The following is a 126,727-nucleotide window of genomic DNA, read 5'->3' on the forward strand; positions in this document are numbered from 1 at the left end:
CCTGAGTTCAGGTGAATTAGGAAAGTTGGCCCATCGGACCCCAGGCTCTTCCCGCCTCCCTCTTCCCTTTGGGTGTCATTGCCAAGATGTGTCAGCTCTGCAAATCCCTCTGTGAACGTGGATTCACAAAGGGATTTGCATGGTTCCACTCCTAGCCTCAGTTTTCCCCTCTGTTAAGTCACTCAGTGACCATTCACGACCTCTTTAGCGGCATCACTCTACCACAGAGCCCAGTGTCCTTCCTTCTCGGGGCTTACGCTTGTGTTAGTACATCTCGGAGACAGAAGGTAGTGAGGAACGGGTCCCTAATGATGGCATTTCAGACAGTGTGATGGAGGGAGAGGTCATGTTTGAGGGATACTCTCTGATGCTCCTCCAGTGACGGGATGTGGCCGATGCCATCACAGTTGGCATATAAAGGAAGGAACTCTGTGTCCTGGTTTGGTCACGTATTGTGTGGTCTTGGAAAGTCAAGTCTACTGTCTTGGCCTCAGTTTAGTCCTGTGTATATTGTAGTGGCTCTCCCAGCTCTGACATTCTGGAATTGATTGAAACCAGGAATGTCCTTGCCTGTGAGTTGGAATGTCAGAGGGGATTTTCATCTCATCTTGGGGATAGAATCCAGAGTGTGAATCAAGATTATTTTGATTGAAAGCCTTAAAAATTGAGTTTGTACTGGTTGAACCAAGGTAATTTGCTGGCTGAAAAATCCAAGTGCTGACTCCAGGCATGGCTGGATCTAGGTGTCCTTTAACTTATAAGCTTAGTAACCCTGATAGAAAGGGAGAAGCTTTTCCTCAGATGTTCTAGTGAAAGTCCCATGACTGAATTTCATTGGATTAACTTGAGTCACATGTTTACCCCTGGGTTGCTCTGATTGGCCAGACTTGAGTCATATGCTCACCTTGGAGCTGGGGTCAAGGTCAGCTCCATCTAAAACCACAACAGAGAGAGGCCAAGGTTCCCCATAGGACAATGAGGCCCTGAAGGCAGATGAATGGGGAATGGGTGCTGAGCAATGGGCCCACCTCCAGGGCCAGGCTGGGATCCTATGGATGGAAACTTTGCCTTGTTCCTTCTGGGAGTCCTGGATGTCAGAAGTAGATGAAAGCTTGGGCAGCTGAACCTCCTTCCCCACAAGCCTGCATTTTACAGATGAGAAAGCTGAGTCTCAAGGAGATGAAGCCATCTGCCACAAGTCCCTGAGCATGAAACACCCTGATCCATCACAGCCTCAGAGGGTGGGTGGCCACCATTCCAGCTGACCTCAGTATCTTCACATGGCTCACACCCAAAGCCCCATGGGAAGATCCTTACCCAGCATGGACCCTTCCAAGCAAGCAGCACCCTAGCACAGGTCACCTGCCACCTGTTACTCATATGTGGCCCAGAGGTCAGCAGCCTTAGCATTGTGCAGAGCTGGGTAGAAATGCAGAATTCCAGGCCCCACCCCAGACTTGCCGAATTGGGGGTCTGCATTTGAACAAGGTCCCTGGTGATAGGGTGGCGTTGGAGTGTGAGACGTGCTGGTCCACACCAGGGACCACGGGTTTCCAGGTGACTGTGAGGTGCTCCACTCTCACCTCTGGTTCCAGCCAACCCAGAAAAGGACTCTCTCTTACAACCTTGCAGAAGAGGAGGACATTGTAGATGGTTATGGGCTATATATAGAATGCTCTAGAAGGTCTTCTTTAAACCTGATCTGCCTCCTACCTGCTGCTGCGTAGGCACTATTGTCATCATACTGGCCTTCTCAGCATCGCCACCAAAGGTGTGGGACGGGACCGGGGGTCCTGAGATCTGGGGTCAGGTCCTGGAGCTTCTGTGGGCTGCATGAGCTGGAAAGTTCCCTTTCTGGGCTTTACTCTCCCCATCCCTTCAACGAAGCAAGCAATCCTTGCTTTGCTCTTCTCCTAGACCCAACACAAGGGTCAAATGAGGTCAAGGACATGGATATAGAGGAAAAGCCTGACGCACCACGCACAGCCACGGTCACATTCCTTTGCCCTGTCACATGGGAGAAGTGGCTTCTGCGAGTCCCCTCTGTCTTTTCCTCTTTGGACCAGACTCATCAGCGACTGGCTGGGTGCCTGTCATTGTTACTGATATGGCCACAGAGAAGGAAGGCCATTAGGAAGAGCTCTACCAAACATTGATTACAATGCTCAAGTCACATCTAGTGAGGGCCGAGCGTGGCTTCTGCCGTGGACCCAGGAGCCACTTCTGGGAAACAGGAAGCCACGTGATGATTCAGCAAACATTTATGGTTGTTGGTTTAGGGGGGTGAGTTTACAAGGCCCTGCAGGTTGAGCACCGGGAAATGAAATTTCTTGCGTTCTGACTCAGTCCTAACCATGCCTCCAGCCATGGGATTTATGGGGCTGTAAAGTGTTGAGCACATTGCAGGCCGGAGGCCTTGCTTCTGGCTTCCGGCCTCCGTCCTTGGTGACAGGCTCCTCCAGGAGCCTGGGGCTCTGCTGTCTGTTTGTGTATGAGACACAGGGCTTGGAGTCACCTGACGCTGGAAGAAGCAAGGAGGGATTATTTCCTAGAGTGTCCAGAGGAGTCAGTAATTCTGGACATCTGCTCTTGGGAACAGTAAGAGCGAATTTCTTGTGTTTGGTGCAGGGGGAGGGGCTGGGCCTAACTGGCACTTCACAGCTCTCTCAGGGTGGTCGGAAGGCTAATCATGGGGGGTGGAGCGTAGGGATGGTACTGAGCCATGTGTCCGGCCCCTGCCGGACACAGCAAGGGACAAAAAGAAATCAGAGCTTGGTGCCAACTCCAGAGACACTGTGGTCTCGCTTGTGAGACAAGACTTAATTTAGCCAGAGTTCATAGCTGAGACCTAAATAGAGGGCAGAGATTCTGAGATGACTAAGATCCTTGATGCTGAGGACATCAAGTCAAGGAGAGCTTCCTAGAAGAGGTGGCCCTGAAGGAAGGGCAGCAGTGGGCTTGCAGAGAAACAGAGAAGACAATAGGAGCCAAAGCAACGCCTAAATATAAAGAAGAAACCTCTTTATAATATCAAGTGTCTACTAGATGTACCTTTACTCTCCCATTCAATCCTCCAACAACCTTATTTCTATTCCCATTTTATAGATGGGGAGACTGAGGCTCAGCTAAGTCACAAGCAGATATTCATCAGTGGAATTGGGATCAGTGCCCATCGGGTAACGCTGGTCCTTGGTTGTGGCTTTCCACTCCTGTCCCCTCCCCGCCCAGAGAGGAAGTCAAAGATGCCAGGTTCTGGCTTCTGCTTAGGCTGCTTACCAAAAAAAAAAAAAAAAAAAAAAAAAGCCACCTTTTAGATCTCTATCTTCCTGGCCAGGGAAGTGCCCATGGAGCGGAAAGTAGGCACTTGCCAGGCCAGGAAAAGGTTTCTCCTGCCAGTTTATCAGAAGACTCTGCTACTGGTAGGGAATCTTCACTCAACAATAAAAAAAAAAAACGAAAACCTGGGTGTCTGTCCCCCTATGCAACAAACACAGCCTTTTCACAATTCTAAGAACCGTAGTTAAAATCTCACATTAATCAGTGTTAGAGCTCATCATTTTGCCATTCTTGGCATGGCCGCCCAAGGGCGGTGGGAGTGAACCCTATGCCGGATCTCGGAAGACTGTTGCCAGTGGCTTTCTTTCCTCCTGACACAAACTGCTTAAAGGCGGTTGACAGGAATGGTAATATGTCCCCCTTAGAGATTCCACAGCCTCCTGACCTTTGTCACAACCTGGCCCAGGAGGCTCTGGGTGGTTGAATCCTGCAAGTGGGGAGATGGAGCGGATGTCCTAGTGTGAACAAACCCTTGCCCTGGCTGAGTGGCTCAGTTGGTTGGAGCATCGTCCCGTACACAAAAGGTCGCGGGTTTGATCCCCAGTCAGGGCACAAACCTAGGCTGTAGGTTTGATCCCCAGTCAGATGTGTATGGGAAGCAATCAATTGATGTTTCCCTCTCACACTGATGTTTCTCTCTCTCTCTCTGAAATCAATAAACAAATCCTCGGGTGGGGATTAGAAAAAAATTAAGAAACAAATAAATAAACCCTGATTGTTAGAAGTAATGGACATTTTGGGGTCAATTGTTACTGCATCAGAACGCGGCCGGTCCTGCCTGCTGGTTACTCTGGGTGAGGGGGAGCCAGGGGTCAGGGAACCAGCAAGGAGACCCTGAAGAAAGCTGTTTTCTGCCTCGAGGTGAGAGATGCTGGTGGCTGAGCTGGAGGGGCCGTGTGGAGGTGGGAGGAAGGACTGGAGTCAGTTTTGTGCTGGAGCTAAATAAAGGGGCCGTGACTTGCGAACGAAGATAAAAGGTAAGGGGGAGAGTTACTTATGCTAAATTCACCGGTGACCCGCTTGAATTGCTACCAGGCCACGAATTGGGCTGAAAGTTCCTTCCACAATCTCCTATTGGAGAATAAGTTCCGTTCATCATCCCTCAAGAAATGATTTATGTTTTCATTTTTCAAAAAGGGCAAAGGAACGCTCACTCCAGATATGCAAGGGGCCGAAGCCTGCCTCTCTCGTGGCCAAGGCGGCCTCTGCTGGCAAGAGCGTCAGTTAGAACCAAAGACGCCAGGTGCTGGTCAGCTGGCCTCGCCGTGGGTGTTAGGGAAGCCGCGTGTGGCTTGATTATATTCCCTGGCTGTCCCCAAAGTGGTGAGAACATAGAGTCCAATCCCTCTGGCTTTGTGCCCCGCCTGCCCCCACCCCCATCCACACACACCTTGCGGAAGTCCTTGGTCGAAGATGGCTATTGAGAGCAGCGGCTAAGAAAATGGGTTAGCTGGGAAAATCTCACCAGAGGGAGAGCTGTGTCAGGAGACAGAAGGGAGATGCACTGTATGTTTTTATTGAAATGATTGTGCGTCTTTGAAGAGGAACAGCCCCATGTCCATGGGGCAAGGGCAAGAGGAGCCCCGCAGATAATCCTGGGGACCACAGGGCGAGGGTCATGTGGCAAAGGTCAGGCCAGCCTTGGACATGTGATTTGCTGCTCCTACTGGCTGCCTTTCTCTGGAAAGCTCAGAAACTGGGTGAGGGGGCCCCTTCTGGTGGGATGTGCCCTCGCGTCTGTCCCAGTGGGCATGCCTGTGCTAGGCAATGTCGCAGCCAGTAGTCATGCGTGGCTATTTACTTTCACATCAACTGAAATGCAATGAAATGAAACATTCAGTCCCTCAGCCACAGTAACCACGTTTTAAGTGCTCAATACCTACATGTGGCTAGTGGCTACCGTACTGGACAGCACAGATTGGAACCTTCCAGAAAGATCTGTTGGATGGTGCTGGTGTCAGCTGTTGGGGGGGGACTTAGGGTGGAAGAGATGCAAACAAAACTAGGGGTCTTTACTGACTCTAGCATAAGGAGCCTAATGCCCCCCACCTCTGTCTCCCAGATCTCATTTACTTATGGGGCCCCCTGCCTTTACCGTGGAACACGGACTCCCCAAGGCTGCTCTGAAATGGCTCATTTTACTCAATATTTCTTGAGTGAGTGAGCTGTGGAATTTGTTGCCGGACTCTGACAAGTCATGGATTGAGGGGTGCTCTCCTGTTGGTGAAGGCAGCGTGACATCGCGGCACTGCCCCCCTGCCCGAGCAGCCAGACAGAGACCCAGGCGGGAACGTGGAAGCGGGCAGAGCAGCTGGGGGCTAGACCAGCGTCCCCATACCTGGCAGAGGGATGAGGAGGGCACCCAGACTGGCTGCCACAAGCGGCAAGAGAGTGGGGGGACACTGGCCCTGCCACTTACTAGATCCCTGGCCCTCATGCTTTCTCTTCTTGCCCCATCTGGTCTCTCTACAGTTAGGGAGTTCGTTTAAAATACGGACCATGCCCTGGCCAGCAGGGCTTAGTTGGTTGGGCGTCATCCTGCAAACCAATGGGCCGTGGGTTTGGGTCCCGGTCGGGTGCCTATGAAAGGCAGTCAATCGATGTTTTTCTCCCTCTCTTTCTCCTTCCCTTCGCCTCCCTCTGAAATCAACGGGCATGTCCTTGGGTAAAGATTAAAAAAAAAAAAAAAAAAAAAAGAACCAGATCATGTGACTCCCCTGTTTTAATCATGTTCGTGATTTCCCATTGATTTAGAATCAAATCCAAATTCTGCTAAGGCCTACGAAAGCCCACGGGACCTGGCCCGTCTGCCAATGCCCAGCATTATCTCCCTCTGCCGCCTCCTGTTTGTGCCTACAGGGCTCTCATGACCGCCTGGAGCTGTCTCTGTCCTTGTTGGCTTCCCCTGTATTGCCTACAGCCCCCCAGACTGGAAACTTCATGAGGGTAGGGTACACTTACTTTACTCCTCACTATGTGCCCAGTGCCTGGCACTATCCCCAGAGATGCAATAAAGCCTGTAGGATTACAGAAGTAACGGCGTCACCTCTTTGATCCTAAGCTTCCTCATCTGTAAAATGGGAATAAATTAGGCTAGCTGTAAAGTAGACATGGAGTTATAAAAAGTGCACAGCACACAGTAGGCACTCAAATTAGCAGTTATTATTATCATAGAAAAGTTGTGAGTTCAATACAAATAACTTTTTTTCCTGAGCCATTTCAAAGAAAGTTGTCAATCTGGTGCCCCACCACCCCAGAATTTAGTACCGTTGGCGCTCTGTATCCATGGATTCAAGCAGCTGTGAATCAAACACATTTGGAAGAAATGTTACGTGGTTGCTGACGGGCCCTTCGTAGTCAGGCCTCTGATGGTTTCCTCTGCAGTGAACACGTACAGACATTTTCTCCTTGTCATTATTTCCTAAACAACACAGTATAACAACTATTCGCATTTCATTACATTGTATCAGCTATGGTAAGTAATCTAGAGGTGATTTAAAGTACACGGGAGGGGCCCTGGCTGCTGTGGTTCAGTGGATTGAGCGTCGGCCTGCGAGTCAAATGTCGCTGGTTCGATTCCCAGTCAGGGCTCATGACGAGGTTGCACGTCAGGTCCCCAGCTGGGGGCGCGAGTGAGAGGCAACCACACAGTGATGTTTCTCTCACTCTCTTTCTCCTTTCCCCTCGCTCTAAAAATCAAACAAACAAATAAATTATTAAAATATATGGGAGGATGTATGTGGGCCATGTGCAAACACTATGCTATTTTATAATAAGGGATTTGGGCATCTGTGGATTTTGGTATCCTCTGGGATCCTAGAATCAATCCTCCGTGGCTACCCAGGGACAACTGTAGTGTCTTATTTCCTTAAAACAAAAACGGCTCCCAGATAATCACAATCAAACCATTAGGATCAGGACATGAATGGATTCATTCCTTCCATCTAATCCTCAGACCTCATTCAAGGTCCGCCCGTCATCCCAGCAACGTCCTTTGCAGTAGAAAGCATCAGTTCAGGGTCCCCTGTTGTGTATAGTGGTCCCGTCTCTGAGTACCCCTCAGTCTGGGACATTCCTTAGCCTTTCTTTGACCCTCATGACCTGGACACTTTTGAAGGGGACAGGGTAGTTACTCTGTAGAATGTCCCTCCGCTTGGGTTTGTCTGGTGTTTCCTCATGATTAGATTTGAGTTGCGCGTCTCTGGCAGGAATAACACTGAATCCTGTCAGGTGGCACATAAGTATCTCATTATTGGTGATGGTCACTTTGGTCATGTGACTAAGGTGGTTCTGCCAAGCCATTCTACTGTGAAGTTACTCTTTCCTCTTTGTAAAACACTTTGTTAGGAAGCATTTTTGTGGGAAGGGGCTTTGAAACTATTAAGTGACATCATCAAACATTTACTCTTGTTTGTTCATTCACATCAGTATCAACTCATTCTTTGTTATTCTATTTAGTGGGTTACAATCCATTATTATTAATGTTTATTTTGATGTTCAAATTGCTTTATTTTCGGCCAGTGAGAGCCCCTGCAAGCTGCCTTCTGCATCCCTAGCTCTGACCCTATTGGACTGTGAGCAAGTCCTTGCTTTCTGGCACGAAATGTTCCAGGCTCATCTTGTACTTCCCCTGAGCCAGCCCTGGCGTCAACCATTTCCCAGAGGAGCCCTGATGCAATTTCGTGGAGGATATCTAGCACAGAAGATCTTGGTGTTAGCTGTGTTTATTGCTATTGGGGTATCACAGATCTGAGGGCCCCCCGGTGGACAAAGCTAGGGGATGTGTGTGTGTGTGCACATGTGGCAATATGCATGCATGTATACACATGTTTACATCTGTATTTATTTCCAGGTTTTTTTTCTCTGTGGAAAACCATGACACTTCTGATTCTAATCCATTGCCATAGAGTCCATTCTGCTTTCCTTTCTTTTCATGTTTGTAACTCCCCTCTCCAATGGTGAGGCATCTGGCTGCCATTATTCTCAGCGCATTTAATTGTTTGATCAATGAAACAATCTTCCTGTTACTGCTGTCCTTTCTATTTTGCATGGACGCCCTTGTCACCTTGCCTGTGCTCTTATCCCATCATGGCAGTAGCCTTGTGTGGGCTCTGGTGGCAATTATTATTGTTATTGTTGTCACTATTGTCATTTTTGGTAGGCTGGGGGCAATGGAGGCATGCTTCTCTCATTTAGATAATCTGCTTTCATCTAGCCAAAAGCGCCCATCCTCGAGGCTCATGGATGTGCTTTTATATTCATAAGATGCTTCTCTCCAGCCCCCTTGAAGAGATCAAAGCAATTAAAAACCCTTAATTATTACCCACTGTTCAGCAACAGATGACGGTTGATTTAGAGTACCATGTCTTATCCTCTTCTGCGCCTCCACCCCCTGCAGAAATCTAAGGGAGGAGAAGTAGCAGCTGACATGATCCCCCACTCATTTTCTATATAGAGGAAAATTAGCTAGTCTAATAATCATGAATATTAATGTATAGACAATTTCACTCAATTAAAGTGATGATCTATAATTTTGCCTCAGAGCTTTATGGAGGCCATTCCAATGAGTACTGAGTGGAGTTGGGTGCTTTTTGAAGTTCATGGTTTTGGCTTAACTCTCCCGCCTCCATCACTGACTCCCTTGTAGGATGGACTTCAAGTTCTTCCCAGACCAGGTTGTTCAGTGCTCAGAGTATATGCTTGTTCTGTTTTTAGGGCCCAGGATATATTATTGTCATGGCCAGTTTATGAGCTTCTGTCCAGCTCACACTGATTTCCTATTTCCTGAAAGTTGCCCCCCCCCCCCCCGCCCCCACTCCTCTGATGCACTTGGGTCCTGGGATGCTACTTAGGGGCCATATTTGTTCAATGAAGTTCCTCTCTTCCTGGCAAGAGCTGACTGGCCAAAGGGGGAGACCCTAGCCCCAGAGGGGCCAGTTAGAGACTCTTCTTTGGGAATTTGGGATTGGAACTAGGAAGGACCAGTGTCAGAGGGATGCCTTTGAGTAGAACTATAAAATTCAGGAGTTGTAGGCAACTGTCTTATCTTCTGTCTCATACACTGCGTGGCCCGTGTGCAGACATGGAAATAGCCTGAGGGGCAGATGTGGAGAGGAAGCAGGTGTCCTGAGGGCCATCTGCCTGCTTGTCCAGGTCTCTCCTGAGTCTTGCCTTGTCCCCACCCTGCATCCTTATATCAGTGTCTCCTTTTAGAAGGCTTCTGTAACTTGCATCCAGAGAGTCCCAGCTAACCCAGTGTCAACGGACAATCCTCTGTTCTTATTTCTGAGACCTGAGCATGCATGTCTGCCCGTCCTCACTGCTCACAGCAGTGCTGCCTTAACAAGAAGAAAGGCCTGGGCAGGCCAGGGAAGGGAGTCCTAGCTTCCAGTGCTCGTATTCTATTTCTGCCTATACATGGAGAACTCTGCTTAAAAATGAATAAGATCAACCCAGTGGAGAAAATCACTCACAAGGTTTGGAAGCTTAGATGATAAACTGTGGGTTACCTGACATGTTATTTTGCAGCCAGTTGTTTGGGGCTCTTGACACGGCTGCTGTGTGTCATTGGCTTTCTGTGCTGTTTCCTAATAGACCCTGCCACTCCCCACCCCCTTACCCTGCTGTATTCTTCTAAGCATGCATCACTACCTAACATTGTAATACCTATCTGTTAGCTCATTGTTGATTGATTGCCCCTCAGCTACAGGAGGACCTTTTCTATTGTGTTCACTACTGTACTCTAGTATCTAGACTAGGGCTTGACACATACTAGGTGGCCAGCAGATATTTGCAGGAAGAAGAAATGAATGAATGACTGAATGAATGAAAGGACGGAACCTTTTTTCAGTAATCCTCAAGCAGAGGCTCTGGCTAGTGACCAAAAACATCACAGGTGCCTGAATGTTTGCTTTAACCTACGTCCTGGCACACAGAGGCCACTCATAAAGACAAGCGCCTTTTCCTCGGTGCATCCGGAGAAGGTGGCTCAGAGCTCAGCCTTTGGATTGAGCACGCCTGGGTTTGCATCCCAGCAATGCCGCACTACGGCATACCCCGTGGGCAAATTACTCAGCCTGTCCCGGCTGCGTTTCTTCATCTTTGAATTAAGGATGATAATAGTTTCTATTTTACCTGATTATTGTGCAGACTCAATGAGCCAATAAATGTCAGGTTTTAGCTAATAAATGTCAATTTCTTAGCCCTGTAACTGGCATATGGTACTTGCTCGATAAATGCGAGTTTTTATTTTAACTCTGCTAAGAGACATCATTCTCCTCTGTTGAGCAGCACTGGTTCGTTCATTCATTAATAATGCGTCGATTAGTTAATTCAGCCAGTGTAGATTGAGTATCTCTGTGGGTCACGCCCCAGGATTGTGAATATGGTGGGAAAGGGTTTGCCTCTCCCAGGAAGGATTGGCCTCCCAGAAGGGAACTCTCAGAATGCTGACTAAGGCAGGATTAATGTGTGCACTCTCAGGGGAAGCCAGCGGCGGTCCTTAGGGTAGGATCTGGAGGTAGGACCCAGAACAGTGCTGGGTGGTTTAGACAAATCTTTGAGCCGAGGGATGTGGAGTCTGGGTCCAACTTTCTGTTTAAACTTGGGAAATATACCTCACCTCTACTGGCTCATTTTCCCACCTGAAAAATGTGGGCGTGGCACTAGATCATTTAGCCTCAAGCCTTAATGTGCATCAGAATTATTTAGAGCATCAGAAGGAATGGTGCTCCAGAACACACTTCGAGCAACTGTGCACTAAACGATGCTTGGAATTTCCTCTCTGTGGTTCTGGCACTCTTAAACACAGCACAGTCCCCACCTTTGGGTAGAAGTCTGGGAGATGGCGTAGCCTCCTTGCTCTGCCCTTAACTCCATAGGGAGCTTTCCAGGGTTCTGAAAGGCAGTTTCAGGGTTCTGCAGAAATCCCCCCCGTGGGCGTCTGCTGAGGGGCTGTTCCTTGACAAAGGGAGAGCAGAACAACTGTAGGGTCTCTCCCAGCTGCCCTGAAGTTGTTCCAGCCATTCCTCTGGTGAAAGAAGAAAACCGTGTTCTTATTTCCACGCCAAGTTGCCAGTGAGCTGGTTTCCATGACAGCAGAGAGAGGGAATAAAAGCCAGGCTCTCACCTACAGAGAAATTAAAGCCACCCTCTTGGAAAACAAACAATGATTGTAGGAGAGTGCTGGAAATTGTGTAGTGTTGGTTTTCAATTCCTCCAGTCACATAGTACGGTGCTCCAAAAAGGAGGAGGCATGGGAGGCCCTGAGGGAGAGGGGGGTTTTTGTAAGGGCCCTCATGGGGAGGGGGACACAGAATAATGACAATGGCAATGGTAACACCTCACAAGTCCAGTGCACTTTAAATTTTTAGACAGCCACTTTAAACCCTCAATACATCCTATGTATTTTACCCAGACAGAAATGGGGGCCCCAAGTGGAAAAGTGATTCATACCCGACTTTCATGCTGACTCTTCAGTGGTTGGGGCTTCTCACACGTGGCCAGGACTTTTCCATGCACTGATATCCCCCTCCTGCTCCTCCAAATCCACTAGTCCCCTGTCCCATTCCCTCCCATCCCTGATTTCTGATGCACTTGAGAAGCCAATCTTAGCTAGAGACCAATAGTGAATTGAAGGACTATTCTCTCAGGTCAAGTTTATTTCTGGAGGCAGTATTTTCATCTAAACCAATGACTACATTGACAAAAGGACTGACACTTGGCCAGATTAGGAAGAAAAAAATGGAATACAGGTGCATTTCCCCATTCTCCTTCCACGAAGGGTTGCTCCCCGACAACCTCAGTGGACAAGTTTCGTGTTCTATATATTCTCCGGACAACGCTATGGTAGGAGCTATTATTATCCACGTTTTACAGGTGATGTATATGAGGCCCAGAGACGCTAAGTAACTTGTTCAAGTTCACACTGCTTGGAACTGACAGAGCTGGTATTTGAACCAGGTCACGAACACAAGTGTGCAGTTCAGTTGGACAAGAGTCAAAGCCCTCAAGGCGCCTTGCTCCTTCAAACCAAGGGCACTTCTGGGGCTCTGCTTGGGTCAGTTTCAAAGTGCTTTCCTTAATTACAAGGATTTGAAACATGGAAAGACATCTGGAGAGAGGGCTGGCTGAGTCTGATGTAGGTGACACATGCAAAAGGTTCACGGTCACAGCGACACTTTATCCCATGACTTGGCATTCTGGGAGAGGCTGATTACATCTTTGGGCTCATCTCTTCAAACACTAGAGGGTTAGGTGGCGCTGTCAGGATGAGATTTAACCTTTGCAGAGACTCTGGTGATGTGATCTGGGGAGAGAATTGGGCTCATGCAACCATAAGAATTCAGGATCTGCTTGTCTCAGAGATGAATAGAACCTTAGAAATAGTCAAGTCAGCTGTATCCCAACATGGACACACACACACACACACACACACACACACACACACACACATATATATGGCCTGTCCAGAAAGTATCCAGCCATGTACTATGAAAAATAGAGACATTTATTGAAGAAGATACAAGATACAAGAAACACTGTACATAAGACAATGACATCTCAGTCCCCTTCAAAGCAGGCACCTTGAGACCCCTCACAGTTCTCCCAATTGCCATTAGTTGCCCCATTATATTTTCCTGTATCTCATCAATGGTCTGAAATCTCTTCCCTTTCAAAGGTGATTCTAGTTTTGGGAAAAAACCAGAAGTCACAGGGCACCAAATTTGGGCTGTAGGGGTCTGAGTCATGTGGGTGATTTGACCTTTTTCCAAAAAACTCTGCACAAGACATGATGCATGAGTGGGCACATTGTCATGATGAAGCTGCCTGTCACCAGTTGTCCACAGCTGCGGCCTCCTGAATCATAGTTTCTGCAGAGGATAGTTCAAGCTTAGTGAAAAATTTGATACAGATTTGTTGCTCTAGATTACATTGATGCCACACTAACTGTTCTCGTTATATTAACAATGGCTGGACTTTTTCTGGACAAGCCCCATGCTATGTTAGTCAGGATAAGTTAACCAATGCTGCAGTAATAAGTGAACCTAGAAATCTTTGTGGCTTAACCCAACACAGCTTTGCCTCTCCTACACAAATTCTGATGCAGGTCAGACCCTGTAGGATGGTGGCCCTCCATGCAATGACTCAAGGACTCAGGCTGCTTTGATTTTTGTCATGCTGCCATCTCATTATGCAGCTTCCAGGTCATGAAAGTGGAGGAAGGGAAAATGAAAGGGCTGCATATACTGAAAAAAAAAAAAAAAAAAAAAAAAGATTACAGACACAGAATTTTAAAATCTTTGCTCTAAACAAGAACTGACTTACATGAAAGAGGGGAAGTATTCTTTAGTTAGGGGCTTGGGACCACCTGTTTCCTTTCCTTAGCTTATCACAACCACAGACCAAGACCACCTGCAGGATTTGCTCTGTGGCCAGCAGGGGCCAAGGTGTCTTGACATTCAAGAAAGGAAGATGAAACTTGATGACATTTAATAGGGGAGGGCAATATGGACCACATGGCTACCTCCCCAAAGGCTCTTTGAAAGGGAAACACATATCATATATTTGGCAGATGTAGGCAAAGACAGAAACACAAATGCATGCACCTGCAAAGACACACAGACACAGTGAGGCCAATACACAAAAACACACAACTTACACACACAGGCACACCCACAACGTTGCACCAACACTTGCTGCCTCTCTGTGTGTGATTGGCCTGCCCAAAGCTAGGAGAAGAGGCCAAACGTTCCCCGAGTTCCCGTGAAGACAGTAAGCTGGGCCCGGAGTGTATAAATCTGGGGTTGGCAGAAGAATGGGCTCAACCACCCCATTTCTCCTTGCTGGCATCCCATAACCCTCTCCTGGCCCTGGCCATCCCTTGCAATGGCAATCTCGGCTGCCACCTCCTCCAGGTTTATTAGATTTAGGTGCCAGAGTGGTTTGTTTTGTCCCCAGCCAGCAGAGCCTGCCGACAAGGCAAATTTACCACCCAGGGAGCCTGCAGGATCAATAGTGCTTTCTCCTTGCCCGAGGGAGAAGGTGGGATTGGGGGCATCAGGCATGGTTGGTGTGACCTGGTTCCCTCTTCCCTGCAGAACAAGGGAAGGGGTTTCTGGTGCAGGGTGGGACTGACCCTCTCCCTGGCTCAGTGTGGGTGATCTGGCCACCCATATACCCCAGAGGCCCGAGGGCAAGAAAATGATAGAAACCAGCTGGTAGACTTCTCAGAGACTTCCCTCACCCCATGTCATTCCCAATGTCAGGAGAAATTCTGTGTGACAACTGAAAGCATTGACTGTGTGCTCTGCCTGGGTCTGTGACCTTGGGCACTCTGACCTCCGTTTCCCCATCTGTAAAATGGAGCTGATAACGATACATCCCTCACAGGACAGCTCAGGGAATGTGGCCTGTAAATCATTTTAGCCCAGGGCCACATACTGAGAGTCAGGCAAGGGCCACAGGCAAGAGAATTGCTCATAATGATATTACAAGCTTCAAAGAGAAAGTGGCTGATGAGTCCCCATACTTCTCATGAGAGGCTCTGGCCATCTGAATACACCATGACCAGACTCGATTGGGCTCAAACAACACCTGCTACCCACTGTGGTGGTGTTGACAGAGTGTGGGACTCGCTGCAGAGTCTGCTGGCTTGCTGGTCAGCCAACTCTTATTCAAGTGCTGGTGCCATGGCAGAGATGGTACCCTGAGGAACCTGCACAGGTCTCCCTTTCTCTCCCTTCCTTCCACTTCCCTCCCTTCCTTTCTTCTCAGATATTTATTGAGCACCTACTATGTACTGGGTGCTTAAACAAAGCCGACTTGGTCCGTCTCCTGGTAGTGTGATTGTCTGGGAAGACAATCAACAAATAAACAGGTGATCACATTAATTTTTGATTCTTTGGAAGAGTAACCCAGACGATGAGATGGGAGTGCCGGGGTGGGGTGGGGGATTTAGATGAACCCAGGGAGGACTTCTTGGAGGAGGTAACATCGAGTTGAGACCTGAAGGGGAGAGAAGGAGCCAGCTCTGCAGATACCTGGGGGCTGAGAATTCCAGGGAGAGGGAACAGCAAGTGCAAAGGCCATGGGGTGGGGTGAGGGAGAGATGGGGTTTTCCCAGCAATAGAAGGTCAGAGTTAATGAGGGGATGCTACAGGAGATGAGGTCTGAAGTACAGACGTATCATATCTGCCTTTAGATCAGGGTAAGAAACAGGTTTTAAGTGCAGCCAGAACTCATTTGCTGGAGGCTCCAAGCCTGGGAGAGACACACAATCCAATTCATATTTTTAAGAGAGGACTCTGGCCGCTTCGTGGGACACCAGTGAAGGAGTAATTATGGAAGCCAGGGGAGGGGGAGGAGGCGGCTGCAGAGATGCTGGTGTCTCAGATGGGGGTGGCCTATCATTTGAAAGGAAGATCTGGATCCTCAATATATCTGGAAGGATGAGCTGATAGAACTTGCTGACAGGTTGGATTCGGGTAAGGGTGATAGACTTGAACTTGTCTGTCTCAATTTAGGTCCAGTTCTATTTTAATATTAACCTTCCTATGATGATTAATATTACTGTGCCTCAGATTCCTGGGAGGGCAGGAGAAATGAGCTGTAATGGAGATTCAGAGTGAAGTGATGTCAGAGATCTGGGTCATGGCCCTGTCTCCGCTACCGTCTGGTTAAGTGGTGTTGGCTAAGCCACGCCCCCACCCCACCCCTAAATATGAGGGATCACAGTGCCCCTGTGGAAGGAGGCTTTGAGGCGTTCAGGCATTGCGAACGCCCAGCGTGGAGAAAGCGATAGAAGTGGGTACGTGTGTTAGGACTTCATCAGGAAGCGTCCCTCTCTGCCGGCTGGCCCACCCCTTCCCCTGGCTGCCTCACTGTGGTTCTGAGGACACTTTGCTCCTCTGTCAGATGGCACCAAAACAGGGGATGGATTATATGGGGTTGCTACAGGGAGACAGAAATGGGTGACAGAGTACGTGGGTGCTGCTGTCATTATTCAGCCCTGGCAGCTGTGACAGGGAGTGGTGTTACCCCCGACGGAGCTTCTGAAACTCGGGAAGGGCCATTTGCTACTGATAAAACCTGTTGTAAATAGGTTTCATCTTCCTTTTAGCAAACAGATTGTTTCCTTATCAGTCTTCGGCAGCTCTGGCTTGGCCTCCAGGATAACTCTCGTGTGTTGGGATGGTGGGGTAGGAGGAATCATGCGGATGGAGGTCGGCCCTCTTCCCCGCTTGGGCCAGTTGCCTGCTCCCAACTTTCCCTCGCTGGTCTAGACTTCCCCCATCGCCTTCCCTATCCGTCCTTGTCGCTCTGAACTGGGGAGGACTCCCTACCTACCAAAGCGACAGTTCATGTTTGGATTCTCTTATTCATGTTTCTATTTCACAGGTGATCAAAAGTGCTATTGCTCTTAAGTATTTCAACAGGATCCTCTGTGAACACAATGTTCAATCGAACGAATGACTCTAATGGAAAAAATTTCAGGGATTCTGATAGACCAAGGGATAGAATAACTTAGAACTAGGTAGCAGTTCTGACTGATGGTTAAATAATATTTTTCCTCCTATTTATAGAAGTTGTGTGTGCTCAATGCATAACCCTTGGAAAACACAGAAGGGCACAAAGAAAAATAACAAATTCCTCTGTAATCTCTCCAGTCTACAATTACCACTAGCAACACACACACGCGCGCGCGCACACACACACACCACATATACTTACCAAAAATAGCATATTTTGCATATTCTTCTATATTCATTTCTTTTAATGTAGCAATATTATTGTGAGCATACACCATAACTATCAATATTCTAACCCATGCTTTTTTTTTTAATGGAAAAATATCAACAACACAAAACATTTTAAAAAATGATCCGCTATCATCACAATTCTCAGGTTAACCATGGTCATTTAAAAATATTTTTTAGGTTTTTTTTTCTATGCATATATACATAGAATGTGACCCCTATGGAGTCTTGGCTGGCTTTCTCCACCCCTTTGTCCTCAGCACCTAGAAGACTGTCTGGCACATATTAGATGCTCAGTAAATATTGTTAAATAGATGAAAAAGTAAAATGTGTATTTAATAAGGTGCCTGAAGCAGAGTCAACCTGCACAGGTTTTGTTTTTGTTTTCCAAAGCTTGGGAAACTCTCATTTAGTCCTGGCCAGGTGGCTCAGTTGGTTGGAGCACTGTCTGGTACACCAGGGGGTTGCGGGTTTGATTCCCAGTCAGGGCACATGCCTAGGCTGCAGGTTTGATCCCTCATCGAGGCAATACAGCAGCAGCCAATCGACTTTCCTCTCTCTCTCCCTTTCCCTCTCTCTGAAATCAGTAAAACCTAGCTTCAGGTGAGGATTTTTTAGAAGTAGCTTTTGTTTAAAAATAAGACCCTCGTTTAATACAACACATGCATCTTCTGCTTTTCAGGAAGGAGGCCGATATTTACCTTCGAGAAAGACCATCCCTTGATTGTGGGTGTGAGCACTTGGGCGGCAGAAAGTAAGAGAAGTGTCTATCCGCAGTTCTCAGGGGTCCCTGAAAGCCCGAAGGCTAAAGCCGCAGGTGGCGTGGTTAAATGTCCCAGAGCAAACCCCACATAAACTGTGTGCGGCCATGACCCCCAGGGGCTCCAGCAGAATTCAGCTCCCTCGGTAGCCTCTTTGATACACACCCTGCCTTGGTTCCTCCTCTCCCCCAGTTCCCTGCTGGGGCTTCAAGAGGCCACTTTCCGATTCAGCTACTTGCACTAGAACCCTCGTCTTCAAGTAAGTCTCCGAGGGACCTCAAACTGAGACACTTGCCCTTGATAAGTAGTGAGTCTAGGAGCTGGGATTTGAACCCTGTTCGGCCTCTCTCTGATGCCTGTGGATTAGCGGCTGCTGTAGTGTTTTTCTTTTAAGCTTGACACATTAGCATTTGAGCATCTGCAAGGACACCATGATGTCACGCTCTCTGCCACTTGACAAGCTTGCAAGCAGTGAACTGGCCACGCACACGTAGGTGAGCAGTTCAGCAGACCCCTAGTCTCCTTTGTGATGCAAGTGACAGGGAGGGAGGCTTCCACAGGCCAGTCCCAGGGCGGAGTTCTGCCCTTCCGTGGGAAGGCGGAGGGAGCGTCCCTTGCTGTGAGGAAGCCGGGCCTGTGAGCTGATGCTCACCCTAGTTAGCATGCCGCCTGAGTACAGCTCCCCCAAGCTGGCCACCTCTCTGCTGGGTGATAAAGTAATTTAACTAGGGCTGTCTTCCAGGCTAGAGCTCCTGGAGATTGCTCCCCATTTATCACGGAGGAAAAATCTGGATCCGCCGCCCCGGGGCTGCCAACATCATCGAGGCTGCACGTCATTGATCTTTGAATGGTGAAGTTCTGCCGTGGGTAATGGAGTCAGAGACCATACGCTCCGGCAGCCGTGAAAGCTCTTCCCCGCCCCGGCCTCTGCCTGACGTGGATGCACAGGCTTCGTGTCTAGGCATCGGCAATGGTGTGGGAGCTGATGGACCCTGGGAAGATTCTTCTGCCTACAGACGCCTGCTCTGCTGGTTTGTCATGCTGTCACTCAACAGAGAAGGGGTAGGGGAAGTGAAAGACATATTTTTTTTGAGTACGACTGCAGTGGAAATTATATGTTTGCCTACAAGCAGGGGTCTGCAAATTTTTTCTGTCAAGAACACGAGAGTAAATATTTTAGGCTTTGTAGGCCATATGGTCTCTGTGGCAACTGCTCAACTTCACTGTTGAACATAAAAGCAGCCTTAGACACTATGTAGATCAATGAGTGTGGGTGGGTTCCAATAAAAGTTTATAAAAGCATTCCTCCGCAGAAACTATTCGGATGATTCAGGAGGCTTTTGGGGACCACGCCATGAGTGCAGGACAAATAAAAGTGTGTCACGAATGCTTCAAAGATGGTTGAGAATCGGTTGAAAGTGATCCACGTTCTGGAAGGCCTGCACCTAGCAGAACACCTAAGAATGTTGACCGAGTCCAGGCTGCAATCGACAAGGATCGGTGCGACTGGCAGCACGAGAACTAGAAGCTGATCTGGGGATTCCAAAACTACTATGTCTGAGAATTTGACACAGGATCTTGGCATGAAATGTGTGGTGGCAAAGTTTGTTCCACGGCTTCTGTCCCCAGAGCAGAAGGAAGATCGTGCTGCAGTTGCTAATGACTTGATTCAAACTGCTGCCAAGGAACCAGGTTTCCTCCAGAAGGTCATAACCAGATATGAATCGTGGGTCTACGGCTCTGATCTGGAAACAAAGGCCTAGTCATCCCAATGAAAGTGACCTGGTTCTCCACGCCTGAAGAAGACACAGGAAAGTCACAGCAAGATCAAAACCATGTTAACTGTATTTTTTGGCTGGGAAGGTGTTGTCCATCATAAGTACTCCCCTCCAGGCCAAACAGTTAACAAGGAATACTACCTCAAAATTCTTCATTGGTTGAGAGATGCAATGCAATGAAAATGGCCGCAGGTGTGGGCAAGTGGTGATTGGCAGCTTCACCACAGCAACACACTTGCTCATGTATCACGCCTCGTGCAGAGTTTTTTTGTCAAAACATCAGATCACCCACGTGACTCAGCCCTCTGCAGCCCAGATTTGGTGCCCTGAGACTTCTGGCTTTCCCCAAAACTACAAGTAAAATCACCTTTGAAAGAGAAGAGATGTCAGACCGTTGATGAGATTCAGGAAAATATGATGGGGCAGCTGAAGGCAATTCCAACAAAGTATTTTGCAGAGTGTTTTGAATAGTGGAAGAGATGCTGGGAGAACTGTGTGAGGTCCCAAGGTGCCCACTTTGAAGGGGACTGAGGCATCATTGTCCTGTGTGCAATGTTTCTTGTATGTTCTTCAAGAAATGCCATTATTTTTCATAGGATGTGGCTGTATGCCTTCCGGACAGACCTTGTATGTACTTGTAGCAGTAAGGATCTTAGCAGACTGTATGTGGCTAAACGTCATGCTTTATGGATATTATCTGATTTTGTATCATAGCAGCTCTTCAGAAGGGCTTCTAATCCCTATTGAAGAGAAACTAAGACATAGAAAGAGTAAGTGGCTTGTCTAAAGTCACAGAGCACAGACACTATCATGCATGATGCAGAAACTATCCTTTTTATGAGCAGTCTCAGAAGTCATATACAATCATTCTATTTATTAAAAGCAAGGTACTAACTCCAGCCCACAGTCAGGGGGATGGAAACTAGTCTTGACCTTTTAAAATGAATATCAAAGAACCCGTGAGTATATATTTAAACCACCCACAAGACTGATTCTTGGGTCAGGTTTCCACCCACTTTCATCAACTGTGATCAGAGGCAGGATCATGTTATAACATGGCTTTTTCCTCATAATCTTGTGGGAATGGGTAGAAAAAAATTCTAGAAAGGAGAACGGCATAGAGAATAATTTTCCTCCAGTTCCAGAGAGAAAATTCCAGGGAAGGATTCTGATTGGCTCAGCTTGCATCACATGCTCCTCTCAGGAGCCATCAATCACAGTGGCGGCGAGGGGCAGGGTCTGGTGCTAGAATAAGGGAATAGAGAAAGGGGTCGCAGGAAGTCATGCACAAAAATTATTTATGCTTGTGATAAGTATCACAAAAAAAAATAAGAGGGGGGATCTTGGAGAATATATAATAAACTCTCCAAGTAGAGGACAATGAAACAGAAAGTCAAAGTGTGAAAGGAAGGGCTTTCCAAGTAGGGGGAACAGCAAGTGCAAAGGCTCTGAGGCAGAAAGGAGCTTTCTGAGAAACAGATGGCCGGTGCGTCTGCAGAGCAGTGAGCAAGGCTGGGGGAGGGGGTATGGGACAACGCGAAGCAGGGAAGATGGACAGGGACCAGACCTTTTTTTACTTTATGAAGTGTGAAGTATTTGTCTTTAATTCAAAATCAATGGAAAGTCATTGAAGGATTTTAAAATATACAGGCCACATAATCAGATATGTGGTTTAGGAAGATCCCTTGGGCTGGCGTGAAGTCGAGCTGGTCATGGAGGTGGAAGAGGCGGATGGAGTCCTGTGATATTTAGGAAGGAGAGTGGAGAGGGGAATTTGGCTGTGGACTGGGTGGAGAGGAGAGAGAGGAACTGTTGAACTCCACGGATAAACGGATGCATGGAGACCAGAAGGGAAGCACATTGAGTGGGGAGGTCCAGAGTGGGGCTGAAGATGATCAGTTTAGGTTTGAGGCATCTCTGAAACATCCAAACATTATTGCTGCCATCAACCGACAGATTGTTCCTCTCCCTGCAGAGCAATTTACAACAACTGAAGCTGATTTTATTACTGCCATCAGGGAGCCCCTGTGGGAAAAGGCAGACAACCCCAACTGTCCTGTGGACACTCAATTTTGTTCAACTGTTGCAGCCCTGGTAGAGAATTGTCAGGAAAAGGAGCTCCAGTCCCGTTCTTCAAAGGCTCTGGGGCAGCAGTCAGTGGGTTCAATGCAATTTAACTGAAATCTACAACACTTATTGAGTACCTGTTTTACGGCAGGCTTCATGCCATACTCTGGAACCCTGTCTTCTCTCGCTCAGTGCCTCCCTGAAGAAGACTCGGAAACCATCTCTACCTGGTCTGGAATGGAGAGGCCTTATGTTTGAACAGAGGCAAAGACAAAGAAATAGTAATCAGGACAAGTAATCAAAACTAAATTAAATCCACATGCTAAGTAGAAGCTCCGCCAGTTCTGCGAAGTGATTAGAATTAAATAGAAATATCTGTTTTCTTTCGCACCTCCCCTCCACCCCCCAACCTTTTCCCAGAGTTGTTTTTTTCCCCCCTAGGAAAGTGAATGATGTGGAGTCCTCTCGGAGTTTTCAATTTGGCTGTATTGATTTATAAGGTCATTTCAATTACTGAATTCTTCTTGGTAGCAGTGTGTAGGGCCCGGGTACGTGAGAATCATGCTCTATTGATCCCCGGTACTTAGAAAGGGGGCATTTATGTGTCTGCTTTAGATTGATGAAGTTGCAAATAATGAAGCTCCCACGCAACATTTATTAAATGAAAATCTAGAATTCATTAACACAAGAACTTGTCTTATATTAGAAACGAAGGGGGGGGGCTTGAAAAAAAATAGGGACTACAGTAGTTATTGTGAACATAATATATGAAGCAATTTGAATTCAAGGGAAGGCAATTTGGAATCTTATTAAATTTTCTTCTCTCCTTTTATTGTGTGAGCACGGTTGGGTGGCTCCTGGGGAGTCATCGATCAACACGCAGGTCCGTGGGGAAGTGGGGACAGGAAGAGACCAGTTCCCAAATCCTGGCTGTAGTTAAAATGGGAGTGCTTTCCGTTGCCTTGTATCTCGCCCACATCAGCAACGTAATCAATATGAGTGATAGATAATGAAGAATGAATGAATGAATGAGGATTGGAAGAGACCAGTGAACATGAGCCACGGTTGCCAAAGAGGCTGGCACAACTATTTGGCTAAGCCCTGTCAGACTGTGTTTCCAAGTCATTTCATTTGCTCGTCCATTCATTCATTCATTCATTCTCTCACTCACTCAGCAACATTAACTGGGAATTGACCATGTGCAATGTACTATGTTGATCACTCTTAGTTTCCTAGGGCTCTCCTAACAAATTACTACAAAGTAGGTGACTCAAAACAACAGAAGTAAGAAGAAGATGGGGAAGGGTCTAGCCAAGGGACTAGTATAAATGACCCATGGACATGGATGACGAGGTGGAGATTGACTATGGGAGAAGGGGTGGGCAGGGTGGAGGGAGCAATGGGGGAAAAAGTGGGACAACTGTAATAGAAAAACAATAAAAATAAAATAAAAAAAAGGAAAGAAAAGAAAACAAAAGAAATTTAGTTTTTGACAGCCTGGAGACTAGAAACCCAAAATCAAAGTCTTGAAAGGACCTCACTCCTCCAAAGGCTCTAGGGCAGAATTCTTCATCGCCTCTTCCAGCTCCTGGTGGTCCTGGGAATTCCTTGGTTTGTGACAGCATCACCCCCGCCTTTGTCTCTGTCTTCACGTGGCCATCTTCCTGTGTGTCTATGTTTCTAGGTCTCCCTCTCCCTCTCCTTATAAGGACTCCAGTCACTGGATTTTGGGCTCCCTCTAATCTAGTATGACCTCATCTTAACTTGGTAACATCTGTAAAGACCCAATTTCCAAACAAGGTCACATTCCTGCATTCTAGGGGAACATGCCTGGAGCTAACAGCTGATTGGGGGAGAAAAGGGAAACACAGGCGCTGGGTCAAAGCTGTCTTTATTTGACTAGTACCTATGAAGATACTTCCGTTAAGTATCACACGTCATTCTAGCTAAGGGACCACTGATTGCGCTCCTTCGATAAGCACTCGACAAGATCCTGACTCCAAGTGTCCTGCTCCGTGTGAATGGCTCAGTGGGGAGAGGAGTGCCCCGTGGCCTAGAAATACACACGTTCATCAAGTGGTGGCGACATGGGTAAGAATAACTGCCGTTGTTGAACACTTATCATGTGCCAGGCGCTGAGCCAGACATGTTACATGCATCCTCATAGGAAGCTCAGTCGCTCTGTGAAGAAGTGCTATTATTTATTTCCGTTTCATCAGTGAATGAACTGAGCCTTAGAAAGGTTAAAGAACTTGCCCAAGGTCATCCCTCTGGTGGTGAGAGAGCTGGGATTTCCTCCCGAGCTCGTTAGACACCAAAGTCTGAGCACCTGGACTATACATACCACATCGCCCAGAGCAGGTGAACGACTCACCAGAGTCACACAGCATGCAGCGACGCAGCCAGCTGCTGCCTTCAGTTCTGCCTTCTCGGCACCTCAGTCCCCCCTCGGGCAGACGGAAGCCCACTGTGCTGTGCCTGGAACCCCTTCAAAGCCCCAGGGAAGGACAATGCAGGAGTGGGACTTGGGGGGGAGGTTTCAGCTGTCCCTTTCATATCCCTACTGTGGTTGAGTGACTTTCTAGACTGGATCCAATTTCCAGCCAGAGCTGAAATGTGTCAGGCATTTAGCAGCGACAAGCCAAGCCGGGCCACGTGTGGCGGCAATGGAGGGGGCTAATGATTTGCCAGTGGTGTCTAATTACCAGCAAATTGTCAAAACACGCCAGCTTGGGAAGAGGGTGTGGATGACGGCTCCGGGTCTGGGCCAGATAACAGGAGTGGAGGGAGGAGGGGCATTCATTCCATGGGTGCCTCTGCGGTTGCCCCAAGAGGGGCTGGTGTGCCTTTCCATCTCAGACCCCGAAGGCAGCCAAGGAAATGGGAAGAAAGGGGATATGGAGCAGAATCATCGCATGTGCACAGGAGGCAGGACAAGGTCGTGAGTAAAAGCAGATCTTTGGAGGCAGGGCTGGGTTGACCTAGCTGGATGACCTTGAGCTTGCATGCTTTGACTCAGTTATTATTATTATTTTTTTTGAGGTCCTAATGAAGCAATAGTTGCAATGAGTGCTTTTCCGTTTAATAACATTTCCCTAGCTTTATTGAGGCATGATTGACATACAATTCATTACCCATAATTAAAGTGTATGATTTCACGAATTTTGACATGTTTACTCCTATGAAGTCATCACCACAATCAAGACAGTGAGCATAGCCCCAAGTGCCCTTGGGTCCCTTCGTCATCTCTCCCTGCCTTCTGCCCTAGTTCTTCCCAAGGAACCCCTGGTTTGCTTTTTGCCAGTACAGATTAGTTTGCATGTTCTAGAATTCTATGTAAATGGAATGCTATGGGAAGTGCTTCTTTCATTTGCCTTCTTTCAACCCGCATAATTATTTTGAGGTTCATTTGTGCTATTGAGTGTAATAAGCCAGTTCTGATACCTTCATGAGTTTTATTTTTGTGAGTCTCAATAAGGTAATGGGTGGGCAAAATAATGTTTTAAGTAATACAGCCACATAGCTGTTATATGATTCTTAAGATACTTTCTGCCTAAAATATCTACCTCCGCCCCTCGTTTTTACCTGGCGAACCCATTTTCATCCCCCCCCCCCCACCCGGTACACTCATCCCTGCCTACGCGTGTGTTAGCAGCTGATGGCTCACAGCTACCCCATGCTCTGCTGAATTCCCTTTGTTAGACGAGAGCTGCCTCCCCCAGGGACCAAATCCACAACCCAAGCATGTGCCCTGAGTGGGAATCGAACTGGTAACCTCTTACTTTGCAGGACAATGTTCAACCAACTGAGCCACACTGGTCAGGGCTCACTAATCTTCCTCTTGTTAAAAATATCCTCATCACCTGGCTGCTGTAGCTCAGTGGATTGAGCCAAGTGTAGCTGGTTCGATTCCCAGTCAGGGCACATGACTAGGTTGCACATCAGATGGTCCGCATTTGGGGGCGCGAGTGAGAGGCAACCACACAGTGATGTTTCCCTTTTTTTATCCTTTCTCCTCTCTCTAAAAATAAACAAGCAAACAAATAAATAAATTATTTTTTAAAAATGTCCTCAAATTGTGACCAACCAGACTTTTGTAGAAGCTGTGCCTTTGTGGAGTGAACTTAACATGAGAAGCAATGAACTGGAGCCGCTCAAGGGGTGGACTGTAACACACTGCTGGTGTCCCTCGTGATTCCTTTAATGGGCTGCTGGGCCCATCTCCCAGGTCCCGTGGGTGCTGGTGCCCAGCCCATGGCGGCCTTGTTCTCTGGGGGATTTATTCAGCCAACAGGGCTCCTCTGTTACCTGGGATAGTGACAGCCAATGATAGGCTGACCCAAGGGGTTAGAACCCAGACTCCTCGCCTAGGCACATCATCTCCGTGATGGTATTCATGCCCCAGAGCGCCCTGTGGGGTCAAACTGAGGCTTGTCTAACACTGAGACCACATCCTTGCTTAGCGTGTACCACCTGCGCTGTCCGGCCCCCTCCCCCTCTTTTTTCAAAGAGTATTCCCTTAAAAAACAAAACAAAAAACCCCAAAAATACCTTGCATAAGGAAAGCACCAAAACCCATGAAATCTGGAAATTAATCTACCCAAAGATATGCAATACTATGACCACATCAGGTAATTTCTTAGAATTATAAAATAACTCCTTAATCACATATAATTTCTTAAAATGAAATGATGGTGATTATAATTTTTAAAATATAGTTTGCTTGTTTGTATCTGTATTAATTTTCTAGTGTTTGCTGTAACAAATGACCGTGAACTTGGCAGTTTAACAATATAAATGCATTATCTTAGAGTTCTGCAGGTCGGAAGCAGGACATGGCTCTCAATGGGGTCAAGTCAATGTCAACATTCTTTCCTGGAGGTTTGGGGGAGAATTGCTTTCCCCGCAACCCTTTTTCTATTTCTTTCTGATGACAGCCAGACAAGACTTCACTTTTAAAGACTCATGTGATTATATTGGGCCCACCTGGATGATCCAGAATAATCATCCCATCTCAAAGTCCTTAACCTCAGTCATATCTACAAACTCTCCTTTGTCATGGAAGGTAACATATTCACAGGTTCCAGGGATGAGAAAATGGACGTCTTTGGAGGCCATTATTCTAACGTCCATATATTCTGTTTGCTTGATATATTTCTTAAGTCTTTCAAAATCTATAGATCTCTAGAACTCTGGGTTCTTTTTTTCTATAGGGTCCTTCAATGTTGGTTTTACTCTATGGCCTTATGGTTTTTCAAAAGTGTTCTGTTTTCTCCTGTAAATTGGCAGTTGGATCTGGAACTTTTATCAGATCTATGTTCATTTCTTTTGGTCAGATTATGTCATAACAAGTATTTTGTATTTTTTTGTAATAGTAGTAGACTATAGATACTCAGTACACAAATTTATTACTTCCATGGGCGTTGCAAAAGGGTGATATTCTAATTCTATAACTCTGTGTTTATTCACTAGCAGGAATATATCTACAAAGTGTCACCTGCTATTTAGCTAGCTTGAGATATGAGTTCTTTTAGGAAACGGAAGATAGATGCTTTTTCTTTCCCTTTATTTTCTGTTTTTTCACAATAAAGAGTTGGTTCACTAGCATCCTCCATCCATGACCAGTGAGTTCATTTTGAATCATAAACAATGGTGCCTAAGTTTCCTCTCACCAAGAATCCAGCTGTTCCATCCCCAAGACTCCTTGATTGAAAATATTTTGCTCATTAAATCCACTGCATAAAATAAGAATTAATTAGTTGCTCAAATTTTGATAAATTAAAGATGTACACAAGAGTCTCATGAGGTTATGAGCAGTAGGTAAGTCCCAACGTGATTGTACTGGGTTGTCAGCACTCCAGTCACAATGAAAGATTTACGAGTCAGTGTGGTGTTATCTCCTGCCATTAGCCTCTCAATACTGAAAGCACCTTGAAAACCCTTGTTCCCATTATTGACTCCCCAAATCCCTTGTTTAAAACCAGCTACTTAATAATACCAGCCAACATTACTGAGTTCTTACCATGAGAGAGGCAGTGTTCTATATACTTCAATATACTGATTCATTTAATTTTCACAGTCAACCTACGAGGTAGACATTAGTTTTTATCTCCATTTGTGAATAAAGAAATTGAGTCTCAGAGAAGTTAAGTGACTGGCCTGTGGGTCACACAGCTGATAAGTGATGGAGCTGGGACTGGCAACCCTGGGCCCATACTTCCACATGGAAATTATTGGCTCAAGAAGTAGCTGCCCCCTTGAGACTGGGCATGCACCCTGCATTTCACCACAGTACCCACCTGGCCCTCTTTAGTCATTGACATTACTTGCCTGTTCTCTGCAGACATTTGAGTTTGAGATCTCTGACATGACTCACCACCCCTTTACACATCTTACGATTCTGGGGAGCTTTAATTGGGTTAGTAATAAGAATGGATGCCTCATCTGAATCTGTTCAGGGAATAGTTTTATTTGTCCTGGATCCCATGCTGGGCTGGATTTACCAATGCAGAATCCCAGTGCCAAATTCAGCAGAGTAAATTGTTTCCCAAATGTAGGCCAAAGCATCTAATTTGAGCTGTAACTTAGTAACTGTGTATGCAATTACCCAGCAAAGTGATGGGTGAGGGATATGTTCAAGATGGGATCTGAGAGCCCTGGACTAAATACTTCCCTTTTTTTTTCTTTCCGCTGTCACAAGAAACAATTTTCTTCCTTGCTGACTGTCTTAGTGGATTCAGCTCTTCCTTTGGCTGGAGATAACTTTGAAGATGTGTCTCAAAGGCCAGACAGCTGTCAAGAGACTATGAAATGCAAGCCCTACACCACAATATTTGCTGTGTGACTTTGGGTTACTTCGTAAGGCTCTCTGGTCCTGTTTGCATAGTAACATAAAAAGCCAGAAATATTTCCCTTGTCAAAGACCTTTGGTTCTCTGAAATAAGTGGGGGCTTGGGGACTGGGTGGATTTCATTTCCACGCAAGTTATGGTAATAGCCTTTAATTGTGCACTTACTATGTGCAAAGTATTTTACATACATTATCTTGTTTGGAACACATGATGATGTAACACCCACAAACTGAGGCTTAAAAGAGTTCAGAGATTAGTCCAAAATCACGCAGCTAGTGAATGGCAGAGCTGGTCAAAGACCACTGAAGTATATTCAATTGAGAGGTAGAGGACTTACCAATGAAAGGCAGGACAGTGACTTGGCAGGGACGACAAGGACTTACCCAGTCAGGAGAAAGCTGGTCGGTTAAATCCTCTCTCATTCTAATATTCTATAAATTCAAAGTCCTGTGATAATGGAAGCAGAATCTTTTTGGCCAGGCTGTGGCTTATGAAGTATAGGACACAGTGTGGTCAAGCTCTTGGCTAAATTGGGCAAAAATGAATTGATAGGAAGAACTTGTAGAACCAAAGAATAGCTGAACGACAGGTCCTGGCAGCAGTACAGTAATAATGAATGGCTGCAGGGCTGGGCGGTAATGTTGTATCAGCTCCATCTCCTAATCTGTCTTCCCTGTGCTTAAGATCCAGATTCCTACGAGAGATTGGTCCAGATCAGGTCATGTGCTCGCCCCATCAGCCCAGAGGTGATGGGCGCTTTGATTGACACCTCCCAGAGATCCGCATGCAAGGGGATGGATGGGCGGGACAGGTTCCATGTGCAAATAAACGTGCTGGTAGTAATAAAGAGGAAAGGACCTCAGCGAGGCAAGGCTCAGCAGGGGTCTGTTGTAGAGGCCTTCCCAGGGCTGGGCAGGGTGTCACGGGGTCCAGTGCAGTCTTTTAGGAGCTGGGGTAGTGATTGCTGGTCTTGCCATCTGCAGAATGACCATGTTAGGGTACACATAGACCCTAAGGGTTTCTCTGTCCTGCCCCCCTCTCTTGCCACTTAAGACCTGCCGGCTCTTTCACCTGGTTTCCTGGACTCCTGTCACCTGGCCTTTCCCCTCTCTCTTTGATTATTAAGCACCTTGATGAGATGCAGGAAAAGGATATTTAACAGTGGATCTGTAGTGCCCATAGAAATCCTCTTTCCACTTTTCCACATGACTGTGAACCCATTTAAATCCCCATCAAGCTTCATTATACATGGCTAATAAAGCAACGTGGGAATTATTAAATGATAACACTGAGGGGTGGGCAGAGTGGTTTCTGGAATTGGGCTGGGGTGGGCGCTGCCACCTCGGCCGCGTAAAATCTCTATTTATTGGCTGCCTTGCTGCCCAGTCTTTTGCGTCTTTCAATTCTACCTCCCCCTTAGCGTGGTCCCAGCTCAGGTTCGAAGCCAACACGTCTCTCCCTTGGCTGCAAATTGGGAATACTTCGGGGAGCTTACAATATTGAGATCTGGGGTCTCACCCTCAGAGAGACTGATTTAATTTAGGTCTGTGGTTGCCTTTAACCCTCCGGAGGTCGCGGCTGATCTGAGATATAAACAAACTCTTTTCTTAAATATTGTTACATGTATCGGGTGCATAGGTTCAAGGTTATAACTGGCTGAACGTTTGTATGTGACTGTTGTTAAGCCATAACGTTTAAGCTGTCAGTTTAGTTATAACACAGGTACGTATCTCTTGGATACATGTGACCTATGCTGTAATTTTTTTGACCATGACCTCCATGTTGGTATGGTTCAGCCTCCCCGGGTGATTCTAATGTGCAGGCTGGACTGAGGACCTCTGGCAGGTTATGGGCTAGAACTTCAGGCTACTGGGTCTGCCGCCCCTACTAAAATGAGGATTCTGGGATAGTAGCCTTGTCATGGGCCTTTGGAAGTACTTCCTGGTGAGAGTCATTCTCCGCCATAGTCTTAAACCAAAGTAATTAGTGATGGAAGTTCAGGTACTGTGGTAGGGAGGTATTTCTGATTAAAAGAGCTTAAAAAATCATTCTGTGGAACTGCTGGGATGCTCACATTGACTTCTCTCTTTGGGACTACACCCATTGTCACCCTGAAAGTCTCAAAACAACTCTATGTGACAGGTACTCTCACTTAAAGAAATTGAGATTCAGAGAGGTTAAGGAACTTGCCTGAGGTCACACAGCTGGTACAGAACAGTCTTTTGAAGCCCTCCAGGGCTCTGACTCCCTGACATGGAACCAGGAAGTAACCTCGGGCTAATTCCTGTCCCCACTCCGGGGGCGGGTGTGTGGCCACTTTGCCTCCCACCCCTGCTTTCTATTCTTCTATCTGGAGTGGGAGCATGGCCACGAGTGGCGCTCCCAGTGGCTGCTCTCCATGTGATTGTACGTAAACACTTGATCAAGATGCTCTTCTCTCCTCCCTGTAATGTTAATTGATGATATTCACACGCAGGCCTGATCCTTGCGTGCGCGGGCTGAGTGCGGGAGAGACCAGACGGGAGCACTCGGCCGAGGCGGACCACGAGCGCTCCCCAAAGCCTGGGCGCTGAGAGCTTGCGCAGATCTTCATTTAAGCAAAGAATAAACACCTCACGCCATCTCAGTGATCCGGCCGGAGGGTCCTTTACGATACAAGGAGCAGATCGGGAGGGGTCGCAGCTCCTCCAAAGGGGACTCACGTTACTTGACTCGCAGTGGGATTCAGGGAGTGGAGTGAGAGAGAAGCAAAATCCACATCAGATGGAAACAGTGGAAGAAGAAGAAAAAACTGGCAACGATGGTTAGGTGGTGGGAGGAGCTGGGGTGAGGAGGAACAGTGTCTTGTCCCTGGCTGTTGGGGACAAGCAGGAGCGATCCTGAGCAAGGGGCTGAAGCAGGAGGATAGTGACGATGATGATGATGATGGTGGTTCATTCATACTGAGAGCTATTCTATGCTGGTCATCACGTGGACTCTTCCTAAGTAGCGTCCCATTGAATCCTCTTGCTACGCGCCATGAGTCACATGTAGCTTTTTAGACTTAGTTTTATACGAACTAAAATTAAAATTCAGTTCTGTAATTGCAGCAGTCACATTTCAAGTTTTCGATAGCCATGGGTGGGTAGTGGCTACCGTTTTGGATGGTGAAGATGTAGAACATTCTTGCAGAACGTTCTATTGACCAGTGCACTACTGGGGTAGATCCTCACCTCTCAAAGTGGGTCCATCAGTATCCCCGAGAAGCTTGTGAGGAAGCCAGATTGAGGCCCTTTCAATGAACATATGGAATCATTTTTTTTTTTTCTGCCTCATTTTCTTTCTGGAATTTCAATCACCCTTATTTTATACCTTTTGATATTGTTCCACAGCTCCTGAAGTTCTGTTCATTTTATTTCTCAATCATTTTTCTCTCTTTTTAAGAATGGATAATTTCTATTGATCCAACTTCAAGTCCCCCGACTTTCTTTTCCTGTATATTCCGGTTTTAAAAGTTCCATTTGGTTATTTTTCATATTTTCTCTTGTTTCTGCTGAAATTCCCCATTTTTATTCATTATGAGAATGTTTTTTCTTTATATAACCAGACATAGTTATCATAGTTGTTTTAAATTCTTGTCATAGTTTCCGCCTCTGGGTCATCTGAGGACTGGCTTCTGTTGAATGTCTTTTCCCTTGAAAATGGGTCACATCTCCCTGTTTTCTGCATGTTGAGCACTTCTGGATTTTAGCCTGCATGTTGTGACTATTTTGTTTTGGAGATTATGAATTCTCTTATATTGCTCCAAAGAGTTGACTTTTCTTTCCCCTCAGCAGACAATTAAGTTTGTTAGACTGCAAACTCTGTTCACCTGTGTGCACAGAAATTACAGTCCTAGCTGAGATCTTTAATCTTCCGTTGTAAGCTGCTTTGAGTCTCTCCTCGGCATGCACGGGCTTGGGGTCAGCGAGCGGTTTGGACTGAGTCTACACCCAGAACTTGGGGTCCCCCTTCTCTGCTCTATGGGCTGCATTCTCTGGTTCCTCAGGCCAGAAAATTGCCAAGATTTCTTGGGGTGTCTTAGCTGCCCTGCACTGGGCTGCAACGGTGCCTGCCCTCAAACCAGAGGAACAAAAATGGGAAACTCATCTCATGATCGTCCCTTCCTCTGAAATTTAACTCCTCTCCTAAATCTGCCTTTCCCCAACTCTGCAGAGACCCATGATAATTGCTTTTTGTATTTTGCTCAGAGATCATAGTTGTTAACACGTGGTATGTTTCGTTTGTCAGTATCTGACTCTGCAGTACCGTAAGTAGAGTCCTGGACTTATTGAACCAGAAGCTTCATTTTAATAAGATCCCCAAATGATTCACGTGCAGTTGAGAAGAAGCAATGCTCGTTTTACCAATGAGGCAACTGAGGCTTCAAGACATTCCTTAACATGGCCAAGGCCACAGAGTGTTAGGAGAGATGGGTGCAAACCCATCAGGAGTCTGTCTCCAATGCTTAGCCACCAGATTAGAGCCATGCCCCTCGCTGGGTGCGGGTGGGCTTCCTACCCAAAGTCTAGTGGCAATCAGAGATCAAAGAGACAATGGGAAGGCTAAGTGGTGGCCTTTGGTCAAGCCTGGGGAGAAAGATAACCCATCCCAAAATTCGAATTAGACCAATGTCATTTACTCACCAACCTTGGTTCTGCATCACTGGGATTTAATAGTTTGAGTAAAAAAAAAAAACAGAAAAAAACAACCCCCTCCCCCAAACAAACAAACAAAAACCCTCTGTCATGCAGTGGTATCTAACGTCACTTTTCAGGTAATGCATGTGACTTGCTCACCGTACAAAGCAGAACTTTAAGCATTAATTGAACTTGAAAATTAAATCGCATTCCCACCGTTTCAAAGAACTCTAACACGACTGCTGCCTTCCAAGTTAAGAAGGCTTTTGTGTCAAACTATCCCCACGCCCTGCCAGCTATGAAGAGAGTTGATTGTTTTCTGTTGATCTTATGGAGTGGGCCCATCCGTCAGCCAAATAAATGTGTAGAGGGTCTAACTGTATGTCAGCACCCATGTTACCTTCTTTCTCCAGCCCTATTTTAAGTTTCTGTCCTCATTAGAAGCCTGTTTAGAGGCCATCTGCATTGGTAGTTAGTACATCTAGACTCTATGGAGAAAGATGGGGTGTGGAACTGGGAATGGCTTTAGAGAACACCTGCTCCAGCCCCTTCTCATTGTATAGATGAGGCATGGAGGCCAAGAGTAGGCAAATGTCTTAGTCCAGATCACACCGCTGCTAATGGATGGAGCGCTCGACCCCACCCACTACCCATTGGATGAACTAGGCCTTGGGTATGGGTCAGAACTGATTCTTGATGCTGGTAGGAAATACATTTCTGGGGATTTTAGAGCAAACGACATAGCACAGGGTAGGAAATGGACATGTGTATGGTGTTGTGGCAGCTGAGGAAAAGTTAGGGGCAGCTGGAGAAATTTGGAAATGATATTCACCCGAGAGAGCTCCAGGACATAGATCCAGAGGCACGGGTAGTGCTGGGGCTTGTTGAGGCCATGAAGGGCAGATGGGAATTTGGTCTGGAGGTCACTGGATCTTAAAGGGCAAGAGCCTGTTAACAGACCCAGACCCCTAATGTCAGTGGACGCTGATGTTCATGGTTGTGGCAAATGTTATATCCTCTGGGTGGAGCATTTGGGGACACTCAGATCCCCCATGAACTTAAGGGGCCTCAGTTCCTCCTAATCTCCTTATTAGGGGGGTGGTCTCCAGTCTGGGGCTTCCTCCTCACTCACATTTCCCTTGGTGTCTTGCACACAGTGCTAGATCGTGTGCAGATTCTCTCTTTGGAAGGTCAGAATAGTGCATTTTCTAAGTTTTCTCAAATCTACACTATCATGTCCACCCTTGGAAATGAGGAGAAAGCAGTTAGATGGACCAGGATAGTGGTGGGCATTCATGTTCCCAAGTCAGACTGCCTGGGTTCAAATCCTGGCTCCACCACATACTGGCTGTATGATCTTGGAAATGTGACAACACTACCTTGTGCCTCAGTTTCCTCACTGTAAGATGGAGAAAATATTATCTTCCTACTTTGTTAGGTTGTTAACATAATGATGATGGCACAATTTAAGCCAAGTATAGTCAATTCTTACTGCTCATGGTAGTTACGTTCTGGAAGTCACTGCTGACCGTGAATTCGCGCACACTGACCACTCTCCTGGGGAAGCACAGGGCGAAGTTCTTGCAAGTCTCTGATCACCACACTTTCATCAAGCAATCAATCCCTAACCTTGTTCTATGCGTGGCTCTGTCGAACGACACCTTATTTAATATATATTGTTGATTCCTTAACAGTGAAACTCATGGCCAACAGCACCATGACTCATGTCTGAATGCAGCTTATCTAACATGTATTTCCTTTTCTTTTAAAAAACATTTTATTGTTTATATGATTATCGTGGTCCCACTTTTTCCCCTTTGCCCCCTTCCGCCCAGCCCACCCCCTACTTCCAAAACCAGCCCCTCACCATTGTCCATGTCCATGGGTTCTTCATATATGTTCTTTGTCTAATCCCTTCACCTTCTTTCAATCAGTCTCCCTCTCCCCCTCCCTCTCACAGCTGTCAATCTGTTCCCTGTTTCCCTGCCTCTGGTTCTGTTTTGCTCATTAGTTTGTTTTGTTCATTAGATTCCTCTTATAAGTAAGATCATATGGTATTTCTCTTTCACCGCCTGGCGTACTTCACCAACTGGCTTATTTCACTTAGTGCGCCTGAATGAAGCTTACATAACATGTGTTTTCTTCTTAAGGCACGTCACAGCCTTCTTGTGCTCAGGAACAGGGCTTTGGTGCTCTGCTTGGGGGTCATTTTAAACAGTGTCATCACCAACAAAAAGCAGAGGAGGCAACGACATCACCTTAGACTGAGAAAAGGGGCGTATGTGCAGTATGAGGGCTGAAACAAGAAAGAAGGGGGTCTCCTTTCCAACCTCAGCTGAGCACAGGCCTGGCGGGTGACTCAGACTTTTTGCTGCTCTGGGCACGTCAGTGCAAACGCCCCCAGTGTTGGTCTGGGGGTCAGAAATGAATTCTAGCAGGCAGGCAAATTCTCACACATGGTTTTTGTGGATCACGAGGATCAACGACACTCAGATGGTGCTTTGCACACAGTAAGCACCCACTAAAGGTTTCGCACTTAGATGGAGCTTTGCAAACCGTCAGGGCTCACTAAACGTTTCTTATCATTATTAGGAGACTAGATGACTCGCGGGGCTCCTGAGCTAATGTCTCTGTGGGAAAAGACAGGGCAGAGTGGAGAAAACCTGGCTCCAGACTTCCTGGCCCCCGGAGAAGGGGCTCCGCTGGGGCTCACAGTGGAGTCGCCCCGTGCAGTTAGCCGCTTGGAATTCAGCTCTGTGTCCCAGCCAGCTTGGCATCTGGATTGCAAGAGACAAAAGCTGACTCTTGTTACCGTAAGCAGGAACTGCATCTGTTGAAAGGGCATGAGGAGCTCGCTGAACTGGTGGGGAAGGTGGGGGCTGGGCTAGAACAGGGACATAGGACTGCCAAGCATCAGCCACGAAGACGATCTGTTTAGGAACCACACATGGCCCACATCATGGACACGCAATGCCAGCCAACAGGCTGTTGACTCAGTTGCCTCTCGAAACAATTATGCCTGTCTGCCAAGGTTCAAAGCTGGGCTCCATGACTGGCCACATTCAGTCACTTGACCATGCCCCACAGCAGGAGGTACAAGGTATGGGGACAGCTATGAGAGTGCTGATCACTTGGTGTCTGTCAAGCATATGGGAGTTCTTAGGTGCTATTTTTGCTATTGTTCTGTACGCCTGAAATAACTTAAAAAAATTAAAACAATAATATAATTATAATAATCATCAAAAAGGACTTAGATCCTCAGTCATGGCTGAATATTTTCTTTGTAAAACTCATTTTCTTTGATTCTCCTTACATTCCAGGTGCTGGGCCAGTACATTCTGTGTGTCATCTCTTTTTTGTTCAGTCCTCATGGTGGCCCCTGGAGGTAGGAAGTGTTGTCCTGTTTACAGACAAAAAGATGAAGGACCAAGGGCTTGAGTTAATGAACTTGCCGGGAGTTACTCAGTGAGCAGGGAGCAGATCCAGGATTCCACCTGGCATCCCAGGGGTCACTTCCTTCCTCGTGGGAAGTGGGGGGCAGCAACAGTGGGTCAGAGTGGGCCCTAGACCAACAGTGGCAGCATCACACCACCCAGGAACTGATTCGAAAAGTGACTTTTGGGGTGTCACCCCAGATGTCCTGAATGGCAGGCACCCTGAGGCCATCGTAACAGGCCCTGCAGGCAATTCTGATACTCATGTTTGAGTTCCCTGGTTTAAAGGGCTACTGCTTGCTGCCTGGTGGCAAGCTATCAACTCTGTTTGTCATCTTCTGCATTATTTATGAGGCTTTATTAATACACAAATTTCTGCCAATTGACTGGCTTGCCTGGCATGGTTCCCTGCATGTCATAGATCAGAGGCTGCTGTGCTTTCTTAGTTAGTAATTCTCTAACTGTGGACCATTCATTCTGTAGCTGCAATGGGATCCATAAACCCTCTACTCAGAGGGAAACGGCCCAGGCTGGCTACAGAATTTCTGCTGCCTTGAAGCTCCTCTGGGGCCCATGGAATTGCAAAGGGGCCCCTGGCTTCAGTGGGTTTGCCTTTCAGTTTTTCCAATATTGGCTGTGAGAGGAGAGCAAGTTTTTCCTTATCTGTGAGCTGGAGGGGGTAGCATCTTAGGACTTGCTAGTATAAAGATGAGTGATCCTTGCTTTCTCCCGGTCTTGGCCTCTGAGGGGTTCAGGGACATGCCAAGGTCACACAGTTCTCTTGTGGTGGAATCAGGCTAGAAGACAGGTGGCCTGGCTTTGTCCAGCTTTCCTTCTCCCACCCAAGGACTCCCGGCCCTTTGTGGACCCATCCGGAGGCCGGTATTGTCACTGACAGTTCAGTTGTTCTGCTGGTGCTACTGACTGTGGGGTGACAGCAGGGTCACTTTCAGGAACCTGGACTGTCTTTGGAAACTGAGACAGGACAGGCAGGAGACAAAGCCAGGTGGTGAAGGTAAGTACTGTCTCTACCTTGAGGTACAAGCCTTGGTCATCTGCCTTTGTTCCCAGCCTGCCTGCGTGCTGCCTGGTGGGTGGGGCCGTCAAGCCTAGAGGTCTTTGGTCCTCAGGCTTCCACCTTAGTCTCTTTGTCTGTGAGCTGGCAACACAGCGCCTGCCTCAGGGGGTCACAGTGAGGACTGAAGATGATGCACAAAGAGAACTCCCAGTCAAGCCTATCTGGTGACATGTCCTCCCTGATCCTCAGTGTTCCCATCTGCAAAATAGGGACAATGACAGAACCCGTGTCAAAGGAGTTGCTGTGACTCTTGCTATTGTTTCTGCTGCTCCATTGTTTGGACATCTTCTGATTTGTTAACTAGCCCCCTAAGCGGGGGACTTCTAGGTTGTCTCTCCTTTTTGCTGGTATAGGTCCTCATTCCCTTATCCAAACTCTTAGGGGACACCTGCACTTGGGACTCTCTTATTTTTTTTTTCCCCCTGAAGGCCAAGTGCACATCTTCTGTATTTTTATTTTTTAAAGAACTTTAAATTTTATTTTTCAATTACAGTTGACATTTAACATTATTTTGTATTAGTTTCAGGTGTACAGTGCAGTAGTTAGACAATGATATACTTTAAAAAGTGTTTCCCTCAATATTTCCAGTACCACCTGGCCCCACACATAGTCACCGAAATATTGTCGGCTGTATTTCCTATGCTGTTCTTTACTTCCCATGACTGTTCTGTCACTACGAATTGCTACTTCTTAATCCCTTCACCTCCTTCACCCACACCCCCAGTCCCCCTCCCCTCTGGCAACCACCAGTCTGTTCTCTGTGTCTATGGGGACTCAGTGTCTTGGGACTTTAGATGGGTTATAGGGTACATAAGTCATACAGTATGTCATACCACTGCAGGAGGGGGTTGGGGCAGCACCCTATAATCAAATGCACTAAGAAATTCTTCCCTGAGGCCCATAAACATTCCCACTAAATGGGATAAGTGCAGACAACGACCAGCGCCACATTCACTTAGGGCCAGTTTTACTGACAAGTGAGTAAACTTGGCTCCAAACTTGGGAAACACCTTCAGTTTCCAAGGTCTCCTGGGTTTTTGGATTACATAGGAATGCGGGACCGTGTGCTTGGGCAAATATTTCTGTAAAATGAATTCTTGGAAAAGATGGTGCTGGGTTGAGGAGTCTGTCCATTATAAAACTTTTTAGAATTGTTGAGAAGTTCCCGTCCCCAACTGTCCTCCGAGCAGCATTAGTTCTGAGCTGGGAGGGCAATGGATGGAGTGGAGGTGCCAGCGCTTGAATCCTGGGGGTTGATGCACCTGCCAGGAAGGTGGGACTGTGCTAGCGGAAGGAAGAGCTGGGCTTGGAGCTACCAGAGCTCAAGGAAATGAAATCTGAGCTCCCCGCGGCTTGTGGGAGAAGCAGGGACAAGCCTGGGGTGCTGGCCCCGGAGCCCAGAACCGAGCCAGCTGGTGTCAGAATTAGCTCTGGCCCTCTTCCTGTCTCAGAGCCGAGAGCTCCGGGGCGGGGGCTGGGCTATGCTTCCCTCCCCATCTCTCCTTTTGCTTTTGTCAGAGGAAGACCAAAGGCCTGCTGCAGCTACAGCTGTTGGAGCAGGTGGCACGCGGCTGGTGTCAGGTGGGAGTCCTGGGTGACTTGGCAGGGTGCTGGGTACCCCCCGCCCCCGTATTGGGGAAACAATGCGGGGCATGGAAGAAGCAGGCGACGGTCTGCGATCTTTTTCCCATGGTGGGGCTGGAACTGGCAGTGCCTAGCACTTAGTGGGGACTTTAAATATGATTAGACAGAAGGAAGAACAGAAAGAAAAAAAACAAGAAGCCGGGTGATTTTAGCAGGTCAGAGCTAAAGAGGTCTTTGATCATTGCCCTATGTTCCCATTTTACATATGGGAAGTGGAGGCCCAGAGGGGTCAAGGGGTTGCTCAAGGTCACCCAGCTGGCGAGCCCCTCCCATCCCACCCCAGCCTCTTCTGTGGAGTCACCCCATCTCTTCAGCTTCAGCTTCCTCATCTGTCAAATGCTCCTGACCTGCCTGTCTGCTGGGTGGGGTAAGAATCATAGCTGATCACATCCCTCCCTTGTATAAAACCTTTCTGTGGCTCCCACTGCTCTCCAAATGAGGACATGCATCATTGATGTGACTGACACATCCTGTGTGGTCCAGCCCGCAGCTCCCACCACCGTCCTCCTGGCACCAGCCCGTGCCTCGCCCCCTGCACCTCTGCGTCCTGCTCCCCTGCCGGCGGGCGGTCCCTCCACCGCTTACACTCATTCTCTCTGCAGGGCCTTTGCACAGCCCTCCGCCTGGTGGCTGGGCACCTGGTGCTGGAGTTTCCATCTGTGGCTTCCTTGCTGGGCGACCTTGGGAACGTGTCTGATTAGTTCCATCAATGCTCCACTCACTAAACAGGAAAGTCGGTGATGTTCTGAGCTTCCCCGTGGGAGGGAAGGACCATGGCAGATTCTTAACGTGCTGAAGCCGTTGACTTTTGAAGGACGCTTGGAGGGAGAGACAATAATTCAGGCATGAAAACGAAATTACTTGGTCATAAATCCTCAGAAAATTGCTATTTTCTCTTCTTCCCCTCCCCCTGCCATCTTACTAAGTCACAAGATGCTCTTAAAGGCTTAATAACACCATAGGAAGCAGGGCAAGACGTGTGCTAAAGGGAGAGCAAACCTCGTTCCCTAGATGCTGTAAGATGTGCTGATTCTCCTTGACCTTGACCTTGAGCTAGAAATATGGCGACTTTTCATAAACGGCACAAAACTGTTAGGTTTTGGAAAAGAAGAGGCCATGCACAAGCCTTGAGAACAGCCCACCAGTCCTGGCCTCACCTCTGGCTGCAAATGCGGGACAGGCCTGCGTGCAACTTTTGTCCCCATTCACAGTGAACAAAGCTTGAGGGCTACACACGTGAGTTTGGAAGAGAACTTTTCACAAGCACCTTTTTTTCAAGGATTTTGTTTAAAATATAACCTGCTTACCAAGACCCTGAATGATCAGAGCCCTGTCTCCTGCTCATGTCCCACCTCCCCTGTTCTTCTCTTTCTCTCGGCTCCAGCCTCACTGGCTTCCATGCGAGTCCTCAAACATCATGGACTCTTTCCAATGTCAGAGTTTGGGGACCTTCTGTTTCCTCTTCTGCACGCGCTTCCCCACCTTTTCCTGCAAGTAGTTCCTTCTCATCCTTCAGGTGTCACTTCCATTGTCACCACCCCAGAGAAGCCCTTCCCAACCACCTTATTTAGGGCGACACCTGTTCTCCCATTATCTTTTTTTTTTCTTGTGATGAGAACTTTAAAGATCTACTCTCTTAGCAATGTTCAAATATGCACCACAGTCTTGTTAACTGCAGTCACCAGGCTGTACATTAATTACCTCCCCAGGACTTCTTTATTTTTAAACTAGAAGTTTGTACCTCGTGGCAACCCTCACCCATTTCTCCCAGCCCCCACCTCCCACCTCTGGCAAACACCAATCTATACTTTGTATCTATGAGCTTAGGTTTTTTTTCTCTTTCAGATTCTCCAGATATGTGACAGCATATGGAATTTGTCTATTTCTGCCTAACTTATTTCTCTTAGTATGATACCCTCGAGGTCCACCCATGTTGTCACACATGGCAAGATTTCATTCCTGTTTTTAGCTGAATAATAGTCCCTTGTATACATAGGCACCACATCTTCTTTATCCATTCACCCATTGATGGGCATTTAGGTTGCTTGCCTGGCTCCGCTATTGTAAATAATGCTGCAGTGGGGTGCAGATATCTTTTCAAGTTAGTGTTTCTGTTGCCTTTGGATAAGTATCCCGGGGCAGAATTCCTGGGTCGTGTGGTGGCTCTATTTTAAACTTTCTGAGGAATCATCATGCTATGGTCCACAGTGGCTGCACCAAGGTGCAGTCCCACCAACGGGGCTCAGGGTTCCCTTGGCCACTGCACATTATTTTTTGGTCACACCCTCTGTTTTTGTCTTCACAGAATTTATTGCAGCCTTTAATGATTTTTTAAAATTTATTTCACTTGTTAACCTTTTTAAAAAATTTTAAAATTCTCTGTATCTTTATCCTGGTTACTACTGCCTGCCAGAAGAGAGAAGAATAGAGGTGTGTCTCTGGACTCTTTAAGTCGAGAAAGACGGTTTCAGGACTGGAACTACGAGGGCAGCCTCGAAGTACGCTGTCCAGCTCCAGGGAGTGTCGCTCACTCAGATAAATGGTTCTGAAGAGGGGACGATTTGGGCCCCACCCTTTGGGGATATCTAGCAATGGCTAAAGACACTTTTTATTATCACAACTTGGGTTAGACTTGTTAGAGCTCAGGGATGCTTGTAAGCCTCCTATAATGCTCAGGACGCCCTCCCAAAATGTCAGCAGTGCCGAGGCTGAGAGAGCGGGACTTAGACGACAGGTGAATGTTACCTATACATGCACCCGGCCTATGAATTCAAGGCCAGCTGCTTGGCGCTGTCTGTGGTGCTGAAGGGAACCTGCCCTCCTAGCCCTGGTCCCCAAGAGCTTGATCAGACCCCAGAGTTTCTGGATCTTTTTTAGGTCTCTGTTCTCGATTCCTCTTCAGACTGTTGTACATAGAAACATACAATATCAGAGCGGGAAGGGCCTTTGGAGTTGGCTAGTCTAACTCCCCTCTGTTGCATTAAAAGGAAACTGAGGCTCAGAGTCCAGACAGGCCATTGCAGTAGAAGGTGATGCTGCAACAGAACACCATTTACCTGCAGCTTATGAAAGGCAGGTGTCATTTCCCTGCCCTCCCCCTGCCCCGCCCCCCCAATTTGCCCCTGTGGTGCTCAGGGCAGCCGGGGTGGGCAGGCCTTTGCTGGGTGCCCTGGATGTCACCGTCCTGTCTTCCAGGGAGCTAACTGATTCTTTAGGTGAGCAGTGATTTTTTTTGTGCACGTACAAATCTGGGCATCTGTTCTGCTTAATGCAACCCCAGGTGTTTCCTGTGAGTTTCTCAGCCCCAGGCTTTTGTTTCTGACTTCACGGAACTTTGTGAAATCATCGATTTCTCCACCCATCAGAAAAATGGATTCTAGGAGGCTCTTTTTTTGGTGCTGATCTTTATTGAAAACATTACTTTTATGCATCTGGAGGGAACTATCACCTGGAGCTGCCTTCAGTTGAGGGCCTACTAAGTGTCAAGTGATTTATATACAGTAGTCCCTCTCTATAGTGATTCATTTATCGCGGCCTCACTGTATCGCGGGATTTTTAAAAATATTATATTTAATTATTTATCGCAGATTTTTCACTATAAGGTTAATAAGGGACTGGGAACGATTTATAAGTATGTGGGAAGGGTTTATAAAGCCTTAATATATATATATATATAAATACTAAAATAAATGTAAGGTCCCTACTTCGCGGATTTTCACCTATCGCGGGGGGAGGGTCTAGAACATAATACCCGCGATGAGTGAGGGATCACTGTATTGCCTCTGGTCTTAACAACCCCATGAAGTGGACATTCTGTGCCCCATTTTAAGATGAAGAAACTGGTTCTCAGGGAGGCCAAGTAGCCTGAGCAAAGTCACACAGGAAGAAAATGGTGGGGTTGCGATGGTAACCCCATCCTTATTGTCTCGCCCCCAGATTTGTTGCTCTCACAGTGAGGTCCCCAGGCCAGCAGCACTAGAGCATCTGGGAACTTGTTAGAAATGCACCTTTTCCGACCCCACCCCACATGCAATGATGGATCCGGAACTCTGAGGGGCTGGGGGGGCGGGTGGCGGCCACAATCTGTGTTTTATGAAGCCCTCCAAGTGATTCCAATGCTCATTCAAGTGCAAGAACCACTTCCTTAGAGCGTCCTTTCTTTTAGTTCCCACTGGAACTTCCTCCTAGAAAGAGCAGGGAGCCCCTAATGAGGAATTCTGTGCCATTTCCTGAGGCAGGGGGCAAAGAAGCCCTTGCCTGAGCTCCCTGGTGGCTGGGAGCGTCCTTGTCTGATTTCCCCCCACTGGGTCTGGCCCACCCTCGATGCTCAATAAATAGCCGATGGACGCAGGTGGTACAGACCAGCCTGCGGGTCCAGGGGGCTGCAGCCACAAGGATATTTGTCCCCTCTCAGAGTGGCTTCTGACTCAGAAATCCTGACAGTGCTCTGGCCCCACCCCCTACATCACTGGCCCTTGCGACACATCGCCAGGACTGCAGGGACCATCCTTCAGGACATTGCGATGTCACAGAAATCAAGGAGTTTTCCACGATTTCCTTCCTCCAAAGAGCCCAGAGGGTTTGTGGCGGCAACGCCCCCTTTCCTGGCTGTCACAGAGCTTTCCTGGGCTGGGGAGAGTATGGCTGGCGGGATTTCCTGTCTCTCAGGCAAGCCTTTCCTGCTCCGAGATCTTTGTGCAGGTGGGAATTTCTGTGACGAATGCTAATAGCATGCGCTTATTCAGGGCCTGGCCCTGGGCTAGGGAGCTTCCCCATGGAATCCTCAGCACCACCCTGCAGGGCTGCGATTGAGTCTCCATTTTATAGCTGAGGAAACTGAGGCTCAGGGAAGCCAGCTCGTCCAAGGTCCGGCAGCTGGAATGTGGCCGGGCCCGGGGACCAAGCCCAGGCCACTCACCCAAGTCTGCTCCCGATCCCTGTGGAACTGACTGTTTCATCCTGTTTCATAGACAAAGACGCCGAGGCAAAGGATCCTCTCCTGCTCACACAACGGGGGGTGGGGTGGGGTGGCAAGTGCAGGATTTGAATTCAGGTCTTTTTTTTTTCAGAAGCCAAGTCTGTGTTTTGGGGTCTGTTTGGCCTTTAAAACCTGGGGCTCAGTGTCAACAAATCTATAAAGGGAGCCTAGGTGGGTCAGAAGACAGAGCAGTGTCTTAAGGGAAATGTGTACAGCCTTGGGCAAGCAAGCCATTTCACCTCGCTCCCTGCCTTGTTCCCCCATGACAGTTACACAGTTCCCGCAGCCTCAGGTGTTTTCATTATACGCTGCTGAAATCATAATGACCCTGAATGATATTTTCATAATAACCACAGAAGTGGCTGTGCTTTACTGAGCACCTACTGTGCGTCAGGCATGATGCCTAGAGAGCTGTAAGCTCTGTGTCCTTTAATCCTCGCCCTGGGAGGTAGGTGCTCTCATTCCTTGCGCTGAGCTCTGGGCCTCAGGTCTTTCATCTGCACAATGGGGATGATGTTGTCACTCCCTCACAGGGTTTCCTGGGTATTGAATGAGTTCATGTATGTAAGTGATTCGAATGGGACCCGGCATACAGCAAGCACTGAATGTGTCTTATCACCATGCACGTCCTGTGTCTGGGGAAACTGAGGCTCAGAAAGTAAATGAGTTGCTCCAGACCACACAGCAGGGAAGTGGCCGATGCAGGTCTTAAACCTGTGTGGTAGCACTCCAGTGCCTACTCTTTTGCCGAACTTCTGTTTGGAGGCCCCCACTTGGCAATGATCCTGGTTTGGGAGTGCCTTCTTCTGCCCCAGATATCAGAGTGGGATACCCCGGTCTCTATGGCTTTGGCCTGCCCTCTCTTAGCCCATGGAAGCCCCGTTCCCACTCTCTGAGCCTCCAGGGCCATGGAAGTTAACTGCAGAACCTGAGAAATAAAGAAAAAATTAGCTTCATGCTCCCAGTGTCCAGAGGCTATGGTTGGTGCTGAATTATCCAGGCTGTTTGGGTGTGGGCCGTTAGTCTTCTGCTGCTCTCGCCTTGATGACCGCCCTGACATATTGATGAATGAGCCGGTAAAACACTCAGAGGCCAGGAGGAAAATTCTTAATCATAACTCACTGATAGTTGCGAGCGTTTCTTCAGCACTGGCAGCTCCAGAGACTTGGCCTGGCCTTCCTCTAATGACGCTGGAGACACCAACTGCATTTATTACTTAGCAATACACCCAAACACATCTTACAGCAAGCACTTTTCTAGAGCAGAAACCGAGGCTCAGAGAAGGTCCAAGGCCACAGAGTTAGAGAGTGGAGCGGCCTAGGCTTGAACCTCCTGTCTGACCTAGAACTTGAGCTCTCAACCACCAGACAACATAGACGGGGATCTGAACGGAAACGGAGACTCCCAAAGGCAGGTGAGGTTCAACTCTGGAGACTTCCCAGACCTCCTTCCCTCTTTTAGTCCTGACCAGGGGCCACCTTGAAAAGCCCCCAAGGGAAGCCCCTAATCAGATTCACGGAGCGCACATGACATGGACTGTAGGGAAGAGGTCAGGCCCTGGGGTCAGACAGCACTGGTTCAAGTCCCAGCTCCTACACTAAATGTCTGTGAGATCTTGTTCCTCGGTCTTCTTATCTGCCAAATGGGGATAAGAACTGTTCCATACTTACAGGGCTGATGCCGAAATGAAGTGGGGCCATGTGAAGTGTTTGGCTCATAGTGAGCCCGTGATATTTGTGAGTTAATGTATTGTTATCATTATTATTTTATTAAACCTTTAAAGCTGGTCTCTGAAGGAGGGATACACGAGGGGAAGCCATCCGTGCCCCCTGCTTCTTTAGCATTTTCTCTTCCCTCATCCCTGGGAAGGGCAAATGAAGAGGGTAGCAGGCAGGAGGAGGCCTGAAAATCCTCTCAGTCATACAATGGCACCCATCCCTCCATGTCCCGCTTGGCCTTGCAAAGCGGGGACAGGAAAACACTGAGTTCTGATAACAAAGGGTGTGACAAAAGGCAGGAGTGGCCTCGAGGAATATTTATGGGCCTGTCACACGGGTAGTCTCCAGATTTTGCTGACAGTCCCAAGGTGAAGAAGCAATTTTGTATCTGCCATTAATCTTGCAAATAAGTGCACGAAGTGGCCGCAGCTGGAAGTTTTCATATTAATTGATTGTGGCTTCAGAACTGAGTTCAGAGATCATTAGGCGGGGCTGGGAGCGGTGGGCCCCCTTCCCTCACTTTGCAGTCATGGTTACTGTGTGGCATGTGCAGCCCACTGTGGTCCTGGCCTGTGGGTGGGTGACGCTTGGGGCTCCCCACTAGGACCAGGACTGGCATCCAGAACCCCAAACGCAGGGAGAAGGGACTGCGGAGGACCTGGTGTGGGTCCAACACCTCAGTGATCTCAGGGTCGTAAAAGAGTGTGGAGCTTATACTTGGGAGACCAGGCTCAAATCTGGGCCCCTGACCCTCCACCCATGGGAACCTGGGTCACTGCTCCTCTCTGAGTCTCACATTTGTCATCTTTTAAATGGAGATTATGTGAATGCTTGGTACAGACCGTTACTCTAAGGGTTACATAAACCTTACCATAACCTGTAGGTCAGAGTAAAGGCTGCTCGTGGGATGGGATTGCCGGGTCCCAGGGGAATCTTGCCTTCAAACCCCAGCCCCCTCTGCTGTAGGATGACTAAAATTCTCCCATTAATGCTCCATCCCTTTAATATACCTATATTTATATTTACACAAATGGTGTGTCATCCATCACTGACACCCCAGGGCTGTTTGGGGGGAGGGGCGGAAGAATGCAGGAGGCGCTGGGAACCTCGAGGGAGTGAGAGAGGGCCTCTGACATGTGCATTGGGCTTTACAGTTTATATGGGACACTCAGATTCATTGTCTCACCTGTTCACCTCCCAAGAGGTGGGCAAACAGGCTCTGGTGACAATAACTTTGCTACTTTTCCTGCCCTCATTTTTACTGAAATCTCTGAAAGACTCTCCCTTCTCCCCCCATCCCTCAGGCCATCTGCTTGATGCTTTCTTCATATGCTTACTTCACGTCTGGGAGCCTTTTCCAAGGCACTACTATCTGCAATCACTAACCTAACCACTCACTCATGTTCAACCAGCCAATTAAGTAGTCACACAATGAATCAGCCAGCCATCGAATTGACCAGCTGGTGAATCAATCAACAAATTGACCATCTAACTAGCTAACTAGCCACGAAATCAAGTAATTAAATAACCAACTAGCAATCAACCAACTGACTAACCAACCAACTAGCCAACTAATCAATGAACCAGTCAACCAGACCACCGGCTACTCAACCATTCAATGAGCAACTAATAAATCATTCAACCAACCCACAGACCAATTCACCAATCAAATAACCACTAACTAACAAATCCACCAAAAGATACTGGTTTTGGGCAAATGCCCGTAGCGAGACTCTGGCTTGACCCAGGGAGGGATGTCTGCCTCCGGTCTGAGGTTCCGCAGCACTCCTGGAAGGGCCCTCACTCTTGCACAGCCTCCCTGCAATGCCCTGGGCAGCGTGTTTTCTCTGGGGACCCCACTGGAGCAGTGGTTTGTGAGCTGGGCTGCCTGGGGTCCAGGATTCTGTGGGAGGGCCCCGGTGCTGCTTTGGGGGGCCAGGGACAGCCAGGCGGGTGGGTACTGAGATTGTCTTCCCTGATTTCTACATTGGGATTTTGAGTAAGGCTTTGTTTGAAGAAAAAAGTTTGATGTCTTAAAAAGTTTTTTAAATAAATGTTTTAGCTCTGAAGGTCAACAACTGTGTCTTTGTGGGTGTGGGGGAGTCATGAAGAGACCCTGGGCTCTGGACCTGGAGTTCCCAGGGGCCAGAAGGTAGTGAAAGGCAGAGGCAGCCCCTGGGTCTCCCTAGGATGGGGACCTCTGAGCTCTGAGGCAGGGCAGTTAGGAGCTACAGGTGTACTTAGAAGCTCTCAGAGACCTTGCGTGTCAGTGAGGGGCGGAGTACAAGTCGCCCCTGACTGCATCTCCTCACCTGTTCCCAAGCGGACCCTGATCCAGGGTCAGCTGGAACGTCCAAACAGCTCCTGTCAGGGCGCTGGATGACCTTGGAAGCAGCACCCACTAGGAACGGATGCCAAAGCGTCTTCAGCCCCAGCTGGGGCCGCCTATCTGCCTGTTTCTCAGTCATGGCAGCGGTCAGAATACAGGGTGGGGATGTGTAGAAAGACCGTTCGTATCACACCAGCCTCCTGGTTGGGGTGTGCAGCCGGGACTTCTGTGTGGGTTTCAGCTTCCAATAGTGGAAACGCAGCCAGACAGAACCCAGGGCTCCCCCATGGGAGAGAAGGCACAGCGTTGGGGTCAGGTGTGGATTGAATCCCACTGTGCTGTGAGACCTCAGGCAAGTCCCTTCACTTTTCTGAGCCTCTGTTCCCTCTTCCGTAAAATGGGGTTGGCCAGCGGTTACCACTGAAAAGCAGAGGCGGATTTAATGGCGCGCGTCCTGGGCCTCGACTTCCGAAGGGCCCCACAAAACCATGTATTTTCATTTTATCTGTCTTTCTCTTTTTTAAAAGGGGTCCAATATTTTCTTCTGCGCCTGAGGCCTCAACAAACCTTAATCTGCCTCTGCTGAAAAGTACCAGGCCAAGAGTAGGACACGTCTCTGTTTAGGGGGACCCCCCCACTTCATGAATGGGGAAACTGGCCAAGCAGGGGATTTTTGGAAAAACTGGGATTATAATTGAGGTTTCTGAGTTGATGTCTCTTTTCTTAATTCTGAGATATCTTTTCCTCTCTTTTCAGGGGCCATTTCCTCTGGCAAGTTAGAACCAAGCCCTGACTGGGAAAGCTGTCTGGTCTGTCCAAGCTCTGGGAGGCTGACCCTGGGACCCTCTTTATCTCACTATGCTCCCTGTTTTCTTAGCAATGCCCACACCCAGCAGGGTGTGGGTTTATATCTCTTCCAAGGTATGTAAAACATCTCCAGATGGCCTGCCCACTGATCCACGGGGCTATCATTTATTCAGAAGCATCACCCCGTTCCTGATTTATCGGTGACAGGTCAGCTATGTGCTGTTGGCAGCCATGGTCATGCCATTAATTTTTCAGAGCAGGACGGGGAAGATAAATTTAGTGGTTCTGGGGATCCTGGGAGAGCAGCTCCTAGGAGAGGTCCCCTCACTCCTTCAGCCTCTCCTGGCAAGAAGTGAGTCCCTTTCTGCTGCTTTTCAGGATGAGAAGTGTCCTGTAAGGAAGAGATTTGCTCCCAGGCTGGAGGATGGTCCTTCCTGAGTCATAGGGTAATCTCATACTAGACTCACAGACTGAATTGGAGAGCCACAGACAGTCAGATGAGTTCTTAAAATCATGCATCCAGTCCTTTGATTTTACTGATGGAGAAACTGCGGCCCAGGTGGGGCAATGACCTCATCACGGACAGTCCACCAGAAGGCTCATCCTGACTCCCCCGTCAGTGCTCCCTTTGTGGTGCCTTTCTTCTAGGGGCAGAGATTAGCCCCATAGTGGAGGAAAGGGACTTTTGAGGGGACCTTACCTTCTTCTAAGCTCCCCCACTTAGCGAAAAAGAAGCTAAAGTTCAGGGAGGACATTTGACCTCTTGATTATAAATTGCACAGGGATCCCTTGATTTTGTACTACCTCCCTAACACCCACCTCAGTGCTTAGAGCATGACAGGTGCAATAACTAGTTGTGAAATAAACGGATGGTTATCCGCAGGTCTGGAACCAGAGCCAGGTGGCCTAACGCCTGCATTAGGGCTCAGTGGCCAGTTTCGGCAACAGCAGCCTCATTGCTGCACAGTCTGGCCTGTGTCCTGTATGTATTTCCCATGTCGTGATGAGCAGCAGGTGGGGAAATGGAATTCCCACAGGTGGAAGCTCTGCCTTCCAGGCAGTGGGAATTTTCGTCTAGGGCTTTAGAACTCCCAAGGGAAATCAAAGGGGGTTAAATAGCCCTGGGAATGCTTAGCTTTGGGGAGATAACCTCCTTCTCTTTCAGGTGAAATCCACTGCTTGAGAAGTTACTCGGAAGCTCCAATGCTAAGACAGGTTTCTGGGGATACAACTGAAATAGATCCCAGGAGGGAGGTGTGAGAACTGGAGTAGGGTAGAAGTAAGAGGCTGCAGAGTCTGGAAGGATGGGAAGGGGAGGCTGGGGGCTCCTTCTATTTGCAGATGGTACCTGGGTGATTTAGCACCAATTGAACATAATGATGAGGACATTACCCGGGTGAGGACCCTGCCCCAGCAGAAACCATGAGCCAAGTGCTTGAAATAGAAACACAAGATTGGTTGAAATGATAGCATCCAATTCTAGTAGATCCAATTCACAAAGACTTGGTCTCAAAGTAACAAACATTTCCTGAGCACCTACTATGTGCTGAGCTCTGTGCCAGGCTCTGTGGGAATTAAGAGACACAGGGTTGTACATAGTTAAGAGAATGGATTCTGTCTGGAGCCAGACTTCCCAGGTTTGAATTTCGGCTCTACCACTTAATAGCTGTGTGACCTAGGGTAAGTCACTTAACTGGCCCTCAGTTTCCTCATCTGTAAAATGGGGATAATAGTTGTGAGGATTAAACAAGTTAAAGCACTTGGCACGGTGTCAGCACATAGCATGTACTCAATAATATTATTGCTATTATTACCTGAATGGAGTGAGTGCCCTGGGTGTTATGCAAATGAGGCTGCAGAGACAGTTAAGGCCAAATTACAAGGGCTCTCAGCCCCTACTTGCAGGACCTCACTTTGCCCTCAATGTCTTCCCCTGAGATTTCCAGAGGTCTTTGGGGGCACTTCCCTTGTGTTCAGGAAATTGCCCACCCACATTCTCCTGCTCTCAGCCTCCTGAGGAAGTCGCTGCCCACATATCATTTAATTTTCCAGGTAGTTCCTATGGTCTGGTCTCTATGGCAGAGGATACACATTGGCAGTCTGCATTCCATCTGTGGCCCTCAGACATATTTGGGTGGATGGTGTGGTGTTTCAAAAACAATTTGAGACAGCTTCCATAAGCCAGGAGATTTCATATTTAAAGAAACGATAGTTCTAGATATTTTCAAAAACAAAAAGGAAGATCTGGCAAATCTTCCACAAATGAACAAATGGGGGGCTGAGCTGAGTAGCCACCACCCTCTCTGTTAGGGTGGTCAGTGATGTGGGCTGTGATTGGGCTGGGGACCACAGTCTCCACTTGGCCCCCCTGTCCCGGGGCTTCCTCTACTGAGCACCCCCCTAAGTCCACCAGTTTCTGTGAGCAGACTGGCCTCTGCAAGCATTCTCCCCCCCTCCCCCACCTCCATCCATTCTATTCTGGCTCTGCTGAATCCGTCAGGGCTGACCCCTCTCTCCCCTCCCCGAGAATTCACTCCAAAGGCCTTCTTGCTTCTGACTTCCGCCCCATCTCTCACCCTTGGAGCACAAATTTTATAACAAGGGAAATTGACTTGCCAAGGGCCCGTGATTAATTAAACACAAAGACTCAAGACTTACTGCAGGAGAGCCTCTGAGGCCATTTGATCTCTGAGGCCTCTTGAATTTCGCTGCCTTTGGGGCTGCTGGGTGCAGAAGGTTTACTATCAATGAGAATCCAGCACCCAGTCTCCTACCCCACCCCCTTCTCTTTCTTCTTGAGATTTGCTCCAAACTCTAGGGTGTGTGTGGGGTGGGTGTTGGGTCCGTCCCAGGGTTTTGGAGTCTGAGGGACATGGGTCCACTCCAGGCAGACTGCATCTTGTCCTTCCCCCACACTTGGTTCACCCTGCAGGCGATGCTCAGGACTGGCAGAGGGGTGGAGAAATGGTGGGGAAAAGGAGCTGGGAAGGGAGAGGTTTCCTCCAGAATCTTGCTACCCACAGGCAGTTCTTGGCCCAGCAGAGATGTGAGGGAGCGTTTAAGAAGTGCAGACTCTTGGACCCCGACCCAGACCTGCTAGATCGGAACCTACATTTTAATCAGTTTCCCCAGGCAATTTGTGTGGCCAGAGTACTTTTCAGCTTGGTCTTGGCTCCAGCATGTTTGTCGAAAAGTAGGTGGAGCCTTCTGTAATGATTCTTAAGTGACTACGGGATCTGATTCTTACCAGCCCCCCACCTTGCCCCCAGCCCAGTGCCTGGCTTAGCGTAGGTGCTCAGTAAGTTTTGGTAGATTTGAATCTTCCATAGGGGTTAGGTTTTCTATGTAGGTCGCAGCCTTGGCCACACAACGGGACACCCTTGGGAAGCTTTAAACATTAGTGGTCACTGGGCCTCACCTCCAAAATGTCTTAATTTAATGACTGGCGCGTGGCCTGGGCATGGCCTGGTCATAGAGTCTTGGGAGGTCCCCAGAGTCCCAAGTACAGCCCCTGCTGGGAAACACTAGATTGGTGCCTATGATAAAAATTCTGAGTGGTCAAAATCCCACAGGGAGGCTGATGTTGGAGACCCACTCACGATCTCTATTTTTCCTCAGTGTTGGGACAGGATATCCATATGTCCACTGAAGAACCCTCTGGTTTGCATTTAGGGTTCAAGGCACGTGGAATACACATCTTTGAACACAAGGATCATTCTTGGGTGATGGCATCAGGGAGAGATGCTCACTGTGTGAGGGGATGCACGGGATGTGAGAGCTTATCCACATATATGAATGCCCTGCCCTTTTACCTCCTCCTCTCCTACTTTTTCTGGTTAATTCCTATTCCTTCTTTAGATCTCAACTTGGACACTTCCTCCAGGAAGCCTTCTCTGACTAAGCCCAGGGTAGGCAGTTTTCTTTGTTCTTCTTTGCAAAGAATGGTGTTTTTTCCCCCTCAATCCAGTTGACAGGGACTCAGGCATGTGAGTTGGACATGTTGTCTAGCGCCCCCTTCTGGAATGGAGGCTCATTGGGGTCCTTCATTGTATTTCCAGGGCACATGACAGTCTCAGTTAAAATAGCAATGAATGATTGCATGACAAAATGAGTGAACGAATAAGTGCAGTTTTGCATGCACAGGTGGTTGAGGGTGTCACGACCGAGGAAACCGTTCTTCTTTTCCAAATGGCTTCTGTGTAGACGTGTTTTATCCAGTTTCCATGAGGGACCCTGTGGTGTGCAGTGAGGCATAGCTGTGTTTCTTAGGTCTATAATTTTCCAATAATTAGGCTTTCAGGCACGTATGTCTTGTGGTTTGAATATGATTCAGTTATAGCTCTGTTGCTAAAGAAACCGCATACGTAAGCTCTCAAAAATGTGCTTTAACAGTGATGGGCTACTGTGAATTTGTGCTATTTACGTAACTTGCAATATACTTTACGGCAATATAATTACATGGCTGGGTTACTTTTAAATTTCATGGGGCAGCGTTGCTCAAGCCTTTGTCATTCCAGTGCCACCTTTTTGATTTTTGCCCTGCTTGTGTACCACCTCTATGGTGTCATGAATTTAATATTTTTAAAAATCTCATTTAAAAGGTCATTAAATGTACTCATGAAAAATATCAGTAAATGTAGCTCAAAAGGAAAATTTAGATGACCACAGTAAATAGAAAACCAATTATTGCTTTTCCCAATAGAAGGTAAGCATAAACTACCTCCCATTCAGTAAACAATGACAATAGAACAATGTTATTAAATGTTAGCTAGACAGTGAGCCTAATCTTGCTCTTTCTGTCATAAAGGGAGCTTGGCAAATGTTGGAGAAGGTGTTAAAGGCCTGTTAGCAGTAATTGAAACTTTTTCCTAGGTGCAATTAGAAGGATTGGAAAAGAATTCAAGAGTATAATTTTCTTATGTTGTGATTCAATATTTATTTAGTACCTTGTCCATATTCTAGGGTACTATTTTAGCATACAAATTCAACTGTATGAGCTCATAGTTTGCTTTTGTAAAGCCAATACCAAGCTTGATGTTTTGGCATTGAGTTGGTTTTATCCAGTACTTTCTTACAGCCAAATCAAAAAGGTTGAGATTGAGTGAGTCTTAATTAAGGTCTCCCACCTCCCCACCTAAACTGTCAAGTTGAGACCCACTGACAAATGACAGGTATCTTTGAGGTGCAAATGACCAGAGTTGCAACCCTGGTTTTACTACTTGTTTGCTCTGTGATCTGGGGCAAAGCACTTCACTTCCCTAAGTCTACATTTTCTCAGCTGTAAAATGCACATACTGGTATCAGCCTCAAAGGACTGACTTGAGGTTTGTAAAAGAAGTATTGTATGTGAATCCCCCTCTCGAACAGGACAGGTGGTCTGTGGTTGCTAGTTATTGTCCATCCCACAAGCTCGGGAGAGCAGAGAGAGCAGGACAGGGTCTGTCTTACTCATGGCACCTGCTTGATGCTCAATAAATATCCTCATGTTTGACCAGGTTCATGCCTGCAGTGGGTGGGGATGCTGTTTGTTCACAGTGCTGTCTTCAGAAAGTCTTCTCTGATTAGGTGGTTTGGAAAGTGTCTCAGGTCAGTTTAGAGATTGCCTTTGGGGCAGAATGGCCCTTGAAATTCTGGGGGCAGGGATAGAGTGGGGCATTCAGTATAAAGGGCTTCAAACTGTTACATGGATGGTGGAAAGAAAGACAGCAGAATGGAGACCACAGAATCGTAAGCCATCAGAACTAGAAAGACCGAGTGCCCTCATTTTCCAGAGGGGGAAACTGAGGCCTGGAGACAGAAGGTGACTTGACTAAGGTCATCCAGCCCGCTGGAAGCAAAGTGGATGCTTGAAACCACATCTCCTGATACCCACCCAGGCCAGAGCTCTGTCCTCAAAACCATGTCCAGTTCTTATTTGTCTCCTCCAGCTGTTGTCATATAATGATGGTCTGCATGTCTTTCCTCCTGGAACTTTGCAAAGCCTCTGGCCTCATCTCTCCTCTGGAAATAAATCCACATTCTGCGCGAGCACCTGCAGAGAGCAGGGAATTCTGGGAGCCTCCATGTGGGCTCCTGTCGTTCTCTTAGGGTCCAGCTGCGATCCCGGGGATCCCAGAGCGAGGGCTGTGCTAAGCCGTCTCCAGAAAAACATTGCCTTGTGTCTTCCTTCCTGAGTCTCCTCTGTTGTACTAAAAAATTTTTATTCTTTAATACCATGCAACAAACCTTATGAAGAATATGGAAAAGGAAAGAAGTATTAAGAATAAGTTTAAAAAATGGCAACCCCACAACCCAGAGATAATCACAGCTAATACCTTGGCACATTTCCTTCCAGTCTTTTTTTTCTCTTCGTACATATGTATTTCTTTCCCCCCACCTCCTCGTACCCTATAAACAGAGCCTTATACCTGCTTTCCTCTCACTCCTGCCGTTATGTTATGACCATTTCTCTATGTTACTAAATATTTTTTATTTTCTCCTAGACCATCAAGGATTTGTATGAAAATGAACATGGCCTTATTTTGAAATGGAAGGCAAAATGTGCCTGAATTTTGTAACTGAAACGGGAGGCTTAAAGGAAAAACAAGCTGGTGAACTTAGACCCTTAGAGGTATGCATTCATTTTTTTTTGCCATTTGATGGGCAAGTATGAGAAGTATCAGTCTATTTCAAGATTTTTAAAGAGAGTTTTTTATGAGTTTATTTGAGCCCAAATGATGACTCATGCTGTGGAACGAGATCTCAAATACTCCTCAAGACATTTTAAAATATAGTACTCACCAAGTGCCATTTACTTAATATATATTATACATTACATACATATAATATACTTAATATGCACTCATATATATTTATATTGTATGGTATATATAATAGACTTCATATATAATATGTAGTATATAATTATATGCAAAATAGCTTTATTTAGATATAATTTACATACCATACAATCCACCCGTTTAAAATGTATGTTTCCATGGTTTTTAGTATGTTCACAGAAATGTGCAACCATCACCACAATCAATTTTAGAACATTCTCATTGCCTCAAAAAGACACCCTTTATGCATTGGCAATTATTCTCCTTTTCTCCCCAACCCCTGACAACCACTAATCTATTTTTGTCTCTATAGATTTGCTTATTCTTGATATTTCATATAAATGGAATTGTATGATATGTGGCATTTGGTGTCTGGCTCCTTTCATTTTGTATAATACTTTCAAGGTTTCTTCTTGTAGCAAATATCAGTATTTTATTTTTTTAATAACTGAACAATAGTCTACTGTATGGATATACCACATTGTGTTTATTCCATTTTTTAGCTGTTATGACTAACACTGCAGTGAACATTTGTGTACAAGTATTTACGCAGACATATGTTTTGATTTCTCTTGGTGTCTACCGAGGAGTGGAACTGCTGAGTCGCATGATAACTCTGTTTCTCCTTTTGAGGAACCGCCAGACTGTTTTCCAAAGTGGCTGCACCATTTTACGTTCCCACCAGCAGGGTATGAGAGCTCCTATTTTTCCACACTCTGTCCGACACGTGTTATTACAGCCATCCTAGTGGATGTGAATTGGTATTTCACTGCAGTGTGGATTTGCATTTCCCTAATGACCAAGGTCATTGAGCATCTTTTCATGTGCTTATTGGCCATTTGTGTATCTTCTCTGGAGAAATGTCTATTTAGATCATTTTCCCATTTTTCAGTTGGGTTATTTAGTTGCCTTTTATAGCAAGTTGTAAAAGTTCTTTTATATTTGAGATCCAAGTGCCTTGTCAGATAGATGGTTCGCAGATATTTTCTCCCATTCTGTGGGTTTTCTTTTCACTTTCTTGATGATCTCCTTTGAAGCACAAAAGTTTTTATGACTTCTATGAATTTTCAAGAATATTTTCAAGACACGATTTTATGGTATAATTTAATGTTTCATATGTGTATGCCATAATTTAACACTTGTATTCCCAGTTTATTTACTATTATTATTAATTGTGTTAAGCTCTATCTCTTTGAATGAATCTGTACACAGTTCTCATGCTCTTCTTAGGACAAAGTTAGAGAAGTACAGCTACTCTGCCTAAGGATATGAGTGCTTTTACCACACTTACAAAATTGTTTTCAGAAAAGGAGTGCCCATGTACCTGCCTCTGCCCCCACCCTCCCTGAGGGGCCTTTGGGAGCCTAGTGACTGCCTCCCCTGCTACTGTTATTTATGAAAGAGAACTTCCTCACTGGATTCACTGAAAATTTACTGAATGTCACTGAATTGTAAGATGAGTGTCTAGCCGGTCTGGGCTCAGCTGTGCAAGAATCTTGTCTGGGGAAAAAAATTGAGACCTGTCAGCGGTAAGTCCAGGTAGAAGGGATAGCTAATCAGATCCCAGAATATCTTTTAAGAGACGCAGTCTTATTTATTTATTTATTTATTTATCCTCATTCAAGGATATGTTTATTGATTTTTAGAGAGAGAGAAAGGGAAAGACATTGATGTGAGAGAGAAACATCAATTGGTTGCCTCCCATATACGCCCTGACTGGGGATCAAACCCGAACCCACAACCCAGGTATGTGCCCCGACCAGGAATCGAACCCACAGCCTTTCAGTTGATGGGAAGATACTCCAATCGACTGAACCACCCAGCCAGGGCCAAGAGATGCAGTTTTATTACTTTGCTGTGCACATAACAGCTCTCTGGGAAGAGAAGTCATTTCTTCTGTGAAGTGTTTTGGGGAGGCTGCTTGACAGCACGGAGCAGGAAACAGTGGCTCTGAGAATACTTTGCTGGCTGGTGGCGGGCTTCATTCCACATCAGTTACCACTCATTCTTATTTGCACCATTAATTTATCTCTTCCTTCCTGGTGACAAAAAGAAATTCATTCAGGTTATTCCAAATTCCAGCTTAGCGGGGTTTAACCATCCATAAAATCTGATCGTCTGAAAGTGTGTGGCTTTCAATAGTCATTCGATGACTGACTCATCCAGCAAACATTTCATCCAGCAAACATTTCTTGAGCATCTATTATGCACCAGACAGAGCTCTAAGGTACAACTATGGATGAGATTTGTGGTCTCATGTTTTTTACTCATGTATGATTCCAGAACCCTTTTTAATTGCTGGACCTGCCTGTTCAGAAAATCTGGTGTCATACAGACACATGCATATAAGTTTTATGTGTTTATGGCCTCTCTGGAGACCATCAATAGGTTCCCCAGGGCGGGGGGCATGGGTGCCAGGTTCAGAATCATTGTATTCTAATAAATGGAAAAAAAAGTCGTTGTCATATTTCTGTTATTATAATCACATAACCCCTTGAAGCTTGACGCATAATCAAGGATTTCTATTCACAGACTTTGACACTTGAACATCAGCTTCAGGAGAAAGTCCAACAGATGTGGTCCCAGCCCTCATGGAGCCTCCAATCTGGGAAGAAGTTCTTACCAGTCCTCTGCCAAATCTCAACAGGGCAATTGTCCCCTGGTTCTCACGAGCAGGGTGTTCGGAAGAAATGAGGGTGAGTGAGCAGAAGAGTAGACACACACATGATGGCAGTATCAGGGTGCCTGGATTTCACCAGGCTGGGTGACCTCCAATCCACACAGGGGCTGTGGGTGGCTGATTTCAGCTTGGTCTTTTAGATGATGTCAGAGCCCTATTAGGGTTTTGGGAATCAAGATGCCACAAATAGTGAAAACCAAGGTAGACATCTGTGGGCATGAAATGAAGCCCAGAGTGTGGCCACCCATGATCTTTAGCTCTGGGAGGTCCGCACGATACTTCTTGGGAAGTTTTGTGTAACACACAACCCGAGTCCTATTAAACCAGTGAAGACAGGCAGACCCTACCCGAAACCCCACCGCCCCCCACCCCCCTCCTGCAGGAGTGAATCCAACCAGAGATAGGGAGACATCTGGGTGAATAATTCACAGACTTCCTTTGCTGAATTCTGGATGAGCCCTTGGGTCCTCATCTCCTTTCTTTCGCCCCAACATCACACCCAAGGCACGTGGAGAGGACCGAACCAGGAGGCCGCCAGCAGCTTTGGAACAGGCAATAGAGCGGCACAGAGAGAAATCTGATTTATGAACCCTGCATGTCCTGGCGCCTCGGAGGGGGACTGTCCGAGAAGGGACAAGCCTGGGAAAATGCAGGGGGGTGTTGATTTAGACACAGGCTCTCTCCTCAAATGCTTACGATCCCGTGATTGTGACTTTCTCATGGGTCATGGAGTGTTGTAAAAGACAGGAGATAGGAAATGACTGAGAGTCTGCTATGTTCCAGGGACTCTGCTTAGTGCCTTATATGGATTAACACAAGTCACCCCCACCACCACTCATTGTTACTATTATTACCTCTGGGCCTCTGGATGAGCCCTGAGGCACAGAGAGGTTAAGCCACTTGCCTTAGGTCACACAGCTGGTAAGTGGCGGGGCAGGATTAGAATTTATACTGTGCTCTTCACCTCCCTCAGTTGCTGCCTTGAAGCTCTCAGGCTCTGGTAATATTTTCTTGATCATCTGATAGGACACAGGCCCTAATCAATTAAAGCGCAGCCCTGAGTCAGGATTGGAGGCTCCCTGCTTGACAGTTGTTGCCCCTCTAGCTCCTGCATCATGATGTGGTCCTAGGAGAGGGGGTCCCGTGTAGCTGAGGTTTACCAGCCACTCAGGAAATACTTTCCTATTTATAGAACTGGTACCAGTCCTCAGCCGTGCCTGGCAAGACAGGGCTGTTCTGAAGAGGCAGGCTGGGCTGGAAGCATGTGGGTGACCCCACTGGAGGCCTGGATGATGACCAGAAACCCAGAGGCACCTGTGTGCTTGGAGGACATGCCAGTTGAGGGGGATCTGAGGTCAGAGACCCTTGGATGTCACCCACCCAGGCCCAGGGCAAGGGCCCCCACCTCTCCTGTCTCTTCTCTGCGGCAGCAGACTGAGTTCTGAGCTTGTTCCTGAGTCAGAGGCCCCAGCAGGAAAATAAACTTTCTGTACTGAGAGGAGGAGGGAGAAGCTCACTTTTCAAAAATAGGAGAGGCAGCCCCGTTGCTATGACGAACTTCTCGTGTTGCTCCGTGTTTTTAAAATCTTTTTGATTTTTTTAATGACCCACATAAAAAGGTACATACGGCCTCCTTGTAAAAATCCATGGAAAAATCTCCCTCTTACGCCCTATTTGAGTGAGGCTCAAGGAGTTGGGGGCCAGGAGGATATGTTTTAAGGCCTTTGAAGGCTCTTGGGTTGCTGACATTTGGGGGACGCCACCCCATATCAAGGGAAACCTCAAAATGTCCTTATAGATCCCAGTACACACTTCTTATAAAAATATCTGTACGCACTTCGTATAAAAATATCTGTAAAGGTTCTAAAATAATTCATAGTACATGGTTTTATGAAGAATACATTATTCATCGTGTTCTTGGGATTTGTGCTGTTCCATTTCCAAAGGCACAAGCGCTGTGGACGAGCGGTTGCCTCGCTAACGTGTTGTAGACATTTCTTTAGACATTTATTAATTTCAAGTTTTCAGTTGCTTCTTGGTGTTCTGGGGTTGATTTGCTCATGAATTCAGGTTTCAGATCTCTCTGTGGACCCTTGATAAGCTCGTGGGCTTCGGGTTCTGGGCTTCTCATGTGGGGCCAGAGGTTCAGGAAAAGATGTTCAGAGAGAAAGAGGGAGGGAGGCTGGGAGAGAATGATAAAACAAATGGGGCAAAATAGAAAGAATCTGTGACTTAGGATAAAGGTATATGGAAGTTCTTGCTGCTTCTTTGTAAGTTTAAATAAAATGTAAAAATGAAATGAAATTATATCACCCAAGGTGGTGGTGGTGGTGGTGGGTGGATGGGAGGGGTCACAGAATTAACTGGAAGCATTTTGGGTGGGGAGGGGCTGAGGGATGTGGCTCCTGGTTCTCTTCCCCTCCAGCCAAGCAGGTCCATTTTCATGTTCCTTCTATTTTGGGGACACATACAGATTCTTCTGGAAGAAAGGGGCAGGTCGGAGGGCCTAAAGAATCCGAGTCCAGCCATCTTGGAGGCCATGGGTTTTTCTAACAGTGAAGGGCAGAGAAGCCAAGTCCTTGGTTGTAGATTGCTGGGTGGGGTAGGGGGAGTTGGTGGGCAGGATGAGGGGAAATAGGGTGGAGAAGAAGTGGCCCAGATGATGAATTTGAGTCTTAAAACTAGCACCTTGTCAGCCAGCCCTCAACACACGCCGGGCACTGCTCTAGCAACTTTGGGAGCACTAGCTCTAATTCCCACAACATGCTGTTGGGCAGGTGCTATCACTAGCCCCGTGTTAGAGAGGAAACGGAGGTTCAGGGAGGTGGAGTCCCTTCCTCAGGTTCACACAGCCAGGGACTAGCAGAGCCAGGATGCAAATCTGGGGACCTCGCTCCGGCATGTGGCTTTACTTCCTTTATGTTTATAACACAGTGGTAACAGAGACCTGGGTAGATGCTGCAAGGCCAGAGGCAGGAGGCAGGGTCGTGGAAGATGGGCTGCCAGAAATGGCCCACAGCATTTAAAATTTTTTTTTAATTTTTTAATTTTTTTTTATTTTTGGTTTTTCAATTACAGTTGTCCCATTTTCTCCCAATTCCTCTCCCCCACCCAACCCGCCCCCTCTCCCGCAATCATATCCCTCCCCGTTGTCCATGTCCATGAGTCATTTATATATGTTCTTTCACTAAACCCTTCCCTTACTTATCCCCCTTCTCTCCCTCCCCCTTCCCCCCTCCCCACTATTGACTGTTATTCTGCTCTTTGTTCTATTTAGTTCTTTTGTTTGTGTTGTTCTTTAGTTGCCTGTTAAAATTTTTTTTAATGACCCACATAAAAAGGTACATATGGCCTCCTTGTAAAAATCCATGGAAAGATCTCCCTCTTATACCCGATTTGTATTAAGTGGCTGTTCTGATTCTTGCTCCGTAGACACTTCATGTATCCTCTCAGCGAAGGCTCCCGATCAGCTCTGCAAGGTTGAGGGTACCACCTCCATTTTACAGAAAGGGAATGAGAGGCCCAGAGAGAGCAAGTGCCTTACTCAAGGTCACACAGCAAGAAAGTGGCAGAGTTGGGATTTGAACCCAAGTCTTTCTGACCTCAAAAGATTGTGTTCTTGACCACAAGGTTGAACTGCCCTAATATTCAGTGGCTTTGGTGCTTTTGATCCATTTCTAGACTCTCACATTAGGCATAGGGCTAGCCCAGTTCTTCAAACATTTCCAGTATGGGTCAGGCCCAGTGTCAGGAGATGGGGCAACAGAAAGCTAGGGGTGGAGACAGATGTGTAGAGGGCAGAATAAAAAAGCAGTGTGATTTGAGAAAGGATGGAGGCATTGGCCAAATACAGAAGAGGTGATCAACTTTCCCAGGTAGGTGGGAAGAGAAAGGGCAACCCTGGAAGGCTGACTGAAGGAGGGGACATCTGAGCTTGGTTTTGAGAAATGGGCAGGTTACCAGGTGGTTGAGCAAGGTGGTGAGAGAGGGCATTTCTGGCAGAAGGAGCAGCTTGAGATTGGAAACTACATGAGGGGGGTCTGAGTAGAGGGAAGGGGAGAGGACGAGTATTTATTGAGCAGCTACTGTGTGCTTGGCTTAGTCCCTGTCCCTGTGGAGCTTACATGTGGAGGGGGAGATGGATGGAATATTTACAACACAAATGATCACTGCATTATGGCTGAGGTTGGCCCAGTGGTGGAAGATGGGTGCTATGGGAATGAACAATAGGGGTGCTGACCTGTCTTGGGGTCTGGAGAAAGTGGCATTTCAATTGACATCTGCAAGTTAGGCTGCGTAAGCTCTCTTTTCAGCTTTACCATCTCTTCCCTGGGAGCCGAGGTTGGCAGGACCTGAGTGATGGGCAATTTTGATCAACCAGAGCTAAGACATTGTACTGGGGAGCCATGGAGCATTGTTGAGCTGAGGAGAGACATTAAACAAAATGGAACCTCAGGAAGGCAGTTTTAGCAGTGCCCTCGGGGAGAAAAGAGGGCTACATGTGGGAATGTGGGCCTTTTTAATGCCTAGTAGAAGAGGTGAAATCCAACATTTATTGAGTACTGTGTGCCAGATTCTGTTCTAAGCACGTTGCTATGTATCAACTCATTTCCTTTTCCCAACAGTAGTTGGAGGTAGGTACTTGGCCACTCCTGTGTGCACAGAAGAAAGCTGAGATTCAGAGAGGTTTGGAAATTGCCCTAGGTCATACAGCTATTAAGGGGAGGGCCCTTGGATTACATTGGTCCCACTTGGATAATCCAGGATAATCGCCCCATCTCAAGACTCACAATTGAATCTCATCCATAATTTAGTCACATGAGCATTGAGTGAACCACGTGACTTGCCCAAGACCCCACAGCCAGTCATGGGCTGTGGAGCCCGAATTCCAGTGTGGCCTGTCTCCACCTTCGAGAAGGTTCAAAATGGGCACAGTTTGGCTTTACAGAGGATCCTTGTGCCACAGAAAGCTTCCTGTGATTCGAATCTCTCTGGTTAACCTAGTTTAGCTGCTGATGGTTAGGAAGCAGGAGGAAACCATTTAGTTTTAACTAGAGTGTTAGGAACTCGTGAACACCAAGATCAATCAGAAAAAAACAAGGGGTGTGGGACTTAAGACCACCTACACTAGGGCTGGCCAATACATGGGACAGGGCGGAGCAGGAACCAGCCCCCCAGCCTCTTAGACCAATGGGATGGACTTTTGTTGGAGCTCAGAGCGGGATGAGGAAGGCAAAGCACCCTTCCCCAGTCCAGGTCAGGCACTGCTGATCAATCATCGTGTCTGTTCCGACCAGGCCTGGACGTGCCCTCCCTCAGCACAGAGCTCCAGGATTCCAGGAGTTGAGCATCGAGGTAAGCTTGGTCTGCTGTCTTGGAACTACCTACCCAGCCTCCAAGGGAATAGGCGGAGGCCTCTTTAAATACCCTGCCTTTCTCAGGCCCCAGTATCCCTATACCAGACCTTAGATTTCAAAATCCTATTAAAAAAAAAGAAAACAAAACAAAAACAACACTCCACCCTCCCCAACTGTTTTTTACACTAAGGGAAAAAAGAAGGCAAACTTAGCCATGTTCAATATGGTGGCCAAGGCCCTGTGGCTTCTGATCGGCTCCGGGGTAGCCGAGCTCCACGTGTTCCTGCCTAGGGCCCGGCGGGGCTGTGGGCTTCAGGCCCGACCTCTGGCGCCGAGGGTCCTCCCTCTGCCTGATGTGGCTCCCAGCTGATAGAACCCAAACCTCACTGCAGCCTGGGCTGGCTTGGGAGGCCTGCGGTAGCGGCATTGAAGGGGAGGGGCAATTTCCGTAAATCCATCCAGAGACTGGATTCACCTGGCTCCCCCGCCCCCCCCCCCCAGGGCCCCCACGTGTGCTTCATCTTCCCGGAAGGCTGCCTCCCGCTCCTTCTCCCCCCCCCCCACACCAGCCCCTCCCCGCCGCCTCTTCCCCCTTCATTTCTTTCTCTCTCCTCCTCCTCCCACTCCCCACCCCACCCCCGATCCGTCCACAGCAGATAGGAAACTGAGGCTCAAGGTGAGAGGACTCGCTGCAGCCACAGGGCTCCCAGTGGTGGAGACGGGATTCCGGCCAGTCCGGTCAGGTCTGTCTGATCTCACAGCCTCCCTTCTGGACACCGTTCTGGGGGTTGACAAGGTAACTTGTTTTGGGATCCTGAGTGCTTTCCTCACGGGAATGTCTGTATCAGTGGTTTTCAAACGTGGGCGAACCCCAGCGTCCCGCAGCAGCTTGCAGACGTGCCGCTGGTTGGGTGCGGCCCCCCGAGGGTCCGATGCTGCTGTCGCAGGGAGGCCTGAGAGTCTGCAGTTCCATCAGCTCCCAGGCAAGGCTGCTGCTGCGCGCTGAGGCCGCTGGTCTCTGTTCCTAACGAACCTTCAGATGCTGACGCACAGGATCCCCATGGCTTTGTGGCAATGCCCTCTCCTTTGGACCAGGAGACTTTGGGGCTGCTGCTCGGCTGCTAACTGCTGGGTGACCTTGGGCGGGTCCCTTGCCTTCTCTGGACCCAGTGTTCCCATCTGTGCAGTAAGGCAGGGTGAGCTGCTCTTCGTCCCCTCGGCAAATGTGGCAGAGGCGGGAGGGGAGGGGTGTGGAGTCTGGCTGGGTCTGACTTCTGACTCTAGGAAGTTGTGTGACCTTGGGCAAGTGACTTAACCTCTCTGTGCTTCCAGTTAGAGTCTCGGAAATGAATGTGTTAGACTAGATAGTTTTAAGTGCAAATTTCACTGGAAAGTTGAGGATGGCGAGGCACTAAGGCGGATCCGATGGGAAAGTACGTGTCCCCCCACCAGCCCCAGCCTTTAGTCTCAAAGAAGAGCAGGTAAACCTCCTACCTCCTCCTCTTCCTCCCTCCTTCCCTCCCCCCCTTCCTTCCTTCCTTCTCCCCTCTCTTTTTTCTCTTCTCTTCTCTTCCTCTCTCTTCCTCTCCCCTCCCTGCCCCCTCTCCTTTCCTTCCCTTCTCTTTTCCTTTCCACACAAGTTATTTTCTGCAGCCTTAGCTTTGGAATCATACCTGGGTTCAATCAGATCTGTGGGCATGATCTGGGCACCCTTGGCAAAAAGACTTCCCATCTGTGGCCATGACACCCTCATCTGAAAACGGGCATGTGACCCTCCCCCCCAGCCGTGGTTGGAGGTTCACGTGACTTGTTCCACAGAAAGCGCTCAGCCCAGGGCTGTGCACGTGGCAGGCACTTCGGTCAGTTCTTGAGTGTGGAGGTGACAGCTGGGCACTGGAGCCAGACAGCCAGGGTGGAATCCCCGCTGTCCCACGGACCAGCGGGTGGCCTTGGGCAAGTCACTTAGCCTTTCTGTGTCCCAGTTTCCTCATTGGTAAAATGGGGACAGAAGTAATAACTACTTGCTAGGTTTTAGTGCCTAGCACACTGCCCAGCTGTCAGCTATTTTGATTAGTCCACTGATGATGGTGACAGTGGGATGATGCAGGTGATAAGCCAGGCATGGTGCTTAGCTGGGGACAGAGCAGGGGACAAAATACAGTCCCTTCCCCAAGGAGTTCCCAGTGCAAGGGAGAGATACCCTAATAGGCAGGGTCAATATCACATCAGTGCCATGACTAGGAGGAGCCCAAGGGGTCAAGAGGAGCACAGAGCAACCCTCCCCCAAGGGGCAGGGAAGGCTTCCCAGAAGGTGGTCCCCAAGCTGAGACCTGAAGAGGAAGCAGCAGACCCTTAGAATAATAAATATGGTCATAAGAGTTTTGTAAAATAAAATAATTGGACAAATGTGTTTATTATAGCTAAAAAGTTGAAAATAACCTAATCAAGCACCAAGAAAGTATTAATCAAATAAGCTATGGTGCATTGAGTCATGAAATAATTATCAGCTATTAAAACAGGATTTTTTATATATATATACCATTGAATGAAAAGGCAGGTTGCAACATGGTATGTAGGGTATGACTGAGTCATTTTTTATTTATATATAAAATATATGTATGTGTATGTTCATATCAGAGTGTTAATATTATTTATCTTGGGTATCAGGGTTTGGGATGAAAGCAGAATTTATATTTAAATGATACAGGGTCTGAATGTAGTTAAAGCTTTTGATATATTTTGTCAGATAGCTCTCCAGAAATGGTTTGTCAATGCACATTCCAATATGTATGTGATTTTTTGCTTCTGTATAACATTTTATAAAATCAAACATTATAATACATTATAATCTTCGTCCATTTGATACTTTAAGAAACCTCATTGCTGTTTTAATTTAAAAAAAAAAAAGAGGGAGCAGGAGGTCATCAGGCCATGAACAGGGGCAGGAAGGGCATCCAGGTGGGAGGAACAGCATGGGCCAAGGCCTGGGGTGCGGAGGCAGCCCAGAGTGGTACTCTCTGGCAGCCAGTCGTCTGGAGCTCCTGAGGCCCTTGTAGGGAGCATGGGGCTCCCCCAGCTGCATGTGTTCCTGGTTTGTGCCCAGACAGTGGGAAGGGCTCCCAGCTGGGCTTGGCCGCTGGAGGGGCGGGTCGTCCCCAGCAGGCGTTGCCACCAGCCGCCACCCACCAGCCCAGTCCCTGGCTGGCAGGGACAGCCTCCCCGGCAGCCCCCACTCCATGCAGCTGGCCGCCCCCGCCCTCATTCGGTCCAGTTTCCTGCCCCTCCCTCCTGCTCTCCTCCCTCCAGCTGTTTTTCTGGCAGAGTCTGTCCCATTCAGAACGGCAGCCCCGACCAGCAAGGAACCCAGCACAGACTGAGGTCTCCCCAGGAGCCTCTTAGGGGATGAGGGTCTTCTAGGGGTTGGGGTGGAGCTGCGCTCTGTGGGATTCGAGGAAATCTTGAATGAATAAATGAACTGCTTTCTGGGCAGACAGCCACAGCCGAAGAATGGTGTGATTGGGAGGAAGAAGCCAGGAAGCACAGGTCTCCTGCAGAGACTCACGGGACCTGAAGTTTTGGAGAACCTTCTGGAAGACCTGGGCAGATAGCAGCCTCAAGGTACCATGGTTGGCTTTGACACCATCCAGAGGGACCAGGGAAGGGGATTACTAGTCCAAGATAAGGGTTCTCTGGCTCTTCTTAAAATTTAGTTTTTATCAAAATGGATGTAGCTCTATTATGATTTTCAGATTTCCAAAGTAATGCATGCTAATTGTTAAAAATAGCGAGGTCACCTGAGGTTTGAAAGTGGCAGCTCAGCGTTTTCATCGTCATTCTGCTCAGGCGCGCACGGCAGCCCCACGAGGGAGGCAGGGTTCGTGGCCTCCCATTCCGCGGGTGAGGAAACTGGGACTCAGCGAGGGGAGGGCGCCGGCTCAGGGCTGGGGGTCGGGATCAGAATGAAGTGAGGGTCTGCGCGGCCCACCTTCTGTACTAACTCTCAGGACAGAGACAAAAGAAGGGTCCTAACCCAGAGGTGGCCTCTCAGGTGCCCCTCTCCCTCCCTCCCTCCTCCCCTCCTTCCCTCCCTCTCTCGCTCACTCATTGACCCGTGGTGTTTGTTAAGTGCCTGCAACGTACCTGACATGGTTGAGTATGTAAATATGAATCCACTTCTTTCCCAGTTCTTTAAATTAAATTTACTGGGGTGATAATTGTTAACAAGCGTATACAGCTTTCAAGTGTCAATTCTGTGTCCTGCACCGTGGGTTTCGCACTCGCTTTCCCACCAGCGCGTCTCGGGAGCTTTCTGTGATGCGCCTCCATCGGGAACTTCCCTCCTGTCACCGGGTTCTCTGTACTCTACTGACAGCCACACAGAAAGCGTGTCTTGCGGTTTATCCAGTCATCTCTCACCGGGGTTGTTTCCTTCTTTCTTCTCCCCCACGCTTATAAATAGGGCTGTAATGACCACACTAGTATGTCATCTTTGTGTGTTTGTTCTACGGACACCTTTCCAGAGGCGAAGTCACTGGGTCAAAGGTTTGCCTGTTTCGAAGGCCGCTGAGGCTTTCGGCTACATAGCCACGGGAAGTTGTGCCGGCTCTCATTCTCCTGGTGCCGACCTGGGGTGCAGTATTCTGCCAGCGTGACCCCCATTGGTTGCTATGCAGCTCTTAAAACTTCCCTGGTGAGCCCTGGCTGGGCAGCTCGGTTGTTTGGAGTGTCAACCTGTGCACCAAAAAGGTCATGGGTTCAATTCCTGGTCAAGGCACATACCTAGGTTGGGATGCATATGGGAGGAGGCAACTGATAGATGTTTCTCTCCCTCCCTCCCTCTCTCTCTCTAATCAATAAACATAAAACTTCCCTGAGAAAGGTGAGATAACACATGGCTGCCTCGCTGTACATTTCTTTTTGACGCTGATCCGCCTTTATAATCATATTGTTCACTTTTCTTTCATAACTATCCTGTTTAAGTCCATTTCCACTTATTTTCCTGTTGGCTTGTTTATCTTTTTCTTGTTGATATTTAAGAGTTCTTTGTATATGAAGGCTATGAGCCCTTTGCCAGGGTTCTCTGTCAAAAACATTCTACTGCCCCCTCTGTTTTCAGACTAGTACATTTTAAGTGGGTAAGCCATAAAGACCAGCTTTGGGCAAAATTACAAGCAAGTAACACTTAATAACTGAGTACAGTTGGCCCTCCATATCCCACATTCTGCATCTGCAGATTTAACCAACCGCGGATCAAAAATCTTTGCAAAAAAAAAAAAAAAAATATTTTTTGCTATTGTTGGCATGTACTCTGTAGTTAGGCCTGAACATGTAAACCTTATTTTCTTGTCATTATTCCCTCAACAATACAGTATAACTTTATAATACCTAGCATTTATATCGTAGTAGGTGTCGTAAGTAATCTAGAGATGATTTAAAGGGTATGCGAGGATGTGCATAGTTTATATGCAAATATTACACCGTTTTATATATGGGACTTGACCATTTGCAGATTTTGGTATCCACGGGGGGCATGGATGCCAATTCCCCGTGGATATGGAGGAATGGCTGCACCTGCTATTTGACGTAAGTCTATTCACTCTGATGTGTACAGTCCAGAGGGGGTAGTGAGACAGTGGCCAGGCCCTGTGTCTGCCGTCTCTAAGGGCCTGGGCCCCAGCTTCCCTTTTGGAACCCCCAACTTCCTTTAAAGACCAATCTCCTTGCAGTTCTCACAGTCTCTCCTGCTTCCTTCAACTCGCTCAAAGGGAAAACTTCTCTAAATGCTTCCGCTGCCGAAATGAACAGGGTTGGCTAATTCAGGCCTCTGCTGGCAGGAAGAGGGTGGCCTGAGATTTTCTTAAGAGAGAGGTTTAATTTAAACCAGTGATGCTCAGGCAGTGGGGCGTCAGGCCCTGAGAAGCCCACGGAAAGAGTTATTTATCTCTTGGTACAGAGGGACCTTATCTGGACCCCTCCAAGCTTCAAAAAGCGAGAAACTTGACTTTGGGTAAGTACTTACCCCAGGGCTGAGCCCTTCTGAGAAGTCCCCCTGCAACTGGGTCAAGGCCTGTCTCCACTAGAGTCCCTCAGTGCCTGTTCTTCCTCTGCCACAGTGCCCGTCACACTGTGTTGTAAGTGCTGGTCCTGCTGTCTTGTCTGTCCTGCTGTCTGTCTCTCCTGCTGGTCCCGGGGACTGCTTGAGGGCTGAATGGGGTATTATTTTCTTTGTATCTTCAGTCCCCAGCATAAGATCTAGGATGTAGTAGGTGCTCAGTAAATGTTCGTCTAATAAATAGAGTAGCCAAGCCTCAGTTTCACCATCTGTAAAATGGGACGAGGGAGTTATAGTAAAGGTTCATTTCTTAAAGCTTTACTTAATAATTCCTGTCAGTTTGTAAGCCATTTGGTTGTGATGATTTTCTTGAATCCTCACCATGGCTATATGATAAAGGTACTATGAATATGTCCATTTGACAGGTTAGGAAACCGAGTCCGGGAGAGGGGTTCCAATGTTAGACCTCCATGAGAGGCAGTAGAGCACTGTGGCTATGGGGTTGGGTTCTGTTGGGTGGGTTTGATCCTGATCTGTCACCTGCTGGCTTAGTGACATAGAACATTTCTTATCTTTACGCTTCAGTTTCCTCATCTATAAAATGGGAATCTGAATAGTCACTACTAGGATTGTTAAAAGGATAAATGAGATGATACATGAGGAGCACTTAGCAGAGGACTTGCTGTGTAGTAAGGGCCCTATGAACATTAGCTATTATTCTATGATCATTTCTATACCACCGTCTCTCTATACGTGTGACACCCATCTGAGCCAAAGAGAAATTGTTATTGCTTCCTTTACCAGTAGATGATCAATGCTCAAGTTCCCGCCGGTGTACTAGGAAGCCAGATGCTGATTTCATTCTCTTGGATCTATGCCGCACAGGTGTGGCTATAGTGTAACCCTGGAATTACTGACATTCTGATCAATAATCAGGAGTCTTTCTTAAAGCTTCCGTTTTCTGACTCAGAGTGTTTGAGGAGGTGCAGTGGGAGTCTGAATTTTGAACCTGCTCCCAGATGAGTCTGATGTACCCCAAAACTGAAGAGTACTCGAAGGTCTCTTCTTTTTGCCTTTGCCCAGGTTTCTGGGTTCTTGGCTGCACATGGAGGTTTGTTTTCTTTCCTTTCTAAGCAGATATCTATGTACTTCTTGCAAGTCTACATGTCCTGTGTCAGCAGTTGAAGTCAGGAGGCCTGATGGAGAAGAAGTGAAACTTCGTGTATTCTACCACAGAAAGTCAGATCGTGTTAGCAGTCACCCAGTGTGCAGACCTGGGAAGTATTTCAAACCACAGAGAATATATGAAGAAATGCAATTCACAAACAGATAAAACTGGTGTTATTCTAGTTGAAATAGAAGCGGAGGACTGTAGACCACAGCTCGCTGAACCTCACTCCCATTGCTAAAGGACCTCTAAGGATCCTTATAGCTCTGTGGGGCAGGTTGAAAATTGCAAATCTATTCCGAATTGTTATGAGATCAAAGTTCTTGACCTTTGCTGCCTATGCTCTGCGACCTTAGGCAAGGTACTCTCTCTGGCCATAATCGTTTGTAGAGAAGGAGGTTGAATGTTGTATTTGTCTGGGTAGTAGGGTAGTAACAGGCCAAAACATGTATAATGGCTCAATAAAACAGATGTTTATTGTAAGGCAAGTATTTCTGAATGGGGGGTGGACCTCTTCAACACAGTGATTCAGTGACCCATCTTGTGTCCCTCCTGTCCCCTTGGACATACATCATCACTGATGAAAGAAAGCATGGAGGTGGCATGTTTGCTTCTAAACTGCCTTTCACCACATGTACGAACTAATCATGTGACCTATCTAGTTGCAAAGGGGTCTGGGAAATGGAGTTCTTAGCCAGGGTGGCTTCTTCCCGGCTACAGCTGTGTACTGTAGAGGGGAGAATGGGTTTTTGTGGACAGTTGGCTGTCTCTGTCGCAGACATGGTGGCTTCTTGGGTCTCCCATTCCCTGATTCTAAGTCTAAATGTTTATTAGTCAGTCTTAGAGTTACCATGGTAACGTTGAACCCACAAATATTTCCTCTTTCCTTAAGATAATCCGCATCAAATATACCAAGTAGATTCCTACATTCCAGGCCCCTAAACATGGATTTCCCTGGGGATTAGACAACTGCCATTCTCCTTCTCTTCTGGAAAAAGGAAACAATAACAATTTTATTGAGCTCGGCACATTTATTGAGCCAAAGGTTTTCCTAGCCAATATCTCAGTCCCCTTACAAACCTATATTGAAAGGCTTTAGGATCATCATCCCCATTTTATAGATGAAGAAAATGAAGCTCAAAGAGGTAAAGGGATTTGCCCAAGGTCACATAACTCATAAGCAAAAAAAACTGAGATTTGAACTCAGGAAACCCTACCCCTGCCCTAGGGTCCCACTGCATGCGTCGTGTGTGTGTGTGTGTGTTGTTAAGTACACCCCCAGCTCTGGGCATGGGGGAAGTGGAAGTGCAGGAGTCATTGTCCAAGTCCCGCCAGGGGTCAGACTTACTGATTACAAGGCTTCTAGGTGCTTGTGTTCTGAGTGAGCCCAGGGTGAGTAAGTACAGTCACAGAAAAAAGGAAGGAGGTGGTGTTTGAGGACACATACTCAGCATTGGTGGGTCCTGGATGATGCTGAGGTCTTGACTAAGCCCGCCACAGAGTGGGTGCTTGGGATCAACTTCCTGTGTGAAGAAACCTGTGGAGGAGTGAAAGCTGTGATAACATGAGAACTGGCAGGAATCAGGCTCAGTTCCTGTTCTTACGGCCTTCACGGGAGGGGACATAAGCTTGCAATGTATACTTACAGTCGTTCACTCAAAGAATAGTTATTTGCACCGTCTGTGTGCCTGGTATGCCCCCAAGCAGAATGATGAAAAATACTGGCGTATTGGTCCCTATTTCAGAGAGAAGGGAATTGAGGCCCTGCTTGGCTACGTGACATCCCCAAGGCCACTTGGTGGGACTAGGACCTGGGGATCCTGGTTCCCTGATACTCTTTCTTCCCTCCTGGCTGAGAGGAGGCCCTGGGCTGGGCCTGAAATGCAGGGAAGGAGTGTTGGCAACTGCTTTGTGCTGCTTCCGGACTCCGGGGCATGCTGGTTTCAGGCAAAACTATGATGTTTAGTTAAGTCACTTCTCTGGTGAAACCTCTCTATTTTTGCAGTGATGGGCACAGCATGGTAGAGAAACAGCAAGATTTCTTGCCCCGCTGGATGGAAATAAGAGATAGTAATTCAACAGGGTGCCATCAAAGAAAGAGATGCCAGTGTCTGGTTGGCGTCTGTTGACAGCAGAACATGGTCATAGACTCCACAGCCAGCTGCTCTAGAGTTCAGACCTCATCTCTGCCCCTTAACCTCCTGGGGCCTCAGTATCCTCATCTGTAAGGTGAGGACAGTATCAGTGCCTACGTCATAGGGTTGTTGTGGGATTAAATGACTCAATATACAGAAAGCACTGAGTGCAGCTCATGGTCAGTTCAGTGAAAGCATTTCTATTTTTATGCACAGGAAAGCAGGCATTGAAATTCACCTTTGCACTTCTGAGGTGATGTGGGCATCTGGAGCCTGTGACCTTGGGTTCCTAGGCCAGAAAAGGTCATTTTGGCCTGTCACCTGGCTTCATGCCTCGTCCTGGGGAGAAGTCCTGCGCTCCAGGGCTGGGGGTGAAGCACCACCCACCTTTGACATACTCTGGTAATCTTGGAAGTACCAGCAGCTGACTCAGTAGGGTGGCCAGCTGCTATCCAGGCAGAACGTCAGAATCGGTTCTGCTTTCTTGGGGTACATGACTAGGGTCCTCTGATCTTCAGCCCTGGGCTCATGCTGAGGGCAGCTCTTGTGCAAGGAGATGAGCGAGTGGGTGGCTGATGCAAGAATCAACAGTTAGCATACTCAGTTTTTTCTTCAGCAAATCGTGGGTCAGAGGGAAGGGAGGTGGGAGAGGGTGTGAGGTAACCAGGCAGACCTGGGTTCTAGTCCTGGGCTTGGCAACCCCCACCTGAGTGAGCTTAGGCAAGTCACATAACCTCTTTGAACCTTAGTTTCCTCTTACAGTTGTTCAAAGAGTGTCTGCAGTGTGCAGTAAATGGTCTGGGGTGGTGATTAAGGACAGGGGACATTCAAAATATGCCTGTCCCTTGTCATATGAATTTGTTTGAACAGGTCTCAGAATCTATAAACTTCTGGATGTGAGATGAAGTAAGAACTCAGATAGCCAGTGTATGAGTGTTGTGTTGCTGCTATAACAATCACCACAGACTTTGTGGCTTAAAAGAAAACACATGTATTATCTTAACGTTCTGGTGCTCAGGAGTCCAGGTGAGTTTCACTGGGATAAATCAAGGTGTCAGCAGGGCTGTGTCCCTTCTTGGAGGCTCTGGGGGAGAATCCATTCCCTTGCCAGTTTTAGTTTCTAGAGGCTGCGCACATTGGTTGATTTCCGGCCCCTTTCCCCATCTTCAGTTCCAGTGGCAGCAGGTTGCGTCCTCATGGAATCACCCTGACAGTCCTGCCTCCCTCTTTCATTTATAAGGACCCGTGCAGCGACACTGGACCCACCTGGATAACCCAGGCTAATCTCCCCATCTCAAAAAGCCTTAACTTAATTATATCCACAGAGTCCCTTTTGTCATGTCAGGTAACATAGTCTCAGGTTCCTGGGGTCAGGACAAGGATATCTTGGTGGGGGTGGGGGGCCTTGTTCCTCCCACCACAGTGAGGCATGTCTCAAACACTGATCTGCCCATGTCTGTTGGATTCCCGACTTTGGACGCTGAGAGTTCTGGCAGCCAGTCTGGTATGTACAGTTGGCTCAGCAGGGCGCTGACCAATCAGAACAGACATGGATGTCAACAACCAATGAGGCTGTACCAGGGCATTGGGGGTCGTTGTCAAGCCCGACCAAGACCCCGGTCTTTGGCGTCACTGAGGCTGGATTGAAATCCCTGCTCCACTACTTACAAACCCCTTGGCTCTGAGCAAGAGAGTTTTCACATCTGTGAAATGGGATGGCAATGGCAATGTGCCCTCCATAGGGTGGTGCCCAAGTTAAGGGCTGAGCGGGGTGCCTGGCACCTGGCAAGGGGCTCCATGTGAACCGGTGATCCCAGGGCAGTTTCGTTTCCCAGGCTGGGCCTCTCTGGAGGTTTCTAGATACGAGAACCCTCTGTTGGTGCTCCAGCCTGGGGAGAGGCTCTAGCCTGGCTCACGGGCTGCAAAGAGCAGGGTGACTTCACGTTCCCTCGAAGGAAGGAGGCTTACTGTTGAGGACTGTGCCTCCTGGGGTGGAGGGGACACTAGCACCAGCTGCCCGGCCAGGCTTATGTTCAACCAGAAGGTTCTCAGGATCTGAGGTGGCTCCAGGAAGTGTTATTTCGGCCCCCACAGCTGTAAAACCCTGGAGCTCTCTCGTGCTGTTCAGCACGGCTCACTTCCCTCCAGTTCTCTTTCTGAGTTTCTCTTTCCACTTCTGGCCTTGCTGCTGAATGCTCCACCCTCTCTCTGAGTTGCCTGTTTAAACACCCCGGAGGGAGCACATTATTGGTTCATTTAGTCTTGCCTGAGTTCCTGTTGGGTCCCTAATGAGGTTCGGGTTTCTCTCTGATGAAGAGCTAATCTCCTCTCAACCTGCAATCTTCATTTCCAGCAGGTCCAAGCAAGCTCTTGAATTGCCATTAAATTAAGTTGACATTGACCTTGGTATTATCTAGTTCAGGGATAGAGTTCTGTACCCCTCACTCACGAGCCAGGGCAGACATCACTGATTCAATCATGCCTCTCTCTGTGTAGCGGAAAACCAAATGTTTCAGTAATTTCTCTCTGTGTTTAAAATCATCCCAAAACATAGTGGTTTAAAACAATTTACTTGTTTGCGATTCTGTAAGAGGACAGAGCTTTGCAGGGACGGCCCATCTTTGTTCCAGGAGGTAGTGGTGGGTCAGTCGGGGGCTGTGTTCAGCTGGGAGCTTGACGGGGTGGGGGGGGCATTCAGAATGGCCTCATACCCTGTGGGGACTCATGCTGTCCCTCTCCCTGTGGCAGGACTGTTTGGACTTCTCTGCCTGGAGGCTCAGGGCTCTGGGAGAATGAGAGGAGAAGCTGCCGGGCCCCTTGAGCTATAGGACCGGGACCAGCACGGCATCACCTCCGCCACATGATGTTGGTCACCGCCAGTGGACTAGAGTCCCCTTCATGATGGGGGGAGTGACATGTGTTTATTTATGGGGGCTGGGGGGTGATAGGAACATCCATCTTTAAAGACAGTCTACCCACCAGGCTTGGCCTTCAAATCTGATGGATGACAATGATCATCTGAGATAATTATTTGTCATCCCTGAGTGTCTTAGTCCATTCGAACTGCTATAACAAAATATGACAGATTGGGTGGATTCTAAACAGCAGAAATTCATTTCTGACAGTTTTGGAGGTTGGAAGTCCAAGATCATGGTGCAGGCATGGTTAAGTTCCAGTGAAGGTCCTCTTCAGGGTGGCAGACTGCTGACTTCTTGCTGGGTCCTCATGTGGCAGAAGGGACTGGGGATCTCTCTGGAGTCTCATTTATTAAAGTCTCTTAGGACCCCATGCATGAGCGTTCCACCCTTACAACTTAATACCCTCACACTGGGGGTAGGACTTCAGTATATGGATTTGGGGGAGGGCACAAGGCTTCATCCATAGTGCTGAGCCAGCCCCACTTCCATTTTCCGGATGGAAAGACTGAGGCTCAGGAGGCGAGAGGGACTCATTAAAGGAGCCCAGGAAGGCGGTGGGAGAGCCGGGACACAGCCTCCACACACTCCACCGGCATTTGCTGAGCACCTGCTGTGTGCCAGGAGCATGGGATACAGGGAGAGAGACCAGCCCTGTTCTTAGGGGGCTCCCAGTTGAGCTCAGAGACAGGTGTGTAGACAGAGCGGGGTTCATCAAGCCAGAAGCATGGCTTTACCATACATGGGGGGTGGGCATTGCTCCTGGCTCACAGGCCCCCACGGCAATTCCATTCTTCGTCCATTCAGTTTAGTAGGTGAACTCAGGGCCATTTGGACTGCAAGCCTATGGTTCAATGCACCTGCGTTCGTGCCTGCCAGGTGCGCGCAGGTGCAAGGTGCACCGCTCGGGGAAGTCAGGAAATAACCTCAAGAAGGCAGGGTGTATTTGAGCTGGTTCCAAGGACGAGTGGGCCTTGAGTGCCTGCAGGAGAAACTGGCCAGACATGAAAGATATTTCAGGCGGGAGAGCAGCAGGAGCAGAGACTTAGAGGCTGGATGAATAAGGGGTGTCTGGTGTGGTGGGTGGAGCAGGGAGGGGCCGGAGGGAGGCTGGACGCTCTGCAGGGCCTCGAATGTCCCATCCAATTTTCCGGGTGGTCCAATGCACCCCACGCCCCCAGGCCTCGTCCTCTCCAAACTCGGTGCTTCCACTTGAGCGTTTCGACAATGGAAGATTTCAGACAATCTCACGCTAATTGAATTGGAAATTGCAACTTGGCAGAGGGCATGTGGGTTTGTGGCTTTATCTCCTGGGCTGTCTGTTCCGTAAACCAGCTGGGAGAAGAGAATATTTCTTTGCAACGGTGGCTTTTTTTGGGTCCCCTCTCCTACCACACCCAGGACTTGCTGACAGGGGTTGGGAGGAAATGAGGTGTTTCTTTCAGGGTTAAAGAGAGCTGACTTAGGATGGCACCTGCGGTCAGTCTGTGACATGTTTACAAGGGGAGACAGACTTCCCAAGTGTCCGCTGAGCCAGGCTGGGCGTTAAAGGGCCCAGAGCCTCCCCGCAGTGTGGGGGAGGTTGCGAGTGACGTCACGAGCAGGTCTTTAGGGAGAGCGGACAATCTTCCGTCTCTTCTGACAGACTGAACTCACAGGGGGCCTCTGCAGCTCTGAGATATTTGGGTCATGAAGAGAAAGGGTGTCCCTCGGGTAAGAGTGGAACAGCCACTCAGTGGGTAGAAGCAGACAGTCTGCTGCCTCACTGGCCCGTTTTGAAACCCAGAAATGGTCACTTACCTGCCCTGAGCTTCAGTTTCCTCTGCTGTGACTTGGGGGTCACAAGAGAGCTTTCCTCCTTGGGGCAGTGTTGTGTGGCTCACGTGGGATCATGTATGGCACAGAAGTGGGCCTGAAACCCCACATGGGAGGGGGCTGGCTCCGTTGGCGGGGGAACGGTGGGCACCGGAAGTCCTGAGCCACGAGATCGCCAGCCTTGCTGGCAGAAAACAGGGCCCGTCTGGCCTAAAGGGGCCTTTCTTTTGCTGTTTTTCTCTCCCCTCTTGTGAAAAGCCCTGAAGGAAATCAGAAACAGGGCTCTGGGGAAGGGCAGGGGCAGCTTCCCGGAGCCTGGCTGGGCGATGTCCCTTGCTTCCCTGTCGTAATTCCTGGCGGGCCTGGGAACAGCCATTGGTCAGGTTGGTGCCCTGGGCCTCCCCTTGTCCTGCTGGATGGCCTCTGATCGATCCAGGCTTTCTTTCTTTTTTTCTTTTCATTACATTTTATTAGGGTGACAATTGGTTAATAAAATTATATAGGTTTCCAGCTTCCCGAAGTCCCTCCCTCCCTCCCTCTGAGAGCCTTTTGTGCTGCTTCCACAGCCTGAGGGGACAGGTAGCTTTCACTGCAAGTCCTGGCTGGGCTTCCGCCCAATCCCACTTCCTGCCACCATCAAACTTGTCTTCTGGGCCAGTCACTCCTCTTGGAGGGATCACGACAGTCACTGGAGGCATGGGAAGTGGGGCAAATGGTCCCATTTCACAGCCAGGGAAACTGAGGCCCAGAGAGAGGAAGTGTGCTCATTCACTTTTTCTTTGTCAGCCAGCCTCCCAGTCCACCTTTGAGACGCCCCCCCACCCCCTTTTCTCCAGTGGCATCAGCGTTTTTGCACTTCTGTGGGGTCTGCAGCCCAAGGATTCGGTCTGGAGTCAGACAGACCTGGGTCCAAGTCCTGTGTCCTCGATGAGCAGGGGGCGGATCCCCAGTCAGCCACTCTCTCTCAGCCTCAGTTTCCCCACTTATAAATGTTGTGCATGAGAGTGATGGCAGTATTGTCCCTGCATGATGACAGGATCGTCCCTGCATGGCACAATGAGGAATAATGAGGATTAAATGAAACAAGCCTTAGAAAGGGCTCTAGTTCGTAGGCCCCTGTAAAGGAAGCAGACCTCAGACTTCTGGGCACTTAAGATGACGTGTGTGCGAGGGCCTTGGTAAATAATTTCTGAAGTGAGATTGAATGTCTTTTTTAATCCTCACCCGAGGATATGTTTCTTGAATTTAGAGAGAAAAGAAAGGGTGTAGAGAGAGAGAGAGAGAGAAAAACATGGATCTGTTGCCTCTTGTATGTGCCCTGAGCAGATATCGAACCTGCAGCCTTTTGGTGTATGGGATGATGCTCCAACCAACTGAGCCACATGGCCAGGGCAAGATTCAATTCTTTACATGCCCCTTTCTACTCAGCTTCCAGCCCGTCAGCAGCCATGTTTTCCTGTTCAGAATGGGGCTCAGAGACGTTATTTGGCTGCCTAAGGCCACACAGCTTGTAACAAGAAAAGACAGACTCCTGACACCTCACTCTAGGCTCGTCTGTACACCACAAGGGCTGTTCCCATTCTCCAGAGCCCACCCCGGCCCCTTCTCTGTGATTTCCAGGCCCTGTCCGCTTTACCAGCACCAGCCTCTCACTGGCCCGTGAAGGCTGGCTCCTGCACCTTTGCCAGCCTGGTGGGACCTGGTCGGTCTCAGGCCCCATCCCCTCGGAAGCCTGTCCTCATCCCACTGTCCAGCTGAAAACCAAAGCCGTCCACTCTTTCACACCGAAGCCCTTATAGCTGGTGACTGCTCATGGTGGCGGGGTGGGGGGTCATTGTGAGCAGCAAGTGTCCATCGTGGTGAGCGCTCCGGCCCCGTGGCCACCAGGCGACTGAAGCCCTTGACCAGGGATCTTCCTGGGGGCCCGGGAACAGCAGCCCCTGTGAGGACAGAGCCCCTGAGGCAATTCCGTAGGCGAGCACAGTGCTGGCTTCCTTATTCCCCCGTGGGCGCCTTGCTGTCTTCCCTTTTCTTGTAGAAGGGGTGGCCGGGATCGGGTGGCCCTTTTTTTTTTTTTAATGTGACAAAGCTATACATCAGCAGGGCTTGGACACACAGGGCAGGCTGTGGAGGCAAGGGTCGCAGTCTTGGTGCACCCACCTCTACACTGCCTGCCTGCTGCCAGCCTGCCGCATCTCACAGAGCTGGGGGGCGGAGCTGGTGACCCTGCTGTGTCCTTGGTGCTGGATGAGGCGCTTGGGGTCCCTGTCACCCTCTGCTGAAATGATAAAACTGTCTTTTCACTCAGGGGGGTCTCTTCCCTCCTTATGCAGGGTGAGGGGGCCCGGAGGGGGAGTTGGGAGAGGATGGGGCCTGCCGGATGGGGTGGTGTCCGGGCAGGCATTTCTCATCAAACTGGGAGGCAGGAGAGTGTGGTGCTTGGAGTTTCTGGAATCTGACCGTTTGGCTTCAAAACCCTTGACCTCCTAGCTGGGAAGCCTTGGTTTCTTTATCTGTAAAATGGGGGTGAGAATTACAGTGCCTCCCATGGTTTGGGGGGAGGAAATGGGGAGCTGGATCTAGGGGGAGCCCAGTTTATTTTAGGTTTTATCTCTATGTTTTGGTAGTTAGCACAGCCAGTTGTTCCGAGGAAAGAATCTAGAACTGGGGAAGTTGGGCTTGGGAGTGCACAGAGGGACGGGGCCTAGCTCGGGCCCAGTGCTTAGCAAGTGCATGGTGCTCTCTGTCTTGTCACTAGCTGTCCCTGTCCCTAGGAATAGGGTGGGGCTGAGTGAGAAGTTCTGCTTCTTTCCGCCTATGCTGTGGGGCTTTGGGCAAATTGCTTCACCTCGTTGGGAGGAGTGTACTTTTGAACTGGGGCTGCGTCAGCTCCCTCTTGGGTGGTTGCAAGGATGCAGGGGCGACATTCAAGGTGCCCCTGGCTCCAGGGCAGTGATAACTTTCTGGAACCTTCTGAAAGGCTCCTCTGGGCATCATGTGGCTCCTGCAGGGGTGGTGGTGGCCAGCTTGTTTCTCCCCTAGGGTGTCACATGGAAATGCTGGGGGCATCTCCAGATACTTGAATTTCTTGGGGGGTTCTGGGTGTGCCCCCAAACCTAGGGTGCAGAGCAAGGCCACTGCCAGGAGCCCGGTCCAAGGCTGGCTGCCTGGCCCCTGTCTTCTCCATGTATCCTGACCTCATGACCCCTCCTCTCTCTCCTCCCTCGGCCCCGCTTTCTTCCACAGCCAGTGCTCTGAGCCCACTGCTGTCTCTGAGAGCTGGAGTGGGGCATCTTTAGGCAAAACCCTTTTCCAGTGGAAGGGTTCTCGAGGCCCCAGGTGCCGTCCAGGTTCTTGGTGGCTTCTTCCCTGGGCACTGGCTATGATCAGAGGTGATACCTGAGCTGTGAGGCGGGGGTGGTAATCAGGGCTGTTGGGTGGCTGGGGCCAAGTGAGGGACAGGAAGGACCCTGAGGGCTGACAGTACGGTTCCCATGACTCAGCATCTCTGTGGTTTCCAGGGTCTCTGCTCTGGCTACACCCTGAGGCGGGGGGTGGGGGTGTCATCTGAAACCTGCACCCACAGGGAAGCAGGGAGGAGGGAGACAAAGGCTCCGTTGTCTGCCACTTGGGGCCTGGCCTCAGGGAGGAGTAGCTGGGAAGACATGGGTGTTATGAAGACGCAGATGAGGACTCCTGCCTGGCACCTTGTCACCCGCCAGGATTGATTCTTCGTGAGCAATGGGTGGAAAATTACTTTGGATCCTTTCCTGAGGGGCCGGGAAGGCTCAGGCCAGTTCACGAAGGGGAGAGGTTTCTCCACATCCCAGGAATGCGAGCACTGCTTTATTTTAACACAGAATAAAAGCAGAAAACAGCCTCGAGTGGTGGCTACTTGGGGCTGTTCAAGGCTGCCACGCCAGCTCCAGAGCAGAAACCTTCTGGCTGGCCGGTCACTGGCTTCTCTGGGAACCCACAGGGTCCAGATCTACCCTTTGGCATGGATGAGGGGGCCACGGGCAGAAATCTGCCTCCTTCACACTGTAAATAGTTTCACACAACTGCAGGCTTCACTCCTGATCCTTGCTCCCCACGGGGACCCCGTGATTGAGTGTAGCTTCCTTTCATAAATGTGGAAACCAAGGGCCAGGAATTGGAACGGCTAGGACAGCTGAGATGAGAACCAGGTTTCTCTGACTTCCTGTGAAACTGTGTACCCTAGACATGGCCCCAGCTCTCTGGGAACAGACTGTCTAAGTGGCTCTGAAGCATTCTTCTTTTGATAAATTAAAACAGAACAGCTAGTACAAAGGGAAGGCTTAAAACTTGTTTGCTCATTATAAAGGACAAGGGCATGAGTGCCCTAGAGGCTATTAAGAATAACTAGGAAATGATACTCCCACAAAATGATTGCTTGTAGCGTTGTAATGTACACAAGGACAATGAATTATGACAGTAGGAGACTAGAAACAAGCCAAATGCCCATCCCCATGAGCAACTTATGGCAAATCCAGCACGGAATGCTACGCAGCTGTCAAAAAGGACAGGTGCTATTTTTATATACTGATAGGAAACCAACTCCTTACATTGTTAGGTAAGAAAGACAAGTTGCAAAATAGTGTGTGTAATTTATTGCCGTTTATGCAAAGCGGGAAAGAAATTACAACATACTTTTGTATTTGCCTGAAGAAACTTTGGAGGGAGACATAGAAACCAATAAAGGCTGATGGGTGTGCGGGGACTGCGTGGATAGTGGCAGAGTAGAAGTGAGGATTTACATTCTAACCTCTTTATAATTTTAGATGGTCTTGAATATCACCAGTTAGTTGGAATTATGTTGGCTAGTCAAAAATTCAAAGTCAAAAAACCAAACTGGAGTTGCGAACGGACGCCCCGTAAGAGCTATTATGAAGTGTTATTATAAACTCTAATGCCCACTGCTCTCAATGCCATTACCCCCTTGGCCATCACACGCACGCATTGGGGATTTTAAACCTAGGTTTCCTGGATTCCAGCTTCCTCAGTCCCCAAGGAAAAGGTTCTTTCTGATCCACTTTGAACCGGCCTGAGAGGGTCCTGTTCGGGGCTAATTCAGGGCTTCCCTCCAGGGACCATGTCACCCTGGTGGCTGGGATGTGCTCCTGGGGCCCTCGGTGGGCGGTCAGCCTTTGTTTCCCAGTGGACTTGCCATCTTGTTCCCAGAGAGCCCTTGATGAAGCATTTGTGGGAAAATGGCATGTTCTCGTGGGCTCTCCGTGAGGCTGATATCCAGAGAGACCCTTAGGAGGTAATGACTGAAACCTAACGGGACTTTTAGTCAGTCTGTCGGTGCTAGGACCTCCCCAAACACTGCCCCCACCCCGCCACCAAACAGCCTGTGTGTTAAGTAACACTTACAGCTTCCTGTTGAAATTAACCAAAGACACTGACATATTCTGGTCAACACATGGTCACCAATTGCCATGTGGCTCTCTCTCCATCCCAAAGTGAAGGCCCCTCCCATTTCTATGAGGGTCACACCAGGTCCCTCTTTCTCTGCTCTTTGAGAATTTGGGAAACACCCCAAGGCTGCCCTTAATCTGCTCTTAGATGTGTGTAAGCGCAACAGAAAGTGCCCCTGTCCCTTCTGCTCCCCAAACTACTCTGGGCCTCCTGGGAAGGGCAATCGTTCATGGGGTCACCCTGCTGCCCGCTGTGGGGCGGGCCCGTCAGGTCTTCCTGAACTTTCTCAGGAATCCGGGGGAAAGGGACCTTTCGGCCTCTTCCCTTCCTCCTCTCTTTGTCTCCCTGTCTGTCTGTCTGTCTGTCTCTGAGTCTTTGTATTTGCTCTGCCTTTGCCTTCCTTCCTCACTCTTAAATTTGGCTGCTTGTCCCTCTCTGACATTATGTCTCTGTCTTTGTCACGTTTGCTCTTCTGCCTTCCTGCCTCTCATTGTCCCTCTCCGGCCATATTTCTCTGTCTCCTCTTTCTTCCTTCTCCACTGCCCTTCCGTCCTCCCATCTCATTCTGTCTGCACTGCCGTGGGGACAGCCTCTGTTCCGCCCCCTGCTTCCTCTTCCCCACTGAGGTCACCTCCCCCACCAAAGCCCTGCCCTTCTGGGGCTCAAGGTAGAGAGGGCCCTTCTCCAGTGCCCCCAGAGCTGAGTGGCAGAGCCAGCTTCCTGGGCGTGTGACCAGGTGCAGCATGGCCCGCAGAGGGGCCTGCCCGGGGCCTGATGCTCTGCAGTTACCGCCTTGGAGCTCCTAATACTTTCTGAACACGGAGCCCGCCTGTCGTTCCCTTTGCACCGGCCAGCTTTCTGGGAGGGGTCACACTGGGGCTGAGGTGCAGGTTCCCTGTTCCAGCCCTGTTCCTGCCTCTTGTCCACCCAACAGGGACCACCACCTGCACCTGCCTCGAGCCTCCTCAGGCACTCACTCCCACTAGGTGGGCGTCCTTCCTAACCGGAGGTAGTGGCCAGTTTCACTCCCTTTTTACCGATGACACAAACCAAGGTGCAGAGAGACCAGGTCACTTGCTCACAGCTGTGGAGCCGGGGTAGCAGCAGGCCCCGGCTTCCACCTGGGAGCTAAGGCTCAGTCTTTACACCTGTGTAGTAGAGGCGACAAGTGAAGCTGTCCCTGTGCAGAGCCAAGGATACCTAAGTTCTAGAAAGTTCCTAACACAGGTGCCTGGCACGTGGCTACCTTCTTAACTAGTAGCCCGGCCTCTGTGAGCCTCAGTTTTTGCATCTGCCAAATCGGGATCGTGGTAGTAACTGCTTTGTGGGAATTTAAGGGTGCAGGCAAGTGCTCAGCACAGGCCCAGCATAGGTGGCCAGGCAAGGTCAATATCAGGAGCTTCTATTGCTCCAGTTCCCGACTCTGGGGCAGCGGAAGGGGTGACCTGTGAGTAGCAAAACCACATGGTTTATAGTCCAAATGGGCCCTTTGAGAGGAAGAAGGGCTCTTTTAATACATATGTTGGGACAAGAGGTGTAAACCACGTGTAGGCTCACTCTACGTGTGGGCCACGTGTGTCCGTGTCAGCATCAGAACATGGTAACAGACGAGCGGGTGCCAGGGAGTGAGCACCATGACACCCCAGGCCCATCCCCAGCTGGTGGAGAGCATGGCTGACTTCCAGCATCTGCCCCAGGGGACAGCGTCCCACTGAACTGCTGCTAATAGTACGGAGACACCACGTCAGGGAGTGCGTCCTGCCATCCACCTGGTCCAGGTCCTCCGCTGGGTGTTTTAGAAATGTCTTCAGGTTGAGCCAGCAACACTTAACCCTGGGTGTCAGGACTGAAACTCAGTCACTTCTTCCCTTGCGCCTGTAGGAACAGTGGGGACAGGGCCATGAGCTGGTGGGGACAAGGGTTGTGTTTGGGCAGCCAGTGTTCAGTCGCCTCTTGAAACATCTGGAACCTGGAGACTGCGTCCCCAGCCAGGATGTCACAGGGGATGCCGGTCACCACATCACGCCGTTTCCCGTCTCTGTAAGCCTCTGAAGAGAGTCTTTTCTTTCTGCTCCCGGAGGCAGGAAGGCTCTTCATTCTCCGGAGTGGGTTTGTGTTTAGCCAGGGTAAATGGCTTCTTTTTCCAGACGAGGAGTCTGGGAGTTTTTGCTGCGGCCCACCCATGCTAAGCACTTAGGACATGCCTTGGCTCTGTTTTTTACCTCCACCCGCGTTTCCCTTCCTCCTTTCTCTCTCTTGATCTATGTTCTCCTGGATATAGGCGCCTCTTCTGAGATTTGTTTTTCCTCCCTCCTGGCCCAAGCCCATGCAGAGACGCACCTGCAAGCCAAAGCATTGTGTAGCCCCCTCTCCCTGCGCAGGGGGAGCGTCCCACCTGGAAGGGGGGCTGGAAGGCAAGGGGTTAAGAGTATGCAGAGGAAGTGCTGGTGGAGGTTGAAGTGAGGAAGTGACCCCAGCTGCCTGGGGAAGGAGGTGACCGCTTGCTTATCCTGTGTGACTCCAGGCTTCCGAACCAGGCTTGAGGCGAATGCAGGAGGTTGCTTGAGTTCACTTTAGGAAAAAAAGGGAAGAGCTTTCTAATGACTTTATGTGTTTTTCTACAAGTTCTGCTGGTGGTGGGGGTGCGGGGCGGGGAGGAAGAGGGGTAACCTGCTCTGGGAAGTGGCCAAACCCAGGGCGAGTTTATTTCTGATTATTTTATTTCTGCATGATGACTCCAGGGCTCAGGGAACACCTGAGAGGAAACCCCAGATGGCGCCCCCCACGCCGCCCCATTTCAAGGCAAAACTGGGACTCAGAAAAGCAAAGTGACTCGCTGAAGGGCAGCCCCCACAGTGCCCGAGAGATTATGTCTTAGGCTTGTTTCTTCCCAGCATGGAGTAAGCCTGGCCAGGCACGGGACTATGCCCGCAGCGCCCAGCACCCCCCAGGGATTTGTCAAATTAACTGAATGAAGAAAAGAAAGTCTATGATGGCAGAGCTAGGATTCAAAGTCGGTCTCATCTGACTCAAGAAGCAGCTCTCTTTATTTTGAAAAGATTTTATTTCTTTTTAGAAAGAGGGGAAGGGGGGAGAGAGAGAGGGAGAGAAATAGCGACGTGAGAGAAACATCGATCAGCTGCCTCTGCCCCCGGGGCCCGCAACCCAGGCACGTGCGCTGACCTGGAGTCAAACCAGTGACCTTCGGCTGCCCAACCAACTGAGCCGCACTGGTCAGGGGAAGGTGTAGCTCTCTTTAAACGTAGCAGTCAAGGGGTGTTTTTGCTGGAGCTTTTGCCTGCCCTTGGTACAGGTAAGGTGACCAGCCTGCCCTGATTTGCCTAGAACTTTCTGGTTTGCACATGGAAGATCCCGCAACTCAGGACACCCCAGACTGGGTAACTGGTCATCATCCTGCACAGCCTGCAGGTGCAGGCTTCTGTCATCTTTCCATCGACCCGCTTCGCAGGTGGGGAGACCGATTCTGTGACCCCAGGCTGCAGCTGGTGGCTGGCTTTGCTCTTAGCTGCACGGAGCCACCCTGCTTCATCTGTGACACGAGGGGGCTAGACCCTTCGATCCTACAGACTCTCCAGCAATGGCTTTTAGGAGTCTGGGTTTTCCTCTGGGCTTCAACCAGCTGTTTTTTCTCTTGAGGGCCGGGGGGCAATTTTCTCAGCACGACCCTTCCTGGGACAAGGCTTGAGCTGTGCCTTGGGAGAGGTGGCAGTTCAGGGACGGAGCTGAGGGAGAGGGTGGCCTGCCCCCCCCCCCCCCCCCCGTGCCTGGGAACTGGGTGGGATCTCACATTCCCACTGACCTGACTGCTGGCAGCAGCACCAGCCCTTTCGTCAGCTCTCTGGGCAGGAGCCAGGCAATTCCAAGGGGCCAGAACCTGCCCGGAAGCCCAGGGCGCTTGTGCCTGGGGCTGCCTCCTGGAAGGGGTGCAGCTGGGGCGGCTCAGGGCTCCAGGATCTCTCAGGGGTCCACCTGGCTGGAAAGGCCCCTGCAGCCCGCTACCTGCCGCAGAGTCTGGCATGTGGGGACCGTCCTGTCCAGAGGTGGGTAAGTCGGGTCTCTGTGGATACATGTAACCCTGCAGCCCCGCCAGCCCTGTGCACAGGTGGGGTCCGTGGGTGCAAGAATACAGGGCTCTGCATCTAGTTGGGTCCCTCGTGGGCAAGTCACAGAATGTCAGGGGCAGTCACGGTGATCGAAGACATGGGCCCTGGCCTCAGAACAGCCCAGGTTCAAATGCCACCTCTGGCTCTTCCTAGCTGTGGGATCTTGGGCTAGTGGCTTTGCTTCTTTGTGCCTCAGTTTCCACATGTTCAAAACAGGAATGAAAATGCCCACTTTGAAAGTTTGTTCTGAGAAGAGTCCCTGGGTACCCTGTCAGCGCCTGAGGAGCGGGGGTCATTATCATCGTCCCCCCCAGCCTCTCAGTTTCTGTTCCTCTCTCCCCAGGACCCTGGGGCTGAGGGCTTCTGAGTCCCCACAGAGAAGCCTTGCTGGGGAGACACAGGGCGGCCTCGGGGAGAGGAAGGGATGCCACTTGAACCCTTGTCAGAGCCTTGTAGCGAGAGGGGCCATCAGCAGCTAGGACCACTGGGACACCGTCTCTGGGCTCCTGCAGATTCAAGTTCAAGTCCCGCTTTCACCTGGTGCTGACTGGTGATCTTAACCAGGTTCCTTTCAGCACCTCAGTTTTAACCCCTGTTGAGTGGGGACAATCATCATGTCCTCCTGCAGTGGGGGCTCGTCAGCACACGGGGACATGAGCAAGGCCAAGCGCCCAGCCAGACGCCTGGCACGCGTCTGCACGATCATTTTCTTTCTTCTTGCTGGCGTCGCTTGGCCGCCTGCTCTGGATTTGTGAGGCTGGGGGGCAGAGGAGACAAGAAAAAGACACCCCAGCAGAGGTACCTGCAAGACCCGAGGCTCAGAGGCCTCGAACCGCTGGGCCCCCAAAGCACAAGGGAGTGGGTTGGCTTGGAAGCACTTGAGCTCCAAGGTCCTCCTGGGGGACCCCTCCCAGACCCTGGTCAGGGGCTTCCTGTGAGTCCTGCAGCCCTTTCCTGGGTCAGTGACCCCAGGTTGCTGACCTCACCCGGGCTGGCCAAAGGGAAAGGAGACCCGTACTCACACCCAGGGGCCCTCCCTTCCTTTCTGTAGCTTATCTGCTCCCTGTCTCCTGTCCAGAGCTGCCTTTCCCCCTGAACTCTGCCTCCCTGGAGCTCTGTAGCATCAGGACCACACCCACAGACCACAGACAGGGTTTTAGACTTTTTTTTTTCATCAATAGTGAGACAGGAAGAACCAGGATCTAGTCTAAACACTGTACATATGTTTGTCAAGTTATTTAACCCCAGAACAGTTCTGTGTAAGAGGTACTCCTATTTCCCCCATGTTTCAGTTGGGGAGACTGAGGCATAGAGGGGCTACATGATTCTCCCAGGTTCCACAGCTAGCTGGGATTAAACCCAAGCAGCCTGGCTCCTGAGCTGGATGCTTGGCTCCATTTAGCAAAGGTTTTGCATCCATCAAAGTTTAGCTCAAATGTCACCTCCTCCAAGAAGCTTCCCTGATTCCCCCAGCCACCCATTTCTTTGCTTTGTACAGAGCCAGGGCCACAAACTCAGCAACTTACAGGGCCAGGCAGGAGATATCAATGACTAGCATAGGGACATTAGTCACTTGCAGAAAGAAATACATGTTCTTCCCTGAAAGCTGAAAGTGAGACTAGCTTGGTTTGTCTGTTGCCAGTATGCTCTTATTTCTACTACAGCAGAGGCCCCAGGCAAGCGCTGTGGTGGCTTACAGCTGGCTCATTGCTCCTCTGTGCCAGTGGGGACTGGGCCATCGCACTCCAGCAGCATCTAGCAAAGAAGTGTGGCACTTAGAAGGTACCCACTAGCTGCTTTTTAAATAGGTGTTTGAATGTATAGACTCATGCGGTTTCTGGAACCTGCCAAGCCTGCTCCTGCCTCAGGGCCTTTGCACTCGCAGCGCCCACTACCTGGAGTGCTCAGCTCTCCACTCAAGGTCACCAGCTCAGAGAGGCCTTTTCTGAGCGCTCTACCTGAAACAGGATCCCCTCCTGCATCTCTGGGCCCCATCTCTCTTGATGTTTTATTTGTAGCACATATCAACCACCTGTGGTTATATTCGTTTTATTTTTCACCATTTACATAGTTCTTTAATCAACCAGATACACTTCAAAACTTTACCAATGTACCCTCATTTAATCCTCACAACAACCCTGTGAGGGGAAAGCTACTATCACCCCTATTTTTCAGATGAGGAAACTGAGGCACAGAGTGGCATGGTGACTTGTCTAAGGTCACACAGCTGGTGAGAGGCAGAGCAGGGATTCAACCCAGATGGTCTGGCTCCAGAGATGTTTGCCTTCTCTATATGGTTTCTTTATGTTTGTTACCTATTCTTCCCCCTTGAGAATTCCAGCCCCTTCAGAGAAGTGACCTGTTCTTTGTTCCCTGCCGTGTCCCCATGGCCCAGCCATGGGCCTGGTGTGTTGGTAGGTGTTTCATAAACATTTCTTGGGAGGATGGAGGAAGGGAGACAGGAGGTTCCGAGAATTGAGGGGAGAATCCTTCGCTTTTGAGCTTTCCACTAGCCGAATGTCAAGGCCAGCTTATTGGCAGTTTCTCAGCTTCCCCAAGGTTTTGAGTCAGCCTGTCTGAGACGGCCCCATCCCACTCTCCCTCACACTCCCTGGCCCTCCAATAGGGCCTCTGTTTTCTGACCTCTCCCAGGCAAAGGTGCCAAACCACACTCTTGGAACCCCGGGCCCATGCTGAGCATACTTCCTGCCATGACAGGGCCTTGGGGAAGAATGTTCCAGGCTGGAGGCAGGAAGTCTGCAGAACAAGATGGCCTGGAGTGAACGGGGCTGTAGGGTAGCCAGCGAGGGGCCTGGAAGGGGCTGCCTTTGGCCAGATGTGCTGGGGTGGGGGTGGGGGGCTCAGCCCTGCTCTGGGCAGGAGCAGATGGGACAGGAGAAGGCAGGGAAGGGGACCTGATGCTGCAGTCTCCTGGTGTCTCCAGTTCTGAGCGGTTCTGGGGAAGCTGGTGCCCTGCTGAGTCCTCCTTGGACCCTAAATGGTAGACTGCGCTGGGGGAGCAGCGGGAACATATTTCCCATTTCTCCTTTCCTAATATCATTAATATTATAAGTAATCGTGATTGTGACATACGTGACGTCAAGCACTTCACCAGCCCTTGTTTTCTTGAATCCTCACAACTCTCAGAGACAGATGCTGTAGATGAGGAGTTCGAGGCTCTGAGAGGTGAAGTAACCTGTGCAAGGTCACACAGCCTTAGCTCCAAGTGATATGTGACAGAACTCTAGGGAAAACTGGGGGCAGAGGAGCCAGAAGCCCAGCCTGGAGCTCCTGATTCTACACACGGCTCACTTGCTGGGTAATTTTGGGAAAGATCCCAAAACTTGTTTGAGTCAGTTCGCTCATCTGTGAAATGGGAACAAGGGGGAAATGGCATCATCTGAGACCCTGCCAGGGGCTGGCTGATTTGCTCGGTGCGTCACATCAGTCCCTTTCCTTCATTGTCACAGTGTGTTGGGCCACCTCTATGTCCCAGAAAGGCTATCTTCTTGTTACACTTAAATACCCTGGGCAGACAAAAGTGAGACAATAGCTTGATTTCAACCGTGGGGCTGTAATCAAGTTAAAAAAATGCTTTGCAGAGGCTCTCGCAGAGGATGTGGGGGTGCCGGGAAGGGAGCCGGGGCTGAGGTGAGGTGGAGCAGCCGCTGCCGCTTTCTCATCCAGCAGGGACAGCGTGTGGTCTGGGAGGAGGAGGCGGAGATGGGCCGCTGGCTGTGTTCTGGTTCCCAGCCTGCTCAGCTTCTAGACACCCTCCAGGCTCATCTTTGAGCTCCGGTGGTTTTTGGAAACAGCCGTTTGCTTTTGTTCCGAATCTGCAAAACTGTATGCAACCTGGCTTTCTTCCCTCCGTGGGACAGAAATGCCCTCTGGTTCTCACAGCTATGTCTCTGTCTGATTTGTCTATGCAAGTATTGGCTGGGTACCTACTGTGCACCCGGCACTGTGGCCATATCATTATTTCATGCCGCACTCACGATAACTCTAGGAGGGAGAAATAACATCAGCCCCATTTTACAAATGAGAATACTGAAGCTTGGAAAAGAGATAATTTGACCACGTTTGCTGGGCCCCCAAGTGTGGGCTCCTTTTGACACTATGTAGCTTGGAGTGGGGACAAATCTGAAGCAACCTTGTCACAACAAGGATCCCAGACTTGCTCATGACCTGGTGGTAGGAAGACTTTTAAGTTAACCTTGAGCCTTTAGCCCAGAGACGTTAGACCTGCAAGGGGTTCCAAGAGATGTTTTCATCCAGACGCCCTGATTTACTGAGAGGAAAGTTTTATTACCATTTTATAGGCAACTTAACTATGGCTCAGAGAGGTCAAGCAACTTGTCCAGGGTCACACAGTGTGGCAGTTGAAAACAAGGCCTCCCAAAGCAGCCAAGCTTGGTTCTCGGCTTTCTTACTCTTCTCTCCTATAGCAGGTGGGGACGCTGCTCATGGGGACAGTTGCTCTTGCTGCCACCTCCCAGGTGTCTCAGGGTGCCAGGAGGAAAAGCCATGCTTTGGGGCAGTAGCTGTTGCAGCCTTGCCCTCAGGGCTGACAGTGGGCTGTGCTGGCCTGGATTTAGGGAGCAGGATCTGAGACAGGACTTCTCAGGGGGTACCCAGGAACCCTTCAGAATCCAGGCTCCAAGCCCACACTGTGAGCAGGACACCCAGCACGTGCTATGGGCTGGCTCCCAGGTTGGGAGAGTGACCGCCACCGGCAGCTGTCTCTCACCAAATTCTGAGCATCTCGTGTGACCGCCCTTGGTGCCTGCTGCCTTCCAGACATGCTGTACAACCAGCTCGGGATTATTTGCGTGAGTGGCCTCAACACTGACTTCAGGGGATTAAGCAGATAGGGTACTAGGCCTCCCAGTCCTGTGGGAAACAAGAAAAGGAGAATATTTGTTTACAGGCTACCTCCAGAGGCCTGGGGCAGTGTTTACAGGGACAGGCACAGGCTATCTGCCTGATGGCTTTCGACACAAACTGAGTGGCCAAGAGGACACTTAGTGTTTGTACGTTGGACCCATTGTCGGGGGGCCAAGTGGCTTCGTGGCCTGAAGAAGAGACATCTATGCAAACATTCTTGCGGGGAGCCTTTTGTGGCTGGGAGTGGTTGCTGGGTCTGCAATGGCATAGAGGGGTTGGGTTTGCAAAGCTGCGTTCACACACTCCCTAGGGCATGGTTAGGGGCTGGCGCTGGGGTCCAGCCTTGGCTCAGTCCTAGGGTGGGCAGGGGCCAGATTGTTTGGCACTAAGGACTTTGGTAAGGGAGTTGGTGTTATTCTAGGGGCAAGAGGAGCAGCTGAGAACTTCTAAGCAGGAAGTAATGCGATATGATTTGCATTTTTAAGAGATCTCTCCAGCTACTAGGTGGGAAATAAAATCACAGTTGACAGGAGAGATTGGTTAGGGGCATGTTGTAGCTATCCAGGGAAGGAGACGTGATGGGCAAGATCTGTGAGCTGTTTAGGGGTAGGATTGGAGAGACATGGGTGGCAGGGACAGTCTGGGCTCTCCCTCGGGGTCTTAGCAGCAAACAGTGGGGTGATTGGTGAGAGCTTAGGCCAGGGAGGACTTAGAAAGGGCTGGGAGGTGTTAGGGGTTCTGCAGCAATGCAAAGCCTCAGGTGCAAGGAGACTCTCCTGCTCTAGGCTGAGGGCTAGAGGATGGGGTGGTCACTGCCACCCAGGGAGCATAGCTGTGGCCAAGTGGTGGGGACCCCGCAGGGAGGCGGCTGTGGGAGAATCAACACCTGACCTTGCTCTCACTCCCCTACTACCCCGAAACCGTCCCTATTGGGGGTCAGAGGGCAAGGAGTCTTGCTGTCACTCCCATCTGTCAGTCTGTAGAGCACAGGGCAGCAGGGGGTGCATTTGGGGACAGCACGTAGGAGGAAGGAGTGACTTTTTCCTGGGGGGTGCCAGGCATTGGTGTAGATAGCTGGGCTTCCCAGGTCCAGGGCCATCATCTACCCTGCAGAGCCCTCAGCTCGCACTAGGCCCCATCTCATCCCAAAGAAAGTGCAACGGCCCGCGAGGCAGCCAGTGCCTTCTCGCCCCACTGAAGTGACTCAGTGTGAGCTCCCGAGTGTGGGCGTGAGACCAGGGAGGAAATTCGCTCCCAACGCAGCTAATTCTGTCCCGGGGCTGGCAGCCAGGCCTGCCGCTGGAATATCAGCCAGTGCGGTGCGGTTTGGAGGTCTCTGAGTCTCAGAGCTGGGGATCCAGGGTCTGGAACCCCTGAGGTGTCTTCTGGAGCCATCTGTGGGGGCTGGGAGGCCCCTTTTCTCTGTCCTGAAGGGTGAGAGACTGGTGAATGGGACCAGTCGGAGAACTCTGGCAGCAGGCAAAGACCTCAGGACCCACAGTCAGTGCCTGGGCCTGGGGGAGGTGGGGACATTGCTAAGGAGGGAGGGGCCATCGTGACCAGGAGAGTGGTGTCTGGAAGGCCCCGCTATGTCCCAGCTGCTGGCTGAGGCTGTGATTTTGCATGAGTAGAAATAGCAAAGGTTTTGGGCGCAGAGAGTCTGGTTTACATCCTGAGCTGCTGCCTCGAGGCTGTGCAGCCGAGATTGTTACTGCACCTCTCTGAGCTTCCATTGCAGACCCATGCAGGGAGGGCACGGAGTGGTGAGGCATAAGGTGTGGGAGGTGCCAGGCTGAGTTCTGGGCACTGGAGATACACCTGCCACACACAGGACAGTCCAGGGTCCTCTTCTGTGTGGCTTAGGGAGCTTCGCTTGATCTCTGACCTCAGTTTCCCCAGCTGCAAAATGAGATGCCCTTGGAGAGGCCTCCCAGCCCCGACAAACCTTTTGGAGGCCAAGAGAGATGGAGGAGAGGCATCTGGAGCTGCCTGTCAGGGTGGGCTGTGGGGGAGGTGTGAGATAGGGACAGAGCCAGGACAGACACTAGGGACGTGGAGCCTCTGGTTTCCCTGATGGGCTCCCACGCCCACGGCTGGCCCAGGGAGGCGCCTGCGCTGGGCCTGGGGCTGCGACCAGGAAAGGGATAGCAGCAATCTGTGACCGGTGTGGGAAAGCCAGTGAGAGGCTGCTGGTAGCTTGGGCCGGCTAGGCACACAGGTGAGTGATGTGGGCAGGTGAGGGGCCGTGGAGCCTTTCAGAGGGGAGGGAGGGGAGAAGAGGAGGGACAGGGTGACAGAGGGAGAAGACAGGGAAACTTGATGGAGAAGAAGAGAGGCAGAGAGAGCGAAACACACAGAGAGGACTGCACAGTGAGAGGCAGAAGGAGAGGCAGACAGACAGAGAGACAGAGGGAGAGACATGGACGACAGTGACCTTGCAGGGCTAGGGGAGGTCCAGGTGAGAAAAGGTGTGTCTACAGAACCCCCCAGCCTCCTGCTGGGGCTCAGGAGCAGTGGGCCCCACACACCCTTGAAGGATGATTGAATGACGGAGTCCTGCTTCCAAAGGACTTGTCCCAGAGCTGCTGGGATCAGGACACATTCCTGTTTGGGCCACTAACTAGAGGCCGAGGGGCTTAGGGAAAAAGCTCAGGGGACTTGGAGCATCGTCTTGCCCCGTCTGTAACATGCACACCCAGACCCTGCTGGAATGATCTCGTGGTGGCTTGTCGGAGGGGTTCCACCGGGGCAAAGACCAGAGGATTCTGGAATGTTCCAAGGAGGCGAGGCAGTGGACAAGGAAAGAGAGTGGGTTTGTCAGTTCAGCAGGTTCTGAGCTTCCTCCTCTTGAAAATGACTAATTTGATCTTCCTTGCTTACCTGAGCTACCTGTGTGACCTTGGGCACCTTACTGACCCTCTCTGGGCCTCAGTTTCCTCATCTGTAATAGTGCTCAGAACTGTGCCTGGAATGCAGTCAGGGCTACGGACATGACTCTTTAATAAAAAGTTAAGCAAAGCCCTGACAGGTGTGGCTCAGTTGGTGGCCGTCGTCCTGCAAAGCTAAAGGTTGCTGGTTTGATTTCTGGTCAGGGCACATGCCTGGGTTGCAGATTCAGTCTCCGGTTGGGGCGCATTTCTTTCTCTCTCTCTCTTTTTTCTTCCCTTTCCCTCTCTAAAACTACATAAAATCTTAAAAAAAAAAAAAAAAAAAAAAAAAAAATTAAGCCAAGAACATCCGCCTGGGGTTTTTGCTTTCTGTGGAGGGAGAAACCAGATGTGACCTTGAGCCCCAGCCCACCCCTTCCCCAGCAAGGGTCTGTGGTGACGTGGGCAGGGCGGGGCCATCAGCAGCGGGATCTGCCTGGTGACCATCTGGTCCCTGGCAGAGGTGGGCTCGCCAGGGAGGTACCAAGGCCCTGGCCACTGCATAGCCACCCCGCACTGGGCTGATGCTGTGGCTGCCTTGGCTCCTCCAAGTTCATTCCCTGCCTCACAGGGCAGGCGGTGGGGGCGGGGCTCTGGAGGCCCCCGAGGCGCAGTCCAGGATGCCTGTTTGGCCCTTGGCCTGCCCAGTATGGCAGCCAGGCGCTGTCCAACCGTAAACCCCAGGCAGGGGTTGGGGTGTCTGTTTGTTTGCTCTGGGTTTTTCAGGAGGGGACAGAGGGCTGACATAATGACGCCCCTCGTCCATCTCCATCCGCGCCACTCCCGGCCTCGCGAAGCCCCCGCGCTTGCCTTATTTTTTTTCTTCGCTGCGTTCATTTCCTTTTTGCCCCATTTTCTCCTTCCCCCTCCCATTTCCGCTCCCATGGAATCCTCATTTGTTCAGTGTGGCTCTTGGGATTTGGCCGCGTTCTCGCAAAACGTGCATGACTGCTCCGTCCGTGTCGCTGCTCTTGCGTGCGTGTTTCCAATGTCCTTAAGGGCTGTGAGGGTCGGTGGCTTCAAGATGCTTCGTGTTCCCTTGCTGTGTGTGCACCAGATCCTCTGTGGCTTCGAACAGCTGCGTAGCATTTGCTCGTTCTCTCTCTCCCAGTCATTGGCAGCCGCTGCCAGGGTTTCCTGGCTCCTTGACCATTTTGTGTACACGGTGTCCCTGAGAGCCTGAACCTGAGACTCTTTGACTCCTTGTGGGAGGACCGCATGCCCCCAGGACTTGGGGGAGGGGGCGGGGAGAAGGATGTAATACTCAGCCTCCTGGCATGTGATCTTCATTGTTCCCTGAGCCATGGCCACCTTCTGTGCCCTTGCCCAGCCTCCTCCCCTTCCCAGTCCTACTTGTCCGCTCTCTTGCCGATTTTTCCTGGGACATTTCCTTAATGGAACACTTCCGCAGAAATCTACATTTGAGGCTTGCGTCTGGAGGACTGAAGCCAAGGGATGTGCCCCAGTAAACACTGCACTGGGGTGTCCTAGGGTGTGGTTCCTTGGTGGGGGGAGGCGCTGGGAGGTGCACAGGGGTCTCGGGTCCCCACAGTGTGGGGTGAGAGCCTGTGCCCAGCCCTCCAAGTCAAGGGGTATCCATGCCAACGTTCTAGTCCTTGCCACAGTCTAGTAGGTACAGAGGTGTCATCTGGTTGTGAGTCTCATTTGCACATCCTGAGCATAAGTTTGTCATATGCCTGGGTTTATATCATTTGCCCTTTTTTTCTGCTGGGATTTTCTGTTTGGATTGGCAGGAAGGAGTTCCTTGTACTTTCTAGACGACAATTCCTTGTTGGGTTTAGATCTTGTTAACCTTGTGTGTATGTGTGTGTGTGTGTGTGTGCGCGCGCAGCCCATTATAAGGATAGGGTGTAGGTCCCAGCATGGCCAGACCTTGGGGGCAGAGAGACACCCAAGCACAGAGTGAGTGATCTGCAGGAACCACAGAAAGCAATGCTAAGTTCTAACAATAATGACAATGACGTAGGTGTTATGGGTTAAACAATGTACCCCCCCAAATTTATACGTGCACATCCTAACCGCTGGTATTTCAGAGTGTGACTGTGTTTGGAAGTAGGGCCTTTGAAGAGGTGATTAGGGTAAAATGAGGTCACTAGGGCGAGCCTCAGCGCAGGCCAGCTCTAGGCTCCGGTTCCAAATGGGGTGTGAGGTCAGTGTCACAGGAAGAATCTTGGCAGCCAAGCCAGGACAGCTCATCTGCCCCCTGGGCTGTCTGGAGAGCTGAGGGCGGGAAGGGTGACGGGCTGGTCACAGGCTCACCTGCTCGCTTGGGCTGCGATGGATGATGTCGCCTTTGGCAGGTGACTCTCCTGTGTGCCCCAGACCTCAGCCAGATTGTCCTGAAAACTAGAGACGGTCGATTCCTTGAGGGGGCTGGGAAAAAGATTTGAATGAGAAGGTGTCCCTGGAGGGTGGGGCTGGGGACTCCGGGGCGTCAGGAAGAGCGTGAACAGACTCGAAAGCAAGGTAAAGAGTCAGCACCACATGGGCACGCATTGGTGACAGCTGACTGTGTGGCGTCTTGGCCCCTCCTGCCTTCTCAGGCAAAGGCCGTTTTAGGAGGGAATTAAGAGTGGAAGACTGAGAAATAATAATAATGATAATTAGAATAGTAATAATAACAATGACTTGCCCAGTAACTACTGTTTTAAGTACTTTGCGTGTGACGTTTAATTCTCTCAGCCGTTCCAAACTAGTATGATCATGCCCATTTTATAGACAGCTGAGATTCAGGGAAGGTAACCGACTTGCTCAGGGTTATAGGAGGTTCATACAGACTGAGAATTTGGATGCTGGCAGCCTGGCTGGGCTGCAGACCTGTGTCCTTGACCATATTACCTGGTCTGGGGGCACAAATGAGCTCAGGACAGGAGGGATGTCTGTGGGGACAGAACGGAGGCCAAATGCAAACCTGTGACTGGGCCCCCCCCTCCAGGGAGAACTGAGGAGCTGGGGTGGGGGGAGGACACATACCAATTGGGGACACTGACTCACTCAGTTCTCAGGATGAGGGGTGAGGGGTGATCGGGTAGACATGTCCAGAAGATGTCAGCGCCACCCTGTGCTGGCCCAGCCTGGCTCCCAGTCAAAGACGAAAGAAGTGGCCTCTGACCCTGAGCTGCTCCCAGCCCGGCTGCAGAGCCAGACATGACGTTATCCGTGTCCCCAGAGCATCTCTGCAGACAGACACTGCAGTGCCAAGTGCTCGGCCCTGAGTCCCTGTTCCTTTGCACCCTCCTCCAGGGGCTCAGACACTCCCCACCACCACTGCCAAAAAGGGGGGCCATGCTGGGAGGTGGGGCCCTCCCACCTCCCTCTTTCCATTGCCTTAACTTACAGTTGTCCTTTAAAACTCAGCTAATGGGTTAAAACTTTAGCCTCATGGGGCTCTAGGGAAGCCTCAGACTCCCAGGCTGTTGAAGACCCCTCCTTGGGGCTTCTTGGAGCATTTCCTCTGCCCTGTGCCTTGCAACTGACAGTGAGCTCCTGTGGGGCCCGCTTCCTTCATCTTTTCCCTCTTTCTGCCTGGAACGTGGGTGTGATGACTGGAACTGAGGCATCTTTCCTTGTCCCCGGGGCCTGTACAGCCTGGCGCAGGGAATGGGGACATAGCCATTTCTTCCTCAAGTACACACTCAGTGGCTGCCATCAGATCATGAATTGGGGGCAGCATGGTCTGATGGTAAGAGCCCAGGTTCTGCATACCTCTTTCAAATCCCGGCTCTGCCGCCTCCTGCTGGGTGCCTTGGTCGTCCTCAGCCTCATTGGTGCCCCTCATGTGCTAGTGAGGCCACTTGTCTATAAGCTCAGCACAGTCCCTGGCCTGTAGTGTTATCATGAACACCAGTCACATTTCCCCCAGGTAAGGGAGGCAGCTGCAAGGTCCCCGTCTTCTCTCCTCATTCTGGGGCCCCAGGAAGCCCTGGGGACCCTTTACTGGACACCCCTGGAACTTGCTCCCGGCCTGCTGAGTAGGATGACACCCACGCTTAAATTCTGAGTCCCTGGAGCCCAGAGTCCTCAATGGAATTTTACAAGTAGATCTTTTTTAATAAAAGCCAAAGTTGAGTTTTATGCAATAAAATATAACCTCCAATCCATTACGGACCAGCAATGAATTTAGATGGAGGAAAACTGGAGTTGCTGGTGATGGAGCATTGACCGGCAGTGTTGCCTGGCTGAGACATCTGCTTGGAGCCCATTTGTCAACCCGAGGAGAGCTTTGGTGATGGAAAGTGGGTGGCTTCCAGGGTGTTGGAGCCCTGGGTTCCAATTCCAGCTCAGCTGGCATGTCACTTCGCCTCTGCAAGCCTCTGCTTCCTTTTCTGTAAATTGGGAGTGAGGACAATAGATCCTGTCTCTGGCTCTGAGTCTGCCTAGTGCTGTGACTCTTAGACTGCTCCCTCCTCGTTCTTCCCTGCAGGCCTTTGCAGCTGTGAGCAGGGACGGACTGCCCGAAGACCCGCACAGCTGAGCTTCGGGCACTGTAACAGTGAATAGTGAGGGACTCCTGTGGTCTGAACTGTCTCCAGAGGGCAGCGGTGGCATCCACTGCATAGCTGTCCCTTGGGTCTTGGAAACATGATGGGGACAAAGTTCACAGCCCTATGCCCCTCTCCTTCACTGCATTTAGCATCATTGAGACTTTTCCATGATAAAGGAACTTTTTGATGAATATTTATCTCACCCACTAGACTATAAGGAGAAGGGGAGGGTCCCAGAGAGGCAGCAAAACATTGTTGGCCAGAGGATAGATTCTGAAGTTGAGTTGACTCTCAGCTGTATGACCTTGGACGAGTGACTTAAAACGCTCTGTGCCTCAGTTTCCTCATCTGTAAAATGGGGTTCTTAGCCTGCCTACCTCACTGAGCTTTTGCAAGCATGAAGAGAGTTTCTATATGTCAGGACTTTAGCATAGTACCGGTTATATAAGAGGTGCTGGACAGCTATTTGTTAAATGTATAAAATAGCAAAGCAGGAAGTAGTTAAACTACGGAACTGGCCTTGCTCATTGCCAGGGAGAACCATGTTGGTCTTGTTGGTGTTGGTTAACCTCTCAAAGCCAGTTCCAGTCACGGTTCCTCTAATGGCCCCTGTCTCCCCTTGCAGAGAATGGGGGACAAGGATTACAACAATTCCTTACCCTACTATGACGAGTACCCTGAAGATTTGGACATCGTGGTTTCGGAGGACATTCACGTCGCAGAAAGCGGGCTGATCAGGATCTTCCTGGTGGTGGCCTACAGCATCGTTTGTTTCCTCGGGATCCTGGGCAATGGCTTGGTGATCTTCATCACCACCTTCAAGATGAAGAAGACGGTGAACACCGTGTGGTTCCTCAACCTGGCCATCGCAGATTTCCTCTTCAATGTCTTCCTCCCGATCCACATCGCCTATGCCGCCATGGACTACCACTGGGTTTTCGGGACAGCCATGTGCAAGATCAGCAACTTCCTGCTCATCCACAACATGTATGCCAGCGTCTTCCTGCTGACTATCATCAGCTTTGACCGCTGCATCTCTGTGCTCCTCCCGGTCTGGTCCCAGAACCACCGCAGCCTCCGGCTGGCCTACATGGCCTGTGTGGTGATCTGGGTCCTGGCTTTCTTCCTGAGTTCCCCATCCCTCGTGTTCCGGGACACGGCCAATGTGCACGGGAAGATATCCTGCTTCAACAACTTCAGCCTGTCGGAGGCCAGCTCTTCCCCGTGGCCCGCTTACCCCCAACTGGACTCTGTGGGGTTTAGCCGGTACATGGTGGTGACCATCACGCGCTTCCTCTGTGGCTTTCTGATCCCGGTCCTCATCATCACAGCCTGCTACTTCACCATTGTCTGCAAGCTACGGCGCAACCGCCTGGCCAAGTCCAAGAGGCCCTTCAAAATCATTGTGACCATCATCATCACCTTCTTCCTCTGCTGGTGCCCCTACCATACCCTCTACCTCCTGGAGCTCTACCACACCACCGTGCCTGGCCCCGTCTTCAGCCTGGGGTTGCCCCTGGCCACTGCCATCGCCATCGCCAACAGCTGCATGAACCCCATTCTGTATGTCTTCATGGGTCAGGACTTCAAGAAGTTCAAGGTAGCCCTCTTCTCTCGCCTGGTCAATGCTCTGAGTGAAGACACAGGCCATTCTTCCTACCCCAGCCACAGGAGCTTTACCAAGATGTCATCGATAAACGAGAGGTCTTCGATGAATGAAAAGGAGACCAACATGATCTGAGCCTCGCCTGGAGAGCCCAGTAGACACTCCCGACCTTGGTGTCCAAATCTTTGCCTTCTCAAGACCATGGCGGGAGCCTCTTCAATACCCACCAATGCCCACTGCATTCTGCATGGGGTTGAACAGTGTTTTGAGTCGGGTATCCAGGGCTTGGCACCCCTTCCTTCCAGTGGCACGGTGGACATGGCATGCCACGTGGCTCCCCGCCTTGAACCAGTTTCCCATGCTTCTTGGGAGACTAGCCTTGACCGACACAAAACAAAAAAGGGAGAATTCTCAAAAGAGTTGCCCTGAACTGTGATCAGCATAGGCCAAGGGACTAGGCTGCCTCCTGTGCGCTCCCCAGTTATGATATGCACACTCTGCAGGATCCATTCCTGGTATGCGCAGAGGAGGTGAGAGCAAACCAGTGTGTACAGATCACGCCTCTCCCCGCATACCTATGCAGTAGCCAGCCAGAAAGCCACCACTCAAGCCATTCCTCTGGGTTAGGGCGTGTGGAAACGCACAGGTGACCTGGGAGAGGAAGGGGACATGAACCCATGAACTCCCAGGACCATGCATTGGGCTTTCAGGTCCCCTGGGAAGGCAGAGAACAGGTCCCGAGGGGCCATGTGGTCTCTGTGAGGGCAAGACAGGGGGCAATGGGGATCTGGGGAAGGAACGAAGAAGAAGAGGCAGAACTTTCACTGAGGGTGCCATGAAGCAGCTCACCTAGACCTTCCCAGGCTGATGGTGCTTTGTGCTATAGTTATCCTGGGGGTGTGAGTGGTGCTAGCCCCTCCCCCAACCCCTGTTCTCACTGCATTTGCTCCTGGGGGGAGGGGGCTGGGTTAGGGGAGCAGCTTTACCAGTGGGCTCCACCCCACCCAGGGATTCCTCTCTCCTTCTCTAACCTATTGGCTCTGCCTGGAGCCGCTCAGGCAGAAACACTCCGCGGGGAGAGGTGAGTAAGGAGGGCTTCTCCCCTTTGTCCTCAACTTCCTCACGGCCTTGCTAGAGACTGGTCCAAAACCAACTCCAGGGAGCAAGGGGGGAGCGCATCGCGGGCTCTGAGCGCGTCCAAGGGCTCAGGCGCTGAACCCAAAGCAGAGTCTGGAGCCTGACTCCCTGCACTGTGCTTCTGGGACACACGCCGTGGGGTGTCAGGGACACAGCCCCTGTGCACAGCCACGCGGCCTTTCCCCTCCTCTGCCACAGAGTCATTCTCCCTTTGACAAACGACAAAGCCGGGGCTGCGAGGAGGCAAGGAGCTCCCCCAGCAGTGCACAGCCAGCCAGAGGCTCGGTCTGGCCCTACAGAGAATGTATCTACTGAGAGCATCCTGGACTATAATGATCGCCTGCATTTATTCAGCACTTCCTAGGATAAGCCCTTCCCATGTGTTAGCTCATTTATTCCTCACAGCTGCCCTGAGTTAGGTGCAATCACGTATTACTTCCCTTTTACATATAAAGTATCTAAGGCTCAGGAGGAGGTTAAGTAACCTGCCCAAGGGTGCCCAGCTGGTCTCTGCCAGAGCCTGGCTTTGAACCTAGATCTCTGTCTGGCTCCAGTAAGGCTGCATACAGAGTTTTAAGGTTTGGGGTGGGGCTAGGAGGTTTGACCATAAATGTATATTCCTCAATGGATTAATATAAACATCTTAATAGCCTTGAAGTCAGCTTTGTGAATTGTTTTTAAACATGACCCAGCGTGGCAAAGAAAATGTCGTTGGCCTACAGCTTCCTAGACCCACACCCACACGGCTCCCCCTCCTACACCCCTGAAACCTCAGGGAGGGCAGCGGGGACAGAGGCCTGGCTGGAGGCTGCCCCTCGTGGGCCTGAGGCCCTTTGGTGTCCCAGGGGTTGCATTCTGTTCTCTTCCAAGTCCCTTCATCGTGAAGCCAGCCTCCACCGAGATGCAATGAGCAGATGTAATGTCTACACAGCGCCGGCACGCTCCCAAGGCCACGGGCTGTTTGGACTCGCACCTCATTGAAACAAACTGTTCCTTCACTTCTCGGGTCGTTGTGCTTATGACAAGCCAGCTCGGAACTGATCCCAAGCTGCAGCCTTTGATTGCTTTAAGCAATACGTACTTGGACAGTTTGGGAGCAAACGGGGGGCTTTCAATATGGCGCAGGCCCCCGTCGCTCTGCTCCAACTAAACACGGGTGAAGCGACCAAGGCACAAGATGGTACGGGGTGTGTTCCAGGTCCCAGAGACAGTCAGCAGCCAGGTTGGCCTCTGACCCCCAGGACGGGGCCGCTTCCTTGGCTCGGCTCCTCGCCAGGCTGGGCCCAGGGAGCCGGGAAGTCATTGTGTCATCGGAAAAGCTGATGAACAGGAGCAGAATCCAAACCAGCTGTTTCGTTCGGGCCGGGCCTCCTTTCTCTGGCTGCTCCAGCAGCCTTGCTGTTCTGACTGTAGCATCCCATCAGATGCTTAAATGTCACCATGGCAGCCTCTTCAATCTTGTCCCTACAGCTTCTGAGGATCGCCACCAGGCACACATACCAAGTCCCTGCTGTTCACCGACTGTGCTCTGTGTTACCCCACTGGCAGCAAGCTCACCTTGTAACCCTGAGCTCTCACTTGGGGGCCCGTGGAGTCTCAGTGCTGCCTCTTGGGTGAGGTAGGTGGGGTGCTGGGAGGCAGGCAGGGGGACAGGACGGGGAGTGGGGACAGGGAAGGGAGACAGAAGCACAGGGGAAACGGAGACTAACAATGAAGGAATGGAATCCAGCATCACTGAGCTTCCACCATGTGCAGATGTAACATCTCGTCACACCCTCAAACGCGTCCCTTGAGAGAAGACCATCAGACCCACGTGGGGATCCAGAGAGGGAGGTTCAGGGTCACACATCTAATAAATGCTAGAGCTGGGCTCTGAACCAGGTCTGCTGCCTGAGCTCCCAGCTTCTTCAGCCCCTGAGGGGGAGGAGCTGGAGGGTGGAGGGACCATGGGGAGGGGCTTGGAAGGGAAGATGGACTGGGTGCTGGCCAAGGGAGGAGTTTGGCTTAAACCTGAGCCCGGAGTCAGCTGCGGGGGTGGGGTGGGGGGGGGTTGGGGGCCTGGATGGGTGGGAGAAGGTAGAATCCAATAGTGAGAGCCATGAGGGACCTTCCAACTTGTCTCGCTCAGTTTTCCCCACTTCACACACCAGGGAGCTGAGGTTTAAGGGATTCCCTCTGAGAAATCTGCAAAAGGATGCGGTACTTGGCTTGGATGGAATTGGTCGGTGATTCCCCCTCTCCTGCCACCGCCTCCCCCCTCTCCTGTACCTCCCTAACATGTGATGCTCTGGTTGGAGCTGGAGTGCCCTGGGGCTGTGGTTGCCAAACCCCAGATTTGGAAACTTGCGGCTGGGACTGGTGTCCAGGACCAGGGGGAACCAGGATGCCACTTGTACTGCTGTGAAATAATTCGGTAGGGGACTTGCTGGCTTCCTTTCTTTGAGGACAAAGTTTTCTCTTGAAGAAAGAGACTGAAGCTAGAGTGGGGTTCAGTGTGGGAGGTTCCTGCCACAAACTCCCCCTTGCCTTCCCCGTCCACCTCATAGAATAGCAGCTGTGGTCCAGAGAGGCCAAGCAACCTGTCCAAAGTCACACAGCTATGTTGTGAGACAGCAGGTGAAACTGTGAAATTCCCAGCTTACCATCCTCCAAATTTTGGACTTCAAAACGTATGCATTAAAAACAAAATTCTCTCCGTTTGTTTACTTTCCCTAGAAATCAAGGATATGAGACAGGCAGTGACTTCCCCAAGATAACACAGCAAGCCGTGGCAGATGGGAGAGTGCAGTCCGGGACACCTTACTCCTACCTCTGTGCTCTTTGGCACCACATCAGGCCACCCAAGGACATGCTCCTACCTGCTAATTCATCCAGCCACCCTTTCACCTGCCTATCTACCCACTCACCCACCCTTTCACCCCAACATTCATCCACCCACCCACCCACCCATCCATTTACATAACCACCTTCATATATTCACCCCTTCATCCGTTCCATAAAAATCTATTGAATACCTACTTTTTGCCAGTCCCCATGGTAGGCACTGGGAACACAGGGATGGTCAGAACATATGCAATCTCTGTCCTTATCAGCTCATTCCTTGGCTAGTGGGAGAGACGGCCAAGGATTTGAGAAAACACCCTCTGAATGGAAAGCAATCTCAGTAAGTGCAACACATATTGTAGAGGGATCTGACCCTGTCCAAAGGCCAAGGACAGTTTCTTGGGGAAGAGACACTTGAGATGTGAAGGAGAGGCGGGCACTGATTTGGTGGGAGGTGCAGGAGAGGGTGCTCCAGCTTGGGCGGGGGGCGTGGGGTGAGCAGGAAGCATGGGTGCAGTGTTGATGTGGGAGGGAGCGGAGTGAATCTGAGGACCAGGAAGGGGAGGGGCCTGCAGCAGAGCAAGTAGGCCTGCCATGGACCCTACAGGATGGGGAGGAGGGAGGGCAGGACTGGGGACGCGGAGAAGAAGGGGAAGCCCCATGCAGCAGCGATGTGACCAGCTGTGCATATGGAAACGGCACCCCATGCCCGGCCCTCTCTGGGGAGGACAGGTTGAGAAGGCTGGGGGCTTGGGGCTACTGCAGCCTCCCAATGAGTGTGATGGTGCCTGGACTTGGGGAGCAGAGGTAGAGCTGGAGAGAAGCAGACTGTTGGAGAGAGATTTAAAGGCACCCCAGCTTTCTCAGGGGAGTGGTTAGTGGGAAACCAACCCAGCGGCCATTTCAGCTCTACGGAGTCCTCGGTGCGTTGCTTTACGGACGGAACTTAATTGTAAATATGATTCAAATTTGCCTCCCAAAGCACAATGATATGTCTCAGGGGAGCCCTCTGAGCACATAATAAAGCCCTATAAATAATACATATATTAACCTACGAGGAATGGAGGTGTATTAATGCTGCATTTGTGGGTGATCGCTGTGGGGATTTTATGCAGACAAGACTCCAAGTGCTTGGACTTGGGGTTTAACCCTGTGGTTACCGAGTTCTTTCCTGGGGGAACTTCTGGAAGTCTCTCCCCCTAGGAGATGGGGATACCCCTAGGCATGTCAGCCAGTTACTGCTCTAGAGACCTGGCCAATGGGCTGTGGGCGTGAGGACAGCGCTGGCGAAGGGAGCGCAGGTCTGGGACAGCTTACCTTGCGCTCAAATCTTCAACAGCAGCAGCAACAAGCCTGTCCAAGGTCGGAACAGCCTTCAGGCACTTCCCTTTCACGATCACATTGGACCCTACAGCGACCTTTCTGGCAGGGACCATGGCTATGTCCACATACAGATGAGGAAACGGGGATTCAGAGAGGTGAGGTGACTTGCCCAATGTCACACAGCTAATAAGTGACAGGCCCCCCATGAAGCAACTTGCAAACAAGAGCTGCCCCCGAGGAAACTCCTCCGCGGGATGAGGACAGCACACGTGGGTCTCTAGAGTCAGGTTCTGAGGAGGTGGGAGGGGAAAATCTAAGGGGTTGCTTCTTCATTGGAGGGAAGACATGGGGTCTGGACATGTCTGTCACCTCCTCACAGCCCTGGGGATCTTAGGATTTTTGAATTTAGAAGAGACTCTGCTTCTTCAGATTCATCCCTTCCCATTCCCCCGTTTTACAGATGGTGAAACTGAGGTGTTTGGCAAATAATTTGGGACCTTCTCCCTCACTGCTGTGGGAAGAGAGATCTATGAATATGCTCACGGGAGGCACTTTTAAAGTGCCATTTGGGGGCCTGGCATTCTCCAAGCCCCCTCTTCACTTCTTAGCTTGTGGACGAGGACTTTGGTGTGGATCTGCCCTGAAGGACCCCCAGCCCAGGATCTGGGAGTCCCTGGGGAGTTTCCAGGAGAATCCTGGATGAAGGGGAAGTAGGAGATCTTGGGAAAAATTTGCACATTAAAATCGTCCTGGATACAGGTGAGGGTTACTCAATATCTTGACCTAGGCGGCTTGTGGCTGTCTTTTTTTTTTTTTTTTAAATCTTCACTCAAGAACATGCCTATTGATTTTTTAGAGAGAAGGGAAGGAAGGGAGAAATAAAGGGAGAGAAACACCAGTGCGAGAGAGAAACATCGATTGGTTGCCTTTCATATGTGCCCCGACTGGGACTGAACCCGGAACCTGTGGCCTTTCGGTTTACAGGATGATGCTAAACCAACTGAGACATCCGGCCAGGGCCATGGCTATCTTTACATGTAAAAACCCATTTGTTTGTATGTATAAGATGAATGCACTTATAGTAGCAAGCTCTACTTCAATAAAAGGATTTTTAAGAGTAAAATGATGTCTGCAGGAATGACTTCCATTGGCGCTCTGGATAGAATCAGGTCTGGAGGCTTCTCTCTGATTCAAAAGAATATCACAGAAGGATGAGGTCCATTCAAAGAGCCTCAATAAGGACTGAGCCCTCCCAGGGGTCACCCCAGTCCTGTCCCCTGACTCAAAGGACCTTTGATGGTTTTGACACAGGATCCCATGAGCTCAGAAGTCAGACCACCTGGACTCGAATCTCAGCTCCACCATTTACATCATCTAGGGTAAGGGCTAGAATTAGGCTCTGTGACCTTGGTAAGCTACTCAGCACCCCCCCCCCCCAAAGCCTCTGTTTTCTTATCTGTAAAACGGGTATAGGAATTCGTCGCTCACAGGGCTGCTGTGAGGATTAAAGGAGATGCCACGTGTAAATGTTGAGCAGATGCCGGGCTCACAGGTACCACCCTCTTCTCTCTGGATGGGGATCAGCCTCTTCACTGGTCTCCCCACTTCCAGGCTTGTCCCCTGCAGCCCACACTCCACGAAGCAGCCAAGTGAGCTTCCATCACAGGGCACTCTGCACCATGACTGACAGCACCCGAGAGGGAAGACTGCTGCCTCCATCCTCACCTCATGCTGCTCCCCAGCCAGGTGAGCACCTGACCGGTGTGGATCGGTTGGTTGGGTGCCGTCCTGCAAACTGAAAGGTTGTGGGTTCGGTCCCCGGTCGGGGTGTGTGCAGGAGGCAGCCGACTGATGCTTCTCTCTCACATCCATGTTCTCTCTCTTTCTCTCTCATCAGTGAACATATCCTCAGGTGGGGATTAAAAAAAAAAAAAGATCAATAGTAGCAACAACAGTAATACATTCAAGACTGTTCCTGCCTCAGGCCTCTGCACATGCTGTTCCGGGACCACTGTTTGCATGATTGGTTCCTTTGCCTCCTCCAGGTCTCATTTCCAATGTCACCTCCTCCAAGAGGTCCCTCTTGACCTGTCCCCCACTTCAAGTAGGGCCCATCCCCATTCACTGCCTGTTAGAGCCCTTGTTTCATTTTCATTACAGTACTTCGTGCCTTCTGGAGGAATTTTATTGATTTGCGTGTGTAGCTGCCTTATGTCTGCGCCCCAGCTCGGTGCTGAGCTCCGCCAAGGCCAGGGATAGTCTGCCTTGCTCACCTCTGTAGCCCCAGCACCCAGGGCTCAGCACAGAAAGGGAGCTCATGCTTTCTTTGTTGAACAAATGAAGAAATAACCATAGGCTGACGTTATTTTTATCCCTGTAACCATGGCGTTTCATGACCATCACTAATCGGATACACCATTTGTAAGGTACTGTCACAGTTTTTCCATGTTGATGGAACTTGGGAAGGGTAGGATTATCCCCGTTTCACAGATATGGAAACCGAGGCCCCGGTTTACTTAGTCAGAGGTGGAGAAGCCACGATTCTTTCCCTTGAACCATCGGAAGCAGTCACATGAAGGAGTTTTCCGTTAATCACACATCAAGGGGGTTTCTCTTGCCTCGGTTTTTCTTTTCCCTTTGCCTGATTAATTGCAGCCTGAAAATAAAGAAGCCAGATGCCTCCCTCCCCCTCCTCCTATTGTTCTGTAGTTCTTTTCCGGCCCAGGACTCTATTAAGGATTTGGCTGGTACAACGGAGCCGACCACAAACTTCCTGTGTTTATGCTTCCACTTTGAAATCATGGATGGAACAATCCACTGGGCGCCAGGTCCGTGTTGGGCACTGGGTAATCCTATGGCAGAAAGCACAGCCAGACTCCTGACACCCAGATGTCTCTGGAGCCCAGATGCCTAGCTCTGGGAGAGGCGGAACCTAGGACTACCTTCTCCCTGCTTTCCATCATGCAGATGTTTGGGGCCCACAGAGCAAACATCTGGGTGATGCAATGAGTTTCTGGCATCCACTGGTGTCTCCCAGATGCTGGTGCCGTGGAGCTGGGTCACGCACGGCAAGGTGGGAAAGGGGGCTCCCAGTCTTGGCTGGTGGCTGGTAACAGCCCGTGTGCCCCTGGTTGATGGCAGGCAGCTTATGATGCCCAGGCCATCACCCAGGCTCCATTGCTCTCCCGGGAAGGAGTGATGGGTGACAGAATTTCAGGCATGGTGACAGGAAGCCAGAGACAATTGCACATCCATCATTCGGTTTCATCCTCATTGGAAACCTGAGGGGTAAACCCACCTTAATTCTAGAGATGATGAAGTTGAAGCTCAAAGGGGTGGAATTTTTCAGAACCATACAGATATCCACCCATTGATTTTCACTGAGCTCCTGCGGTGTGCCAGTCACTGTGCTAGGCTCTGGGGATACGACAGCTATCCCTATTCTTATTTTTAGAAATCTTACAACGCATTCGTATGTAGAAGCTGGCATTTGAACCCAGTCTGTATGGCTGGCACTCATTCACTCGATATTCTGCTTCCTGAGTTAAATAAATGATGTGCAGAGAAATCAGTACAGAACAGAGAAAGGCTTTCTGTTATATAGGGCTGGATCTCCCAGTAGTTGGAAAGAGAAGACTCATATCTTGCTGGGTTTGCTGGATTGGGATGGATTCTGGGAGCAAGGGTGCATTGTCTACAGCTGCTCCCCCGTCCCCGACTGCTCAGGATACAATGGGGGGGGGGGGCTCTGATGCAGTGGCCCTTCCCTCCTTTGAAAGGCCAGCAGGGAGATGACTCGGCCTCATCAGAAAGGATGGCGACGCCAAAGATGGGACGGCAGGAACTGAGGCCGGCTGAAGGCACATGAAACTGGAGATGGAGTGGGGGCTCCCTGGTCCCTTCCAGTTCATTATAGGGACGATTTCAGCTTGTTGGAATCTAAAATGCCACCCTTTTCTGGTTCCTGGGTTGTAAGCCTTGTCCTGGTCCTCTGGCAACAGCATCTTCAAGGATGTAGATGGATCAATGAAAATACCTTGCTCACCCGAGGACATGCTTATTGATTTTTAGAGAGAGGAGAAGGGAGGGAGAGAGAAAGAGAGGGGGGGGAGAGAGAGAGAGAGAGAGAGAGGGAGGGAGGGAGGGAGGGGGAGGGAGAAAGAGGGAGGGAGGGAGAGAAACATCGATCAGTTGCCTCTTGTACATGCCCCAACTGGGGACTGAACCCACAACTGAGTCATGAGCCGTGACCAGGGATCAAAACCGCAACCTTTTGGTTTATGGGATGACGCCCAATTCACGGGACCACACCAGCCAGGGCTACTTGCTCATTCTTAACATGTCAGATGACAAGGTCCTTATGGTCAGTTGAGTTGAGGATCCCTGATGGGAAGCTAGTCCCATCAGAGGTGAGCCAGCTCAAGAACCCAGCCATCCCCATGTCCAGTTCCTTTGTTCCCTGTTCTGTCTACAATGTGATTGTCCGTTCCCGTCAGCAGCTCAGTCCTTTTCCCACATGTTGGTTCAGACACATCTATGCACATAACCCCGAGAAGCGGAAAAACAGAAAGTCAGTGTGTCTTCAAACGCTGGGTATACAAATGAAACAAAAGTCTTATTACCCACACTAGTTGGCATTGCTCTTTGGACTCACAGCTTGAAACGAACCAAGCAAAACATCAAAAGAAATAAGATTATATCCATTAGGATGCCTTTTGCTTCAAGTAATGAAACCTCATCTCCAAACAGCTGAAGCAGGGAGGGAAGTGCATTCCTTCCCATAATAAAGAACACCTGGAGTTGGGGAATTTAGCAGCTGAACAGTGACATCAAGGACCCAGAGGGTTCCCTTCTCTCTGCTCTGTCATATTGAGAGGCTAGACTTTGTCCCCAGGGTGGCACCTCTCCTGGTCATAAGATGGATGCCACGGCGTCAGATGTCCAGCCTCCAGTGGCACCAAGCATCAGTGGAGAGAGAGGCCGTTTCCCAATGTTGCCCGTGGGAAGGGGAGCAGATTAAGGGCAGGCATCTGGGTGCGTCTCCAGAGAAGACAGGTGATACTCTCAAAAGTAAAGAGCAAGCTGGTCAGGGGCGTAGATTCACCTCTTTACCAGAAAAACAGAAGTTCTCAGATTTGTGCAAAGTTATGGTGAGGAACTGAAGGGAAACCACTCTTAGAAATAAAGAAGAACTCATTTATTAGAAAACCAAAATGATTTACCCACAAGAGTAATGATTTCCTCCTTTAAATAATGCACCCTCTTTGGCAAAAGAAATTAGACCATATGAACCAGCAAAAAGAAAAAGGAAGTCACTTCAAACCCCAGGGATCTTGCAGGATAAGCATTATTATCATTTTAGTTTATCATCTACAATCTGTTCTGTATCTAGCGAAAAGATTTATATATATATATTCTGTTCTATGACATTTTGGGCCTCTTTTTAATCAGGTCACCAAATGTTCCCCTACATTGCATTGATTATTCAAGTGATTGCCTCAGAGACCTAGCAGAGGAACCACAATTTGTTTAGCCGCGGCCTGTTGACGGACAGCTAGATTGTTTTCTTTCTAGAAGTATTATTGTTGTAGCTGCTGCCGCTGTAACTCCCTGATGGGTTCTCCCTGCAGAAGCCACAAGCCTGACCCGCATGCCCTGGGAAGCGGGTGGACCTGACTCTCCTGAGCTTTCTGCCTGCCAGCCCAGCCTCTAGGTCCCAGCAGAGGCGTTTGCCAGAAGAGGTCAGCTCGCTCAGGAAAGGGGCTGGTGGGCTGGGCAGCGATCACACACACAAGGATCTAGGTAGGATCAGGCCAGCTCCATGGGGCAAATAATTTTTCCTCTCTGAGCCTCAGTTTCCCCACCTGTAAAGACTGGGAATGTAAGAGAAATGCACCCTAGGGTTGCAGGCGGATTCAATAAAATAATCCACGTGCAGTGCTTATCACAGCACCTGGCAAATACGCTCGCTAGCTCTCACTGTTGTAATGTTTTATTTCGCTTTTTGTTTTTCCTTCTTTTTCTCTTACTGGAGCAAGAAGACTGCATTTGCTTTGTTATCTCGGGGGGCCGTGCCTAATGCGGGCCGTTGATTCAGGAGGCTGCACCAGTCTACCCGAATGATGCATCGGGGCTGCTCACTGAGTGCTTGCTACAATTTAGGGGTGAAGGAAATGTAATTTCTTCGCCTGAAGCTGATCTGGTCTTTTATATGACATCCCTCTCAACCCCTCCCACCTCCACCCTGCACTGGCAAACACACACAGGCACACACACCCAACAAGACAAAAAAAATTAAGCTTTATCCATATTATGGGCTGAATGGTGTCTCCCCAAATTCGTATTTTGATGTCCTGACCCTCCAGTTCCTCAGATCGACACCTGCTTTGCAGAGCTGATCAAGTTAAAATCAGGTCATTGGGTTGGGTCCTCCGATATGACTAGTGTTCTTTTAAAAATAGGAAATTTGGATGTAGACACGGACAGAGGAAAGATGACGTGAAGAGTACAGCCGTCCACACGCCAGGAAGAGAGGCCTGGAGCAGACCCTTTGCTCGGACGCAGCCGACACCTTGAACCTGGGATTCCAGCCCCCAGAACTGAGACGTACGTTTCTGCTGTTTACGGCCCCTGGTCTGTGGTATTTCGCTACAGCGGCCTTAGCAAACTAATCTAACCAGTGTCGCCATTTTAGTACCAATGTTAGTTTTACGGGTTCCTGAGCTAAGTCTCCTCTGGAAAAACATACTCACCTGCCTCCAAGACGCTCCCTCCCTGCCTTCCTCCAGGGGTGGTCTGGGGCTTGTGGAGGGTGGGGCTTGGCCTGATGGTCTCAGGGGGGCAGGAGGCATCTGGTACACCTGAGGGCCCTCTGTCCTTCCCAGTGTGGAAAGATGTCTCCCTTCTCCCTGGTCCCGCGTGAGCAAGTGGAAAACTGTAGAGAGAGGCCCTTGCTTTGCACGTGGCCGACTAGCTTCCTCTCGGCTCCCCGAAATGTAACCTGCCCCCTGCATCCCTGCTGCCCTCTTCCCAGCTAGAATTGGGATAAGGCACCCCAGCTTGTCTGAAGGTCACCTGCATATCTGGAGCAAAACTGGGAGAGGGAAGACCAAGTAAACACCTGGCCAGTCTACTCTCCAGAATCCTTCTTTTCCTTCTGCAAGAGGCAGCCTTTCTCCAACCCCCCTACCCGCCATGTTATATTCTCCAGCGTTGGCATTATAGAGGGAAAGGCGTCTGCTCCTCACCCTGGCAGAAACTACCAGCTGGGCTTCTGGGCACGCTGTTTGTATGTTAAAGGAATAGAATAAAAGGAGTTGGGAAATCCGCCTTTAAGACGTCGCCCGACTTCAGTCCACAGCCCTGCCTCACACTCCCATTTCACACGTCAGAGCAAAACGTCCCCTCCTTCTTCCTCTTCGCTAACAAGTCCTGCTCTCCCCCATGCACACAGGCTCTTGGGACCCACGGGACAAAGATCTTGTGTTGGGAACACTACCAATAATGGTTCCCGTGTCATTTCCAGGAGAGACACCCAGTACCAGTACTTTTTGACTTTTTCTGCTCCTCCCAACAGGCTTTTTGGCTCTTAAAAATTGGAATGAGTCACGAAGATCACTCTTAAGATCAGCACTAGCAACCCTTCCGCAGTTAACTGACAAGTACTCTGCGTTTCTAAGAGGAGGAACACAGGCTTGGAGGTGCAGTCGCTTGCCCAAGGGCACCAGGCTGCGGACATGATGGCGTTGATGGGAGCTGAGCCCACCTTTGTCTGACTTCAGCTGTGTGATCGTCGCACCATGAAGGCCTTTGCGTCACTGCAGCCCAGGAGGGTCTGGCGCTGCTGTGCTCAGGCTCCTGTGCCCAGCTGCATGGACTTTCCCGCTCATGTACGTGGAGCTGCTTCCCAGGTTTCTGAGAACCTGGGGACTGGCCGTGGTGGGGACGGAGAAGCCCCACTGTGGCTGGCGCTTCCTGTAACCCCGTAAGGTTGCTAATGTATCTGTAATAGGATTAGCTTCTCCCCGAATCTTCCCTCCCTTCCTGAGCTGTGTCCGCCTGGGTCTCAGGGTTGCCAGGAATTAGGAACCCATCTGGGTCTTTAGAGGCGGCAAGAACAGATGCTCAGGCCCCGCCCCAAATGTTCCTTGAGGGGCGCTGGGCACAGACAGTCCTTCTGGCTCCCACGGGGCTTTCACCTGCTTGACCTCACTCCACCCCAAATGTTCATTGAGACAGGGGTGATGAGCCCCACTTGTAAAGAGGTGGAACAGGGTGCTTAGGGAGATCCAGACCCGTGCCCAGGCGACACAGCTGAAGGCTACAGTGCCAAGACCTGAGTCCAGGCCATGGTGGCTGCCAAGTGCCTCCTACTCTGCGCCTCAGTTTTTTCACCTTCAAAACGGAGAGGCAGTGTAGGGCCTGACCCGGGATGCCAGCCCCCAAAGCAGGGCACTTGTGTTTGAGTCCCAGCTCTGTCAGGGGGTCTCTGTCACCTTGAGGAAATCATGTTTCCCTCCTGGGTCTCAACCGTCCCTTCTGAATAATAGGAAGGAGACGGGTTTTGACAGGAGTGAAGTAATCAGACGTCAGCACAGGACAAGTAGCTATGACAGGCCTGGGGTCTCAGACACACATCGATCCGTGACTCCTCCCCACGCCCTGGGAGGCTGGCACGGTTCTGTTTTAAGGACACGGAGACTCAGATGTGTGTGTTTCCAGAGCCTTCCTCTCGGCCGGATGATCCCTCAGGACCCTTGAAGCTCTGCCATCCCAAGATTCCAGGCAGAGGGTTAACAACAGATCAGGGCTCAAATCCTGCCTCTGCCCCTTCCCAGGGATGTGACCTTCTGGACAAGCTGCTTCATCTCTCTGAGCCTCAGTGCCTTCACCTACAAAATGGGTCTAATCGTGGCCCCCTTGTGGAGTCACTGAGATAATTAAATGATAGGTGACAGGTCTGGCACAGGGGAAATGGTGCCCCTTTTGGCCCTTTTCCCACACACACTCCCAATGCTTTGAGAGGAGCCAGCTGGGTGAGACCAGACCTCTTCCTGGCAAAATCCCTCGCTCCTGCCCGCTGCTGTTCTGCGCCACCACACTCAAGTTCCCGCAGCTGCGTTTAATTGGATTGAACTTAATAGTTTTATCGATGCCTTTGGTTCAGGGGAGGAGGAGGCCTCTGGGTAATTTACACATTTTTAACAAACCAAATAAAGAGCTGATCACCATAAACAAGTCCGTTTTAATTGGATTAAGGGGAGGCTTGACTGGGGGATGGCAAACCACAGAGGAGCTGGAGAGAAAACAGCTCGTGGAGACTTCAGAGTTTCTGCTTCCTCGGACCCCCAGAGCCCTCGGCACGAGGCCCTGGCTTCCTTCTAGTAAACTATGTGCTGGTATATTTGCGTCCACGCTTCATCTTGTACACGAGATGGTAACTTTTCCTCGCCACCCCCGCCCCCCGCCCACCCTCCTTCCCCGCCAGCTTTGGTCTCAGATCCCCTGAAGGCCAAGTCCTGGCCCTGCCTCTTCCATGCTGGTCTTGAGCAATCCATCTAATCCTCTAAGCCTCACTTTCCGCAGCTGTGAGGCGAGAGCGTGGTGGTTTCTCTCCTGTAGTGTTAGCGTGAGAATTACACGCTTTTTAATCGTCGTTGTCGGCAGCCGTCCGTCTCGAGAGACGATGGTGTAGCTTCTTAAGAGTCTATCTGCACCGCCAAGAATGGCTGTGCAGTCCGACTCGGGAGTGACGCTTTTTAATACAGTCACCAAAATAGGAGCCACTAATACAAGAGCCAGGATGAGGAGTCACAGCTTCCGCTCCCACGGGGGCTGCCATCCCTCGGGGGGGATCCCAGACAAGTCAAGAGGCAGCGGCCTGAGGGTCACCTAACCCAAGCTAGGGGTCCAGAGACAGCTTCCCAGGGGAGGAAGGGCTCGAAGAGTGAATAGGAGTTGTCCATGGCTGTGCTTCCCAAACTGGGCTGTGTGTGCAGATCCCAGGGTCTGGTTAGGATGCAGGTCCCAATTCCCTGGGTGGGACGTGCAGCCTGAGGCGATGTGGTTCTAGCCAGCCAGGGCCCACGGGGGCTGGGGAGGTGGGGGTGGGGGTGGAGGGAGGACTCTGACTGCAAAGAGCCCGGAAGAGCTTTGTGGGGAAATGGAAATGTTCTACCCTGTGACAGAGAGTGAGGGTGGTTGTGTGGTGATACCGTGACTGTCAAAGTTCATCCAATTGTATACCTGAAGTTGGCACGTTTTGTTGTATGGGAAATATACTTTCATAAAGCTGATCAACAGGAAAACACTAAGCTCTTGGTGGAGGAAGTCCTCCTATTGACCAGAGTAACAGCTGAGTCCCTGCAATGGTTCAGGCACTCCGTCATTTGTCTCCTTTCCTAGACTAGAAAACTGATGCTCAAAGTCAGGCTGGGAAGTGAACCCAAACTTGAACCTGGGAAGGTGAAGGCACAGCCTTTACACTTTCCCCACGAACCCTCATCCAGGCTTCAAGACCAACCAGCCTGCCATCCTGTGGCTTTGGAACTGGGTCAATTGCTGGAAGAAGATGTAGTTCTAATACCCGAGGATCCCCTGGTTTCTGCTTGAGAACTGGGTAACAATGACTGAATCCATGCCCTTACTGAGGTGGAAAGTGGCCTATGATAACAATAATGAGCACTTAAAAGTCTCTCTCTCTCTCTTTTTTTTTTTTGCCTTTTAAGTATATTTTATTGATTATGTTGTTACAGAAGTCCCAGTTTTTTTCCACTTTGCTCCCCTCCACCCAGTACCCCCCTTCCCTCCAGCAATCCCATCCCCCTTAGTTCATGTCCATGGGTTGTGCATATAGTTCTTTGGTTTCACCCTTTCCTATATTATTCTTAACTTCCCCCTATTTTGTACCAACCAATTATGCTTCTTAATTCCTGCACCTTTTCCCCATTTTTCCCCTTCCCTTTCCCAGCTGGTAACCCTCCAAATGATCCCCAGACCTATGATTCTGGTCCTATTCTTATTTGCTTAGTTGGATTTTGTTTTTATTTTTTAGATTCAGTTGTTGATAGGTGTGAGTTTGTTGTCATTTTAATGTTCATAATTTTGATCTTCTTTTTCTTAAGTAAGTCCCTTTGACATTTCATATAATAAGGGCTTGGTGATGATGAATTCCTTTAGCTTTACCTTGTCTGGGAAGCACTTCATCTGCCCTTTCATTCCAAATGATAGCTTTGCTGGATAGAGTAATCTTGGTAGTAAGTTCTTGCTTTTCATCACATTGAATACTTCTTGTCAGTCCCTTCTTGCCTGCAAAGATTTTTTTGAGAAATCATCTGAGAGTCTTATAGGCACCCCTTTGTAGGTAACTCTCTGCTTTTCTTTTGCTGCTCTTAAGATTCTCTAGCTTGAACCTTTGGCATTTTAATTATGATGTGTCTTGGTGGGGTCTTCTTTGGATCTAGCTTGTTTGGGACTCTCTGTGCTTCCTGGACTTCTATGTCTAGTTCCTTCACCAAATTTGGGAAGTTTTCCTTCATTATTTTTTCAAATAAGTTTTCAATTTCTTGCTCTTCTTCTTCTCCTTCTGTCACCCCTGTGATTTGATGTTGGCACATTTAAAGTTATCCCAGAGGTTCCTAAACCTCTCCTCGTTTTTTTCAATTCTTGCTTCCTCATTCTGTACTGGTTGACTATTTATTTCTTCCTTATGTTCCAAATCGTTGATTTGAACCCGTGTTTCCTTCCCTTCACCATTGGTTTTGTGGATTTTCCTTTATTTCACTTAGCATAGCCTTCACTTCTTCCCTTATGGGTTTGCTGTACTCAAGCATATCTGTCAAGCCTGTGAGCATCTTTATCACCAATGTTTTGTGTCTGTTAGGTTGTCTATCTCCTCGTCCATTAGATTGGCTAACTCCTCATCACTTAGTTCTCCCACTGGAACCTTGATCCATTCCCCCTTTTGGGCCATACCTCTCTGTCTCCTCATCTTGACAGGCTCCTGTGTTTGTTTGCCTCTGTGTCTTAGGTAGAGCTGTGGCACCTGTTACTTTACAAGGAGCGGAGCCTTAGGGATTCATCAGTGCAGGGTGACTTGTTTCACCACTTTGTGGCACTGTGTCAGGGGGAGGGCTCTGAGAGGAAACAATGCCTCTTCCTCAGCACTCACTCCTTTTCCAGGCACTTCTCCTACTTCCATATGGGACTGGCACCGCTCTAGCTGTTGCTCTGGCTGTTGTTCCCAGAGTGAGTAGGTCTGTGGATATTCTAGGACTGTGGGGGCCCTTTAAACAAGCGGACTCTGCTGAGAGACCAGCGGTTTCTTCCTCCACCGCAACCCCCACTGGTTTTCACAGTCAGAAGCAATGAGGCTTGATTTTCCCCGGCGCTGGAACCAGGACCTGTGTGGTCTGGTCTGGTGCTGGGAGTGCTCCCCAGGTGTCCCTCCCTGAATTTTTAAAACACGTGACTGCACTTTCCACTGGCCTGCCACTGCCGCAGCAGCCGCTGCCACCACACAGCGTCCTCTCTGCCCCGGCTCCACCCCTCCCAACTGTCTGGATGAGTATTTCTTCTTTATATTTTTGTTTGTTGGACTTCCATGCAGCTCAGTTTTCTGCAACTTCTGGTTGTCTCTAGTTTTGAGGCAGTTGTGTTCCTTCTTAGTTGTGGAGAGAGACGCAGCGTGTCTGTAGGCCTCCATCTTGGCTGCAAGTCCGTAAATCTCTCTCTTTACTATTACTTTAACCATGGTAAAGGTGTGTTTATTTTATTTTTTAAATTTTACTTTCAATTACAGTTTGACGTTCAACATTATTTTGTATTAGTTTCAGGTGTACAGTGTAGTGGTTGGACAATCATGTACTTTACAAAGGGGCCCTTGGATAGTTCAAGTACCCACCTGGCACCATACAGAGTCACTACAAAATTATGGACTGTATTTCCTATGCTGTGATGATTGGTGGACACCTGGGCTGCTTCTATATCTTGGCGATTGTAAATAATGCTGCAATGAACATAGGGGTGCCTATATTCTTTTGAATTAATGTTTTGGGTTTCTTTAGATATATGCCCAGAAGTGGATTTTCTGGGTCATAAGGCAGTTCCATTTTTCATTTTTTGAGGAAACTTCATACTGTTTTTCATAGTAGCTGCACCAGTCTGCATTCCCACCAGCAGTGCACAAGTGTTCTTATAGTATAGTTTGGTTAGTCTGATATAAGGTAGCATGATGCCTCCACCTTCGTTCTTTTACAAGGTTACTGTGGCTCCTTGGGGTCTTTTGTGGTTCCATATACATATTTGGAATATTTGTTCTAGTTCTGTGAAATATGCCATTGGTATTTTGATAGGAATTGTATTGAATCTACAGATTGCTTTGGGCAGTACGGACATTTTAATGATGTTAGTTCTTCCTCTCCGTGAGCGGCTGGTGCCAAGAAAAGATCCGCTGTCTCTTCCTTTTTAAAAAGTAAGGACCCACTCTCATGATCTAATCTAATCCCAAGGCCCACCCCTGATCTCAGCACATTGGGGATTGGGGCTTCAGCACAGGAATTTGGCAGGACACAAGCGTTTAGTCCACAGCAGCCCTTGATCCCTCTAGTTAACTGATGGCACGCACTTTTCCGGGTTATTACAAACTGAATTTCTCATTCGTGAAATCTTCCAAAGCATCATGAATAATAATAGTAATGATAAAGAGAACACCTTTGCTCTTTTTTGCCCCTTGTGTATGTAGTGACTGTGCCTAGTACAACCACCTCCATAGTTTTATTCTGAGATAATCTATCTCCATTTCAGAGATAAAGGAAGTAAAGCTCAGAGATGTTTGGCCGCTGGTCCCTGGTCACACAGCTGAGTAAGGTTAGTCTGATGTGGGAGGAGCTCCATAACCCATTCCCTGCCCATTTCACCGAATGAATGAGTGGACGAATGAACAACCAAGCGAATGAATAGCTCCCCTTTTACTACATCACACCTGGAATTGTCAGCATTGGTACTGTGGATGTTTTGGGTTAGGTCATTCTTTGTGTGGAAGGTTGATATGTACTTTGCAGGATGTTGAGCAGCATCCTTGGTCTCTCCCCGCTAAAGGCAATAGTGCCTCCCCCTCCCCCAGCTGTAAAAACCAAAAGTGTCTCCAGACACTGTTAAATAGTCCCTGGACAAAACCCACCTCCCCCGCCCTGATTGAGAACCACAGTTTTAGAGATTAGGGTTTCACGTTCAGTTTTTATGGAAGATAGGGTCGCGCTGCCTTAATTTGGAAAATGTTGGATCGAATGATTTTTCATTTCCTACTTTTGGTCCCAAGGGGTCGAAATGCTGCTTGTAACTATATGCAGAATTCTGTGTGGGGGGTTTCTGTGTATGCTCACGTTTTCCTGGGGAGACAATTCATGGTTTCATGTGATTTGTAAGCTGATCTGAGAATCCCCTTCTGCAGTCCTTCCTGGTCTGATGGTTGGACCTTTGAGGTTGTAAGCCCCTCTTTCTCTTTTGTTCTGCTCCCCCACTTCACGTTTCCCTCCATCATTCTCATCATAAAAGGGTCTCAGGCCACCTTCTCTTCTCTAGCACTGTCTCTCCTAGGGGAGAAGCTGTCACCTTGCCTCCATCAGCTGGGCGGAGTGGTAGCAGAAGCAAAGGGAAAGGATTTCTAGAGAGACTCACTGAGCTGTGTGGAGTATGAGATTATTGCTGGGCTGTTGCCATGGGAACCTATAAACCACCACCATCCCCTTGCAGCCAAGAACCCGAAGTCATCTGCAGCACCCGCTCCCAGCCTGCTTCACGAGTGAAGGCCTCATCTCTCTTTCTGTTTTTCCACCTCACCCCATGGGGCCTCAGCCCCAGAAAGGCCAACTGTGTGCATGATTGGTTTCCTTCCCTTCCCTGTGCTGCGGCAATCTTCTCCATGCTGCCTTGCAAGACCCACCCTCCCTTCTTGGCTCTGGGGTCCTTTCTCCCCCTGGGAGACGGTATTGTGGTGAGACATACAGACTCTGATGCTAGACTGCCTGAGTTCAATTCCCAGTTTTATCATTTCCCAGCTGTGTGACATTAGGTGAGTTACTTAACCTCTCTGAACCTTGGTTTCCCTGACTGTAAAAAGGAAGACTAAGTGTCCCTATCTCCAAGGGTGATGATTCAGTGATATTATACATGAGAAGCTCTTAGCATAGTGGCAAGCAGGTAATTAATACTCAATAAATACTCGCTGCTATCATTACTGTGTGGAGCTTTACATTCCCTTCTTCTTGGCTGTTGTCTGGGCACATGGATTCTTCTACTCTCCACCCCAAAGTCTGTAAGAGATGAGAGGCTGGTGGATGGTGTTAAATGTAATTGATGTGCGTATTCATTCTTGGATTGGCTGAACATCACTCATCCCCTAGTCTGTGCCAGATGGCACATGGAAATCCAAAGGTAAAAACATGGCTTCTGCCCTAACAGAGCTTATGCCCTGGTGGGAGAGAGAGACACACACACACCAGATTACTGAAGTGGCCATAGCAATGGCCGTGTCCAGAACTGCAATGGAGAAGAGTAGAGAAGTCACTGGGTTTGGTCCTGTGTGTCAGGGGGAGGCTGACTGGAAGAGGAAGAGACTGAGCTGAGTCTTGAGGGAGCAGAGACATCAGCCAGAATAAAGCTTTCCAGGTAGAAGGGACAAGATGTAGCACAGCGTGTGTCTGTGGGCTTTGGGCAGTTGTGTGCTGGTAAATACTTAACAGTTGGGCATCAGAAACAAGCACCACCACCAAACCAAAACAAAAATCGTGTCTGATTTGTAGCATTTGCCAATATCCATGGTGTAAATATTCATGCCATGGCCAATTTCAAGCTACCAACGCGATGAACCTGAATGTGAATTTCAGAGATTATGTGTGTGATGATGGAGCCAGTTTGAGTGGCTGTTCCACACCATCCCTGGCCTTGGGGACTCGAGTAGGGGGTGGGAGGAGAAAAACTGGAGAGGAAATTCGGGGCCGTGACGGGCGTCACTCAGGCCTGCTTCAGCCGGTGACTTGTTGCTTTTCTCTGAACACCCTTTAATTTTCCTGATTCACTTAGGAAACCAACAAGCATTTCCCCAGCACCTACTATGTGCCAGGTACTGCGCTAGGGATGCATTAATCATAGTGTGTGGAGAGCCATAGACACGAGGAGATTATTGACAATTCTCTGTGGGCCATTGGGTACCAACAAGGCCATTGGAAACACAGCTGGGCCTCCCCGCAGGCCTGCAAGGTCCCTCCCACCGACTCCTGGGCTTCATTTTTTTTTGAAAATCTGCTTCAGAAGGTCTGGGATAAGCATTAGGCATTCTCAGTTTTGGAAACCCAGGTAACTATGATTATGGGCTGGGTGCCTAACTCAGCTCTCAGAAGAGATTTTGGCCCCCGGGGTTGCCTCCCCCTCTTCTTGTCCCTCGCTTCAGGACACAGCCGTCTTGTCGCCACCAAGACTGACCGTCTCTCTCACTTCTGGCTGACTGTTCAGTCCCCATAATTGTTTAGTAAATGACTCTGAATACACAAACATCATTTTGTTGCAACACATTCCATTCCATAATGACTGTTCATTTCAATTAGCTCTCAGCGGCCTGAAATAGAGACGCAGGGCCCCGCTTGGATAAATCACCACCTTTGTTTGAAATTGGATTTTAGGCAGCGGGGGTATTGGGGGTGGACGGAGGGGATAAATATTTTATCATTTTCTTCTCCTCGACATTCTGCCCATTTGTTCTCATTTCCACGGTTTCCCCCCGGCACGCCGGCAGACTGCAGACTGTACATTTGAGTGGAAACTGTAAACGTGCAAACATGATAAATAAACATGTTGCTTCTGCGAGGACAGATGTTATCATCACCCAGACTTACAGCTCTGCATGTTTTATTGCGTTTTGGGAAAAGCCAAGGGAGGTTTCATGTGTCATGTTGACCAGCTTTCTGCCCTTCACCCCCGTGACCCACTCTGAGTCATTTAAATATCAACCTGAAATGGGGACACTGTTTGCCTCTCTGGAAGCAAATGCATCTTAACAGGTGTTTTCTTTGGGGACAGTTATTTATAGCTGCAAAAGCTATCGTACCATGGGGCGCTTGGGTCTCCTCCCTCCCCTGCCCCGTTTCTCTAAAATGGGACTTATTTTTGTTTTCCCAGTGGGAAAGAGCACCAAGTCAATGATGCAGACCTTTCCCCCCGTCTCTTTTACCTCTCTCTGCTGCTCTGTCTCTCCAAATTTTCTACCCTCTTCTGTCTTCCGTCTTTGGGACAGGCTCTGGATTGTGCCCAGGTTTGAATCTAAGGCTTGTCACCAACTTTTGTGTCAAGATGAATGGCCTTCCCTGAGCCTCTTGTCACTCTTAGGGCAGTGCTTGATCTTCCATGTTCCTCCTTACCAGTTTACATTTTATTTCATTTTATTTATTTTTTATCTTCACCCGGGGATATTTTTCATTACTTTTAGAGAGGGAGGAAGGGCGAGAGGAAGGGAGAGAGAGGAATATCGATGTGAGGGAGAAGCATTGATTGGTTGCCATCCATATGCGCCCAGACCAAGAATCAAACCCACACTGAGGTATGCACCCTGACTGGGTATTGAACCCACCCACAACCCTTTGGTTATGGGACAACTCTCCAACCAACTGAGCCACCCTGGCCAGGGTCCTCCTCACTAGTTAATAGGGAGAATTGAATGAGATACTTCTCTCTGTCTCCATCTCCCTTGCCCCTGCCCCCAGTGCCATCCCAACTAGATGGCGAACTCGTGTGGACAGGGAGCTAGGTTAGCTCACCACCTTTTCTCCCTCCCTCCCTACTCTCCATCTATCAAAGGACCTCCTCCCAGGAGCTGCACAGGCAGAATTTTGGTGGCCTCTTGGCCTTGTCACCTCCCCCTGCCCACATCCAGTCTGCCACCAAGTCCTGCGGATTCTTCCCTCAGCTGCCTCCATGCTGTTGTCTCTCTCTGATTTTGGTCTCCACAATGCCAGGTATGGAGCTGGTCTCTGACCACTATCCCCTCTCAAGAGGATCACTGTACAGTGTCATTACTGACTTCCCTGTCTCCAGGCTTGCAACAGCTAAGGGATGGGGCAGCGAAGCACGTGCCTGCAGATTCTGTTGCTAAGGAAACCACTTCCTTGGTTACTGGCTTGGGTAGCGTTTGTCTCACTGTGTCTGAATCCCGCTGAGTCGCTCCCACTCTACAGGCAGAGGAGGAGGAGGACTGGGGAGAGGACAGCAGGGTGGTGAGGAAGGAGAGAAGGGAGGGAGCAAGAGTGGCAGAGAGGCAGAGAGCAAGAGGTGGATAGAGAGATGTTGGCACAGACCGACGCAGAAATCAAGAAGGACATAATGACAAAACGAGGGAGGGAGAGAGAAGGACAAGAACGAGGTTTATGAGCAGCTGGAGGAAAGAAACGAGACCAGAAAAAGGGGAATTGAGAGATGGAGGCTTTGTAAAGAAATAGTGAGAAAGGGGGGTGGGGTGGAGGGAGAACAGAGCAACGCAAGAGAGAAGGGGCAGAGGAAGAGAGGCTGGGCCTCTGGGAGGAGACGGGTCCCCGTAGGACCTGCCCCCGGCCTCCCCATCCTTCTCTCCCTCCCGTGTTGCCCACCGGGAGTATGTTGGCAGCAGCCTCCAGGGTTACGGGGGAGATCAGGAGGAAATCCCAGCTGTCAGCGGATGCTGGGCCCTGCCTGTTCTCCTCGCATCCTGGAGGTGCAGCAGGAGAGAGCCCAGGTGTCCCAGCTTCCATACCGGCCGTGTCCCCGCACAGGTGCAAGGGTGCTGGCCCTCTGTGTGTGTGGATGGGACGATTTGGAGGTGGCACCAGCTGGGCAGCCCCAGTTCTGCTATGAATCTCAGTGTGACTCGGGTCAGCTAGCACTAGTCTCTGCAAATCAGTGTCCCGCTGAATAATGGGGATGATTACCTGTTGGGGTGGTCAGGAGCCACCCAGGTCCTTGTCCTCCTTTGCTCCATCATCATCTCCCCCAAAGGCTCTCTGGTCACTATCAAGTACCTGCTCAGCACGTGGTGAATGTAAACTCCGCAGGGAATGGGAGTTGTCTGTTTTGCCCCTTTTTAAATCTTTAGCACCTAGAGCAGTGGCCAGCACACAGCAGGTGCTCAGTAAAGATTGTTGCAGAAGTGAATGAATGAATGAATACTACCTTGAATGAATGAACGAATCCTACCTTGGTTTCTTCTGAGTCTGAAGTAGAAAGACTTGCTTCAAGAGGGTTGCTGTAGTGTGATAAGATGGGCAGAGATTGGCCAAAGGAGGGGCCACTAACTTGCCCCTGTTAGCCCCACCTCTGGTCTAAAAGGCTGTGAGATCCGTGTTGGGGAGGAGGTGACGCGGAATCTGTGAGGTCAAGGAGGAAGACCGGACAGCCTGGGCTTAGACGGTCAGGCAGGATGTGGCTGGAGAGATACTGCTTTGAGAAGTGAAAGGAATAGGCGTCCTGGTTCAGGGCTCAGCCTGAGACCAGAGTCAAGATGTGCTCTGAGGTCAGGCAAGGGGTCAGAGTGAGGCCAAGGTCAGGGCTCAGAGTGACCAAGGTCAGGACTCATCCAGGGTCAGGACTTGGGCTCGGCTGTGCCCAGAATCAGTCAGTGGCAGAGATTTGGGCTCGGTCGGGAGACACCATCAGCATGTGTTCTGGGCATGTCAGCACTGAGCCCATGACTCAGGGTGAAGTGCGGTCAATGACCTGCCGTCAGAGCAATTAGTATGGAGAAGGCCAGATGTGAGACCCTGCCCAGTGTCCAGGTTCAACGTGGGGTTGAGATCAGGG

The 126,727-nt window shown here is 49.6% G+C and overlaps 1 protein-coding gene across 4 annotated transcripts; it reads left to right on the forward strand.

The window, feature by feature from the left end:
* Window positions 1-57,664: 57,664 nt before the first annotated feature.
* CMKLR1 (chemerin chemokine-like receptor 1) lies at window positions 57,665-102,152 on the forward strand. Of its 4 annotated transcripts, XM_090292317.1 has the most exons (3): window positions 57,665-57,759; window positions 58,546-58,709; window positions 100,646-102,152. In XM_090292317.1, the coding sequence occupies exons 2-3, from the start codon at window positions 58,605-58,607 to the stop codon at window positions 101,759-101,761; spliced, it is 1,221 nt and encodes a 406-aa protein (XP_090148443.1). In that variant the 5' UTR covers window positions 57,665-57,759; window positions 58,546-58,604; the 3' UTR covers window positions 101,762-102,152. The 4 variants fall into 4 exon arrangements, with proteins under 4 accessions (XP_090148443.1, XP_090148444.1, XP_090148446.1 ...); XM_090292318.1 differs by lacking the exons at window positions 57,665-57,759; window positions 58,546-58,709 and adding an exon at window positions 67,381-67,668; XM_090292320.1 differs by lacking the exons at window positions 57,665-57,759; window positions 58,546-58,709 and adding an exon at window positions 69,829-70,057.
* The last annotated feature ends 24,575 nt before the right edge of the window (window positions 102,153-126,727 follow it).

The sequence above is a fragment of the Furipterus horrens genome, unplaced genomic scaffold (assembly GCF_987537825.1).
Source record: "Furipterus horrens unplaced genomic scaffold, mFurHor1.1.pri manual_scaffold_11, whole genome shotgun sequence".
In the NCBI taxonomy this organism is placed as follows: domain Eukaryota; kingdom Metazoa; phylum Chordata; class Mammalia; order Chiroptera; family Furipteridae; genus Furipterus; species Furipterus horrens.

Excerpts from the sequence above, each read along its gene's own strand:
- CMKLR1 (XM_090292317.1), top strand. The coding sequence starts at position 58,605 with ATGGAGCCTCCAATCTGGGAAGAAGTTCTTACCAGTCCTCTGCCAAAT. Across the intron at positions 58,710-100,645 it reads GGTGTTCGGAAGAAATGAGG|AGAATGGGGGACAAGGATTA; the intron begins GTGAGTGAGCAG and ends CTCCCCTTGCAG.